The sequence below is a fragment of the Polypterus senegalus genome, chromosome 13 (genome assembly GCF_016835505.1).
Source record: "Polypterus senegalus isolate Bchr_013 chromosome 13, ASM1683550v1, whole genome shotgun sequence".
Lineage (NCBI taxonomy): Eukaryota > Metazoa > Chordata > Cladistia > Polypteriformes > Polypteridae > Polypterus > Polypterus senegalus.
The window spans coordinates 21,514,721-21,658,899 of NC_053166.1; the positions used below are offsets into that span (position 1 = coordinate 21,514,721).

At 39.6% G+C, this 144,179-nt stretch overlaps 2 protein-coding genes across 8 annotated transcripts in view; both read right to left on the reverse strand.

Annotated features, from left to right (window-relative positions):
- Positions 1–39,244: 39,244 nt before the first annotated feature.
- On the reverse strand, positions 39,245–97,461 carry si:ch211-132g1.4 (pregnancy-specific beta-1-glycoprotein 4). Of its 6 annotated transcripts, none has more exons than XM_039775854.1 (9): positions 97,372–97,461; positions 56,757–57,056; positions 53,994–54,038; positions 52,590–52,634; positions 51,335–51,436; positions 51,105–51,209; positions 46,918–47,022; positions 42,914–43,015; positions 39,245–40,226 (listed from the first exon to the last, which is right to left on the reverse strand). In XM_039775854.1, exons 1-9 carry the CDS (start codon positions 97,439–97,441, stop codon positions 40,213–40,215), a joined length of 888 nt encoding a protein of 295 aa, XP_039631788.1. In that variant the 5' UTR covers positions 97,442–97,461; the 3' UTR covers positions 39,245–40,212. The 6 variants fall into 6 exon arrangements, with proteins under 6 accessions (XP_039631788.1, XP_039631786.1, XP_039631785.1 ...); XM_039775852.1 differs by having other exon boundaries at positions 52,401–52,634; XM_039775851.1 differs by having other exon boundaries at positions 53,805–54,038.
- A 46,593-nt stretch (positions 97,462–144,054) lies between these two features.
- Positions 144,055–144,179, reverse strand: part of camk2a (calcium/calmodulin-dependent protein kinase II alpha) — a 410,473-nt gene continuing 410,348 nt past the window's right edge. For both annotated transcript variants that reach the window (XM_039774535.1, XM_039774534.1), the window contains exon 18: positions 144,055–144,179. This exon is cut by the window's right edge and continues 469 nt beyond it. The gene's annotated coding sequence lies outside the window, so the exon portion shown is untranslated.

Consider the following 144,179-nt stretch of genomic DNA (forward strand, 5'->3'; position numbering starts at 1 on the left):
TTTTACTGTCAAATAATGCAAAAAGTACGCAACACGTGTTTCACCTTAATTTTGGGCTTATCAGGTGTACACACTCACTACACCCCTTCTTGGGGAATCGAACCTTGGACATCAGCGCTAAAGGTGAAGCCTCTTGCATTGCGCCACGGCGTGTGGTTCATTTATTTGACAGTAGGCAGATCAGGGTAGTTACATTCATGGCATTCGTAGTCTAAATCACAATCTGATTGTATGGGTGGTTACCTACCAGGTAACACTTATGGTTTGTCTGTGAGCCTGCAAACATCTGCCACGGTGCCCTCTTTCAGTTGCGAGAAGCAGATCACAGAATGGTTGAATAGTTTTACTGTCAAATAATGCAAAGAGTATGCAACACGTGTTTCGCCCTAATTCTGGGCTCATCATATATATATATACAGTATATATACAGTATATATATATATATATATATATATAATATATATATATATATATATATATATATATAGCATAGTTTTACTGTTAAATAATGCATAGAGTATGCAACACGTGTTTTGCCCTCTACATTGCGCCACGGAGTGTGGTTGGTTTATTTGACAGCATGTAGATTGGGGTAATCACATTCATGGCATTTGTAGCTTGAATCACAATCTGATTGTATGGGTGCATGTGGGATGACCAGTGTGATAGAAGAAAAGAGATCGCAGATTGGCCGCCCTGTATGTTAATCAAGTGGCAAATGCCATAGGGAGGATATATGATAGACTAAGATTTAAAAAAAATTTTTTTTGAATGCAACGACTGCTGCTGCTTGACTGAATCAATCTGCAACACACTACACCGTGGGTCAAAAAACCGGGCCACTTAATTATTTTCAACTATAACTCCAGAGGTGTGACCAGAACATCATGTGTGGGTGGGCATTTGGCTTGTCTGGGGGGGCAAAAAATATCCATCCATCCCCATTTTTGTAGGGGTGGTCAAATAATATTAACAACATAGTTTTATATAACATATAAAAGCAAAAATTGTGGCATAAATCATAACCTATTGTTCAATAAAATTAACAGAGGCAATAGAACTTGTATTATTATTTTTGTGAACAAATATAGAGCTACATCTACAAGGTAAATATCAATAAAGTCAAATGTATACAACATATGAGAGCAAGAACAGAAACGTGGCTCATTGTAGTCATTAGGAAGGCTATAGGATATCAGTTTCTAGTGTTTAACCTGGATATTATCTACAGGACCAGTCTGCGGTTACTCTTGGCAAATTCTGAAATAAATTCATTCATGTCTAGATTTTCTGTGATGTTTTTCTCATGTGACAGAATGACTAAATTTCTCTTCCTTGAATGTAGCATTGTTCGGCGGAGTGGAGTGAGAATGAGGTTCAAAGTAGAGAAAGAGTTCTCGCATGCAGCTGAAGACACACCAATGATGAGTGCTGTGACATATAGCTAATGCAACATAGGGAAGGCCTCTTTGTACTGCTGAATGCGTTTGCATGCTTCAGAGAGATTAGCATCAACTGGCAGTTTATTGATCAACATTGCTTTTGCCACAGCAATTTCATTTTGCAAGCTCATGTTGTTTTGCTCTGTGCCTGCAAGTGCCTGAAGTGGTTTCAGGAGAGAATGATCAAGAAATAATTCTGATTTTGGCAGGATAAGTGATGTGGCCCTCAATAATTCAACAATTCTCTGAGAGAATCTTGTCTCCATTTCCACAATAACTCAATCAAGAATGCTGAACATAGCCCTTTCAAAACTCTGATTAGGAGCAATTTGTTCATCAGAGTCACCATGCCCAAACGTAGACACAACAATATTATCATCAAGGTGTGAATTAACTTTACGTTTCCTTTTGACCGAATTGGTAGGCCTACTTTCACGCTGAGAGAAATGCTTCTCCCAGAATGAGTGGCTTCTCATCTCCTTCACTGTGGCCAATGAAGCTGTCACCACCTCCCCAGCAGTGCACAAATCCACTGCATGTGCCTGTAGAATTGCGTTGGCTGGTTTCAGCACACCAAGCACATAAAGGAGGAATTTTCCTGTACTAAAGAAATTCTGCTTTTTTATTGGGTCAAAAGACCACATGCCTCTATGCAAATGTCAAAAGGGTCAGAGTCAGTCTATGCTACCTCTGAGAGAAGTCCCCTTATAGCTTCCTCATTGTTGACAATGGACTTTGTGACATCATAATGACTGGTCCATCATATTTCTAGAAGTCTTTTCAGTGTGGATGTATTGTATGTGTGTGAAACATAATGTCTGTGACAAAATGTGTTCAATGAATTTGACCAGTCAAAGAACTTCTTAGCCAGAGGTTCTGATTCCATTGCATGTATCACTGCTAAATGGAGCCGGTGGTTGTAGCAGTGTACATATGGAATGTACTTACCAACTTTGTTTTGTAACAAAGCCTGGACACCACCCCTTGCCCCAGACATGACAGAAGCACCATCAAAACACTGACACACTAAATTGTCTGGGCTGTAACCTAGCTCAGAAAGATGTGATAGAATTTGGTTACAAATATATTCAGCATCAAGCTGATTCAGTTCAATTAAGCCAATCAGGTGTTCTTCAGGGATGAAGTTCTGGACAAATCTAATCACTACAGACAAATTCTGAATGTTACAGCAATCCCTGGTACCATCACTTTTAATGCAAAGTCCATGAGTCAGCTTTTTCATATTTGGTCCTGATATCTTTTACCACCATTTTGGCAAGAGCCTCAATTATTTCATTTTGAATTACATTGGATGAGTATTTTGCATTGTCTGGGATGTATTTTACAATTTCTGCAAGTTTGGCATCTTTTTTGATTGTGTATTCAAAGAACGTAAGGAAAAGTCATTCCTCCCCACCTTCGTGATTGTGACCACGCAGAGCCAGTTCATTGACTAAAAGGAACTGAACGGCCTCCCCAATGCTTTTCACATAATATCTATTCTTTTCTATCTGGGTTCAACCCAGAAGTTGAACTATGCTTTCACCTGTCTCTGCCCGGCGCCGATACTCTTGCCATGCAGACATGGCTCTGACGTGCGGGATACTAGACGCGTGTTTATGGAAGCCACCACCATCTCTTTCTAGAGCTTTTTCCAATTAGTGAAGCCGTGTTTGGTGAATATGGCATCGCGGTCCGAATTGGAAATACTAAATTTGCGGCAGGCAAAGCAAAAGCTGCCATCACGGACAACAGAATATTCAAGCAATGGTCGAGACTGATACCAGCTTGCACTAAAACATCTGAGTGTCTTTCCGAATGCACGCTTGGGATAATTAATTAAAATTGGCTGGGATGGGCTTTCCATATTTAAGTCAGGCAGACCGGACTGTATGTTTTGTTGAAGGCAGAGGTTTGGAGTAACTGACACGGGCGCAGAACTGGAGGATTGTGTAGGCTTATCTACATCTTTTGGAGTTTCAATTCCTGACATGGGTGTGCTGCGCTCCGTGTTGGTTGCAGCGGTGCTGGGCTCAACCGTGGAGCCAGCAGCTTGCGGAGGGACAGAGGTTGAAGATGTCTGCTTTTTAATAAGCCACCTATGCATAGCCTTTGGTGTTACCAACCAGAAAATAAAAGAAGAATGGAACGTATACGCTGTTTTAATTAAGGAATGCGGTCAACAGGTTCAAAACGTGCTGCAAAATGAGCGACAAAGTGAACTTTGAAAATAAATTATTATTCTTCTCCAGAGTTTTCATTGGACAGACAGAGCATTTCGCAGGGTGGGCACGGCTTGTCTCTGCGGGGGCAGTGCCCACCCCAGCCCCCCCGTGGTCACGCCTCCGTATAACTCTGTTATTTCTTGATCCATTTTTACATTTTTACACGCTATATATGCGAGCTTGGCCATTCCCGGTTTCCCGGGAATTACAACAGAATTTTCTGCTTTGCTTTAGTAACATTTAGCATCCAGCTCATGTTCTCTTTTGTATCTTCTTCACAGCCTTTGGTGGTAAATATTTTTTTAAAATATGTGGCAGCTACTGTGATTAAATTTACTAAGCACATGATACATAGAGGGGTAGCATAGTAGTAGCACTGCAGCCTCACAAAAAGGAGACCAGGGTTCACGTCCCATGTTCTCCTCTTGTCCGGTTGAGTTTCTTTCCACAGTCCAAAGACATGCAGGTTATGTGAAATGGCATTGGTAAATTGGCCCACATGTCTGTTTGTGTGTTTATCCTGTGGTGGCCTGGCACCTTGTCCAGGGGATGTTCCTGCTTCTACCCATTGCTTGTTGGGATAGGCTGAAGCTGCCCTGTGAACTTGCCGTGGATAAGTGAGTTTAGAAAATGGATGGCTGATGATAAAAGCACCTTTAAACACTGAGAAAAAAGAACTTTGGAACATTTGCTTTTGTGTGTGTAGCCACCTTGAAAATGTGGGTTTATACTGGTAGTTAGTAAATGAATGTTATTAAAATACATTGAAATGTAAAGGAAAAGCTTATGACATAACTCAAAAAGCTTTTTGCAAACTGTTGCATTATTATTATTTTCATTTTTTTTTTTTGGCCCGAAACTTTTATGTTTAGAGTGTATAAAAAAAAATGACTTGAGATGAAACATCTGCCTTGTGACGCCTGTGGTCTGGACTTGAGAGGAACACATTTCTGAGATGGCCACAGACTATAAGAAGAGTGCAGAGAGACCAGCTAACAGACGTGGGGGTATTGTAACTGACCTCATGATAGCAGTATAATTAGAGCTGGTGACGTGACTCCAAAAGCACAGGACCAGGCAAAGGGGAGTGCAGTGTTCCTTTTAAGGGCCCACTACCAGCAGTGTTGCCTTCAGCGCTAATCACATTCTTCCATTTTCCGCACCCCATGGTCATAACAGTATAAACTCTTGGAATTGTTCAAATGTGTACCATTATGATCAAAAGGTAACTGGTCTTTCTACCTTCAAAGACTCACCTGAAAATCTCCGCTTTGTAACGTGTCCTGCACATTGGGCCTCACCAGTTGAGAAAAAAATTAACGTTGCAATGAAGCTTTTGTCTCTCTTTCATGAAATGCTTTTGAGTTTGCCGTAAAAGTACCTGATTCACAATAGTCACACATCCGTGACAGTGCGGTTAAGTTCGAAACCAAATGCTTTTCCGATCTACACTGTTAATTTTCCATTGACTTAGCTGAGCTTTTACAATAAAGCTGAGAGTTTGTATTTGTTAGAACAGATGCAACATCCTGGAGCAAAATGATTATTTTTATCTGGATTTTTCTACCTTTCCCAGGTATGTTTTGTTATTTTTTATTCTGCATTCACATTAGCTTTAAAAAACATATTATAAGTGAAGCACAAGATTAAAATCGGCTGTTTACTTTAGAAATACTCTACATTAAGCAAACAACACACATTACTTAATTATTTGTGTTTTACTTATTCATATAAAATGATTTATTGTACAACAAATACTGCCTTAGAAAGTCAAACTTAATTTTCAAAGACCTCGACTATCCTAAAGTGTCACTTCACTCCACCATTCAGGGCCGTTCACAATCGCACAGTCAGATTCAGAATAAATTTGTAAAGCTCCTCAATGGCCACTTGTACTAAGTAGAGACATAATGTGTATGTATTATTTAATGTTGGATTCAATGTAAAGTCTCTTTCACGCTTTTTGTTAGTATCGTACTATTAGTACTAATCTGTGGGGGCATTCAAGTAAGACCTTCAATGTACTTTTTACACATAACAATACATTTTAACTTGAACTCAAATGCAGGACACCACACTGCTTTAGTATGGCTGAGAAACTGCAGCAGACGTGCCGCATGCATCCCAGAAATCAAGAAAATCTCAATTACATCATTCAGTGAGTGATATGTAAGAAAGTTAAAAAGAAATGGAAAGGAATTTACAGACTGCAAAAAACAGCTAGCAAAATGGTGATGCGAGGAATATAAAAATACATATGGAATGGTACACTTGAAAATCCCTTAACAGAAGAGTTTACAACAAAATATAACCAGTTGTACTGTACAATAATACAGAATCAAGTACGTTAACTTGTGTTTCTATTATGTTCATAAATAAATGTTGGCGGCATTGGTAGAGTTGCTGCATCGCAGTATGGAGACCAGGGTTTACGTCCCGGGTCATCCCCGCATGGAGTTTGTATGTTCTTCCCATTTCCTCTCACTGTCCAAAGACATGCAGTTTAGGTGGCCCTAGTGATCGAGTTGTTTGATGTATATGTGTGTGTGTTTGCTCCACGATTAACTGGTGTCCTTCCTTGCACCCTAAGCCATCTGAGATAGGTTCCAGTATAAACTGCAAACCATGTCTGGACTAAAGGGGTTAGAAAATGAAATTACAAATACATGGACAGCAAAATGAAGAAGAAATTCAATAACATTTACGATAAAACGAAACTCATTGGGTCAAATGAAGTAAACAAGCTACACAGATAGATTTATTGGTATGGGGTGGCTTAACACCTCTGTGCACGTCAAGTTTTACAGGTCTGTTGTATGTGTGTTTATTTCTTTCTCTTCTACATCCAGCATATGCTCTGGCATAGTAAACAAGCTGTCAGCTATCATCACTTATACATTTTTTGAATGCATAAGGAAAGAAATGAATTATGTATCTCAAAAACTACTTTTGCAAACACTTTGCAAATCAGTAGACCTGGTCCCATGATAAAACAGAGCCAGCAGCTTTGAGTCTTTTTTAATTGTTAATTAAATCATTTTTATAGAAGTAATCATTGGACATAGTTCAGAATTGTTTTTGAAGAATATTGAGAGAAGTACTGGACTGTACAGGACTGGACTCTGTAACAAAGGAAATATAATGCAACTTGTTTGAAGAAGGTAGGTTAAGTTTTTCGGAAATTATCATTGTACAAAGGTCTCAGTGTTGAAGGCAGATACTGCTTGTTCTAAAACAGTCTATCATTTATAGGATGGTTTTATCCAGCCTCTCTACACGGTCCAAATAATGCATCAATTTTCCTATAAAAATTGTAATTAAGATGGAAACATTAAAGCATATACAGACACCATACTAAAATCAAGCTTTCTTGATATTTTGAACATCATAGAATCTGAATTAGAACTTAACTTAATCGCAAATGTTTGACTCCATCAACAAACTTTCATTTACATGGAAGTAAAAACAGTAAAAGCAGGGAGAAAGAAAAGTTATTAATGTGATCAAGAAGACTTCATAATGGCCAAGTAATTGATCGATACAACAACAGAATCAGATCACTGATAAATGATAACTAAAGAGGTGCGACGAGAAAGTCAAAGAACTACTTGATAAAAGAATGAGCAGTTTTAACATTGAAAAGAAATATTGGCACTGTATTGAAGAAAGGAAACAAATGTCAACAAAACAATGAAAGGAGGATAAAGAAATTTGAAGACAATGGTCAATGTTGAGACCAATAAAAGCTAAGTCATTGCTACCAAGTAGTATGGTAGATAGCAGTCCTTTGGGTATCTTCAAAACTCATCTTGAGGTTATCTTGGAGTAAAATTGGTGAGTTTTGTTGGGCTTGAGAAAAGTGCTGTTGGAACAATTGTGACAATACGTGTGCAAAGATTAATTTTTTATGTTAACACCAGTAAATTAAAAAATAAACTAGAGAATGGTGCGGTGTCAAATATGTTAAAATGATTAGAGAAAAGTGAAATGTAAGTTAAAGACTACCAGTCTAACTTAATAGTTTTTAAGCAAAAGAGTTTAGACCAAAAAAAATTAAAGTCGAAGCTACAGTTTTCAGATCTTTTAAAAGATATTTGAGAAAGATTTATAAATACATATTATTCAAATACATGCAACATATGTTCCAAATAAGTCACGTAAAATAAGGTTTGAGCCATTAATCAGATATTTACAGTGTAATGGTCTTCACTGATTTTGCGTGTCTTTATGCAATAATGACAGACAACCATCCATTTATTTGGTCATTTCGTTCAGCTCCACATACAATTTAATTTGAGTAATGAATTTGCACAACAGTAAATTAAGCTGCACTTTAGAAAATAATATTTACAACTACAGTAATGTGAATTTTGAATTATTTACATCATACAAGCAGCAAATTTCTGTTAAAAAATCCGGACACCCAGGGGACAGTACAGTAAGTCAATAATAATAATACATTATTATTTGCAATTAGTGGCTACAAAGTTATACATAAACAGTTATATTATAAATATTTATAACTAACACTAACTAAAAAATAGAAAATGCTTGCTAGATATGAAAGGCACTACATAATAAATAAACAGATAGATAGGCGCTATATAATACAGTGGTGTGAAAAACTATTTGCCCCCTTCCTGATTTCTTATTCTTTTGCATGTTTGTCACACAAAATGTTTCTGATTATCAAACACATGTAACCATTGGTCAAATATAACACAAGTAAACACAAAATGCAGTTTTTAAATGATGGTTTTTATTATTTAGGGAGAAAAAAAATCCAAACCTACATGGCCCTGTGTGAAAAAGTAATTGCCCCTTGTTAAAAATCACTTAACTGTGGTGTATCACACCTGAGTTCAATTTCCGTAGCCACCCCCAGGCCTGATTACTGCCACACCTGTTTCAATCAAGAAATCACTTCAATAGGAGCTGCCTGACACAGAGAAGTAGACCAAAAGCACCTCAAAAGCTAGACATCATGCCAAGATCCAAAGAAATTCAGGAACAAATGAGAACAGAAGTAATTGAGATCTATCAGTCTGGTAAAGGTTATAAAGCCATTTCTAAAGCTTTGGGACTCCAGCGAACCACAGTGAGAGCCATTATCCACAAATGGCAAAAACATGGAACAGTGGTGAACCTTCCCAGGAGTGGCCGGCCGACCAAAATTACCCCAAGAGCGCAGAGACGACTCATCCGAGAGGTCACAAAAGACCACAGGACAACGTCTAAAGAACTGCAGGCCTCACTTGCCTCAATTAAGGTCAGTGTTCACGACTCCACCATAAGAAAGAGACTGGGCAAAAACGACCTGCATGGCAGATTTCCAAGACGCAAACCACTGTTAAGCAAAAAGAACATTAGGGCTCGTCTCAATTTTGCTAGAAACATCTCAATGATTGCCAAGACTTTTGGGAAAATACCTTGTGGACTGATGAGACAAAAGTTGAACTTTTTGGAAGGCAAATGTCCCGTTACATCTGTCGTAAAAGCAACACAGCATTTCAGAAAAAGAACATCATACCAACAGTAAAATATGGTGGTGGTAGTGTGATGGTCTGGGGCTGTTTTGCTGCTTCAGGACCTGGAAGCCTTGCTGTGATAGATGGAACCATGAATTCTACTGTCTACCAAAAAATCCTGAAGGAGAATGTCCGGCCATCTGTTCATCAACTCAAGCTGAAGCGATCTTGGGTGCTGCAATAGGACAATGACCCAAAACACACCAGCAAATCCACCTCTGAATGGCTGAAGAAAAACAAAATGAAGACTTTGGAGTGGCCTAGTCAAAGTCCTGACCTGAATCCAATTGAGATGCTATGGCATGACCTTAAAAAGGCGGTTCATGCTAGAAAACCCTCAAATAAAGCTGAATTACAACAATTCTGCAAAGATGAGTGGGCCAAAATTCCTCCAGAGCGCTGTAAAAGACTCATTGCAAGTTACCGCAAACGCTTAATTACAGTTATTGCTGCTAAGGGTGGCCCAACCAGTTATTAGGTTCAGGGGGCAATTACTTTTTCACACAGGGCCATGTAGGTTTGGATTTTTTTCTCCCTAAATAATAAAACCATCATTTAAAAACTGCATTTTGTGTTTACTTGTGTTATATTTGACTAATGGTTAAATGTGGTTGATGATCAGAAACATTTTGTGTGACAAACATGCACAAGAATAAGAAATCAGGAAGGGGGCAAATAGTTTTTCACACCACTGTAGATAGATGGAAAGGCGCTATATGATAGATAGATTATATACATACAGCAGAAGCATTTCATCTCATAGATGGTGCTTTTAGGAGAAGTACAACTGTCTCTTGAGTCAAAAGCTTTTACTTTGTATTTTTATTTTTTGATTTTAATTGTTTTGATTTCAATATGTCTGCAGTACCTATAAAAAGTATTACCCCCTTTGGAAGTTTCACATATTATTGTCACTCAGTATTGAATCCTTTTTTTGACACTGATCAACTGAAAAGGGCTCTTCAATGTTAAATAGTTAATAGATCTCTGCAAAGTAGTCTACATTAATTGCAAATATAAAACACAAAATAATTGTAAGGTTGTATATCAATAAAAATATGATATATATGAAGTGCTGAATACTTTTATTGCCACTGTTTAACCATATTTATATTTTTTCTATTTGTTGCCTTTTTTACAGCACAAAGCCACATGCACACCACTGGGTTGCTGGGATGTTCCACATTTTTATATACTGGAGAATTAAATACTTCAAATGTTTCAGATATAACTTGGAGAAAAAACAATATTCTAATAGCAAGGTTAAAACAGACATCTCTACAAATATACCGAAATAACACTGAGATCTTACCTGATGGAACTTTAAGAATTGATAACATTCAAAAGCACGATGAAGGTGACTACACCATGGAAGCCTATGACTCAGACGGTATAAGAAATACAAAGCAGAATATTTTCTTAATTGTAACTGGTGAGTTTTTCTGGGTTTTTTTTTTGTATTTTTTTGTGAATAGTATGCACAAATTGATGTTTATATTTAATTTATTAATGTAAACCACACTAGAATATAGTTAACTATTGAAGCTAACCTTCTCAGTCTGAAACATAAATGTTATTTATTTCTGAATAAATCTATAATTTCATTGCTACTAATATCAACTGCAATTGTTCCAGATGGCTTGGTGTTCATTAGGTATTGTTAGGTCAGGTTTGCTTTTATATTAAATAATGCTTCAGTATTGCTAATATTTTTCTGTAATTATCCGGAGCAGGATTCTCACCATGTTTTGCAGAACTCTTCTTTAAAAACTTTAATACTTTCAGTCCATGCTGATTGGTTAACTTCCCAACTTTGTTGACCTTCACTTCCAATATAATTTTTGGATTTCCAATTTAAGAGAGTGTCTATTTCATATAATCATAGTGAGCCCTGTTTTACATGAATTACCCTTAAGAGTTTAGAAATACCTCTAAAGCCTATTTTAAATACAACTTATAGTATCCACATACTGATAAACAAATATAGTTAGTGTTCAGTTTCAGGCTGGAATTGTTTATAGTATTTATAAATCATCATTTTATTATTTATATGATTCATGCATCTGTTTTTCAACTGAATGTTTATTGAAAGGCAGGTTAATGATGTTCTGAAATTGTATCAATAACAAGACATTTTGAATGTTAAAACCATAGTTGATTCCATCCATCCATCCATTTTCTAACCCGCTGAATCCGAATACAGGGTTACGGGGGTCTGCTGGAGCCAATCCCAGCCAACACAGGGCACAAGGCAGGAACCAATCCTGGGCAGGGTGCCAACCCACTGCAGCACACACACAAACACACCCACACACCAAGCACACACTAGGGCCAATTTAGAATCGCCAATCCACCTAACTGGCATGTCTTTGGACTGTGGGAAGCAACCGGAGTGCCCGGAGGAAACCCACGCAGACACAGGGAGAACATGCAAACTCCACGCAGGGAGGACCCGGGAAGCGAACCCAGGTCTCCTAACTGCGAGGCAGCAGCGCTACCACTGCGCCACCGTGCCGCCATAGTTGATTAAACATACCTAAAATACAATTTATACATAAGCATAACTGTTAACAACTTGTAGAAATCCAACTGAATTAGATCATTTTATCATAACTAATTGTGGAAAAAAGGTTTACTCAGCTAAAATGTAAAATAAGCTACAGGAGTTCTGTAAAAAACATTTTATACTGTAAGTATCCTTGGTTCTCTTTCCTTCACTAGTATTAGGACCTCAAGAATACTTTTGGAGCTATTAAAATATTGTCATTAAAAATAATTGTAAAACTTTACTAGCTTGACTTATTTCTAAAAGTAATGTTAGAAACGTCTGCCTCCTTTAGTCTCTGGGGCCATAGATTTATGAACATATAGGTAAACCATTAGATGAGACCTCAACTAATGGAATAATGTCTAAATCTTTAAGCGGGTTTCGGTAAGGAAAAAAAAAAAGTTTAATTTGACAAACTGATAATACTATAATTCGGTAGACATACTTTATTTCCTGATGAATACAGGCTTCCAGAAAACGTTTTAGGATTTTTGAGAACATATGTGGCTTTAATATACAATAAGTTTTTTAAACATGAAACATTAAACAAAATTAAAGTTTTATATACATTGACTATAACTTTAAATTGCAACTGATTTCAAATTTTCAGAAAAGTAATTTTTGATATACATGTTTACAGGATTCTAAGTAGGACATAAAATACAGTGTGCAGTATAGATGAACTTAAATCATAGTATTTTCCATTAATGAAACCTCATACTATCGTCTATCAGGATTCATTTCTTTCTGTTGCAGCTTCTGCACATATTCAAAGAAATAGTATGATGGCCAACTGTGCACTATGGAATCTTAAAGTCAAAACAACTTAGAAAATGTATACATTTTGTAATATATATGCTTCCAGGAACTTAGTTAACTGATGTTTAAAGGTGGTGCACATTTGAGTAATTTTCATAACAGAAGGTTATCTTTTTTATAATGTGTGCAATTACATGAGCTATTAGAATACAATAAATACAGTATTTCTAAGAGCAGTTTACTATATAAGGTAGTTGAAAATGCCAAAAATACACTTATGGCGAAAAAAGAACCTGATAGAGAGTAAAAATCTATGTTGAGGTCCAAAGGTAAAAGTTTTGGCTGCTTCAACAAAAAAAAAAAAAGCTATGTTGATAAACTGTAGTGTCAGGGAAATATTTTATTATTATGTGATGCAAGGTTTTTTTTTTTATTTCATGCTAACATGGCAACAATAAAGGAAAATTACCAAAGGCATAAAATTATAAAGGCAAAATGGCCAATGCTACCAAGCTACAAATTTTACTCCATGAAAGAAGAAAAGCCACTGAACTAAGTTCATTGTCTACTTGTTAATGTTTGTAAAACATAACTAAGGACTTTGAAAGGTAATGATTCAGTGTATCATGGGAATACCAAAGGTGACAATTCCCTTAAAAGATTTAAATTTCAGTGGCTCTTCAAACACAATCACAATTCATTCTTTGTCATACATTATGTTACATACCGCTAAGTAACTCTTTTTAAACAGCACAGGCTGTAGTTCTACTCCGTCCTTGCTATCTGCAGCACAATCAACCTCTTTGTGGACCACAGAAAATTTTCACCACAGGACAGTCATTTTTGAATGCCCCACTGCTCCAATCTTCAGCCTACTGCAGATCAACTACAGTTGCCATTTTAAACCCATTTTATGTTTATTTCAGTTAGGGCAGCCAAACCTTTCTTGTGAAATTATTTAGTTCATGGTGTGGAGAAGGAACTGGCAAACGTTTGAGGGAAAGCCAATTGGAGCAAAATACAGAGATATCCTTAATGAAAATTTGCTCCAGAGTGCTCTGGACCTCAGACTAGGATGAAGGTTCATCCTACAAAAAGCTAATGACCCTAAGCACAAGTAAACAGCAAAGACAACACAATAATGCCTTAGGAACAACTCTGTGAATGTCCTGGAGTTTCCCAGTGGAATTGAAGCCAATCAAACATCTCTGGAGTAGCCTGAAAACAGCTGCCCGCCGATTGTCTCCATTCACTCTGAAAGCCTGAGAACATCTACAGAGAAGAATGGTAGAAAATCCACAAATGCAGGTGTGTGAGTCATGTCGGAGCCAAGAAGGCTCCAGGCAGAAATCGCTGCCAAAGGTGCTTCAACAAGTACTGTGTAAAGAGTCTGAATGCTTGCCTCAATAGGATATTTCAGCTTTTATTTTTAATACACTTGCAAAAAATCTCAAAAGGCCAAAAATAAGAAACACTGATCTATAGTATGTGATACAAATAAATACTGAGAAATTAACTACTACTGAAGGAATTTAATATGGAATATTGAGGGAAATGAAAAATAAAATGAAGTTGTTTATTATGTTGAAGACTGATGAATTACTTTACATGGGCATGCCTTTATTTCAGACATCTGTTCCACACCAGGGCTGAATTGCACATTTAAGTCAAATGGCAGATTTGAATGTAAGTACATGTCTTCTTCACCCAAACTAGTCTGTAATATATTTATTTTTAATATGCTTGAAAGTATCTGAGTTTGTAATTGTAGAAAATAAAGTTAAAAAATTAAAATAAAAAAAAAAACAGGCATGGAGAAGATGTCAAATGTTAACCCTAAATACTCCATCAACTTCAGCTTCAAATAAAGGAGTATTTAAGTAAAGGAAATTCACTAAAAACAGATTGACCTTTTCAAAATTTTTAAAAAGTGATTTGGTGATCAGGAAACATTTTATGGTATCATTTTAACAAAGATAGTCTGATTAATTATTCCACCTTCCATAGAGTCATTGTGAAATTTGTATTTATGATGTTTAAAAGCAATGAAATGACTAAGACAGATTTAACTGAAAATAGGAGATGAAAGAAATAGGGATTAGGGTCAGGTCAGGGGTCAAAACTGATCGAAACAATAACTGAAAATATTTCTGATGGCGAAAAAATTATTGAGGACTTTCATTATGATATCACACTGATTTCATATTTTTTGTGTTAGAAACCTGGATCTCAGAATAGGGTGCCACCATCTTAAATAGCAGTGATCTGATGTCCTCACATATTGTATTAATATGATCATGTGAAAGCGATTGGGCTCTATTACCAATAATAATATGGTCGCAACCATGCAAGAAAGATTTGATTTGATTCGATACACTTTGTTAATCCAAAGGAGAAAAATGTCAGCAACCATTAAAAAAAAATACAGACGCAAATTGATAGTACAATGAAATCACCCAAATTAGATTACAATTTCATAACTACAACAAAGCTAGCACAAAAATAATAAAACACTTAGGCATAGTGGTTGAGAAAAAAAATCATAGGTACACTAGATATTCCAAAGTGCATTCAGATGTTCTCTTAATACTCCTGAAGCATTTTTTAATTAGTTTTCTGTCTAATATGAAGTAATGGGAATTTTTTTCTATGAATTAAGCTTATCATTAGTAATTGAATGTTTTGTTTTTATGAGGTGAAAGAGAATTGAATAAAAAAATTAAAAGATAAATATAAAAAAGTGTTAGACAATCAATCAGACAAATATTCCCTTCACAGACAGTCGATCCTTTCTGTTTTAGGTAAAGTTCTCAGAAGAAGTTAATGCCATCCCTTGCCCATAAATAAGATGCCATTTAACATGTTATTGTCTGTGCAGACAGCAGCAAAACACAGCAATAGAAAAACTATCAGTAGGTACAATGTGCAACTTAACACAGAATAACCATCAATAAAGTAATAAAAAATATAATTAGTAAACAACTTAAAGAATACATTTAAAAAAAACAGTCTGTCAGTGTCCAACCTGCTTAGTCCTGAACAGGGTCACAATCCCAGCTAGCACAGGGCAGAAACAAACCCCAGATGTCACACGGCAAACACACCCCAATCACGCACCACAGCCAATTTAGTGTCGCCAGTCCACCTGACCTGCGGGAGGAAACCCAGACAGACACGGGGAGAACATGCAAACTCCTGATAGGGAGGACCTGGGACGTGAACCCAAGCAGAAATGTTTTTTAACTTCTAAAACTAATTAAAAATGTTTTAAACACTGTTGATAGAAAATGCATGCAAGAAACCTACAACTCCTGCAACTTAACCTGATTCTTTCAGTAATTGTAATTATAAAGGCTATGATTCAGGATGAATTAAACATGTGAGTTTAGCTTAATATGTTGTTGTTCCAAATGAAGATGAGTAAAAATAAACGAAAAGCAAAGTCATTTGTATACCAAAAGATCATTTTTAAAAAGCTGTCTTGATGTGAATGACTGATATTTGGACATTTCATTTTCTTCTCGGTGAGCCTGACTAATTCTGATATCAGACAGTCTTCTCTATGTTGCTAAAATTATACTGTGCCTCCTCATCTGTAAAGGAAATGGATTCCCATCTATCCATGTCCATAGTATTGTACAGTTTGTATGTGTCTGGTGACCGATATCCTATTTTGATGTCTTATTTATTTATGTATTTATTTCCAAAAAGGTCCAATGCTGAAAGGAATGGGCTGCTGGTACCTCAGTGGTTGTCTTTCTGCCCTTCTGCTGGCTCTCATCCTTTTCCTTGCTGTTCGTCACTGCAGTAAAACCACCAGATGTTTTGTAAAGCAAAGTAAGAACATTTCCCTTTTTTCACTTTTCAGTGTTTTTTTTTTCTGGTTATGTGTAAATCGATTTCTAATTTTAGTAAATTTAGCAGCTCTGTGCATTTTTATGTGAACAATTTGAACAGAGTAGGAAAGATATGAGAACAAATAAAAAATGAATATATGAACAGCTTGATACATGTCCTGACCTAATAAAAGATACTGAAGAACTATTTGACATCTGTTTATTTGGTTCCTGATCCATGAATTTACTAGGCACTGGAAAAATAAGCTATTTTGATTTTTTTCTACTAATCCTTTTACCTACTTTGGCAGCTACATAGCAAAGGACAGTAATGTTGACAATGACATTAATACAAAACTGCCTAGCATATTCAGGCACATCTAGAAAACAAAGCCGTTACGCCTTAATGTAAAGATAAGACTACACTCGACGATTGTACCTCCTTGAGCAACATACACCAGGTGACAATGAAATCAGCACATAATTTGGAGATGTTCCATCAGCGATGCTTGAGAAGAATTCTTAAAGGAACCTGGAGAGATCATGTAATAAACTGAAATACTAAAATGATCAGGACAAAAGAGGCTACAGGACACCATTGCAGAACGTAGATTAGAGTTCACAGGACACATCTTCATGCTCAGATTTACACATCCAGATCATATAGCCATGGTCTAGAAGCCATCAGTTGGAAAAAGAGGCGTAGATGACCCAGGAAGTCATGGAGAGCAACAATACAGGAAGACCTCAGAGCTCAGGTGTAACATGACAGGGTCCAATGGCTGTCTATTGCTGCCTGATGCCCCATTATTGACTGGAGGAATTAAAACTTAAAAAATAAATCTTTTTGTTTGTTATTTTCTCTACCACCCTGGTTATTCTTGGTTTTTTTAACTATAAAATACCCAAAGTCAGATTGCAGTGCAGGGCATCACACAGCACTGGGCATTTCTGCAGTTGGATCGCTCCTTAAATCTTCTTCTTTTTTGTTTCCAAACTTTTTAGTAATGGATTTTTGACAGAGATTTAAGGTTTTGTTTCTGATTTTGACACGTGTGGTTTTGCTCTCCTGGGGCCTCATGTATAAACGGTGCGTACGCACAGAAACGTTGTGTAAGAACTTTTCCACGTTCAAATCGCAATGTATAAAACCTACACTTGCCGTAAATCCACGCACTTTTCCACGGTACCTCATGCCTTGTCGTACGCAAGTTCTCCGCTCGGTTTTGCAAACTGGCGGCACCCAGCGCCAAAGCAGTGCTACTGTTCTTGTGTGGTTACTCATTATTTTCATGACGCGGCTTTATAAATACACAGAAACTAACCGCATATTGTTTATTAGTGTAATACATCTGATTGTAATTAACTCGTAACAATATAATGGTCCAGGGAACAGCCATAGTATTCCAAATACCATAACTGCTTTAGCGTTGTTACTCTCACTTCTTCTTCTTCTTCTTCTTCTTTCAGCTCCTCCCGTTAGGAGTTGCCACAGCGGATCATCTTTTTCCATATTTCTCTCACTGCACCACTCGGAGTATTTATATCACTGTATCTGAGTGTGAATCACAGCAGCAGCTGATCGGAAAGAGAATTATCGGTATACAGCTTCAAGGACACGCTGTCTCAGCCACTGCAAAATGTTTTAAAGCCTTTCCTGTACGGACCTCGCGGTTCAAAACAGTTTAATCCCAAGAACTTTAAATGCAGCCAATCAAGTGCTCCTTGTAGAACGGTTTGTACTTATAAGTACAATCACCACACTGTAAACTTGCACTACAGTTATAATATCGCACAACCTGAGCCACTTTATAAAGCGCCAGTATTTACATATGATGACGATATCATTTTTAAGGTGAAATGCAGCAAAATATGTTTGTTAAATTATATACAGATAAAACTTTAACTTCATTTAAATAATTTATATTCTTCACTGGGAGTGTCTTTAAGGATAGAATAATTAAACATGTACTACGAAGATATTTCAATGTTCTTTAAACGTTTTGAAGAATCGGCGCTAAGCTTACAGATGGCTTAACGTCTATTACAGAGCTGATTGTATGGCGATCGGTTACTTGAGGAAAGAAAAGCACTGACTGCAGTGACGGCTACGCCAATATATATTGAATATAAAACAGAAAGAGAAAATAACAACACAGCTAAAAACGCAGTGACAAATTTCGACAAAAGATAAATGCTTGTGTCATGAGCACGAGGCGGCTAGTGTCTGCAACATACGTGGCCATCCACCGTGCATGACATTGGCGGGCGAAGGAGCCACCGATTCTTCCTCTGCCCAGTGCCACCACAAGCTTAGAGCCCCCTGAGTACTGCTGCAATAAATTATTTCATCGAAGTGAAACATGTTTAATAACGTGCTATAACTCCTATCATCATGAAAATGACATCACGTATACATCTCAGTATTTTAGTTATTCAGAGAGCTGTAATATCACAAATGTAATGGACTCTGTGTCCAGTTGGAGGAAGAGAGCCGGTTTAAGAAGCAAGTAGTGATTCACACACATAGAGCACATACGAGTAGAAGATCAAATACAAAACAAAGCATTTAACGTGCTACTTTAATTACGATGTGATTTTAGAAACTGGTTAATTAAACGATTTTAAGATGAAGTTTATGATGTTCTACTTTAATGACAAAATAAACTACGTGATTAAAGTGGAAATGTCGAGATTGAAGTTGACATTTCGTGCTTTTTCCCCACCGTGTGCCTTTTTTCTCTGTACCCTAATAAGCTTTCATATGACACTCAGACAGTGGGCTTACAACTCGGCTTTCCACGGCGATTTTGATATACGACTTCTTTTTTATTTCCAGCACTGTGCGATTTTGTGAATTTGAGCTTTCAAGTTTCTCCAACACGCTATGTCACTCGATCAACTTCCTTTTGTTGATTATACCACGGTTTATTTGAACAAATAGTATGTTTTTCCTTTGCCTCCACTTGGTATTCGCTGAAATTCTTATATTTTCCCCGTGCTTTTCCCATTGTCTTTTCACAGAAGGCTGCGCTTAAGGGCGATTTATATTGATTTGCATATTCAAATAGGCGTAATTCTGGGAGGATTTGGGGCATTACATAATGCGCGTGCACGAGCGTTAGTTTTCACACTGATCGGGATTTATGTAGCGAAGAACGTGGAAGTTGGAGTACACAGATTCCTGCATCTGATTTTTCTGTGCGTAAGCACATTTCGGCTTTTGTGCTTACGCCATGTTATAGTGCGAGTTCTACGCACGGCGTTATACATGAGGCTCCTGGTTTTGACATTTACATGTATTGTTAGGATATGTCCGTCTCCCAGTCCTTTTTTGCCATTATTTTTGTAGCAGAGAAATTAAAAAAAGCAGGTGAGTTTGCCAACAATATGACCGAACTGAACTGCTAGGGTCTTCTCTTGCTGTATTTGAGAATTTGTTTTCTTTCTGCCTTTTCCTTTCATCACCACGCCGGGACCCTGAATTCAGGAGGCAGCAAAACTATCCATTGTGCCGCTATATCAGTGTGGTTTCCTGTTTAATGAAACAATTAGTTAAATGCTAATGGTCTTCTTTTTATTTAAGAATATGCAGCTTTGTCACTTTTTGACAAACAAACACAGTCTTTAGTTATATCACCTACCTATTCCAAGAATATGACATTTAAGATTGCTAAATCACTCATTATTTCTTCTTTTTTTCAGGAAATCGTCATGAAGAAGAAAATGCTCCAAGTAGCACAGAGCAGGATGAACGCATTGTTTATAGCACAATCCGAATTAGTAATATAGCGCCCTAAAGGACAATTCTTCATCGACCATAATCCTGTCCTAAGAGACATCCACATGTTCATCCGTGCCTCAACACTTGTCCTGCACTCGTCCTGTTTGGTTCAGGTGGCTGAGAGATGCAGCATCTCTTTTCAGCAGATTCCAGCCACGAGGGAACACCATTTCAAGTTCAGCGATTTTACTTTATTTACCCTTATAACCCAAATAAATTAAGCGCTTGAGACAGTGAGACATTTTGTGTATAAAGTCAAAGTACTTAAGAAAGAAACTGAATGTCAGAGATTTGCTTTGTCTTACTCAATTTTACGTACATAGAGTGGAAAAAAATAAAATGCATTTTATCTTTAAAAGTATGAAGGTAATATGAACTTTGATTTGCACTACTGAAGAACAACTTTTACTGTGTGGATGAGATATTCGGACAGCTTAGCTCTTAGCTAACCAAATGAGCTTGATGGATTGAATGATCTCCTTTTTATTTGTCAAATGACTTATAAGGTGAATAATGCTAGTGGTTGGACATAGGATTTTGTTTGGGTGATTCAATGCCCCCAAAATTTCTCCATGACATCCATGGGTTTGTTTTGATACAGCCAAGATTCCCAAGCAGGCTGGAGTTAAGTCTCCTTTAATGTTTGTTTTATTCCATTTTGATTCTTTTGTTTATGTTAAATAGGGGGCTCTGCGCACCTCTGCTCAAGCTTGTGCTATGTGCTAGCCACTTCTTGGATCTGCTGCTCGCGAATGGTGACGCAGATGTACAATTTAAACAGATTGTTATTTTCATGGGAATTTTTACACATGCATAATAGAACTGTTTTACAGTGAGTAATTAACCATTGTAAAAAACAGTCAAACGTAATAATTTGAAAGAAAATGATGTTTCATGTTGCTTTGGTATTCCTTGCGTTATATGTTTTTGTTCTGTTTGGCTTTGAAATTAACACGCAAATACTTTTTAAACTGACACTTTTACTGTAAAACTTCAGTAAAAACAATTTTTTGAATTAACATTTAATTAATATCGCATTGAATTTTGATTCTGTGTTTGGACTTACATCGTGACAACGCAGCATATAACTGCCCGTGAGTGAATATCTTTTCTTTCTCTATAATAAATAAACTGACCTTTTCAAATATGTGTGTCCCTGTGATTTCTTAATTGCCATATACGATACATCCTTTCAACAGCAGTTTGGCCGGTGGAAGACTGGATGGTGTTAATGGTTGTAGATATTCTATGGGATATTGTAAGTTGATGTTTTCATCTTACTCACCATCACCACCAACTGTTTCAGCAAAGTCTATTGATACACATTTAACCAATTTGCCATGTTACCGATTGACAATTTTTGCGTTGATTCATTTGACTTCATCGTTTCTCGGTTCTAGGATTGCCCGTGTACTCATTTCTTCTGTTGATAACTCTTCTGGATGAAATTCTTCAATAAGATTTGAACATAATAAGTGTTCTTTTATTGGGAACTTAAAGTGAGAAAAAAGTTAAAATCTATAAGAGCTGAGAGCACAGTAACTGTGTCTGATAAAAGCATTCACACAAATAGGTGAGAGGACTGTGGGCGTGGTCCATTAACCGGAAATGGTTGAGAGGTGGGTGGGACTTGAAAAAATCTCTTGGCAAGAGTCTCGTCTTGTGGGACTTGAACAAATCTCTTAGAAACAGTCTCGTCTCTAGATTTTCTTTTATTATAGAGAGATATTGACTTGGTCTCGTCCGATGCGAGAGATGGACGTCTGAAGTGGAGCTCCGCTAGCAGTGGTGCTATTTTTCATATTATTTGATTATTATTCTGAGATATCCTGTATTTATTCAACCCGAGAGGGACCGCTACAGTATATGTAAACACATATAAACATGGCCAACAAGAAGGGGGGTCCGAAAGAATCGAAGACTAAAGCTACATCCAAGCTGCGATCAGCAAGCCCTAGTTCGAGATATGGCCTCTCAGAGACAGACCTGGATCAGATGGGCGAAAGTACAGACTCCTCGGGACCACGGTCCGCTACATCGTCGCCGGCTGAGAGCGAAAAGGGGAGCGAAGGTGTGATCGTGAGTGCAGATGTGGATAGCTCGCTGATTGGAGAGGATTACCTGAAACTGGAAAAGGCCGGGAGGTCCGCGGCTTCAGTTACACAATTACGGGACTGGAGCAGCGGGACGCCGGCTTCAGCAGAGTCTGCTGCTTCATCTACGGTACAAGAAGGCACAATTGAGCTATCTGAACTGAAAGTGTTGCTCGCTGAGCTCACGCAAGATATAAAGAAAAGCGAGAAGGCTAATGAGAAAGCAACGGCAAAGGCACATGAGAGACTGAAACAGGAGATGAAACAGGCCAATGAATGGCTGCGACGGGAAATCCAACAGGCAAATGAAAGGCTGCGACAGGAATTCCAACAGGCAAATGAAAGGCTGCGTCAAGAGGTACAACTTGAACTTCGACAGGTGCTGGGTAAAATTGAAGAGCGCATTGAGAAAAACTCGTTTAAACTGAGCACGCTTGCTGATCAATTGGAGCATCTTAATGAGACATTCACGAATCGGATCGAAATGGCCGAACATTCAGCTGCCAGTGCCGAGGAAAGAGCAGTAAATGTCAGTTCGGAATGTAAAAACTCGGAGAAAAACTTGGAGACAGACTGGCTGCTTTAGAAGATGGGAGTAGAAGGTATAATGTCAGAATTGAAGGCCTGCCGGAGAATCGAAAGTTCAAACCCTGTGAAATTCGCAACTGAACTTTTTCTAAAATAATCGGGGACTTTAAAGCAGAATCTGAGATAGCAGCGGCTTACAGCGACGCGATCAAACACCGTCAGACCCGACCAAGATCTTTTATAGTTCGTTTTGAACGATTATCATTTAAGTTAGAGGTGATGGCACTCCTCAGAAAAAAGGAAGATATTATATATGAAAATAGCCACATTCGTGTCTTCCCTGACTTCTCTCCAGCAACAGCTATTAAACGCAGCCTTCTATAATATTAAACAGCTGCTACGGCAAGCCAATGTCAAATACGCCTCCTGTATCCGCAAAACTGAAAGTGGAATGGCAGGGTCATTTCTATGTTTTCGCTAGCAAGGAGGAAGCAGAAAATGAATTAAGAAAGCTGATCTCGGACTATTCTGATACATAATTGTGAGTCATGGCGGTAAATGATAAAGCTAGGATTAATAATCTACTGTCTGATCTATTTGTTTTAAAATACGGGTTTTTATCAGCATATATTCTCATATTCTTATTATTACTTACTTATTACTTATTATTATTTATTATTACTTAGTATTACTAGGGTGCTAAATGTTTGTTTTATTATGCTTAATTACGTTTTCCTCCTCTTTTTTTCTTTTTCTTTTCTAATTATTTCATGTGTACCCTAAATGAGACTGTTCAATATCATACCCTTGGTTTACTGTTATTGCTATTACTGCATTAAGACTTGTTATGCTTATTTTGGACACATCTTTAACACCATCACCTGGGTTTATTATCTGGGGTATCATCTTAATGCACTAAAATTGCTGAAGATATATATATATATATATTAAGTGCAAAATTCTTTTTTTTTTTTTTTTTTTCCTCTTTTAAAGACTATATTGGTAACAGATATCTCTATCTTTTAACCTTAAAGCGCCACTGCATGGGGGCTTGATGTGCTTTGGACGTGCTCTGTCTCTGGGTATGTCAGAGGACTGGGACTGCATGAAGTGGGTTTTAGCCTCACCTGGGGAGGCAAAAAGGGAGGGGGGGGGAAGAGAAAGAGAGCAGGCTTGATCTATACCTAATCTATCATCTCAATCTTTATAATTATAACTATCAACGTAATAATAAGCTGCATGGCAACAACTCTTGGGGAATAGGAAATTAAGACCTAAACTATTTCACTTCCAGTTAAGACTATAAAATGACATCAAAAACTCAGAATCAGTGTCTCCATGATGGGACAGTTAACTTGTAAGCTGGAATGTTAAAGGCCTGAATCACGAATTAAAGAGAAAGAAAGTACTTTCTCACCTAACAGGTCTAAATGCTAAAATAGTATTTTTACAGGAAACCCACTTACTAAGTAAGGATCAGTTCCGGCTGCAAAAGACTGGACTGGCCAAATGTTCCATTCTAGTTTTACAAAGAAAACTAGAGGGTGGGAATTCTCATACATAGAACAGTACCATTTGTAGCATCAGATGTAGTATTGGATCCTGAAGGGAGATATGTGATGGTCATGGGAGACTTATCTAACTGTAAAATGATTTTGATAAATGTTTATGCACCTAATGTTGATGATAAGGAATTTATACAAAATTTATTTGCATCCATTCCCAATCTGAACACTCATAAACTTATAATGGCTGGGGACTTTAATTGTGTTCTAAATCCACTTTTAGATAAGACTTCCTCCACAGGGGGAATGGCAACTAACACCGCAAAGATAATTACAAAGTTTATAACTGATCACAACTTATCAGATCCCTGGAGGTTTTTAAACCCAAATTCAAGAACATATTCTTTCTACTCACCAGTACATCATTGCTACTCAAGGATTGATTACTTCTTTATAGATAATAACTTCTTGCCTAAGATTAAATCTTGTAAATACGATGCTATTGTTATTTCAGACCATGCTCCGATGATCTTGGAGCTGAAATTACTAAGCCCCATACACTCACCCGCAGATGGCTCAACCGCTTCTATTAGCTGACGAGAATTGTACTGAATTTATATCCAATCAAATGAAATTCTTTCTAGAGACAAATACATCCCCTGAGATCTCTGCAGGAATACTCTGGGAAACTCTTAAGGCCTTCTTAAGAGGACAGATTATCTCATATCTTTCCCACAGAAATAAATCCGAAGCGAAGAAAGTAGCAGAGATAAAAGCGAAATTACTAAAATAGATGAAGAACATGCCAGACTACCAAGCGAGACTCTACATAAGAGGAGGCAGGCTCTACATTCAGAATTAAACCTCTTGACAACTAAAGAAACTGAACAACTAATTTACAAATCCAGACATCATTATTATGAACATGGAGAGAAAGCTAATAAGCTTTTAGCCCAACAAATTCACAAGCAAGATGTACGCAACGCAATCTCGTAATCACTAACACGAACGGAGATAAAATCATCGAACACAAAAATATAATGTACACTTTTAGAGACTACTATAAATCCCTATATACTACTGAGTTTAAAGAAGACAATATACAATCTAATGCATTTCTGGATACATTACAGATACCACAAATTGACGCTTTTAGTGTGGAGGAACTCGATAAACCTCTGTCATTATCAGAATTACTGGATGCTATAAAGTCACTCCAAGGTGGAAAAGCAGCAGGCCCTGATGGCTACCCTGCAGAGTTTTACAAGAAATTCTCCGCTCAGCTAGCTCCCTCCTATTAGCAACATTTACAGAAGCCAGAGATAACCAATCTCTTCCACAAACCTTTCGCCAAGCACTAATCACTGTCTTTCCAAAACAAAATAAGGACTTATTACAATGTGCATCATACAGACCAATTTCACTTCTGAATAACGACGTTAAAATACTCTCTAAAATCATAGCTAGAAGGATGGAGAAAGTGCTCCCTCAGTAATATCACAAGACCAAACTGGATTTATTAGGGGCCGACACTTATCTTCAAATCTTCGACGCCTGTTTAATGTAATATACTCACCAACTAAATCAAACACCCCAGAAATATTATTATCATTGGATGCAGAAAAAGCATTCGACATGATTGAATGGAAATACCTTTTTACTATTTTGGAGAAGTTTGGGTTTGGCCCAACATTTGTGCATGGATTAAATTACTGTATACTAACCCAGAAGCTTCAGTTTGCATCAATAACATTTGCTCAGACTACTTTAAACTAGAACGTGGCACAAGACAAGGATGCCCTTTGTCACCACTGCTGTTTGCAATTGCCATTGAACCACTGGCAATACATTGTCGAAATACTGATCAGATAAAGGGGATTAGCAGAGAAGGACTGGAACAGAAAATCTCATTATATGCAGATGACATGGTACTGTATATATCGGACCCAGAAAATTCTGTGCCTGCAGTCTTAGCAGCACTCACAGAATTTCAAAAGCTCTCTGGTCTCAGAATTAATCTGAATAAAAGTGTACTCTTTCCGTGAATTCTCAAGCATATAATATTAGATTAGACACCCTTCCTTTTATCATTGCAGAACAGTTTAAATACCTGGGTAAACATCACAAGTAAACATAAAGCTCTTATCAACAAAATTTCGTCGTCTGCATGGAAAAAATTAAACAAGACTTGCATAGATGGTCAACCCTTCATCTCACACTAGCTGGAAGAATTAACACTGTTAAGATGAATATTCTTCCTAAGCTCCTTTTTATTTCAAAACATACCAATATACATTAATAAATCGTTCTTTAAGCAATTAGATTCAACAATAACCTCATTTATTTGGAATTCTAAACATCCACGCATCAAAAGAGCGACCCTACAAAGACAAAAGGCAGAAGGCGGCATGGCTCTACCTAACTTCCAGTTTTATTACTGGGCGGCAAATATACAGTCGATAAGAACCTGGACACAAATAGAAGAACATACGCAGGCATGGACCGCAATAGAAGTAAAATCCTGCAGTACTTCTTTGTATTCCTTGCTCTGTGCTCCAATAAACACACGTTATCGGCAATACACTAATAACCCAATTGTGCTCCACTCACTTAGAATCTGGAACCAATGTAGAAAGCATTTTAAGACGGAGAAGCTTCTTTCTGTGGCACCCTGCAAAGAACCACCTCTTTCAACCTCACAAACATATGCAGTTTTAATATCTGGAAAAAATTTGAAATTAACTTGCTTAGAGATCTTTATATAGACAACGTCTTTGCATCCTATGAACAATTACATTCCAAATTTAACATTCCAGCTACAAATTTCTTTCACTATCTTCAAATCAGGAACTTTGTTAAACAGAACCTTCCAGATTTTCCTCATCTTGCACCCTCATCCACGCTGGAAAAATATTGCTCAATTTCAAGGAGTTAGACTCCATCTCTACAATATATAAAATCATTTTACAATCCCTTCCTTTCAAAGATCCAAGAGGACACTGGGAAAATGACCTCTCAATTAATATATCAGAAAAGGAGTGGAAAGTAGCAATGCAGAGAATTCACTCGAGCTCCATATGCGCAAAGTATACAATTATACAACGCAAAATGATCCAACCTGCGAACGTTGCAACCTAGCCCCAGCCTCACTGGGTCACATGTTCTGGGCCTGCACCAAATTAACATTATTCTGGACAAACATTTTTAATTACCTTTCAGACAGCCTTGGACTCACAATCCCTCCTAACCCATTAACAGCCGTGTTTGGGGTTCTTCCAGAGGGGCTTAAAGTGGAGAAAGACAAACAAATTGTGATTGCATTCACTACACTGTTGGCACGCAGACTCATTCTGATAAACTGGAAGAACCCAAACTCTCCTCTTTTAAGTCAGTGGGAAACTGATGTGTTATATTATTTGAAATTGGAAAAAATCAAATACTCAGTTAGAGGATCTGTACAGACTTTTTTCAAAACATGGCAAGATCTAATCAGTAATATTTTAAAATAAGTTTATAAAGCACAGAGAATTTATTAATTTAGGTATTTTTACAAGCCTTAAATTTTACACCGTTTGGCTTGCTCTCTCTCTCAAGGGTGGGGATCGATCTGTTCTTAACATAATTCTTTTTTGTAAAAACTTGATTGCTATGTATTGATTGTAATAAAATTAATAAATAAAAAAAAAAAAAATAAATAATAGAGAGATATTGTTATTTAGTTAGTCTCTGTGTATCTATTGTATGTATCTTTTATTATGTTCCATGTCTTTTGTGGTTAATTCTCCCAAGAGGCAAGGACCACCTACCAATCACCACCAGGGTCTGCTCTCCATCCTATAAAGGTGAGTGTTTCCCAAAGTACCTGGCAGTTTATTTTGAATGCACTCAGGAGTTGGTGCTTTTTTGTGATTCTTTCTTTTGATTCTCTGCTTTGTGATGGTCCTGCATTTTTGATCCTGCGCTCTGATTTTAACTTTGTGATCTGGACTTGTTTGCATTGGATTCCTGTGTCATTTCAGGCCATTCCTTTTTGCCATTTGTGCTCCACAGAGTTTCTTGTGTTAAAGATACTACATGGCCCCCTGTGTTACAAAAGGTTTTTTTTTTTTTTAATGGGATTTCCCCCTCTAGTGCAGCGGAAGCAGCTCTGCACCCAGATTTGAAAGGACTCATCTTCATCATAAGCTGTACCTTGGAATAAATCTCTGTGTTGCTTGCTCACAAATATCTTCAAACAGGAAAAACCTACAATTCTGTAAGTACAATGTACAAAGTTTTTGTTTATAAAGAAGTAATGAACAGATATCGCATGTTTATTCACTTCAGATGACTTTCATACAAATAACATTACATTTATTATTTCAACTACGGTACTTACCCCCTGCTTGCTTCGCTCGCCAACCCCCCTTGCCTGTGCTACGTGCCAGCCACTTCGCGTCCCTGCTGCTCGCGTTGTGAAGAGGGGGGCTGAATGCACGCCAAGGAGATGCGGTTGCTCCTCCAAAACCCCCTCTTAAAAGGTAATACAATGAGAAACAAATAGTTTTTTTAGCTCCTATTTGCTTTATCGGCTGCAGGCTTGCTGCTGTCGTCATGCGTGATTTGCATCTCGCGTGGTGCTTTGAACATTTAAAAGCCAGTACAGCAGTTGTCCAACTCTTTTTCTTTTATTTCCAGCCCCGGATATGGTTAAATCTGTTGGCACAAAATCTCTTCTTGCAGGATGTGAGTCTTGATATTTTAGTTTATAATTTCAAAATGGAATAAGAATCTTAAAAGTTAACAACATCACATTAAAGTTCGATAAATTCTAAAAAGAATGATATCAAACATGTATATGTAGGTTTAATAAGCCCGATTTAAAGCGTGACATAAAAACGCTGCATAAAATTGATGCACTTTTAGGCTTTGGATTTTATACATAGATAGTAGATTTGATTATAACATTTTTGTAAATGGGACAGCACGGTGGCACAGTGGGTAGCGCTGCAGCCTCACAGTAAGGAGACCTGGGTTTGCTTCCCAGTTCCCTCTGTGTGGAGTTTGCATGTTCTCCCCGTGTCTCCCCGAGTTTCCTCCGGGTGCTCCGGTTTCCTCCCACAGTCCAAAGACATGCAGGTTAGGTGCATTGGCGATTCTAAATTGTCCCTAGTGTGTGCTTGATGTGTAGGTGTGTGTGCCCCGTAGCGGGCTGGATTTGTTCTTGCCTTGCACCCTGTGTTGGCTGGGATTGGCTCTAGCAGACCCCACATGACCCTGTGACAGGATATACAATACAATACAATACAATACAGTTTATTTTTGTATAGCCCAAAATCACACAGGAAGTGCCGCAATGGGCTTTAACAGGCCCTGCCTTTTGACAGCCCCCCAGCCTTGACTCTCTGAGAAGACAAGGAAAAACTCCCAAAAAAACTCTTGTAGGGAAAAATGGAAGAAACCTCAGGAAAGGCAGTTCAAAGAGAGACCCCTTTCCAGGTAGGTTGGGCGTGCAGTGGGTGTCAAAAGTAGGGGGTCAATACAATACAATGTACACAACAGAACAATTCCTTAAGACAGCATAATAATAAAAATTTTAGAAGTACGGTTTAACAGTAGATGATATGACATAATTAGGTTTGGATATTTTTAGAGTCCTGGAGACCTCATCCATCTAGCTGCCTCCCCATTTGGCCATGCCACGGCTGAAACGTTGCTCCGATGAAAGGACCCTCTTTCCCATGATTCCTGTGATCCTCCATCAGGGATGACTTTACCACAGGCAGGCAAACAACTTGGCAGGTGGGCCGTGGCACCAATGGCCACATTTGGGTACCGAGAAAAGAAACAGAATAGGTGAGGGTTAGAATTCAAATATAATTATCATGTTACTTATGTTTTAGTGCTAATGGCTAACAACAGAGATGCAGTCTGTACAGTTAATCAGCAGCTCTAGTCAGGATATGCTAAACTGAAGTAGTGAGTCTTTAGCTGGGATTTAAAGGCTGAGACTGAAGGGGCATCTCTTATGGAAGCAGGAAGACCATTCCACAGTTTAGGGGCCCTGTAACTAAAAGCTCGACCTCCCACTGTTATTTTATTAATCCTTGGAATCCTAAGCAGACCGGCATCTTGAGATCTTAATGTGCGCTCAGGTTTGTAAGTCATGATAAGTTCAGACAAGTAAGCCGGACCTTGGCCATTTAATGCTTTATATGTTAAAAGGAGGATTTTGAAATCTGCCCTGAACTTAACTGGGAGCCAGTGTAAAGATTTAAGAACTGGGGTTATGTGTTCATATTTTCTTGTTCTTGTAGCAGCATTTTGGATTAACTGGAGGCTGTATAGAGAACAGTTTGAACAGCCAGTGAACACCGCATTGCAGCAGTCAATCCTACTAGAGATACAGCGGGTTGGAAAATGACTGACTGACATTTTTGTAAATATAATGTTGATTTGCATTATAAAGTGAAATACATATTTATTTTTATTGAAGAAATTAAGTCAAAATGCTGTTTATTGTTTGAATATATGTTTGAAGTTTCAATCCACCTGTCAGATAGTGTGAATTAAAACGAAAGCTTGTTGGGTCACCAAGCAAATGTGCCAAAAAATGAGAGAAAAGCACAGAAACAGAAGGCTGAAGGCAGAAGGCAGCCCTGGACAGGGTGCCAGTCTCTTGCAGGGCCCAGTGACTGGCCACCAGGCCACTTTAGAGTCGCTAATCAATCAAACTTGCATGCCTTGGGGAATCAAAATAACTGGAGGAAAGCAAACAGAACATATAAACACTACACAAAAAACAACCAGTAATGGAATTTAAACCAAGGATGCTGAGATTGTGAAGTCACAGTGCAAACCAAAGTGTGGGAACCTAACTGAGGTCTTCAAACTCTTGAAAAGATCAGTCAGCATTCTTTAGGTTAACTAATATTTTTGTTTAATTAATGAAACAGACACCACTGAAAATCGAGGGAAAGTCACCTTTGTGTCTGTTCATTTGGGACATAGAATGCCACTGCTTGTGGGACTATGGAACAAATTGTGCAGTTGTGTAGGTGCAGCAGAGACCTTTATGGCTTTCAGAAATCTCAAGATACAGTGTCTTCCATAATGTCTGGAACAAAGACATAATTGTCCTTGATTTACCTCTCTGTTCCACAGTTTAAAATTACAAATCAAACAAGTCAGATTAAACTTAGACTTTCATTTAAGGAGATTGGTCACACCATGTAGAAATGACAGCACTTTTTCTACATGGCACCCCATTTCAGGGCACCCTAATGATTGGGAAAATTGGCATCACAGGTCTTTGTAATTCCTTAGCTGTGTTTCATTGCTTTATTAGCACAGGTGTAAGATACCTACAATTGCTTCTACCTTTGGAGTCTATAGTTGCCATTGTTCCACATAAGGCAACAGCTGAGCCAATAAAAGTCAAAATGCCATCATGAGGCTGAAGAACAAGAATAGAACCATCAGAGATGTCAGTAACACCTTAGGGTGACCTAAATCAACTGTCTGGAATATGAGTAAGAAGAAAGAACACAATGGTGAGCTCAGGAATCACAAAGGGACTTGTCAGCCAAGGAAGACCTCCAGTGCTGCTGATAGAAGAATCCTCACTCTGGTAAAGAAAAAGCCCCGAAACGCCTGTCTGACAGATCAGAAACAGTCTTCAAGGGCAGATGTGGACATGTTAGAGACGACTATCAGCAGAAGACATCATGAACAGGCCATACTGCAAGGGGCAAACCACAAAAACAGGATGGCCAGATTACAGTTTGTGATAAAGGACTTCGAAGAGCCTGCAGAATTCTGGAAAAAGCTCTTGTGGACAAACCAGACAAAGATGAACCTGCAAAAGGGTGAGGCCAAAAGCAGAGTGCGGAGACGAAAAGAAAATGCCCGAGATCCAAAGGAGACCACCTCATCTGTTAAACATGGTGGTGTAGCTGTTATGGCTTGGGCATGTATGGCTCCCACAGATCCTGGCACACTTCTCTTCACTGATTATGGAACTGCTGACGGCAGTGGGACAATGAATTCTGATGTGTGGAGAAACATCTGATCTGCTCAAGTTCCAGTAAAGCAGCGTTTCTCGACCTTGAAGTATTTGCGACCCGAGTTTTCATAACAGTTTTAATTGCGCCCCCCCCAACATTTTTTTGAAATGTAGATGCATATTTTATTATACCTACTTAACTTTTATCGACATTTATCTAACTCTATATTTATTGTTCTAGTATCAGAATGTAGTTTAAGTTAATTTGTTTTGGTTTCAACAGATTTTTTTTTTCATATTTTTGATTCTTGTTTGTTTTTTTTTCTTTCACATCTTTGCGCCCCACTTTTTATTACTCCGCCCCCCTAGGGTGGCCCGCCCCACAGGTTGAGAACCACTGCAGTAAAGGCCTCCAGACTCAGTGGACGGCACTTCATCCTGCAACAAGATAATGAGCCAAACACAGGAGTTTTTCAAAGCTAAAAAAATGGAAAATTCTTGAATGGCCAAACCAGTCACGTGATTTAAATCTAATTGAGCAGAACTTCCATATGCTGATGAGAAACCTTAAGGTGACAAGCAGGAGCTGAAGATGGCTGCATTAGAGGTTTGACAGTGCTTTCACCAGAGAAGATCCTCAGCACCTGCTGATGTCTGTGAATTGCAGATTTCAAGCAGTCATCGCACACAAGAGATATGCGACAAAGTCCTAAATATGACGGCTTTAATAGACCCATCATTGCTGTGCCCTGAAATGGGGGGACTATGGAGGGAGAGTACTGTCATTTCTACACATTGCGACCGAAATGAATAGAAATCCCATTAAATGAAAGTCAGCAATGTGCCCTTTAATCACATTTAAGTTGTTTGATCTGTAATTTTAAATTGTAGAGCAAAGGGTTCAAATCAAGGAAAAATGCATCTTTGCCCCCAACATTATGTAGGGCAATGTAAAACAGTGGCACAAGTTAACAACTCTCTAACTAAATGTGCTTAAGGATTTGGATGTTCTCCGTCATTGGTAACATTTTTTATGTGAAGTTGTCCTTTATCGCCATCTATGGTTCACATATTGAAAATCAGGTATATGGAAATGTCTGCAGAATGCCTTTGTATATTATGTTAAATACATTTGGATTGGATACTAAACAAAATTTTAAAACATCATTTCTGTACACGAGAACACTAACATTTTATAAAACAAGCATGAATACATCCCACAATGCAACAGCACAGCTTCAAAGGCAAGAGAAGACAAATAAACAGTATCAGGATTTCCTTCCTTTTTTTTTTTTTTATTTTTATTAATTAATTTTATTACAATCCATACAAAGCAATCAAGATTTTACAAAAAGAAAAATTGAGTTAAGAACAGATCGATCCCCACCCCTGAGAGAGAGAGCAAGCCAAATAACGTTAAATTTAAGGCTTGTAAACATACCTAATTTAAAAAAAAAAAAATTCTCTGTGCTTTATGAGCTTATTTTAAAATATTACTGATTAGTTCCTGCCATGTTTTGAAAAAAGTCTGTACGGATCCTCTAACTGAGTATTTGATTTTTTCCAATTTCAAATTATATAACACATCGGTTTCCCACTGACTTAAAAGAGGAGAGTTTGGGTTCTTCCAGTTTATCAGAATAAGTCTGCGTGCCAACAGTGTAGTGAATGCAATCACAATTTGTTTGTCCTTCTCCACCTTAAACCCCTCTGGAAGAACCCCAAACACGGATGTTAATGGGTTAGGAGGGATTGTGAGTCCAAGGCTGTCTGAGAGGTAATTAAAAATGTTTGTCCAGAATAATGTTAATTTGGTGCAGGCCCAGAACATGTGACCCAGTGAGGCTGGGACTTGGTTGCAACGTTCGCAGGTTGGATCATGTCCTGGAAACATTTTGGAGAGTTTTAGTCGAGACAGATGTGCTCGATATATAATTTTGAGTTGTATAATTGTATGCTTTGCACATATGGAGCTTGAGTGAATTCTCTGCATTGTTACTTTCCACTCCTTTTCTGATATATTAATTGAGAGATCTTTTTCCCAGTGTACTCTTGGATCTTTGAAAGGGAGGGATTGTAAAATGATTGTATATATTGTAGAGATGGAGTCTAACTCCTTGAAATTGAGCAATAATTTTTCCAGCATGGTTGAGGGTGCAAGATGAGGAAAATCTGGAAGGTTCTGTTTAACAAAGTTCCTGATTTGAAGATAGTGAAAGAAATGTGTAGCTGGAATGTTAAATTTGGAATGTAATTGTTCATAGGATGCAAAGACGTTGTCTATATAAAGATCTCTAAGCAAGTTAATTCCAAATTTTTTCCAGATATTAAAAACTGCATATGTCTGTGAAGGTTGAAAGAGGTGGTTCTCTTGCAGAGGTGCCACAGATAGAAGCTTCTCCGTCTTAAAATACTTTCTACATTGGTTCCAGATTCTAAGTGAGTGGAGCACAATTGGGTTATTAGTGTATTGCCGATAACGTGTGTTTATTGGAGCGCAGAGCAAGGAATACAAAGAAGTACTGCAGGATTTTACTTCTATTGCGGTCCATGCCTGTGTATGTTCTTCTATTTGTGTCCAGGTTCTTATCGCCTGTATATTTGCTGCCCAGTAATAAAACTGGAAGTTAGGTAGAGCCATGCCACCTTCTGCCTTTTGTCTTTGTAGGGTCGCTCTTTTGATGCGTGGATGTTTTGAATTCCAAATAAATGAGGTTAAGGATTACCTTCCTTTTTAATGAAGTTTCAAGTCGTAATATAGCTTGCACTTCATAAACACTTGGACTGTAAAACAAATGGTGCCTCAGTCCTGGTTATGGACGACTTGAGGGATAGGCAGCCAACCTGACAAGGTCTCCAGGACTGTGACTGTGTCTGATCATGTCTGTTATAATTGACCGTGGACCACCCAGAGGTTTATTTTTTTATAGGGGAGCAGCTAACTGATTTCCCCCCTCCTCTATTGTCAACCCGCCATAACTGAACAATTCATTAATTAATAGATATTTTTAATATCAAATTACAGTGGATATAGAAATTGTTCAGACCCCATCACTTTCTGCACGCTTTATTGTGTTGGAGGTTTAATTCCAAATGCCCTCACTGGCCACTTTATTAGGTGCATCCATTCAACTGCTTGTTAACACAAATATCTAATCAGCCAATTACATGGCAGTAACTCGGTGCATTTCGACATGTAGACCTTATCAAGATGACTTGCTAAAGTTCAAACAAGTACCAACATGGGGAAGAAATGAGATCAAGTCCAGCATCTTTTCTTTGAGATTTCATGTTTTCATAATTGCAGTAACACTGCTGATTCTCCGGTCCACTGCATCCCCTTTATAAATGGTGTTGACACATTTTTGCTGTGATGTTAACGGATCTTCTTTTCTTCACAGCTTACTGTAACTGTAGAGCATTTCTGTGGTCAGATATCTAGTTTCCAAATCTAAATTAGCATCTGGTGTTTTATTATTTCATGCCATCTTCCGCTGACAGGGGCAACTCAATGAGATGAGACATCTATGAAGTGATGGCATGAGATTCGAAACTGTAACACCCTTCAAAAACACCACAGGATACAACAAGAAAAGTTATCATTGTGGTTATGACAGTGACACATACATGGTGCTTTAGTCCATCTTAAATAATGCTAGCTAAAGCAGAAGTGCTTGTGCAGAAGAAAGTATCTGCTTGCTGACACTTGAAGGCAGTGAACTCTCTGCCTGGTGGCCAGTTTTTATATCCTGAATATGAGCAATGATTACTTTTCTTGTTGTGACAATGCTCAGCATGAGGATGCGCCTGTGCAATTGTTCGTCCGCACCATCTGTAATGTGACGTGTATTCCATCCATCCATTGCTGAGCCCATCCCTACAAGCAGGTCCTCCAATTAGAAGGGTAAACTTAGGGTTGGTGGCAGGACTGGCACTCCAGCCATTGTACCAACAACTTCACACTGCTCCACTCCGCTTGAACTAGTGTGGTGCTGAGGTGTCACCCTTTGCATGGCTGAGCCTGGGTACAAATTTGGGATCCTGAAGTGGTTCGTCGTGTGGTGGGTACAGCAACTCACTCTATCAGTGCATGCTGCCAACCTCCTCCTCCTCATCATCATCATTGCTGAGCCCATCTAATCATCTGTTCCAAGTCAGGGTCACAGGGTTGTGAGTTTATCCTGGCAACTTTGGGCACAAGGCAAGATAAAAGCATGCATGAGGTAAAAGTCTCAGTTTCTACTGTGAGGAGGAGACTTTGTGCTGCAGGTTTGACAGGACGAGTGTCAGGAAGAAAGCCATCCCTTAAATGACAAAATAGGGACTTGAAATACCAGTTGTGGACTACTGCAGATGAGATTAAGTTTCCTCTTCACAGTAGAAACTGAGATTTGCTTTTGTCGACCTGCACTGTTAAGCTGTGCTTGAAGCTGTTGTGCTATGAGGTGCCAGTCACACAAGCTGGTGACCCTCAGAAACTTGTCTTCTGATTGGCTTCTGACTTTGGCGCTGTCAGATCTCATCCTATCAGAGTTTCTTCCAGTTCCCAGTTGCCTTTGGATTGTGTAGGACTCCACTGGACTCACTGACACTTTGATTTATTTTTGTAGTTTCTCTAAATTAAAGGCCTATACTTGTAAGTGTAATAATGCTCCGTCTCATTTTATTTGCCATTTTCTTGCCATTATCACTAGAATATAGTAATGTCCAAGTAGCACTTCAGAGGGTGTATAATACTGCCTGTTCCAATACTACTTTAAGACAGATTGTGGGGTAATAAGTAATCAACAGAAGTTGGGACACCTGTGCAAATTGTGTGCTTCGACATGCAAGGCTTCTTTAACTTTAATTGCTGCAGAACATCTGTATGTTGTGTAGCCCTAGGCTCATGTAATAATCCCCTTGATAGTGTTTACTGGTACCTTGGAAAAGAATAATTATTATTATTTAGTCATGTTAAGCATGGAAGATGTATTCAGTTCAGTTATTGTGTTTGGTTAATAGAAATGCTTTACATTAAGGTTAATACATTCTGTAGTTTGGTTGTAATATACTGTGAACCATGAGCTTGGGCTTAAAGACAAACTTTGTTTTAAGTTATTGGGAGTTGAAGTGTCATGTCAGTGTTTCTGTAACGTGATTGAGTGGGCAAGAGGACAGGCGGGGCTCATACTAGGATAAGAGAATGACTACACGGAGACTTTAAAAAACAAATTGTTTGAGTTTTACATTGTGGCTGATGCTTTTGAGCTCCTGGTGGTGTACACACTACAACCTGTTGGACGCGAGGACAGGAAGAAGTCGTTGTCAAAGAAGCGGTGTCGTTCAGATTACCATTACAGGTAAACTAGCTTAGTTAGACTGCAAAGAGGCACTGTATACTTTGGTTAGCGCTCCAGGTGATGAAGGGAAATCCTGGCAGCTCCTCTGGCAACAAGGAAAAACAGCAAGTTTCACCTCATTTGGACGGACTAGCTCCTTTTCGCTTTCAGCGTTTTGCCATGAGTCTGCCTGCAGGACGACTCCATTGTTTTTCCACAGCTTGGAAGTGCTGTGTTTTTACAATGGACACTGACATTCACTCCGCGTATTTGTGAGTACTGTGACCTTTTATGTTGGCTCATTAGAGTGAACAGGCATTAACGTTTTTGGCCACAACGTTCCTGGGCATCCACCAGGCCTGCAACAACAGGGGTTTGTGTTAATATTATTTTTATTTTGTGTGGGCCCCTAAAGTTGTTAAGTTAAAGTGAGGTTTTAGTAATTAATTTAGCTCATATTATAGCTGTCTTATTGTATTTTCTTTAACAGTGGGATGTTTCAAGTGCTGGTAAAAGCAAAGAGTTAAAAGTCAATCATGGAGAATCCACTGAACAGGATCATCTCCAGACAGAGGAGCAGCTTCAGTGACAGACTGCTGTCACCATCCTGCTCCACTGACAGACTGAGGAGATCATTCCTCCTCCACACTATGCGACTCTTCAATTCCACCTGGGGTTTAAACGTTAACATTATACAAAGTTATTGTCTGTCTGTTATACCTTCATTGTTATCACTCTTTAATTTAATATTGTTTTTATTAGTATGCTCTTGCTGGAGTATGTGAATTTCCCCTTGGGATTAATAAAGTATCTATCTATCTTTCTATCTATCTATCTATCTATCTATCTATCTATCTATCTATCTATCTTATAATGCCTATCTATCTATCTATCTATCTATCTATCTATCTATCTATCTATCTATCTATCTATCTATCTATCTATCTATCTATAAGTACATTTATAAGGTTTAAGTACACTGCCTAAACCTGCATGTATTTGTTGTGAAGGGTAAATATACTGAAGTTTGTGTGAGTTTTCTAATTTCTTTAATCTATAATTTATGGGAATTTTGATTGGACTTAACTATAAATAGTTTTATTTCATTTTTTTAGATACTTTTCCGATTTAGTCAATAAATTTTGTTATATTTTGGGAACATGTTTGTATTGTGAATTGTTTTACAAGTTACTAATTGTGAAACAGATGGCTGCTTATTACTGGGGAGTAGATATTAGTTAAGGGATTCTAATTTATCCTCTAAAAACACATATTTAAAATTAAAGGGGTTTTCACAAATCAGCTCAGGGAAATAGAGTTTATGAACTTAGGGTGCTATCATATGGCTAAAGGGTAAAGAAATCGCTGCAGTTATAACCTATTATTTTTTTCCCTGATGAAGGTCCTGTTTTTCTCCTAACATAAACTTTAAATTTAGACCTCTGGTAGTTTACTGCTAACCTTTTAATCGTTTTAGGTCACTAATTGCATTTCCACTGCTTAAATTTGAAGAAAAAATGGAAAAACTGAGATGTTCTAAAAGTTTTCATTGGTAGTGTAGGAGTATTGCATTTTAAAAGATAAAGGCCTCAATGTGCCTGGGCATGGATTCCATATGTGGCTGAGACTGTACTGAAGTGCAGCAACATCACTTTTCTTCAACAAAATTCATCATGATGATGGCGGTTCAAAAATCTGTCTCAGAATCTGATCTGACATAAGTTGACAGTTGGGCTGAGCACTTTTGACTGACATGGCCATGATGTTTAGTTTTTTTAGGCCATCTAATTTGTTCAGTGACTACTGAGATGGATAACTGAATGAACAGAACCAGATACTGCAGATGCAAGGTGTCCAGTGAAGGAATGGGGCTTCTTTACGGACCTCATTGACAGTAACTACTGATGAGCTGCGACACAATAAGTGGGCACAGTGGGACTTTAAACAGCCAGGTTTTTACATAAGATTTTTTACACATGGCATTAAGATGACTTAAAGAAGTGCAACGAAGGGAAAAAAAAACTTTTAATAAATAAATACATAAAATACACAAACCCTCAAGGAATATCGGAAAGGAAATGATTCAGGCTAATGTATGCAGTTAACTCTGTACAGCTGAAAAAGCCTGCTTAAGGCCGAGTTCAGAAGCATCTTATAATGTGATCTTCTGGAGTTTATATTCCACCGGGATCACTGACACATCTAGTATCGCTAGAACAAAGACAGAAAATAAACGAAAACCTCTCCAGTGTGTTCATCAGAAGCAGTAGTCTTCCCAACAGTTCTTCGAAACTCAACCCTGAAAGTCGTAGAATATTCAAACAGCATAAATCCACAGATATTATTATTATTTGAATTTACTGTCGTGGGCATTGGTGCTTCTCAAAAATGCAAAACAGAATATGTACTGTATAATCTGTTTAGTAAAAGTCCTGGATTAAATTTTTATGTTAATGTAAAAAAACATTAAACACAATGAGTCCTCTGTTAGTTTTACAGTTTATGCAGAATAACCTGAAATTCCACTTTCTGAGGTTATTGTAATCGCTTTATCGTCCTTCTTGTCAGTATTCACATCTTCGCTTACGACCAGGAGCCTTCAGGAATTACAGAAAGCCACTGCTGTGTACTCCGGTAGCTGGGAGTTTGTGACATCCATTCATGAATGGGTACCTGAGTAAACAGAAGAAACATATGAGGTGACTGGCGTCCGGGCTATTTTAAATTGTAATTTGTATTTTTTCTATATTCTGCTATATGTTTTTGTCCTAGCTATGTGTCAGTTACTTAAATTTTGATTTGGAGAAAGACCTGTGCACACACACTCAAGTCTGTAATGACATTAAAGAGTCTTTTTCTGTTGATCAACGCCCAAAAAGCCAAATCAAATCCACTATGATTCAATGTTTTATAACAACAAAATGTAAAATTATTCCAAGCAGTGAATATTTTTTATAGTGTCACATTAGTCTGCTTGGGAGACAGCTGAAGGGTTCTGGTGATGGTAGTTACCAGCCAAACCAGGGCTGGCGCTGGCTATTAATGCCTTCTCTTTCCCTCCCTGTGAAGAACAGAAGATTGACAGCCATTCCACTGCAGACGTCACTTCTGCTGTCCACCCTCTTGGACCAACCCCTTCCTGCCTGGATCACAAATGACCTAAAGGTCGGCCATGTTTGAGTCAGTTCTGTATTAGACTCCTTTCTGAAAAGATGTTATCACTACCTTTTTAAAAAGATCATTACTTTGTTGATTTATTTTCACTATACAGGGTCACGGACATGCCTCAAACCTTTTTTTGTGTCTCTCAATAGGTTTTGTTTTACAGTTATCCCTCCTTGATAGGTGAAAATCCGCGAAGTAGAAACCACATGTTCATATGGTTATTTTTATATATTTTAAGCCCTTATAAACTCTCCCATACTGTTAATAAAAATTCCCCGCACAGTTATACAGCATAAACCCATTGTATTCTCTTACATATTAGGTAAGATTCATTAAAATTATGTATGTAAACACACTGTTTATATACAGTAAAACCTAAATATTATTTTAAAGATATCGAGTGTCTCCGATATCACATATGTTACAGCCATTACCATAGACAGGCCACCAGCAATAAATCCGTACAATACAAGAAAAATTGTATACAGTAAATGTGTGTGTACAGTGACACTAAACGTACGTACATGTACTAAGTACTGTAAGTAGAAAATTAATTATGGTTACTCACAAACAATGACACGATGACTTGTCCGATAATGACGAGTTTAGTTTTACTGCACAACAAAAGAGAGCGTTACAGCTCTTCTAAAGAAGCCACTTCAGGCGACTGTGTAGCACCACCGTTGTTTATCTGGTAGTCTTCAATCCAAATCCCTAAAGCAGATTCCATCCAGACTACTGCCTTATTATATCCACTTACAATTCGTTTTGCACCCTGTTTAAAAGGACACTGCGGCCATAGATCTTATATTCCTTTCCTACTTTTTAAATAAAAAAGAATCATAGCCTCATTGATGCCATAATGGTGTCCTACAGCGGTGTAGCTTTTCCCTTCCTTCAACATATCCAAAATGTTTATCTTTTTGGCAATCGTTAACATCTTCCGTTGGCGCTTGGGCACGGCCCCTAAAGCAGTAGCAGGAGCAGATCGTTTTGGAGCCATAATGAAGGGCTTGACTACGCACAAAGATAAACACAAAAGAGCACAAAAGTGAACTCTTTACACAGCGAAACACGTTGATGCTGAATGAGCGAGACGAGACTTCCTGGTTAACACCGCGGAATCGAATTCAGCGCTCCGCCGCTGAGCTATTCAGCACACAGGAACTTAACTGCGTGCTCTGATTGGTTAGCTTCTCAGCCATCCACCAATAGCATCCCTTGTATGAAATCAACTGGGCAAAACAACTGAGGAAGCATGTACAGGAAGTAAAAAGATCCATTGTCCGCAGAACCCGCGAAGCAGCGAAAAAGCTGCATTATATATTTAGATATGCTTACATATAAAATCCGCGATAGAGTGAAGCCGCGAAAGTCGAAGCGCGATATAGCGAGGGATTACTGTAAAGCGTTTCCTTTATTTTGTCATTTGCCTGAGCCGATAGGAATTTTGATATGATAGCCAGCAATGCAACTACTATATGGTGTCACACACATACAAATGGGAGGGACTGAATGAAAGTAGTTCCATGCCAGACCAGGGGGTGACAGAGTGCACTAACTCTTTCTCTCACTTCTCTGCAGAGCAGTTATGGGAAATTCGGCCTGGCCCTGATGACATCACTTCCGGTTCCGGGCTCTATAACATAACGTCCAGTTCCAGGTCCTATAACATCACATCTGGTTTCGGCCCCACTGATGATGTCATTTCTTGCCCCGGCCCCACTGATGATGTCACTTTTGGTCCCAGCCCCAATGACGATGACGTCACTTCCTCCGCTCTTCTTTAAAGCTGCCATCTTTGTGCCACCAAACCAGTTTTGCTTTGGACTCAAACCTGTACACAACTGTACACCATTGAAACCAATTTTCCAGCCAGGAAACAATATACGGGTGGCTGCCCCAAACCATTTTATGACTCTTGTCTATTCTTGTGACAATGGATTTTTACGTTCTCTTACAATAATAGAAATAATTAATAATAAAACGTTTTATTCCACTTTAACATTTAGGCACTAGTATGGTATCAGTACCATAATGATTTCACTGTGATTAACAACAGTCACAATTTTACAGGCACTCCAAAACCTGCCCATTTACAGTAACCACCCTAAACTTTGTAACCAACAGGTCATTCAATATCGTTATGAGAGGAAAACACACTTTAATCAGCAGAAGAATGTAGAGGAACCTACCATGTTCTGGGTTCTCTGTTGTCAACAGTAAAACATTTGAGACAGAAAGAACTTCCCTTCTCTTTGCATAACGACCCATTTCCACATATTCAGGCTCAAAATCTGCCAAAATCAAAGAAAAGTATAGCTTAGTTCAAATCAGGTTATAAATCACATGACACTGAACTTGCTAAGCCTAACTGGGTGAATCCCTCCATTTAGTTTTGGTTCTTGTTAATTAAATGCCCATCACCTCAGTAAGTGTCCTGCCTGACCCTATCAGTCCTCATACACAGCCAAATATCAAATTCCTTGTGTCGTCTCTTCTAAAGATGTCGAAGTAAACATTACTCTTTAGTTAATCAATAAAATATTTTGTAACTGTCCCAAAATAATTCAGTTAAGATCAGAGACAAACATTTTAGTGAAATAAAATATAAAACAGAAATAAAAAATGAGGAAAGTTAATAAATAATAATGTAAACATTAAATACAAGAGAAATAACGTAAGCCAGGGCAATGAGCCTGGCTGAGCCATAACAGTGCAGAACCCCACGTGTGTCTGCTGGTGTAAAGAACGGCCTGGCCAAGAGAGAGATGAAGACAACAGAGAGACAGACACTGTTCCATCAGAGAGACTCCATTCATCTGGGCATTGAAGACATCATCCGTGAATCAGCCAGAATGCTGAATTTAAAGACCACCCAAGAAGACAAGCTTTTAACTTTCTCGTATACAAATTATAGGAAAAGTATTCAGTTTCGAGATTTTAATGAATCTCAACGTATTAGACCTACCTGAGTCTGAAAATACAATTTTTGGGATTATGTCTGTGTGTCTGTTTGTCTGTGTGTGTATGTAAACACGATAACTTGAGAACTTAAGGTCAACCAAATTTTGCATACAGGTATTAGGTAACTTTCCAGGTATTTCCATTAACTTAAAGTGGTACTTTACCTGAATTGTTTCCGCTGAAATATTAAAAAAAAATAATTTCATATTATGGTATAACACCACATTCTTAACATTTTTTGTCTATTTGCATTTTTTCAAAAAATGACCGGTTTTTGAGATAATCACAAAGCAAACAAGGAAAAAAAAGTTGATAAGATACGCAAAAAAGGGAATAGGGGAAACTTTTTGTCTGTGGTATTCCGGTTGAGGTATCTGATTGAGGTGAAGTATCTAGATTACATTTCTTAAGGTTTCTATATGTTATCTTATTCACCACACGTACATACATAATGGTCAGAAAACTCTATGCCCTTAATGCCTACCTCACTAATATTTCATGTTTCTGTCTGCCTGTCATTAAGATCATTCCCTTACCTTTAAACTTATAGGGGGTGGAACAGAATCTTCAGTTATCTATGTTAAAGATAAGGTAAATGTGCCATAGACAATAACTCTTACAGCTTTTTATGTTATTCTGTTTCAATTAATACTGCTTTGCTTTTAAATTTCTACACTTTCTTTACATATCTTAACTGATAGAAGTAATAAAGGAGATATGGGGCACCTAATGTGGGGAAAATGCCATTTTCTTTCCAACAGGGTTAGCAGGTTGAGTGAAATATCAGAAGAAATGACCACACGGTGGAAGTTACGCCATGTTGGATGGTAAGAGGCATCTCCACCTTGTGTGGAGAGATTGCCACTTTCTTTCCAACAGGGTTAGCCGTCTTTGGGAGACATGGCAATAGAGGAGCACACAACCGAAGTTACACCATGCTGGATGGCAACAGGTAATGCCCAAGGTGAATCAGCCTTCATTTGTCTTGGTTATTTTCCAACATCAAGGTGTACTAGGCTTTATTTGGGGAAATTTGAAATGTTTGTCGGCATTTATGTGTCTAGATTATTCTCGAAGCCCAAAGTAGATATTATGGCTGAGTTATATCTTGGGATAATTTGGGGGTTGTTCATACTGAAGCTAGTGAGTTCCTGTATGGAGTGATGATGAGTGGTAGGGAATGCATCACTTATAATCAGTGCTTAAGTGCATAGTGTTTGAGTGTGTGTGTGTGTGTGTGTGCATCTTTCCATGTGTGTATGTTAAGCTAACCCATAACGATCTTGGTAAGTTCTGCTAACCGCACGGATAACACAATGACTCCAATGAGTAGTAGACTTGTCACTGTCTATATTCAGACGTTTTATAGACATGATTACGGAGGCTAATAAATATGATGTTAGGCTTCATATCGTGATGGGTGAAGTGCAAATCAACAGAGGTTATTCTTATGCTATAAAACATACAGTATTAGTGAAGCTTCATCTTAAATATTGCATGCTGTTTTTGTTTTCTTATTACAAAAAAGATGTAACTATACCAGAGAAAGACCAGAAAAAACTTTTGAAGACTATGGAGTAGGAGTTATTAGGAAGGATTGAAGGAGATTAACATTTTCAGTTTAAACACAACTGAGGACCACACAGTGGAAGTTACACAATGCTGGATGGTAAGAGGCTTTGTCTAAAAGGTGTATCAGCCTCCATTGGTCTTAGTTATTACCACGGACCAACGTGTGTCAGCCTTTTGATTAAGGCCATATTCCGGGAAACTGGGAAGGTGAATCAGCCTTTATCTGTCTAGATTGTTCTCTGGGAGCAAAATAGCCTTTAGGTGTGGGTTATATCTGGGGGGACACATTTATTGTTCATACTGAAGCTAACTTTAACTACAGATGTTAAACTGAGTATTCAAAATTAGTATGAGTGTTCAGCAGTACAGTGAATTCCATTTGTTAATTTACAGAGATTTTATCAATGGTGATAAGAAAATCTTAATGAATTTGCTTGAGTTCAGCAAGAATGCATAAATGTTTAGGAATTTTAGCAATGAAATGCATTGATGTCATTGGGGAGGGAGAAGCTGAACTAGTTTTGATTCGATTATAATGGTGCAATGAACATTTAAGTGTCCTTGAGGGCAAGGGAAGCCTCTACCAACTATGCTCAAACCGATTCCTGTGGCCAAAAATATGCCCTGAGTGGTAAGACTGTGTTCTCCTTTCTGCTATAAAATATTAGAAGAAAATTTTTAAATGTATGTAGGGAGCAAATATGGCTGGAGAACCGATCGGGTAGTAAGATTGTGTATGTGTGTATATACTGTAAACCATTCACACATGCACTAATCAGATTGGGCAGAGACATAAAGTGTGAGGCAGAGAACACTTGCAGTATGCAGACGTGAAAGTTCTGCACATGCGCAATGCAAATCGGGCAGGTAGTATAAATTGTGTAGTGACATCCCCATCCAACATTGGCTGCTATAACTCTGTGATGTCATTTTGGCCTTACAAAGCATCATGGGACACTGTGAAAAAAGAAAAATTGCCTAAGCGAGCCATGAGGCAAATTTTTGGGGCTGAATTCGTTGAACAACGTCAACAACGAACCTAGAAAATTCACTGCAAAGATCAACACTCTTCATGCAAAGAACCATAAATGTGCGGAGTAAATTATCAAGTGGTGTCCTGGATAATAATGCTTTGGAGACCTTCAAAACTCCACTGAATTACATTTTGCAAAAACTCAGGCAAACAGGTGTTAACAAGGCTGTGTTGCTGTTGTTCTTGTTAAAACTGGTTTTGATCTTCTTATGTAAAGGCAACCTACAAATGCAGTAGACTCTGGCTGTGAACCTCCAGAGCTCCACTCCAATGAGGAAGCTGTTGCTTTAAAATATGCATCAGTGGTAACATCTGGTTACACTATTGTCAAGATTAGGGTTGGGGAAGGGTTATCTGACTCAAGTCAAGTAAACCATGTGACAAAAGCTTACAGTCCAATTGGCTGTCCTGTGGAGTCATTGAATCGTGGAGGTGCAGAGGTCTGTGGCTGGACCCATCTCTCAAATTAGCCAAAATAATGTAGCGTACGCAGTTAAAACAGGAGGCTTTATTGGCTAAACTGATAATTTACAGTAAATCGAGCCCTACAAAGCAAGCGGGTGACATTTGAATAGTAGTCTTAAGAGTGTAAATTGGTATTTCTGTCCTTGAATCAGCACTACTTACTTTCATTTACCGTTCCTTCTTCTGGTCTTGTTTCAGACGGAGAACTGATTTTCTCTGTGCCACTTGAGGGACTTTTTTCCTGAAGTTTCATTTCAACGTATATGTCTTTAAAACATAAACAACATCCATTTAGAAAAATACCTGATCAAGTCATCTTTGAAAAGTCTCTGTGTCAAAGCTTAGGTCATAGCAACATAAAGGCCACACCGGGTCAGTTTTCTGTGAAGTCTGTAAGACCTATAAGGCACTTGTCATTTTCCTTCTCTCGTCTCTCCACTGGCTGAACTTCAAGTCATTGATGCGGGCCAACAGGTTAGTCAGTAGTTCAGCATTTGCTTATATGGTGGCACTTATTGTGTCCTATGCTCATTCCCACACACTCAGATCTGTTAATGAATGGTGTATGGTGATACCACATACTCGTGACATCAAAATAGTCAAAGTCTTGTGCAGGCCTCGCTGAGAGAATTTTTTTTTTGCCTATATGCATGAGCTGAGCACTGCTGTCATCAGCCAGCACTGGCAGCGTGGTAATATAATGATGGAGGACAGCCACACCAGTGAGAACACTCACAGTCCCACCATTTCTGGCTCCTTCCTCGTACCTACAGATCTCTTGATGCAGCAGTGCCAATAATAGTTGTGAAAACAGCAAAAACTAGCCATCTGGCTTTTTTTCGCCTTCTTGACCTAATCTTACACAGCTGACGAAAACTTTGTGATACATACAGGAAGGAGCTATTAGTGCATCCATATTTTTTAGTTTAATACTAGGATTAGTCTCATCTGGTGATGCAGATGACTTGTACACAAACGTATCAATGTGGGTATGAGTGCCGTTTCAGAGGACAGACACGTTCACATTACAGTTAGATACAGCAGGTCATGTGTACCGATGGTTGTAAACTTTCAAAATAGGCAAATCCGATCTGAGCAAAAAATCTAAATTGAGCAGTGAGGCTTGCAATGTTAACGTAGCATTAGTTCCTACGTTAAAACCTGTCGTAACTTTCTCAATCGATTTTTGCAAAATCTGCTTTATTACAAGTGTCAGACGTGTCAGAATATATATCAGCACATGTACTGTATAGTCAATCTGTAAAACGTTTTTTTTATTAATAGCTGCAATAAGCAGTAATGGCATGTGCCACACTAAATATTGCACAGTTTTCTTCAAAAAATGTTCACATAATAATGTAACACTTCTTAAGCATACAGAACAGAGAGATCTAATGCATTTTACACATAACAATAATAATAAGAAGAAGAACAAAAAGAATGAGAAGTTATTAGTGGATCACAAATTAAATTAACATATACATTATTTAAAATAAACATTGAAATTATGATTCACCCATGTGGAAAGTAACTTTCATTCAACCACAGCAATGTACAGTGCAGAGCAACGATGTCTAGTGCTATTCTGATTTCTAGAAATGTTAATTTATTACATTTTTTTTTGGGTGTTCTGTTGTTTGATGATCCATCCATCCATCCATCCTCTTCCGCTTATCCGAGGTCGGGTCGCGGGTGCAGAAGCTTGAGAAGAGAGGCCCAGACTTCCCTGTCCCCGGCCACTTCTTCTAGGAGAATCCGGGAGAATCCCAAGGCGTTCCCAGACCAGCCGGGAGACATAGTCCCTCCAGTGTGTCTGTTTGATGATGATGATTTTTATTATTATTATTACTAGGGGGCTTTGCTCGCCAACCCCTTCACCCACCAGCGCTATGTGCCGTTGTGAAGAGGGGATCTGAACGCACCACAAGGAGACGTGGTCGCTCCTCCAAAACCCCTCTTAAGCAGTGATACAATGGGAAACAAATACAGTTGTTTTTTTAACCTCCTCTTTGCTCGATCAGCTGCTGGATTGCTGCTGATCTGCATTTTGTGCGGTGCTTCAGACATTTAAAAGCCTGTACAGCATCTGTCCTTTTGTCTCACTGCCTCATCTCTCTTTTCCCCCAGACATCATCAAACACTATTGAATCTGTTTTCGCTGTTCCGTTATTCCACCGAGTAATTTTTTCCATTTGTTTGCGCTAATGCAATCTTTACTATCCTTTTTTTGAGACTTTCGAATTTTCCTACTTTCATTATCTTTAACCTGCTCTGCATGCGTAACTCACCAACGTTTTGGAATTCTTTACAACATTGTGCTTTGTCTTTTTCCGTCCCTGGGCGTGGTTAAATCTCTTGGCACAAAGTCTAGTCTCGCGGGACGGTCTGATTATTACTTTCCTTATTTTCAGAATTTGCACATAGATTATTTTTGTTCTTTTTTACTTTCCTTTTTGCATTCTTTTCTCTCCAACACTTTTGGATCTCTTTTGGACGTGCTGCTCTTTCTTCTTCACTTAGTAGTTGACATGTCATCTAGAACATATAAAATTTTTACGAGCTGAGAGCACAGGAAGTGTGTCTGCCAAAAGGATTCCAACATCTGAGATGACCGTCGTCTTGTTTGAAAATGCTTGTAAGTAGGGTGTGACTTGCAAAAGTCACCGTCTCACACAACTTGCTTCCAAAAGTTGCAAGTATGACATGACTTGACCGTCTCGTGGGACGTGAAAGTCTCTCTCTGGCTCTCTTCAAAAGATCACAACTTGTCACAGGAAAAAAGTCTTGTCTCGTCCCAAGATTCTTTTTTATAATACAGGGATTATTATTATTTTTATTGTTGTTGTTTTTCTTTCCTGAACAAAATCATGAAGGCTGTCTGGAATGGACTGAGTATTATTAATGGACTCACACAATTCAAGCAACCAGGGCTAGAAGGGAATGTGGACAAAACTAACATCCTGAACCAATTTTTTTTAATAGATTTTCCCTCACACTGCCACCTTTTTCCAATGACCAGTCGTCCCACACCTTCCCTACTACGTCAACACTTCCTACCATGCCAACTGGAATGGCCAGTGACACGTCCATGTTCTGTCCTTAACTGAACACCAAGTAAGGAGACAACTGAGAAAGCTACACACAAGAAAAATGGCAGGACCAGATGAAGCCAATCCTCAAGTTCTTAAGGCCTGTGCTGACCAACTTTGTGGTGTTCAGTCTGTTCCTAAGGCTTCAGAAAGTGCCACTGCTCTGGAAAAGAGGTGTCTCTTCACGTAATGGCTTCAGACTAGTGACACTTATGTCTCAAATCATGAAGACCTTTGAGAGGCTGGTCCTAGACTATATGATTTCTCTTGTGGTAGACCACCTGGACCTACAACAGTCTATCTATCAGAAAAAGATTGGAGTGGCGGATGCAGTTTTCTACCTCCTCGACAAGGCTTATTCTCACCTGAGCAAAACTGAAAGCACTGTGACGATTATGTTTTTTGATTTCACCAGCGCCTTCAGTACCATCCAGCCATCCCTGTTAAGGGATAAACTCAGAGATATGCAGGTGGACAAGCCTGTGATGTCTTAGATAATGGACTCTCTGTCGGCCAGACCGCACTTTGTGTATTTCTGATATGGATTTGATCAACACTGGAGCTGCACAAGGAACAGTCCTGTCTCCTTTTCATATCGTCAAAAGATCTGTGTAAGAATTTCATTTTCTTTTCTTGGAAACTTGAGTGTTAGGTCAGCATGGCAGTGACAAACTTTCACAAATAAAGATACAAGCTGTTGCTGTACGCTCAGGGGATTTCACAATTGTATCACCGGTATGACTCTAATTTTGTATATTTATACAATAGCATACTTGTTGTCACTCCCTAAGCATTAAGCTCCATTGACAACTTATATTTTTTTTTTTTCAAGAGTGCACAATGGAAGGTGAAAGAACAACAGGGTCTATCCAAAGTCTATCTAAGGGATATAAGCAAGTAGAAAGAGGGGCATCTCCCCTGTTTAGCATGCACAGAAGAGGAAAGAGATGTGATTGAAGGAACACTTATGACGAACACAATAGACTGTATGGGAGAGGTTCACCTCCTCAGTGATAGCTTACATCTTTACCGTATTCAGCTGACTTGTTCATAAAACAGAAACCACAACATGGCTTAATTTAACAAAGCTGAACTAAGACGGCAAAAATTGGAATGCTTGAATGAGGAAGGGCAGTGGAAAAACAGTGACATACGTGATATGGCAGGTGTCCCCAGGTCCTTTTCAGCAGTAGGCTTTACCCTCTAACAAAGCAAAAGATGTTCTACAAAAGTAGTACTGACAAAGATCTCCATTCTTACCGTCATCTGCTATGTAAATGTTGGGTTGCGCCTTTACTGCAGTAGAAGTTTCTTTCGGGCATCTTTTATTTTTCAGTATGTTTGCATTCTTTAAGATGCACGTTCCTTTATTAATTGAAAAGAAAAAATACACTTTAAAGTTGCAGTTCCTTAGTAATTGTTCTTGATTCTTCGTTTATTTCTGTTTTGCTGTTCCCAGCATCTGTATGAAAACAAAAGCCCATTCTCACCTGCATGGAACTTCCCTTTTAGTGCTCCACAGAATAAAAGCAGTAAGATCGCAGAGAACGTAACAATGCCACTCGTCATCTTTATTACTTTCGTCCGATGACCTGTGATTTGACAAGAATATATAATTAACTTTATGCATTTGTGCTATAGAAGATATCATTTTTAAATATTGCATCAATCGCCCATATGCCCATTTTTAGACTGTCCACTTTGTGGTTGTGGAGTTGTGAGGAGTACAGATGCTGTATCTGTGAGAAAAGACATTGAGCGCATGTGTGTTTTCATTTATGTGAGTGAACAGATGCAGGAGCCATATTGTATCGTGTGTGTATTAGAGTGTGGGTGCACATACTCATATATGTGTTTTAGTTTATGTTCAGAAGTTTGTGTTGGAACGTGTGTGTGTGCAAGTTAGAATTTGTAATTGTGAGCATGGGCTTTTGTGTGTACTCTTTAAGTCTGTGTCTCTGAGTATCATTGTGACCACATCTTTGCTAGCACTGGTTACTACTTTGTATATATCTTTGTGGGTGTGTCTTTTATAATGTGGGTTTCTGTGCATTTTTGTAGACTTGCCTTTTATAGCTCTGGTTCCTGTTCATTTTTGTGTGTGTGTCTTTTATAGTCTGGGATCCTATGCAATTTTGTGTCGGCATGTCCTTTATAGTGTGGGAGCCTGTGCGTCTTTGTGGACGTGTCTTTTTTAGCATTGGTTCCTGTATATATTTGTAGGCGTGTCTTTTATAACTTTAGTTCCTGTGCGTCTTTGTGGGCGTGTCTTTTAGAGCATTGGTTCCTGTATATTTCTATGGGCGTGTCTTTTGTAGTATTTGATCCTGTGTATCTTTGTGGGTGTTTCTTTTATAACTTTAGTTCCTGTGTATCTTTGTGGGTGTGTCTTTTTCAGTGTGGGTGCCCATGCATGTTTGTTGGGTGATTACGGATCTGAGGATTCGACGTGTGTGTCTTTGCGCTTACATAAACCTGGAAGTAAGAGTATGAATTTCAACTGTGTCAAATTTTGATAAACTCCAGAGACATTGCCTCACAAGTCTAATGGCTTACCTAAGCACAGTAAATTGATAGGATCGCTTAATTCACGGCTGATTTTATTTTCACCAAAACAGTATATTTTTCCAGTAACATTTCTATCTACTGTGAGATTGAAGCTGCTACTGACCACAGAGCCATTTAAAATCCACCCAAATGACACATTGTCTCCTTTCTCTGATGAGCACAACAGAGTCATTTTACCTTCTCCGGTATGGCAAGTTGTCACCAAAGGTTTAGAAACCGGATCTGGAAAACAGAAGTAGTTTTAAAGATTTGTACAATTATTTTGATGTATAAAAATAACATCATATATTTATATAGCATTTTCAAATATTGCATCAATCGCCCATATGCCCATTTTTAGACTGTCCACTTTGTGGTTGTGGAGTTGTGAGGAGTACAGATACTGTACTGTGAGAATCGACATTGAGCGCATGTGTGTTTATTTATGTGAGTGAACAGATGCAGGAGCCATATTGTATCATGTGTATATGAGAGTGTGGGTGCACACTCATATATGTGTTTTAGTTTATGTTCAGAATTTTGTGTTGGAACGTGTGTGTGTGCATGTTTGAATTTGTAATTGTGAGTATGGGCTTTTGTGTGTACTCTTTAAGTCTGTGTCTCTGAGTATCATTGTGACCACATCTTTGCTAGCACTGGTTACTATATATCTTTGTGGGCGTGTCTTTTATAGCATTGGTTTCTGTATATTTTTGTGGGTGTGTCTTTTATAGCTTTGCTTCCTGTATCTTTGTGGGTGTGTCTTTTATAGTGTGGGTTTCTGTGCATTTTTGTAGACTTGCCTTTTATAGCACTGGTTCCAGTTCATTTCTGTTTGTGTGTCTTTTATAGTCTGGGATCCTATGCAATTTTGTGTCGGCATGTCCTTTATAGTGTGGGAGCCTGTGCGTCTTTGTGGACGTGTCTTTTTTAGCATTGGTTCCTGTATATATTTGTAGGCGTGTCTTTTATAACTTTAGTTCCTGTGCGTCTTTGTGGGCGTGTCTTTTAGAGCATTGGTTCCTGTATATTTCTATGGGCTTGTCTTTTATAACTTTAGTTCCTGTGTATCTTTGTGGGTGTGTCTTTTATAGCATTGGTTTCTGTATATTTTTGTGGGTGTATCTTTTATAGTGTGGGTTCCTGTGTATCTTTGTGGGTGTGTCTTTTATAACTTTAGTTCCTATATATATTTGTGGCCGTGTCTTTTATAATTTTAGTTCCTGCGTATCTTTGTGGGTGTGTCTTTTTCAGTGTCGGTGCCCATGCATGTTTGTTTGGGTGATTACGGATGTGAGGATTCGACGTGTGTGTCTTTGCGCTTACATAAACTTGGAAGTAAGAGTATGAATTTCAACTGTGTCAGATTTTGATAAACTCCAGAGACATTGCCTCACAAGTCTAATGGCTTACCTAAGCACAGTAAATTGACAGGATCGCTTAATTCACGGCTGATTTTATTTTCACCAAAACAGTATATTTTTCCAGTAGCATTTCTTTCTACTGTGTGATTGCAGCTGCTACTGACCACAGAGCCATTTAAAATCCACCCAAATGACAAATTGTCTCCTTTCTCTGACGAGCACGACAAAGTCATTTTACCTTCTCCGGTATGGCAACCTGTCACCAAAGGTTTTGAAACCGGATCTGGAAAACAGAAGTAGTTTTAAAGATTTGTAGAATTATTTTGATGTATAAAAATAACATCATTTATTTACATAGCATATTTAACATGTAGTTTAAATAAATGAATAATCAGAATATGAATAAATAAAACAAAGAATACATAAATAAACACTTACGTGATACAGACAAACAAGTAACAGATAAAGCAGAGTTCTTAATTAGGAAATAAATTACAAAATTAATTGAAGACACATAATACTGAGGTCAGCAAATGGCTAAGAACTGTTGAAGACAACATCATCCGAGGTTCAAATGTAAGTAAGAACTTTTTAGGCACTTTCCACAGTTGTGGTGAAAAGTTTACACGCACTCAAGTGGCAGACATGATGTATGTCAGAGAAGCACTGGGCCTTCAGTAAGTAACTGAATGATTATGGAATGATTGTACAATACACGTCTTTATTACAAAAACGAGCAGAATTTTAGAACACAGCTTGGAATTTATTGTGGGTTTTTTGAAACCATTACAGGGTTCAAAATATATATACAAGTGCATATACAGGGTGGAGCATAAAGATCTCCCACATTTTGAGGGAGAACTGTGCGGGCTGTAGTGGGGGAGAGAGGTGTGGTAGGTCAGGCTCTACTGTTTTCAGTACCCATCATGAGTTGGACCGGTGAACATCGGGCTTTGTTGTTCAAACGTATTATGAGAACAATTATTCTGTGATAGCGACGCAAAGAGTTTTCCGTACAAGTTTTGCACTCGGTTGAAATGCATCTGTACCAGATCGGAAAACGATTTTACTGTTGATTTCTAAACTTCGTGCAACTGGGTCCACACTGAAAACAAAATCACCTGGCAGACGTAAGACCATTAGAATGGCACAAAATGTGGAAGCGGTAAGAGTATCCATTCGACAATCGCCAAGGCGTTCTGCTCATAAGCATACCATGGCACTGAGGATATCAAGTCGGAGTTTGAGGAGGATTCTGCATGCCGATTTAAAACTGCATCCTTACAAAATCATGTTGGCTCAAGAATTAAGTGAGAGAGATCATGAGGATTTGAAGGAAAGGATCAGACAGGAAATCAACGCCATTCCGCCTGAGATGATGCGAAGATTGATGGAGAACTTCCGTGAACGTCTTCAGCAATGTATTACCAACGATGGCCGCCATTTGTCTGATATGATTTTTAAAACCCATTAAAACAAAACTGATTTTTATGTACTTTTCAGAAATATATACAATTTTGTTTAGATAGCTTTGTTAATTTTTTATACCCCTTCAAAATGTGCCCCTCCCTGTATTATTAATTAAGCGGTGTTGGCAGTTCCAAAATTTGTTTTACCTTGGTGCCTCTTCACTGTTTGTTAGCAATGATGATTAACTACAGTTGGTATCTACTCTATGATTGTTTGACAGTACTCAATGGATTGACCAACACGTGGAACAATGGCAAAGTCGCAGGAGCTCAAGACAGACTTAAGATTGAGGATCATAGATTTACACAAGCCCTTTCTAAAGAACATCCGATTCCATGATCATCAATTCCAACAATTGTTTGTAAGTAGAAGTTATTTAGATCTGCAGTCACTTTGCCAAAATCTTAAAGAAGATCCAAACTGCTACCCTCAGTTGGATGAAAAGAACCACCAAGACAGGTCTGCCATGAACTGGAAGCTACTGGAAGCTGCTGGAACACCAATATCACTGTCACCAGTCAAAGCAGCTTCTATATCACCATGGGTTAAGAGGCTGCCACCCAAGAAAAAGTCTCTGCTCAAAAACTGACATCTTCAAGCTCCATTAAAGTTTGCAGCTGATCACATGGATAAAAAAAAAAGCTTGCTGATGAGACTAAGAGTGAGTTGACATAACTGATAATATGTGGACTGTGCTTAAAAATCAGCTCGGCTCCATAAAACCAACACATTTGGCTGAATTCAACCAATTCTGATAGAAGAATGGTCAAATATCCAACTAGAATTCTTGCGTGAAGCGTGTTGATGGCAACCAGAACCATCTGATCGAGGTGAAGCTTTCTAGGGAACATTTAACCAAAAAGTAGGTGTGTTGTAGGTCTATGTTTGAACCTGTGTGTACAATTTTGACTTTTTTTCGGAAAATCCATAATAAAATAAAACCTGTAAGCTAAGTTTCTGATTTTTTTTATTTGTAGTACTAGGGTTTTGTACTGTGTTAGCTATTATGAATGTAGTGAGTAGTGAAGCAAAATGACCCATTTTCTTGGCTAACTAAAAAGATTACAATATGCAAGCTTTAGATGCAACTCAGGCTTCTTCTTCAGGAAAGATGTAATGTAATGAGTTTTATTTGTAATGTAGGACAGACAAGAATTATCCATTTAGTCATTTTTTAAAGATTAGTAAAAAATTTTTTTCAATATAAAACCTGTCAATGAATACACATCCTTCTAGTCTATTAAATTATAAAAATGTAGTACTTTTCATCTGTCGAACGTTTCTCTCATCACAACTCATAGAGATCAGGATTTTTCGAGCTGGAGTGTAACAGAGAGGTTTTGAACTCCTTCCTTATTATGCTGATTTCAGCAGTAATAATAATTAGGAAAAAGCGAAGTTGGGTGATAATAATGTAAATAAAGCTGGCACTCTGCTACAGTGCATGCAGTGAACAAGACTAATAAACACAGCATATTGATCAAAGTAAAAAAGAGCAAATGGAGGAAGCTGGGACTGCAGACGTACTCACCTAGTATCTCTACATGGATTCTTTCCTGATTAACTAACCTCCCTTCTTTGTCATGGGCTTCATGCATATAGAGTCCAGAGTCATTTTTGCTGACATTTTCCAGCTTGATGGTTCCATTCAGAAAAAGCTGTGCTCTCTGATCATACGCCCCATAGTAAAACACATTATTGTTCTTGAATTTTGCTAAATACTCTTGATCTTTTCTCCATGAAAAAGTAAAGGCATTAGTGAGTTGACGTGAAGGATGCAGTAAGATGTCTTCTTGCGTTCCTCCATATATTGTGGTATCTTCTGAGCTCACTGAAAAGAAGAAGAAAACAGAAAAAAAAAAAATTTACATTTGAAAGTTTTGCATTTGAAGGTTTGGAAATTAAAAGTATCAAAAGTGAAAGCCTTTTGATGGCTTTGATTTGTTATTGTTCAATGGCATCATTTTGTTTTGCGTTTATAATATCCAGTGCACTCTGCAGAGATCTGCGTTCACTTTGACATTCAAGGGTCTTTTCTTTTTGTTGTTGATCAGTTTTAAAAAAGTCAAATGAAATCCACTGTTGTTTAACAATAGAAGGTGAATACGACGACAACAACAGTTCATTTCTTATATAACCCAAAACCACATATGGAATGCCTCAATGGGCTTTAACTGACCCTTTTTTGACAGCCCCCCTGCCCAGGCTTGACTCCTTAAGAAGAAAAGAAACAATTCCAAAAAAAAAACGTTGTAGGGGTGAAAAAAAAAGGGAAGAAATCTTGGGAAAGGCAATCCAGAGAGAGACCCCCTTCCAGGTAGGTTGGGCATGCAATAGGTGTCAAAAAACGAGGTAAATATAATACACAAAACAGAATACAATTAATCCTCTTCACAGAGCTAGAGGTCCAATCTATCATGGCCACCTCAGAAATACAATACAAGAGTCCAAATGGCTTTGTTTGTGCACAACGCTCCTCAGCAAGTGCAGGCCCAGAGCACGGCGACAACTCTGAAGGCAAAATGCAAGAACAGATTATACCACTCTCGACATACAGAATTATCACATATAGAGGTACAGAGCTGTTCAAATACATCAAACCGAAGTAGAAACTAATTAACATAAAGGAAAAACACCAATATCTGCCCATCCATAGGTGTCCATACATACAGTGTGTCACTGGGAGTGTGTAGCAGATGTGGCTTCTAGTGGTAATACAGGGGAAGGTTTTAGTCTGACACTGCCACTACCACAATCTCCATGTCCCTTTAGAATGGAAGAGAACAATCTGGAATATTTCTGATGTCACGTCTGCTCTTTGATGTTTATTAGCCCCACCCCTCCTGCTTCCTCAGCTACTTAAACAATCGTCTGACTGGGTGCAGCCATTATTGTGGACCTAGTTTCTGAAGAGGATGAATCTCATTTTTTATTCTAACACACCGATATTCCCTTTCTTAAAACAGGACATTAAATGTGGTGGCATCGGCAGACCAACTCTTTTTTCCTTTCCTTCTCGTTTACTCATACAGTTTATGTATATACACTGTATATCTCTGTAAATAAAATCATTTGTTTGCTTGCTATTTATACAAAACTATTTTAATTGATTTTTATAAAATTTTGACTGTGCCTTGCCATTGATCCCACTTATATGGGTGATACTGTATGCCGTTTCTGGAAAAGGAGTCATAATAGGAAGGGGCAACTTAAAAAACAGTGCAAACACAGGGACTGCAAATCTCATCAGGTAGCACAAGTGCACTGGGACAAGGATATCATTATCAATGTGAATTTCCCCTTAGGGATTAATAAAGTATCTATCTATCTATCTATCTATCTATCTATCTATCTATCTATCTATCTATCTATCTATCTATCATATAGTGCGTTTCCTATCTATCTAAAAATACATTTATAAGGTTTAAGTACACTGCCTGAACCTGTATGTATTTGTTGTGAAAGGTTGCTTTGCTAAGGAAGCTGCCTTTTTATTTAATCCACGGGTTCTCCGCTGTTTTATTGTTCGTTTATTACGATCATTATAGTTCTCTTTATATATCACGTTGTCAGTTCAGCACTCTGGTTGTAATATGATGAAGCTGCGCGAGCTCCCTCTTGAGAATGCAACGTATAGTTGTCCAGGAGAAAAGCAATCTTGCCTGAAATCAATGGCAACCTTTTGTAGGCTCTGTCCCTGAGACTTCTTACTTCTCATCGCGAAGCAGAGCCTTACTGGAAATTGGAGGCATCTGAATTGAAATGGGAGATCAGAGGGTGTAACGGGGATGCGAGGAATACATTAAGTGTGGAGAAACCCTAGAGAAAGCGTGTATATTAACTTGTGGATTTTTCTGTGAGTATTTGGTGGCAGCGTGACGAAGTTGCTTCCGCAAGACCGCGTTAGCTGTGGAGCGCAGCTCAGAGCATATTCTTTTCCTACCTTGTCAATTGTGTATTTTTTGAACAGGTTTGATGCATGGACGTGATCACTCGTACTGCGTTCAGTCAGTTCACGTGAGCTGCTCTCTTGTGTGATGTTGCGATGTCCACGGCTTTATTTAATGTTAGCTAAGACCCAGCACTTAAAAGTTTTTTGCAACAGCAATTTTAACTCCGTTACAAAGTGATCCAAAGTCTCGTTTATACCTCGTGTCTTCTCATTAAACTTGTATCTCGCCAATAAAGTATTCAGCGTTTTTGTTCAGCGCTCTTTGGAGCTCTTCCTTCTTTTCTACGTACTGCGGTCACAGTCAGTTCACGTGATTACGTGGGAGGTATGATGATGTCACACGCAGCCCCGCCCCCCCATGGCCGTCAAGCTAAAGTTCATTACAGTATATGGAGAAAAATAGGTTCCAGTTATGACCATTACGCGTAGAATTTTGAAATGAAACTTTTGTAAGTAAGCTGTAAGGAATGAGCCTGCCAAATTTCAGCCTTCTACCTACACGGGAAGTTGGAGAATTAGTGAGTGAGTGAGTGAGTGAGTGAGTGAGTGAGTCAGTGAGGGCTTTGCCTTTTATTAGTATAGATATAAACATATATATTTTGATGGGTGGCCTCAATGCCAACTGGATGGAGAGACTGGGGGAGAGAACATTTCCAGGGCACTACACACCCCTGGGATGCTAGAGGGCAGCCTTCCTGAGCATTTGTGGCACCACAGATTCCCGCATGGCATGCCAGGACTTGGTGTTTGGTACAGCCCTGTTGGGTTCCATGGGGGCTGCCAAGAGGGAGCTGCAGCACCCTACAATGGACTTCCACTACACCTGGGAGTGATTCCAGGTAAAACGGCTGAGGCGCTCACACTGAGGTTCACCCTCTCAAAGCCTCTTCGACTTTCGCTGCCTTCTACGGTGAGTCCTCCATACTGCCAGTCACTCCAACTCCTAGAAACCGATCAGCTGGAGTGACCACTTCTTTCTGCCCCCAAGTGTCAGCCAAACACTCATTCCAGGGCCTCTCCTCCCTGCTGCTTGCCTTCACCTGCGAGGCTGCTCTTCCTGCTCACTCGCTCGCTCACACCCACACCAGTTGTTTTCTTCTCCTGCCTTCCTCTTTCTCTAACCTCCGTTCTGTCTTTGATCTTTTTCCCCCCCTCTAGACTCGCGCTTCTCCTTTTTATAATGGGGACGTGGCACAGGTGTGCCAATTAGCGATTACGGACACGGACTACCCTGCACCTGTGCACTTCAGGACGGAAATGCCAACACCCGTATCGCGCCTAGGAACCCCTCAGGCCATACTACCACGTCCCCTTCTTAAGCAGTGAACACGGCGATTATTTATTTAAAAAAATTGGCAATTCGTTTAGAGCCACAGACACACTATATCACAGCCACACACACCAGCTGACAGGGTGAAACTGGCCAGAAAGATGTGAAAGACAACTCAGGCAGGACATTTTAAAATGCTGACATTTGCTGAATCAATATATGGCCAGAGTAACCAATGCCTACTGTCTGCAGAAGCCATGAGAACAGAGGAAGGTGTTGGAAGTTGCGCATACCTGGCAAATAAGTAAATATGTGAGTGTTTATGATGAAGTGGGTCCATCACGAATGCACAAGCCAACCAAATGCTGCTCCCCCCTTGCCAGACCAGGGTTGTATAGTCATTATCCTCCCACTGAAGACTGAATGACGACTGTACGTTCCACTGGTTTCTCTCCGGCCTGGATATGTATGTATAAATCAATCATGCGTTGTATTTATTGGGGCAGAAATTACATTTTAAAGCAAGTTAAATACATATATGTCTTTTTGTATCATAATTCTTTTGTCTGATTATTTCCGCCATGGTTACAAAAGGGATGGTTATGGCTCTAGTCTGTTCTGCATCAAGAAAGGAAACATCCCATGGAGTGAGCACTCCCTGCTGGATACACCATGAAATGTAAAAGATCATTCAGCTTATTTAAAAGCAATCAAACATTCCACATTTATGGAGGCAGACCAGTTGTGAATCCTTTCCACTTTACTTTTATGCTTACTCTGGATGTTCGTCCTTTGCATCTTTGGATGAGCTGCTCTTCTGATAAGGTTGTAAGAGAGAGACGCCAATGACTGACTGTGGGAATATTTAAAATATCCCACTTTACATTTCTCAGAGTCTCTTTCATTCCCAAATGTAGATGTACTGCAGCCTTCAAATCCCGTTGATCCTCTTCACTCACCCTGTGTCATCTTTCTAGTTCACAGCTCGTCCAGAAAGCAACTGAGATGAGATGACCCTTCTTATGTGACGTTGGTAAAGTAATCAATTTAAATTACAAAATACAAACATCAATGGAAACTTTAAAGGAAATCAAAAGATTCAGTCATAAGTGAAGACTGAATGGTGTGAATATATTAAACATATGTGAACCATATGGGAAAATACATTTTTCTGTAAGAGATCATTTTAAAGTAACAATTAATCTTTGATTTTTTTACACTACTTATGTAGTGTTGATAATTATATTCTCCTGTATATGTTTTTGTATATAAAACCTGCATAAACTCGAGATAAAACTGTAAAAAGGCTGGACGTGAACTGCGGTGCATCTGACTTGCAATCAGACATGCTACCAACTGCATATGGCATTGACCAACACTAAGATCGACCTTCCGACTATTAAATGCAAAACACCATCGCAGTTTTCTCAAATTATTACACAATTTAATTAACTTTTCAGTAAGATTGGAGTTTTTAGGCCATCAGATTGATCTATTACTGACAACTGTTTCCTTATGTTGTGTGCAAATTTCTTTTTTGTTAGTCTGGTAATTGCAACAATATACTGTATAAATATTCAGTAGATAAAAAGTTAACATTACAAATACACCAAATACATGTTTTTAATGTGCACTCAAAATTATTTGTTGCAATAACTGTCCCTATTCTTTAATCAAGTGATTCTTCTTTCTACAGAACCAAAGATAGAGTAGCATTATGCCGCTAGTGTGCTTTAATGTGGTATCTAATGCTAGGGTCAGACCCTCCAGACACACATGTTGCACAAACGCAGTATGTAGGTGCTGCTCAGGAGACATGAGGGGTAAATTTATCTTACCTTCCAACCACAAGTGCAGTTTAAAGATGAGTCGTATCAGCAGCAGCTTCTTGTTTTTGGAGTGCTATTTTAAAATAATTTGGCGATCACACTTGCAGACCAAACATGTGCTAACACTTTCAGTTTTCAGTACAAGGTATTTTTAAGGAGTACGGTGTCATTGCTAAGGCGCTGGACTTTAAACCTCAAAGGTTGTCAACTCTGTTCTCACACTGCCTAATTGTCTGAGCCTGAGAAAGTCACTCAAGTTTCATGTTTGTTAAGAAATATCTGTAAACAGATGTAACATATCCTGATCTCAGCTTCTACCTTGGATAAATGTATCAGTCAAAGATACAATAAACATACACAAAATAGGAAATGTTCTGCCATGGAAAAAGACTTTCCTCCATCTAGAAAGAAGACAATCACAGAGCCCAGATGAGAATATAAAATATTTCTTTATTTGGGTTCTTTATATGGGTTGGAGACGGTGGCACTGACCAGAAAGCAGGAGACAGAGCTGGAGGTGGCAGAGTTAAAGATGCTAAGATTTTCAGTGGGTGTGACGAGGATGGACACGATTAGAAATGAGGACATTAGAGGGTCAGCTCAAGTTGGACGGTTGGGAGAAAAAGGCAGAGAGGTGAGATTGTGTTGGTTTGGTCACGTGCAGAGAAGAGATGCTGGGTATATTGGGAGAAAGATGCAAAGGATAGAACTGCCAGGGAAGAGGAAAAGAGGAAGGCCTAAGCAAAGGTTTATGGATTTGGTGATGGAGGACATGTAGGTGATGGGTGTAAAAGAACAAGATGCAGAGGGACAGAAAGATATGGAAGAAGATGATCCGCTGTGGCGACCCCTAATGGGAGCAGCTGAAAGAAGAAGAAGAAAAAGATTTGTACAGAGTTATGCAAAAATGCCTCAATCCAGGGAGTGAACAATCAATTAAACAATTCATCTGCTTTAATACCTTTTTCTAATCCATTACCTCATCTACTGCATCATGTCATCTGACTCTTAATATTCAGAACTTTATTACCTCCTCCAATCAACTAACGGCACCAGTAATTTCTGACTTATGTCGAGTCTCCCATTATTCCGAACACCACTTCGTTAAGAGGGCTGTTTAGCAGATTGTCCTACTGCACTGCTTCATAGGAGGGTGTATGAGCTTTCTCATTAGTTTATCTCTATTTTCTGGAGGGGTGTTCATTACTTATTTACCTCATTCTAGCCTTAGAAATGACATTGGTAGCTTCTCTAAGATGAGGCAGAGACCACTTTTGCTTTCAGCATTCAGTTGCTTTTAATTAACTTTTGAGTTACATTCAGTTCTTTTTCTTGTGTTTAATAATTCATTCTGTTATAGCTTGATACACTGTATAACATTGATTATCCGTCAGGGGTTGGGACTGAGGCTGTGATGGATAAGAGAAAAGACAGATAACAGAACAGCTACTTTAAAAATGATACACTGTAGATTAGCAAATAGTCATAACTATTTACAAAACAAAATATAATATAGTATTAACAAAATTAATTATTTCATATAATATTATGACAATCAGTGTAATAAGGAAACACAACTCAGAGATACTGGAGTTTTCTACGCTTTACTTGGAGTCTTCTGGGTTGCAGAGTACACCACTAAAACAAGAAAAGAAAACTTTTCTTACCAATCAGTTTATCTCCTGCCACTCACGTTCCCTTTTTTTACTCTATTGCAAATATCCCTGCTTTTTGTCTCCTGACTCTCTACTCAAAACTTCTTTGCACCGCACCTTCCTTTTTCTCCTAATTTCTCCTGTCATTCATCTCCTAAAAGAAGTGTTCGGCCCTCACAGAACAGAAGCCCTTCACCCAGTTCCATTATTTACAGCATTTGTTACATTCATTCTGCTCCCAAACAGTGCATCACAAGCTGCCCGCACATCACAATATATTAACAAAACATAACATTACAGCACAGCAGAACATTAACATTAATATATTAACATTCCCGTCAGTGGTTTACATTTTCAACACGTGTGGCAAGTGGCTGGGGCTGCTACCCAGCCGGGATGCCCAGGAAGACCGGAGGAGGATTTGCGCCTCCTCCAGACCATGAGGGGGCGACTGCCCTGGGTGCCCCGATGCCATTGGAGCCCAGGACCTCAACACTTCCGCCACACCCGGAAGTGCTGGGGGGAAGAGAATCAGGGACACCTGGAGTGCTTCCGGATGCAGAGGTGATACTTCCGCCACACTGTGGAGTGCCGGTGGAAGATTGCTGGGAGGCACCTGGAGCATATCCGGGTGTGTATAAAAGTGGCCGCCTCCCTCCATTCAAGCCTGGAGTCGGGTGGAAGAGGACAGAGCTCGGGAGGAGAGAAAAGAGGCGGCCTGAAGAGTAAAGGCATTGTGAAGAGAGGCCTGGACTTTGGGGTGATTGGTGCTGCGGCACTGGGTTTGTGCGTGTCTTCACTGTATATAGTCTTTAAATAAACGTGTGTTGGGTAACAAAACAATGTCTGCCTGTCTGTGTCCCACACAAGTTTTTCAATTTTGTCAGTATCACACTTTATATTGTTCACTATTGTTCTTCCTGCTCCGTAAATTGAAACAATACTTGAAGCACATTTGCCGTTTTGTAAACGTTTAATAACTTCAGTTTTTTGTGACAATTCCAACACCATACTCTTATGTTTATAAGCCATAACAATGTATAGTAGATCTATTGTAACAAAAGCGAAAAGCTACGAAATACTATTAAAACTGAAGGTATGTAACTGACCCAGTGATTTCATAATGCGGCCTGACATGTGGTGCTGCGGAAGAACACTACGCACTAGCAGGAGGGAGAGCTGTTCCAATGTGCAGAGCTTGCTGCATACCGCACTGCTGTAGTAGTACAGTAATAGGGAAGTGTTGGTGTGTGCTTTTTTTTTTGGCCCTGACGGTTAATTGAGTGATGGATAATCAAGGTTTTACTGTATATAATTGTAATAAATTACATAAGATTATTATATATTAACTAAAAATTTCATAGTTACAGATTTAACATGTCATTATTGTCTCGTTTACGGAATACAGTGAAATTCTTCCTTACATTTCCTAATCAAATTGCCAGCCTTGTCTATTTTAAGTGGTCTGTATCTGTGTCATGTTTTGGTCTTATGCCCATTATTTAGTATAATTTTGTATTTGTATTGGAGGTTTTTAAGGTTGAGAAATCTGCTCTTTTTGTTAACTGCTTGAAATTCTTAAAGGTTTAGATACTGTGTGCTGTTTTGCAACATCTTGGATGCCATTTTAGGTTCTCAATTGCCACCATTTTGAAATGTTTCTAGGGGCGTGGCTTCTAAGGTCGTGACCTGAGCTTAAGCAATGCAACTGGATAAAAGGATGGCCTGGAATTGATTTGTTTATCCATTCCATGAATTCCATAAACTCTCAAAAAGCTTTGTCCAAACTCTATCCGATTGGACATCTTGCTTGTTCTCTCAACCTTGGATTTTTGTCTGTTTCGGCTTTGGTCTCTTTTTCTTCTCGACATGAACTCCATGGGGTTTGCTCATCACTACTTTTAAGCTAAACAATCCAAAACTTTTTAATGGTATAAGATTTCAGATCAAAATATTACATTCAAATCTGATTGAAGCTACTATTTTTACAGGATGTGGCATAGAATTTAGATTTATACCCAAGATTCAAATTATTCCTTGTAATTACCTGTTTCAATACAAATAGATAGTTTCCTATAAACTTGTGTTTTGGAACGACAACACAACACATGATCAAAAAACAAAGTCACTTGGAAAAGCAGGAAATGATCTACAACAGGAATGCTTTACTCATGGGCAATTGTATGCAGAATGTTCAAAAGTAAGGAGTTCCAATTAACTAATAATATTAAAAAATACATGGTTTTAATTTTTTTAAATTAAATAAATGAATAAAAAAACAAATATCGCAGACAGATAAGTTTTAAGTTAGTTACACTGTACCTCTGATACATCCGAATAACCAACAGCACTGTAACCAAGGTCATTGAGTTAGAAAATGTCCCTGAGCGAACACAGCTAGTTTTTTATGTAAATGGATATTCTGCATGGAAGTTGATGGTCACTAAGGTAAAGTGTGAGCTATAGGAAAAAAATAGGAAGCATCCCTGGACAAAACATTAGTTCTTCCAAGGGTACACACACAAAGGGTTACACCAAATCTATCAAGTGACATTCTTCTTTTCAAATCAAATCAACTCATATTTTATTTATCATATACAAATTATGCATACAATATGCAATAAGATGTTCAGATATACTCAATCATTACATTCCTTCTTTGATTCAAAAGTTGGAAACCACAGCTTTCTCCTTATCCTTATATTTTGCCTTCCTTTTTGCTTCCCCTCATTCATTTTTTCCTCTGTTGGCTATTGTTTAAAATCATCACCCCTGTTCTTCTTTGTCTTCCTTTGTCTCTGGTTCCATCTATTGATCGTGTCAGAGGGTGACCCTCCCAGGTTCCTCACAGGTATGTGATACCACCCAAACCCTGAGGTTGTCTTGTCTTCTTCTTCCTCCACAGTGCAGAGAAACTGCCCAGTGAAGTCAACTGACTCTGCCCTTTCGGATCCCTGGGCCATAAAAGTGCAACCACTTGAAAGGAGGCATCACTTTTTGTCTAACCAACACTGAGAAAAAGCACTTCACATCCAAATAATGACTGAACAAGCCACTAAGAACAATTAAGCCACATTATTATGGTGGCAGTATTTCCTGTTTTTCTTTAACATCCTTCATGATTTTTTTTTTTCCTAAAAAAATTAGCTAAATGGGGACAGCAAGTGTAATGACCCAAAAATGTACCTGCATATCAACCTGTCATTTCCTCTGACAACTTCAATAGACAGAACTTTATTTGTCCCAAGGGGAGATGCTCTTTATATAACTAAATATGTAATATTAATATTTAATAGTCGTGTTACTGGTGAAAATAAAGTAATTAACAGTTTCTTTACACTTTTGACAGTGTTAGTGTTGATAATAAAACCATTGCTTTCTAATATATTACTTTTTTTTTAACAAGTTTTGGTTGAGTTCATAATGTATCATATATACACAGAAAAATACTGCAGCATTCTGGTAATACATGGTCAAGAAGTCAATGTCTTAAGTATTTCTGAGGCCAGTACAAGAGCTGCATAATTCAGTGGCCCTGCCTCCTTAAGTTCCACGTACAGAAAACATGGCAGAACACAAACAACACTAGAAATGCAAAAGTAAAGAAAATTATAAAATTATAAATATATGAAGACACAGCAAAACTGAAAACAAAATTAATAACACAATATACAACAGGAAAAAAATAAATAAGCATGAAACAAACATAACAATGGGGCATTTAAGGGATATTCAAAACAGCAGTAGTAGCTGAATCAATATGGGAAAACACAGCAGCGTGGTCTTGTGTACCATTACTCATAGCAATGTTATGAGAGGCAGTCTGTAAACCTACAAACAATAATCCTGTGACTGCCATGAAGTTACTATCATAGCCTGTCCTGTACAAAAATGAAATATGTGAAAAATACAATGTCTCTTCAACACAAGTCCTACAAATACTGTTGTAATTGAAACAAACCATGAAACTCAAACCGATTATGACAGCAGCAATCCAAGCTGTGAGATTTGAAACAAGATTACTGTTCACATGGCCGACTGTACGTTGCATGTTCAAGAGTAAGCTCAGCGCACAGCTTGGTCATATTACAACCGGAGGGCCGAACTCAAAATGTGGTATACAAAGAGATCCTTAACAAATAATTATTGGTATATTTTCCCTCAATTTAAAAAAGTTTAATTTTCTTCTTAATAAAAATTTCAAGGCAGTACTTGCGAAGCGCGGGTATTTTGCTAGTTTCGAAACAAATTGGAATCATGACCTATCATACATAATATGTTTGGAAATGTATTTGCTGCAATATATTAGAAGAAGTATGTTTTCTTACATTTCAGATATAATGTTACAATATATAATTTAACAACATATATTTTACATTATATTGAAAGCTATACCCGCATGCTTCTTAGGTATATTACAACGTATTTCATTTTCATAAGGACAGGGTAAGCACATGGACCTGGTAAGGATAATGAGCTAACAAAGAGCTTTTTACCTACAAGGTTATCCAATTTCTTCCCATATTAAAATACATCATGTGTTTTTGCTTATAAACAAAGGATGGAAAGATTCTATCCTCAAATTAGTTGGTTTAGCACAGACTTTGCCGTAAATGGCTTGGATGGCATTGGCCAAGTTTTCTGAAACTGTGACTGTGTTTGTGACTTGTCTGTTATAAAGGACCCTAAAGAGGTTTATCTTCTTCATTTATAATAATAATAATACATTTTGTTTATATAGCACCTTTCCCATGCTGAAGTGATGCTGCTGACTGAGTTTTTGGTTTTCTCTCCTCTGCTGTCAGCTGGTCAAAGTTTAAAATGTTTACAGATAGATAGCGTCTATTGAAAAATAAATTTAATAAATTGAATTGAATTGTATCTTTTCAAGATATCCTAGCTTTCCTCCCACTTCTCAAAGACATGAAAAGTAGGATAGCTGGTGACTCGAAATGGGCTGACCCAGAATGTGTGTGAGTACACCTTCCTTTGGATTGTCATTCTTCCCATGGCTTCTTCCTGTGTTGTTTCTAAACCTCAGGCTCCATGTCTGGACAACCCTAAACATCAGTGGCTTTTGAACATGGATGTATAAATACAATGGGTTTTTTCCCTGCTTACAAATGTGTGACCTTTGTACAGGGCCTGTTCCACCACAGATGCCACCACATGACCTCAACTGCAGGAACTCCTGTCTGTCTGGATGTTCTCTGACCATTGTTTTTTTTACCTTAACAGCCGGATAGATAAGAAACGAGATCAGTGGTGATGGACAGGTTGACAGATGAGATTAGACAGGAGTTCCCATGGACTATGACATTTGCAGATGACATTGTGATCTGTAGTGAGAGTAGGAAGGTGGAGATATGTTCTAGACAGGAGAGGAATGAAGGTCAGTAGGACCAAGAGAAAATATGTGTGTGTAAATGAGAGGGAGGTCAGAGGAATGGTGAAGACGCAGGAGTGGAGTTGGCAACGGTGGATAAGTTTAAATACTTGGGATCAACAGTGCAAAGTAATGGGGATTGTGGAAGAGAGGTGAAGAAGAGAGAGCAGGCAAGGTGGAATGGGTGGAGAAGAGTGTCAGGAGTGATTTGTGACAGACAGATATTGGCAAGAGTCAAAGGGAAGGTCTACAGGACGGAAGTGAGACCAGCTATGTTATATGGGTTGGAGACGGTGGCACTGACCAGAAAGCAGGAGACAGAGCTGGAGGTGGCAGAGTTAAAGATGTTAAGATTTGCATTGGGCAAGACGAGGATGGTCAGGATTAGGAATGAGTACATTAGAGGGTCAGCTCAGGTTGAACGGTTAGGAGACAAAGTCAGAGAGGCGAGACTGCGTTGGTTTGGACATGTGCAGAGGAGAGTTGCTGGGTATATTGGGAGAAGGATGCTAAGGATAGAGCTGCCAGGGAGGAGGAAAATAGGAAGGCCTAAGAGAAGGTTTATGGATGTGGTGAGAGAGGACATGCAGGTGACGGGTGTAACAGAACAAGATGACAAGGACAGAAAGATGTGGAAACAGATCATCGGCTGTAGCAACCCCTAACAAAAGCAGCCAAAAGAAGAATAAGAAGTCGGATGGATGGATAAGAACTGGTCTAATTTAAAAAGAATGGATGGAAAGATTATAAATCATTTGGTTTGTGTTTTATTATGGTTTTGAACCTGACTTTATAGATGGTGAGACTAATTTAGTGTTTAGTGGTAATGTATTGTTTGCTTGAAAGTACTTTTCTCAGCTGCATGCCATATTGGGCTATCTCTACCACCAATTTACCAATAAATAAATGCATGAGCCTAGAAGTCGGCATTCAAAGAGTTAAATGAGATCCCCTGCTTTTAGATCAGGTAGCTGAGAATTGTGGTTACCCTTTTTTTTTTTTGTTCTGACAAGTACAGAGGAAGCAAAAAAACCTTTCAGGCCTGCTGTGGAAAGCTTTAAATAGATGGGGAAAAGGTTGCTATGAAAGTGAAAGGAGGACCTGAGAAATGGAGGCTACATGAAGTAGTCAGCCTGAAGAAATCCACAAAGCCTAAACCAGAAACGGGGAATCCTACAAATTCATTACATTTTTATAGGTGAAATTGTTTTTTTTAATTGCTTCTTATTTATATCAGGTGTCTTAAAGTCTTCTGTGCCACTCAGTTACTAGCTAAGTACTTGAATGACACCACACTTTACATTATATGTCAGTAGAACTGATGTCTAAAAGAATAATTCAACAAAATGTGTTTTTATATTCAATACACACACAAATATATACTGTATAATGTGATACACATAATGGATGGACTAGCATTGTGACTGGGAAGGAGAGGCATCCCTTATCCGGCTGGGAAGTTGTTATGGAAGGACGGTGCTGATGGATGCAAATCCTGGTTGGGGTGGTTTCTAATTACTTTTCCGAGCTGGGGAGAAAATATAATGGATGGACTGGGGAAGACTGCCTGTCAAGAACAGTTGATCCTCCAGTACACTAGATGGCAGTGCTCTTCTGTTCTGACTCCAGCCTGGGCACCTGCAGGGCTGCATGGAACATGCAGTTTGGGAAGGCAGACCTGTTGGGTTGCTCACTGGGCTCTCTTATTCCATGGAAGTTCTGTCTGATGTGGAAGTGCTTCCCTGGTACAATGTTCTGGCACTGGAAGAAGACAGCTGCCCTGCCATATTTGGGTGACTCAGAGTCGAAAGATTAGGTGGAGGACAATACTCGCCTGGGAGGAATGGAAAAGAAGAAGAACTTGCAATTTTGTTGTCTGGGGTTGGTTCAGCCTTGGGGGGGGGGGAAACACCTTCAAACAGCCAGTAGGTACAAAAGGAACACACTTTCAAACAACGGAAAAGTTTACTTGCGTAGGATCAACTGCAGACTGCAATGTGTGATGCTCATGTAATGCTTATACATCATATGGTATTATGAGCCTCTAAAGTCAGCTTGCTTATGCAGTATTTGGTTCTCTGTCCTGTGGTCCTGTGGCTTGGACCCTGCCTCCCCTCAATTTAGAGCTGGTCAGTCCATTAGGTGACATAGACAGTTGAGAAGCACCCCCTCCAGGTCATAGAAACATGACTATAATGTCTGGGTATTTACAGAGTGGCTTTTACTTCGATGGATGGAGGAGGACCCTCCCTACCCAGTCACCAAACTACAATGATAATGAGTGACCACCATTATGCATGTTCTGTACAGTAAGTGGTGTGCGCTCCATAAAGGCTGTGGTTTATGCACAAATGGCAACCATTTGTACTATTGAAGGACCTGTCACCCCAGCTCTTCGAAGTCTACTGACTACCTGCTATGAACAATGACGGGCAACTCCTGTCAACCCTGCCTAGGGTTCTAAGTGGGCTTTGACAGGTAACTGCCTCAACTAAATACTTCCAGAAAGGCATCTTCAAATTTTTCTAACCTGGAGAATCCACCAGTGGAGCAGAGTAACTAAAGAGGTTATTGAGTTTGCTGTGTGTTTCAATAAAGTTGCAATACTGTTTGTCCAAGTTGAAGAATATAAAGTCTGTTTTCGAGTTCCCTCCTGACTGTCTTTTCATGCAAATCAGAAGATGTACTATATAATAAAACACTGTGTGTTCAGCAATCTGATTAGTCGGTTTGGCTTTGGTGACAAAAAGAAAGAGGAAATGCATATATGAGATGCATGAGGAGGAGTATTGGCAGATGATGAGAAAGCGGCCTTCAAAGATGGAAAGTATAAAACCGGACAGGAGGTAAGAAAAGTGCCTTAAAAATAATAACAGAGTCTGAGAAGCAGGCTTTACTTACACACTCGGGAAAGGGAGTGCTGGTGAAGAGAGGTTCAGGCACACACGAATACGAAAGAAAGGCACTGATAATACACATATGGCAAGAGATTTGAAATATTTTTTAATTATACTTGTAAGAGAGGGGTGTCAGGGACCTCTGGAAATGCGCAAATTCACAGGGTTTAGCTTAAAAAAAAGCCGAGTGCAGGAGTCACGGTCAGATGACTGGAGACATGAGACTGCTGACTTCTGGTATTTTATATTTTATAAACTGTGGCACGCGGCTGGGGGTGGTACCCAGCCAGGACGCCCAGGAGGACCGGAGGAGGGCTTGTGCCTCCTCCAGACCACGAGGGGGTGACCGCCCTGGTTGCTTTGGGGACCATGGGTAGAGAGTATTGAAGCTCAGCCCAGTAGGGGCCCGTGGTCACGATCAGGGGGCGCCCCAATGCCTACTGAGACCTGGACCTCAGCACTTCCGCCACACTCATAAGTGCTGGGGGAAGAGGATCGGGGACACCCGGAGTGCTTCCGGGTATGCAGCCGGCACTTCCGCCACACTGGGGAGTGCCGGTGAAAGAGTGCCGGGAAGCACCTGGAGCACATCCGGGTGATTATAAAAGGGGTCGCCTCCCTTCATTCAAGGCTGGAGTCGGGTGAGGAGAAGGACAGAGCTTGGTGGAGAAGAGTGGAGGCGGCCTGAAGAGTGAGGCATTTGAGTGTGAGGCCTGGACTTTGGGGGAGTCTTGGGGGTTTTGTGTGCACTTCTTGCTGTAAATAATAGTTGTAAATAAACGTGTGGGGGTGCTTAAACATGTCTACCTGTCTGTGTCCACAAAATAAACAAACATGCTGTATGAACAGGCAACCACTTCCGGTCGAGGACTAGCATAATATAAAGAGTATATATTACAGAAGCTGACGCAATGCAATACGTTCATGATGGCGTATGGGTAGCGTTCTGCCGTAAGTGTAGTTGAAGTCGAGGTCAAATGAACATGGAATCTCCACTACGAGATTGCACCATTGTTAAGCCAAACTTCACAGTGAGATTTCTTTGGGCATGAGGGCGTGAAACCTGCTGAAATTCCACAAAGGATGTTGGCTTGTGCAGATCAGTAAGCTATCTGGGAACCCATCTTGTGTAATCTTTACGGTACCCCAAGTCATCATGCACTATGCTATGTGCAGATCCATAGCTGATATGTAAATGTGCAGCAACAGCGGACAACCTAATCCTTCTGTCTTCTCTGATGGAGGCATTCGACATATCGATGTTGGCTTGTGTGCGTGACGTGGATGGTCGACCATATTGAGCTTCGCCGGTTATTCTTGTTCTTCCCACAGTAAAGCTTTCTACCCATTAATTTTATTGAGTCCTGCAGTTTTCACTTCCGTACTGAGTCAAAACGTTTTGGAGAACGTCAACAGGTTTCACTCCCTCTGCCCCTAAAAATCTTACTACAGTGTGTTATTGAACAATGGTGCAACACCGCAGCGGAGCAACCATGCTCATTTGATCTTGGCTTCAGCTAGTCGAACAGCGGAGTGCTGTGTTGTGAGTTGTCAAACTACCCATAAGCCATCGTGAATGAGTTCCATTGGGTCTGCTTTTATTTGTTGTGGTTACCATGTAAGTTTCAAATTGCCCTTACTTTTTGATTTACTCTCGCATACATAAAATTTGCCACAATTTCTCTACTTTTTACATTTGGAGCCCACTACTCAGTATGAGTTTTTGTATTACAGACAGAATAATGGAATATCTGCGGTGGGCTGGCGCCCTGTCTGGAGTTTGTTCCTGCCTTGCACCCTGTGTTGGCTGGGATTGGCTCCAGCAAACCCCTGTGACCCTGTAGTTAGGATAGAGCGGGTTGGATAATGGATGGACGGATAATGGAATATGCAGAGGTATTAAACAAGCAACTTTGTGGCCCTTAGTGAATTGTCTTAATCACTAGGAGGCCATGCGATGAGGTGCTGATGAAGCTTACTAAGGGGCAAATTTTATAAAAACCTTAAAAAGTAAATGACATAATAAATAGCCAGAAAAGTAAATAAATATATAAACATGCAGAAAAAAGATAATTTGCAATTTACGTAATAGCCACACATTGGTTGCGATCCGCTATATTTTAAAATGAGATGAAAGATTTAGTAGAAGTGGAGTGGCTGCGTTCGATGTTTTGTTTTTTGCTGTGAGCGATTTCTTAGATGGTGTCATCAGTTTTTAATTTAATTACTTACTCTTTTATTTATTTTAACCGTTTACATTAAAGTCCAGCAGTTCCCCCAGAAGGAAAGGAGCTGTCTCATCATCATCATCATCATCATCATGTAGCTTTTAAGGAAAATACATTAACTGTACTAATAATAGTAAAATTATTAGATAGCCTCATTAATCCAGTATCCTTGATTTGATTTCAAGCCTCGAGCAAGGCCCTTAACCTGCCATTGCTCTGTCCTGGGTGTGACGTTCATCTGCATCCAGCCCTGCATGTAGGCCCTCCAACCTGCAGGGAAAAACTTCGGGGTTGGTGGCAGAATTGGCACTCCAGCCTCCAAAAAAAGAACCTCACACTGTTCCACTCCATCTGAACTAGCGTGGTGCTGAGGTGTCATCCGTCAAATGGCTGCACTTGGGTCCTAATCTGGGATCCTGAGCTGGTTTGTCATGTGATGGGTGCGGCAATGCGCTGTATCAGTGTGTGCTCCTAAGCTGCTCGTCCTGGTTGTTTCATCTTTTGAATTTACATGTTCTCTTAAAATCTTTATAAATTCTTCTTGGAGTTCTCAGATTTTCCTCCTACATCCTAAAAACACACTTAGGTTGACTGATAATTGGCAGTTCAATTTTGGTTCAATGGATGTACATCTGAATGTCCCTTAGAATGGACTGAAACTCAGTCTCTTGCAGCAGTTTGTTGCTGTCATACATTTCAGCTAACTGCAATAATGGCTTTGATATTTCAGGCACAGAAAATGATTATAATTATGATTAATGTCTGTGTTTATATGGTGTATTTATATCTACAGTAAATTAATTTTTAATACATTTGCCCAACATTCTGATAACATGTTTTCACTTTGTCATTATGGGTTATTGAGTGTAGATTGAGGACACAAATGACAGATGTATCCATCTTAAAATTAAATCTACAACACAATAAAGTGTGCAGAGAATGAAGGGGTCTGAATATCTTCTGAACACACTTTATATTTTTAATTTGTTCCTGATAGATTGGTTACAGTAAATTGCCCAAGTGTGTGTGTGTTCACCCTCTGATGGACTGGTGCCCTATCCAGGGTTTATTCCTGCCTTGTGCCCTATGCTAGTAGCTTGGATGGTCTCCAGAACCCCCTGCCACCCTGTTCAGGACTAAGCGGATTAGAAAAATGACTGACTAACTCTGACTATCATATTACTTTAACATGGCCTTTTTATAACTTCACTTTAACATAATCCTGATACTCTGTATGTTCAATTCTTCATAATAACTATTCATGGTGGCTCTAAAATCCGTACTGACCCCTACTCTCTCTTCTGTTTCTTTTTCCGGTTTCTTTGTGGTGGCGGCCTGCGCCACCACCACCTACTCAAAGCATCATGATGCTCCAACAATGATGGACTGAAAGCCAGAAGTCTACGTGACCATCATCATCAGGTCCTTCCATGAAAATATGATGATTTATGTTAGGTAGAATGCCCAGAGGGGACTGGGCGGTCTCTTGGTCTGGAACCCCTACAGATTTTATTTTTTTCTCCAGCTTTTGGAGTTTTTTTGTTTTTCTGTCCACCCTGGCCATCGGACCTTACTCTTATTCTATGTTAATTAATGTTGACTTATGTTTATTTTTTATTGTGTCTTCTATTTTTCTATTCATTTTGTAAAGCACTTTGAGCTACATTTTTTTGTATGAATATGTGCTATATAAATAAATGTTGATTGATTGATTGATTGATTGATTGATTGGAGTGTTTTAAGCACCTGAACACCATTCCCAAAGTGAGGCATACATTTGGAATTGCCATTTAATTTTAAAAGGACTTCCTAGATTTTAGAACTGAACCGTAATTGAAGAAGATATGAGACACCAATACTAACTGCAGTGACATTATAAACATATTTAATGAAAAATTTCAGATTAGACTGAATATGCATGATGTCTCTAAATTTGGCTTACATCTTAAGCAATCTACCATTTCTAAAATTATACTGGTTGTAACAGTAGTTTAACTCTGAGTTACTGTAAATATTCTATAAAAAAACACCCAAGTATACAGTAAGCTGTGCATAATGCCCAACAATCTCTTATCTCTTAGAAAGATATTTTTTATATTCATGTAGAATTATGTTGTAGATGATAGTTTATTATTGTAGGGACAGCATGGTGGTATAGGGTATAACACATCTATTTCACAGGTCATTAGACCTTCATTCTTGTCCCATCCTGGACACCGATCTTATGGAATTTATCTATCTTACCGATGTTGATGTGGGTTTCCTCCCCTACATCTACAGTGGACTGGTGCTACTGTATGTCCAAGTTTAGTTACTTATTCATATGAAGCTGATAGAATTCTGCTGGATCTTCTTTATCCATGACTTTGAGGATTTTGAAGACCTGGCTTAGGTCTCCACACCATCTCCTATTCTCAAGAATAAGCAGATTTAATTCTCAGAGTCTGTCACAGTAAGACGTGTCGTTAAGTTCTGGGATGGTCTTGGTTGCTCTCCTCTGCCCAGCCTCAAGTACTTCTATGTCTTTGTTGTACTGTGGTGCCCAGAATTACATGCATTATATATTCTGAGCATAACAACCCACAATTATTATTAAACAGTTTTTATAATATAATCTAACATTTACCTTTTTATCATTTCTGCACATTTCTTAGACTATAAAAATGTTGTATCAACATAAACCCCTAAATCCTTTCTAAAGGTCGCCTGCGCCACCACCACCTACTCAAAGCATCATGATGCACCAACATTGATGGACTGAAAGCCAGAAGTCTACGTGACCATCATCATCAGGTCCTTCCATGAAAACCCTAAATACAAAGAGGACTGTTTGACTAATGTTAGGTAGATTGCCCAGAGGGGACTGGGTGGTCTCTTGGTCTGGAACCCCTACAGATTTTATTTTTTTCTCCAGCCTTTGGAGTTTTTTTTGTTTTTTCTGTCCACCCTGGCCATCGGACCTTACTTATTCTATGTTAATTAATGTTGACTTATGTTTATCTTTTATTGTGTCTTCTATTTCTCTATTCATTTCATAAAGCACTTTGAGCTACATTTTTTTGTATGAATATGTGCTATATAAATAAATGTTGATTGATTGATTGATTGTAGCACAGTGTCTTCCATTTTGTATTTATAATTGACATTCCTTTGGTCCATGTGTAGCACTTTTCTACATTAAACTGCATTTTCCAAGTGTTAGCCCAGTTCTGAAGCTTGTCTTTATGAATTCTTTTTGCTACCTCCTCAGTGTTTGCAATTTCTTCAAGTTTTACGAAATGTACCGAAATTAGTGTCATTAATGTAAATCAAAAAAGGAGCAGTCCAAACATTGATGCCCTCACTCCATTCTCCTCTTATCAGGTCTGTTAACCAACTTTGAGATTCAGTTTTGTAGGTTAGTTCTGATTCCAACGGCTTCTAGTTTAAGAATTAATTAGGGAAATGCTTCTCGAAAGTCTAAGTAAGTTATGTTTTATGCTTTGTTTTTGTAAACTATTGCAGATGAATGTTAAAAAATAAACTAAATATTAGTATGACGAGATCTTTTTGCAATTCCCTACTAATCTCTACTATTCTCCACTTTCTTTTCTGGTTCTTCTGTGGTGGTGATGTGCACCACGACTACCTAACCACCATGCTGCCCCCTGTGCTTATGGATTGAATGGCGGGTGTCCCAGATGTCCACATGACCACTAGCATCTTCAATTTCTTCCAGGTGAAGCCTGATAACCATGAGGACTGATTTAGACCATCTGCGTTAGGTAGAATGCCCAGTAAGAGCTGGGTGGTCTTTTGGCTTTGGAACCCCTGCAGATTTTGTTTGTTTTTTTTTTCTCCAGTCTAACTTGATTTTTTTTGATGTCCTCTTGCCCATTCAACCTTACCTTTTTCTCTGTTATATACTTGTTTATTTGTTTTATATGAACTTCCTTTTATTTAATTTTATAAAGCACTTTGAGCTACATTGTTTGTTTGAAAATGTGCTATATAAATAAATGTTGTTGTTGTTGTATTTCCTCTTATCAACCCATTTTCGCTCTTATTTAGTATGTCATTTTCTTAAAGGTATTTTTCAAATGTATTTCTTATTATAGCTTCCATAGTGAGACATGTTACAGAAGTGAGACTTATTGATCTGTAATTACCAGGATCCATTTTGTCTGCCTTCTTGAAGATTGGAGTCACATTTGCAACTTTCTAGTCCTCCGATACTTCTCCATTCTCAAAGCATCAAACCATTTCTTTTAATACAGCTGGCATAATCCCATCCAGTCATGGGGTTTTATTAATCTTCAACATATTTAGGGTTTGCGGCAAATCTGACCCTCCCACTTTAAAATCTATGAACTCAGACCTTCTTTTTACTTCTGCATGAGGCATTCCATTTGTTTCTTCCTTTACACATGCTTAGGTGAAATATTTGTTTAGTTCCTTTGCTATCGCCTTCTCATTTTCAATGCTGTTTCCTTTTTATGTCTCTGAGGGCTCTTAAGTGATCTTTTTTTTAGTAGAGTAGTACTCCAAACAGTCTTGCTGTTTTTTTGGCTTCACTAGCATTTTTTTTTCTGCACTTTCTCTTTTCGAATGCTTTCCATCTCATGCCTCAAGGATTTTCATGTTGCCATGGTCATTATGCCGTGGGTGGAAAAAAGGTGGAACAAGGAAAAATGGACCAAAAAAAAATTGGTAGTCCATAAGTCATAGTGAAATTGTTTGCAAAAATTCAAAATATTTGCTTGTCAAAGCCCTATACATATCCCAGAAATCTCAAAGTCCTGTCTTCCTTACCTAACTATATCATAAAAGATTCTCCACAATGTCTTCTATCTCGAACACTACAAAGTCTGCAATGCCAATTCCTATACTGTGCTGGTGATGATGTCTCGTGTCGCAGCTTCTGGCTGTCATGACGTAGGACACAGTTCAATAACGAAAAGCTGTACTGTGCATACAATTTTGTGCATTTATTTCCATGCTGTTTATTTATTCATTTATTATTTATCAATTACATACGTAATCATATCTCGATGTAAGTTTTCTGTTTGAACTGAATTTTAAAAAGTTCTATTTTGTTAATATCTTGATTTTCATTAGGTACGTAATGCTCCTGGTGGGGATCACATGAGTGCCCAATCACATGTGTGACGTCATGGGATGTTGCATGTAAATGTGGTTGCATTTGTATGTTTATTTCTTTTTGTGTTTTAGTCCTTAGAGGTTGAAAACTCACCAACTTAGTGCTAGTTAGTTATATTTTCAAGTAGGCTCTAGTATTCGTATTTAGTATAGCAGCACCAAAATCCAGTAGTACTTTACTGTTAGCATTAGAATATAATTTTTCAACTTACACTTCAGTTTGCCCTTTCTTGAACCTGTTGCATGGGTCCATTTGGACTTCCTAGCATCTTGACACTGACTACGAATGTTCGCATTGTAATTATCTGCAGCTCTCTTCTCACTTACAATAATCCTCGACACCCTACCTGTCAAAACAAAAGCTTTCAGAAGCACGGAATCTGTAAGATAAAACTACACATACAAAACAAGTGCAAACACTTCATATTCATCCATTGTTATGTGTTTACTTTATTGTTCTTTGTTAAAATATATTGTTTTCATGAATTTAATTTTCACTTTGTTAGCTTTTGATTATCCTTCATTGATTATCTTCTTGGTTAATTGAGTTTTAACACATTGACTGCTAAATACTTGTAGTAAGTAATCATGCAAATGGACGCCACCTACAAGTAAGTCATCGTAAGTCATCTTTGGGGCTGTAGTGCCAAATACGAGCATATTGGGTAGAGTAGTGAGCAACCCACATAAGCAAAGAAAATAGTAGGCATCTGAAGTAAGAATGACAAATCAGAGTGCTGTCACAGAACAGAATATTTCACTTTCAGTTTACGTCTCTTTTGGATAACACTTATTTTTCACAAAAATAAGGTATGTTTTTAAAACCACAACCATCTGAATATTTCTCAGCTATTAGTGGTCCACCACTGTAAAAGTCAGATGGAAAGTGTGACATGCAATTGCAACTAATAGTGCAGGTTAGACCAAGCTGAGTGATCGCATAGCTGGCATGCACAAACAACTTTTTGTTCCCTCTGCCAACAGTGCAGTAATTCAAATAGATATTTTAGAGAAAGTACATCTTCATTGTAAGATTTACTCAATAGCAAAATGCATTTAACAGTCTATTAAAATAACACTCTGATTTTGTATTGGTACTTTCTCCGTGGCAGTCAAGGTGTTAATTATTTTTTCTTTGTTTCCCACGTTGCTCTTTTCTTCTTCATGTTGGGCCCAAGGGTGCAGGGCCTCCTGATCATACAAGTGTTCTGCTAACAGCACAGTCACCTGGGACTTTATTTAAGGGTTTTGCAAAGCCACAGCGGACTGCAGGGGCATTGAGTTTTCTCTGTTTGTTGCTGCCTCCACCAAACTCACTTAATCAAAAACTGTGATTGTATTAAGTAACGGTTGTTTTAAATTCTTTGGTTTTGTAACGTTTGGACTTTTATTTTCTTTGGCCATTTTCTATTTTGGCCTTTAATTTAGCTAAGCCTACAGTGGAGGTGAAAGGCAGCCAGCTGAGAAGAAAATGATGGAAGTGTTTAGAGTAGGAGTCAGAAACATATCAAAAAGGGTGTGAGGCCTCTAATTGTACCACTAATAGCAACCCAAGACATTTACTGAGCAGCCCAGAAGAAGCTCATCCCAACCCAATTAGTCCCCGACTTTAAAGCTTTGGCCTAGGCCCAAGCTCAAAATACTCTTAACACTCTCAAAATAACAAAAATACATAACAAGAGAAAATGTGAAAAACACTTCTGTCTACTTAATGAATCTAAAATAGCATCAAGTCTATTGTTTTGAAAGAGTTTGGAAAGTCCCTAAACTCCTGCTGTCTACCACACTACTTGGTCACTTATTCCAGGTGTCTGTGGTTCTTTGCGTAAAGAAAAACTTCCTAAGATTTGTGCGAAATTTAATCTGAACAAGTGACCCAGAATTGTTGATGAACTCATTTTAAAGTCACATTTTTGATCCACTAGACTAATTTCCTTCATAACTTTAAACACTTCAGTCAGATCTCCTCTTAATCCTCTTTTGCTTTAACTGTAAAGGCTCATCTCTTTTAATCTTTTCTCATAATTCAACCCCTGTAGCCCTGGGATCAGCCGAGTTGCTCTTCTCTAGACCTTTTCTTGTACTGCTTTGTCCTTTTTGTATCCTGGAGACCAAAACTGCCCACAGTACTCCAGATGAGGCCTCACCAGTATGTTACAAAGCTTGAGCAGAACCTCCTTGGACTTGTACTCCACACATCAAGGCGCTATATATGGTAACAGTCTGTTAGCCTTCTTAATGGTTTCTGAACACTGTCAAAGCAAACAAGGCCCAATATGCAAAACCAAAGGCACATAAAGGAAACCATACAAATAAATCACAAAATGAGAAGATCCAAAGAAGTAGCAATTCTCACAAAACGAGCTCCAACCAAACACCATGAACCGCTGCCTGAGATCCCGTTTTCCCACCTCCTGGAGTTCCACTCAAAGAAAACAAGGGATGGATGTACATTTAAAGGGACAGTAAATAATAAACAAACCCAACACTAATCACAAAAAATACTGTGCATAGAAAGTAATAATTCATGTTTAACATAAACCACGAGAATACATAAAGCATATGTGAACTCCAGCTGATACATATCACAAAGTGAGAGGTTCAGTGTTGGTAGACCAAGGGAGAGGAATCAGCAATAATCCACTTTTTTTTTTAACCCTTGTGACAGAACTTAAATATTAGAAAGTGTTTGAATAGTTAAAAAAAAAAAAAACTCAAAACAGATAGCAACAGACTTTTTACCTTGCACTTCTGAGGGTGTGATAAGAAGGCGTTGCACACAGAACTGCTCGCTGTTTCCTTTGAAAGTTCACTCACTCTCAGCTTTTTTAATGATTTGGGGATTGTTGGTTGCAAGCCTGAGATATTTTATTAGGATTTCTTAAAGAGGTGTTGGCGAGAGTGGCCATATTACCATGGCTGGGGCATTGAGTTTCCTCTCTTTGTTGCTGCCTCCACCAAACTCACTTAACCAAAAACTATGATTGTATTAAGTAAGGGGTTGTTTTAAATTCTTTAGTTTTGTAACGTTCGGACTTTTATTTTCTTTGGCCATTTTCTATTTTGGCCTTTACTTTAGCTAAGCCTACAGTGGAGGTGAAAGGCAGCCAGCTGAGAAGAAAATGATGGAAGTGTTGTGAGTAGGAGTCAGAAACATATCAAAAAGGGTGTGAGGCCTCTAATTGTACTACTAATAGCAGCCCAAGACATTTACTGAGCAGCCCAGTAGAAGCTCATCCCAACCCAATTAGTCCCCGACTTTAAGGCTTTGGCCTAGGCTAGGCCCAAAATGGGGAAACTGTCTTTTCAAGCTCAAAATACTCTTAACACTCTCAAAATAACAAAAATACACAACAAGAGAAACTGTGAAAAACACTTCTATCTACTTAATTAATCTAAAATAGCATCAAGTCTATTGTTTTGAAAGAGTTTGGAAAGTCCCTAAACTCCTGCTGTCTACCACACTACTTGGTCACTTATTCCAGGTGTCTGTGGTTCTTTGCGTAAAGAAAAACTTCCTAAGATTTGTGCGAAATTTAATCTGAACAAGTGACCCAGAATTGTTGATGAACTCATTTTAAGATGTCGATTACAAGAAATGTCCAAAATTAAACTCAGACAAATACCAAACACCCCTAGACGCTTCTTTTAACTACAGTTCAAGACAAAAATAAAGTATGCTTAAATCTGCCTAGTCTAATTGAGGTCATGGGGGGGCTGTCCTTTATCCTTGCAGTATTGAGCACAAGGGAGAATGTGTGTGTGGCGCCAGTCCAAGATAACAACTTTTACTTATCTACTGTATATATATATATGTTTTAATTTAAGATAGATTATTGAGGTTAGAGCTCTAGCATATCTGTTATAGTCAAGGCACATGTAGGTGTGGGACGCTGGAAGAGAACTCAGCCTGACAGCACACTGTTTGCAGCTTTAAAGCTCTCCAATCTGATGGGCAGGGAGAATTCGACAATTGCTGTCCATAAAATGAGAGCTTCTATACAACACAAAGCCACCAAGCTCGTGACTCATAAATGGTGCTTAGCTGGTTGCTCCACAGAACAAATTCTCGGAATGAAACAATATAATAATAAAAGAGCATCAGTAGATCAGTGAACAGCATTCAGGATTGTTCTAGAGAATACAGTCTAGCAAAACCACACAAGAGTATTTGTAAACTGTTACTAAACTATACTATTCTGTGTCCTCTTCTCGGGTTCTTGTTTTGGCACCTTGTGCCACTGTCAAGCTTCTCTCCTACCCATGGAAAATTCATATGGGAGTCTTGGAAAGATTCTCTCATCAGATTGGATTTCTGAGCACAAACTCTATTATAGAATTCCCAAGACCGGGTGGGTGGCTAGATGGTCGATGTTGCCAGGACTGTGATTGGGTCTGACTTTGAATATAATAGCTGACCATTGACCCCCAGAGGTTTACATCCTGCAGGAATGCTGCTGAGTGGAGTTTTTTTTTTCTTTTCATAGTTCAACAATTATCCGGCAAACATGCACATAGTGACCCCCAGTGAGCAGAGCATGGGCAGTGTGGACTTTGGAAAGCCCAGTTAAATATCACACTGGCCCAATGTAGAGGCTGCTACAAGGAGTCCCTTTGCAAAGTTCCCCTTATGTTCCAAAATGGGCTAATGGCTGGCAGTACAATTTCAGTAAGTTCCTTACTGACCCAGTGATGGTTTGCCCAGAGGGGACTGGGCGGTCTCATGGCCTGAAATCCCTGCAGATTTTATTTTTTTTCTCCGGCCATCTGGAGTTTTTTTGTTTTTTCTGTCCCCCCTGGCCATTGGACCTTACTTTTATTCTATGTTAATTAATGTTGACTTGTTTTATTTTCTTACTGTGTCTCTTATTTTTCTATTCTTCATTATGTAAAGCACTTTGAGCTACATTCTTTTGTATGAAAATGTGCTATATAAATAAATGTTGTTGTTGATAATGCTGGCCAATGTAATCACTACTGCAAAATAAGTAACAGAGTGTCACAGTAAGGAGCCCAAGGTTCATGTCCTAGGTCCTCTTTGCATGAAGCTGGTTTCCTCCGGGTTCTCCAGTTTCCTCCTACAGTCATGTAGGTTAAGTGGATTGGGGTGTTAAAATGGCCCCTATGCTGTTTGTATGTTCACTCTGTGATGGGCTGGTGCCCTGTCTATGGGTCGCTTCTGCTTGCTCCCATTGCTTTCTGGGATAGACTCCAGGTGCCCAGCAACCTTATTCTGGATAGAACAGGTACAGAAAATGGATAGATGGACTCTTTTAATATTCATGACTAAATGTGGCCTCCTTGTCTGTTTGCTCACACTAGGCTGGTGTTTTGGGGCCAATGTCGCCCCGATGTGCAAATTCCAATTGGGCCATTGTTAGTTGCCCACATAGGTTCAATATATTTGCCCAAACTGAGCCTAAACAGGATCAATGTCAGAATATTTGCGGGGTAATTAATGCACAGATATTTATGGGTTATATGTATGTTAAACAGTTTCAAACCACTTTGTTTTCATTTGTGTTTAAACACATTTACTTCTTGGGAGCCAGGTAAGGGCTTAACTGATGTTAATGACTCAGCAAACCAGGGGTTGGCGCTGTGTTCTGATACCTCCTCTATTCCTTCTTCTACAGAATGGAAGAATGAGAGCCATTCCACTGCTGACATCACTTCCTTTGTCCACCCTCCAGGACACCACCCCCCACTTCCTGCCTGAATCCCAGTGAAAGTTGGCACATTGGAGTCAGTTCTACATAGGACTCCTGTCTGAAAAGACGTGATCACTATCTTTACAAAAAGATAATTTCTTTTTCGATTTATTCTCATTATATGGTGTCACGGACGTGCCCTAAACCTTTTTGTGTGTGCTTCTTGTCTTATAGTCTTTAGGTTTACTAATTATGATTTAGTAAATTGGAAAATTTATCTTTGCATTTTGCCTGAGAATGTATTCCAGCGCTCAGTGCCTACACTCTATACAAAAATAAACTGAATTGAGTTGAACTGATTCACTTCCTGGGTCCTCTCTGCGTGGAATTTGCATGTTCTCCCCGTGTCTGCGTTAGGATTCCTCCGACAGTCCAAAGACATGCAGGTCAGGTGCATTGGTGATCCTAAATTGTCCCTAGTGTGTGCTTGGTGTGTGTGTGTGTGTGCGCCCTGCGGTGGGCTGGCACCCTGCCCGGAGTTTGTTTCCTGCCTTGTGCCCTGTGTTGGCTGGGATTGTCTCAATCAGACCCCCTGTAGTTAGGATATAGCGGGTTTGATAATGGATGGATGGAGTTGAACTGAATATTTTGAGGTGATTTTGGTTCCCAGTAGTGAGTTGTGGGTGAGGTGAGGGATAGGGAGGCTGAAAAGAAAAAGAAGTTTACAAAGTAGTTGTGTGGTGTAAGTCAGAAGCCCACTTGGGAACAGGGAGTTCCCTTAACCTCAACTAGATAAGTGGCTGCCTACTGACTTGGAGGTTCGTCGTTAGATTCTCAGTATAGTAGACAGGCGGAGGCCTGAGCCATTTCTCACCGGATAACATTTAGTATCTGAACTCCCACCAAATACAAGCAGCTGCTGAAATGTTCTACTAGAGACGGAAAAACTCTGAACTACCGCTGCTCCAGCACTATCCCAAATGCTTATCAAGCTCTACCACGTACAGCTTGTACCACACGATGATATTTATTAGATCCTTCTTACAGACTGTACTTTGCAGGGGACACACACTTCCTGAAATTTAGGTTGTCTTATGCTGAGTCTAACGCTAGCCCACACAAACCACAAAAAACAGAAGGCAGAGGAACAAACACACAAACATTGAGGGGGAAAAAAAAAGAAGTTTACTTGCTTTGAAAGCTGAAATTGACTTGAAGCAAACATTTGTGAAGACACCGCATAAACATGAAGTAAGAGTTCCTGCTCTAGCAGCAAGTTGGGCAAATGTCGGTCTGAAGTCCAGCTGCATCTCTAGCTGTGTCCAGCTGTCTTGATTGAATGGCTTGAGAACTTCCAGTAGGAATGCACTGAGATATTAAACAGTTGATGGCAGCATCAGGGTATAGTAATGTACCCCCCTCTCCCTTCTTATATACTGATAACACTTGCCCAATAAATGACAGAACTTTGTATGTTTGTCTTTCCCTTACTCTAAAGCGACATTCTGGCCATTTCTATTAGCAGTTGTAATCATATTTTTTCTGATTTCTCTCAGAATATTTAATTTTTCATTGTTTTCATAGTATCTCGTATTCTCAGTATTTTTATGTGAATGTGAAGAGAGGTGAAAGAGAGAGTGTGCAGACAGGGTGGAACAGGTGGAGAAGAGTGTCAGGAGTAATTTGTGACAGACGGGTATGTTTTCCTATAGAGGCGCTAGCTCCCTGGTTGGAATAAGTTCTTTTGTAATTGCGGTGTCTTAAGTAACCCAAAATTATATACAGCACATATAATATTAAAAGGCAATACCCCTCCCATAGTGGTAATGGTAATAAATCACATAAGAGAAAATAACTTAGCTTTCTTTAATGACGATTTATGCAGCATAACAGATGAGAAAGCCAATAACAAAACTTTTAACCGAAGTGGAATCTCAATGTAAACAGTCTGCCATTTTCGTCGCTGCGCTGGAAGGATGTTGCCATTTCCCATTCGTCTGTCGGCTTCAAAGGTGTGCCGGGCAATGTACAAAGGCTTTATACTCTTTCTCCATGTGCAGGCCCTCACTTAGGTAAATCATGCCATTCTAAACAAGGCAAAGAGAGGCATGCTGAGTCTAACACACAGAAATAGTGCACATTGCCCATTTGTCTTTGTCTTTCGTGTCCTATGGTTGGCCTAGCAGTTCTAAATGCTGCGCCCCTTTGCACTAAATCTGGCTCAGCTGTGCATGTAGGAAGAAAAGAAAAACAGATTTAAAATATTTGCACAGAGCACAGTGACATTAACCTTATATTCTGATTACAGGGTATCGGTAAGAGTGAAAGGGAAGGTCTACAGGACGGTAGTGTGACCAGCTATGTTATATGGGCTGGAGACGGTGGCACTGACCAGAAAGCAGGAGACAGAGCTGGAGGTGGCAGAGTTAAAGATGCTAAGATTTTCAGTGGGTGTGACGAGGATGGACAGGATTAGAAATGAGGACATTAGAGGGTCAGCTCAGGTTGGACAGTTTGGAGACAAAGTCAGAGAGGTGAGATTGTGTTAGTTTGGACATGTGCAGAGGAGAGATGCTGAGTACATTGGGAGAAGGATGCTAAGGATGGAGCTGCCAGGCAAGAGAAAAAGAGTAAGGCCTAAGAGAAGGTTGATGGATGTGCTGAGAGAGGACATGCAGGTGATGAGTGTGACAGAGCAAGATACAGAGAATAGGAAGATATGGAAGAAGATGATCCGCTGTGGCAACCCATAATGGGAGCCTCCGAAAGAAGAAGAAGAAGTGAAAATGTGAGCTATAGCTATATGTAAAATCTTAAAGATATAGCAAAAAATATAATTCATACAGTATTATCATAACCAACTAAAGCGTACTGGATATCACAGCAACATATTAATTACTGATTGTGTTTGCTGCACACTATACAGCCATGCATTAAAATTAGCAAAAAAAGGATTAAAAACAGTGCAACTTTACTGAATCTTATAACCTACATTTAAAAGGGGTGTCATGGCTGGATCCGCAAACCCTTCCAACGGCTTCTGCATTTAGAAGACCCAGCTGCTTGTCCTACACTGCCGGTTATAAATGGTGTCAGCATCGAAAGCGTAGAATCGTTTACACTACTTTTAAAAATTCAGTGCCATGTCTCGTGTTTAACCAGCCGAGGTGGCCACACCAGACTCTATGCATGTATCAGCCCGTATTAAGTTCACATCCTTGATGCTAGCCTACAGAGTTGCATATGGAGACACTTGTGAGGTCCTGTGCTCCTTCTTTCCCGTTCAGGTCTGCCAGTGAACAGCATCTGAGGGCATCAAATTTCAATTCATGTGTAGCTCCAAACTGGTGGAACAAGCTGCCCACCTCCATCTGAACTGCTGAATCCTTCAATGTGTTTAAGAAATGTTTGAAGACTCTTTAGTTCTGTGAGTATCTTTCTAAATGTTATTGGCGTTGATAGGTTCTTATAACTAAAGCCAATTTGGTCATGGGGTATGACAGATTTGCAAATCACATTCTCTGATCTCGTTGCTGCACCATGTCAAATTACATGACTGAAAATTGCAGCCCATGTCCCATTTACTGACTAGATGCTGGTCTTCTAGCACAGTCATATTCACCAGCATCGTGCTGCCTGATGGAGCCAGCGCTATATGAAGGGCTAACAACTGCAGCTATTTCCATAGCAATCTCTCACTTTTTTCTTTTTTTTCCATCGTGTTTAGTACCAAAACATGAGACATCAGGCAGGCAAACTCCTCTTTTATTTGTGAGGTTCAAAACACACACGTTACGAGTTACTTATTCCTCGTTGCTACATTCTGTGCATCGAACTTCCAGCTGAACACACATTGGTTGTCAGCTCTCACTTACAAGGAACGCAACCCTCAGACCAAAGAGAAACCCAAATCTGTTTGATTGTATCCTAGTCAGTCACTGGTTAGCTGGCCTCAGTCATTAGGTATGTGACATTAGACGACTGACTTCATGGAGGAGCTCCACCGACTGCCTCCAGCTTGCTAAGATTATTTAAATGAAGGCTATGACTGGAGATCAATGCAAAACGTTGTCTAATGTGACACAGCCTTAATGCTACATTCTCTTTATATTTTTATGTAAAACTGCAGACAATAGTCTCTGTTCCCATTATTCATCCATACTGGCCCCAAAAATGTAGACTTTTGAAAACACTCTTCAGAGCCACAAAAAAGACCACCGGCTCGACGTTGTCTGTAATTGCACTCTAATGGCGCTTGCTTATTACAAAGCCCTTCCTTTTTTGGATCCTGCACATTAGAATTTCTCAGCCGCTTTACTCGTGCGTTACTCTCAATAACAATTACATCTCACTGTCAGTCCAAACAAAACTATCTCTCTCTATTTTTTTTTCTGTTCATCATTGTTGTTTTCCAGGGTGCCAAAGCATGTGAAGCATGGAGGACACTTCTTCTTGCTGCGTCCATCGAACTGTGTAGACTCAGTGTAGGTGAACGGCGACGTTTTTAGTGTGGACAAAGGTACTTTCACAAACAATGTGAAAATGGTGGTGTGGAAGGAGGTGGCATAATTGTATTTTCTGTTTGACTTAAAGCTCTTCACTTGTCCTGTAACACTCTAATGTTTTCTCGATTATGTTGACCTCTTTTGTAAGTTCCTGTCACGGAGGACCTCCCCACAGGCTCAGTTGAGGTATTACAGTAACCCACCGAGACAACAGGGGCTGCGGCAGCTAAAATTAACACCTCCTTCTTTCCCCATGGAGTCAAGAAGCCGCCCGGAGAAGGCATTTGAAAGCCCCAAGCATACCGGAACAACAAACCGGACGGAGATCTGCCAGCAGCGATTGCAACCCCGTGACTTTACCATTGTTGAATTCCTGTACTCACGACCTTACGCCAAAGAGCATTATTTTCTTCTTGTTTTTTTTTTCATTTCTCCAGAGACAATTAAAATGATGACCCAGCTGGCACCCCAAAATTTCTTGTGCTGTCTGGAGACCTGTCATTCCTATACTCGGGCACATCACACTGAATAAAAGTTTCTCCTAAGCATATTTACTGTATATAAATGTATTTACTCATACTCTGATATGGGATAACAATATAAGCTCAACAATGAAAACTTTTAATTCAAAAAGTTAAACTTTTCTCAATCAGTACAACTTTTATCAAGATGTCACAGAGAGTTTTCTCAATTTCTTCATCTGGTTTGGCATTCAAAACATGAACCGCAGCATACTGTTTAGACAGCAAGAAGGATTGTAGGCCTGAAACTGAATTCTATTCATGACTGATAAACATCTCAAGACCAGAGTCGCCCAAGTGACCATCCCTTTCAACTATTACCATTGTGGCGGATGGCCGGGGGACACCCTTCAACACTGGATCTGGGGGAGCAGCCATGGGATGCACACTACGTCCTCGGCGGAACACTTTGTGGCAGCCCCCCAGGATTGCATTGGGGCCACTTGGAGCACATCTTGGTTGGGCTCTGTGGCCTCCACCAGGGGGAGCTACATAGAGCTGCATGGCTTAACAAGCCCATCTGGGTGGGAGCGCAGCCACACCTGGAAGTGCAGCCAGAAGTAGGTCAACGAGCTCCTGCAGCACTTCCGGGTGGGCTATAAGAGGAGCCTGCAGCCACTACACAGGGTGCCTCGGAGTCGGGAGGAGGTGGACGAAGCTGCTCTGAGAGGAGTGGTGGAGAAGAGTGTGGCGATTTGGGTGTTTAATTTGTGTCGGGACTGTGTTGTGCACGTCTACCCCACAGGTGAAGAAAATAAAAGTTTTTGTTTGTTTTATACGTGCCTCTGGTGTCAGTCTATGTTGGGTCGGCACCAATAAATCGCTAATACCACACCATCATGGAAAAGTTTCCAATTACTCAAAGCAAAAACCACTCGGCATGCTTATAAACAGTGTGTTTCCTTCTGCAGTCTTGATTTTGCTTCATCTTATCTCTTCAGATCTCCAAAACCCTCAGTCCAACCAACTTAATTTGTTTATTTCTGAAGAGTGACTTTGCGAGGGAGTGCAACTTTCATATATTTCTATATTGTTTAATATACAGAATGTATTATGTTTTTGCATAGTATAGTATCATCTACTGCTCACATATAAGGACATGCAGAGTGAGGAGCACACGCCTGTTAGACGTTAGACGAAAGCCTCTATACAAGAAGTAGGACAATTATTAAATTGATCAAATATCACTCAGTCTTCGATAGTCCCTTTCACTATCACAATCAAACTTTCCTTCAAAATACAGTGCATGACTAAAAACATTTAATAAACATTTACATCACTTTAGGTGATAATCAGATTCTTAGCATCTGATATGAATGTCAGAAGCACTGAAGCACCACAAGGAACGGTCTTGACTCTTTTTCTCATCATGGCTATAAATAGAACACCAGGTTATGTCGCTTGCAGAAATAATAAGACGATTCTTCCCTTATGTGGCGTGTTGATAAAGGGGATGAGACAGAGGAGAGCAACTTTGAGAATTGTCGGCAGCTTAACAACAGCAAAGTCATTGAACTGCTTAGTAACCTTCACCAAAAAGTCTCACTGTCCGATCCCTGTTCAGGATAGGGTTAATAGAGATTTTAATTACCCCAAAGGGTAAAGGTGCACTGGTACACTTCATACAGATGTGCTGTATGCACTTTAATCCACTAAAGGAGCACATATTTTAGATTCTAAACTATTTCAACATACCTTATAAAAATGGCTCCCAATAATCTATTCTATCTATCTGTCTATAATATCTAAGGTTTGAAAGTTCTAAATCCCTGAACACATCTGATTAAAATTCAGATATGTGTCCAGGATTGGACCCCCTTCCCCTTTCACAATAGACTTAACTAAGATTAATATGGCAAACTCAATTCAAGCCTTTATTTAAGGTATTTAAAATTTATACACTCACCTAAAGGATTATTAGGAACACCTGTTCAATTTCTCATTAATGCAATTATCTAATCAACCAATCACATGGCAGTTGCTTCAATGCATTTAGGGGTGTGGTCCTGGTCAAGACAATCTCCTGAACTCCAAACTGAATGTCAGAATGGCAAAGAAAGGTGATTTAAGCAATTTTGAGCGTGGCATGGTTGTTGGTGCCAGACGGGCCGGTCTGAGTATTTCACAATCTGCTCAGTTACTGGGATTTTCACGCACAACCATTTCTAGGGTTTACAAAGAATGGTGTGAAAAGGGAAAAACATCCAGTATGCGGCAGTCCTGTGGGCGAAAATGCCTTGTTGATGCTAGAGGTCAGAGGAGAATGGGCCGACTGATTCAAGCTGATAGAAGAGCAACTTTGACTGAAATAACCACTCGTTACAACCGAGATATGCAGCAAAGCATTTGTGAAGCCACAACACGCACAACCTTGAGGCGGATGGGCTACAACAGCAGAAGACCCCTCCAGGAACCACTCATCTCCACTACAAATAGGAAAAAGAGGCTACAATTTGCACGAGCTCACCAAAATTGGACAGTTGAAGACTGGAAAAATGTTACCTGGTCTGATGAGTCTCGATTTCTGTTGAGACATTCAAATGGTAGAGTCAGAATTTGGCATACACAGAATGAGAACATGGATCCATCATGCCTTGTTACCACTGTGCAGGCTGGTGGTGGTGTGATGGTGTGGGGGATGTTTTCTTGGCACACTTTAGGCCCCTTAGTGCCAATTGGGCATCGTTTAAATGCCACGGGCTACCTGAGCATTGTTTCTGACCATGTCCATCCCTTCATGACCACCATGTACCCATCCTCTGATGGCTACTTCCAGCAGGATAATGCACCATGTCACAAAGCTCGAATCATTTCAAATTGGTTTCTTGAACATGACAATGAGTTCACTGTACTAAAATGGCCCCCACAGTCACCAGATCTCAACCCAGTAGAGCATCTTTGGGATGTGGTGGAATGGGTGCTTCGTGCCCTGGATGTGCATCCCACAAAACTCCATCAAATGCAAGATGCTATCCTATCAATATGGGCCAACATTTCTAAAGAATGCTTTCAGCACCTTGTTGAATCAATGCCACGTAGAATTAAGGCAGTTCTGAAGGCGAAAGGGGGTCAAACACCGTATTAGTATGGTGTTCCTAATAATCCTTTAGGTGAGTGTAGATATTATGGTGTTTATTTACAGCTATATTATAAAAATCTAAAAATCAGCCCACTAAAAAATCCCCCTCTAACAAATTTGGATCACATAAAATGTGGACTTCCCGGTCTTATTCTAAATGGATCCACCTTAAACTTAAGTTAGTGAATTCCATAAAAATGAAAGACCCTAAACAGGAGTATTTTTGTCCAGGGATTGGATGTAGAGGTGGTCCGCTCCTACAAGTACTTGGGGGTCCACATCAATGACAAGTTGGACTGGTCTCATAACACAGAGAAACTACAGAAGAAAGGAGAGAGCTGGATCCTATTTCCTTAGGACTGTGTTCCTTTAATGTGGAAACTTACATCCTTCACATCTTCTACAACTGCCTGATGGCCACTGTGACTTTTCTATGCTGTGGTCTGCTGGGTTGGTAACATCACTTCAGGGAGGCTCACCGAATCAACAAACTAATTTAAAGGGCAGGTTCAGTTATGGGACACACCCTGGACCCTCTGGAGGCAGCAGTGGAGAACATAATAAAGACAACACTAAGTGTCATTATGGAAAATGCTGTACATCTTCTCTCTGACACGCAAAAACTGAGGACTTTCAAATCAAACAATCAGAAGTGTGTCAAGAAAAACTACAGGGACTCCTGAACACCAACAACAGTACCCCCTCTTTGGGACTGGGACTGTTAAGTCAGAAGTTTTCATTCTTTGTAATTTTCTTTTTTTTAGTCATTCTTGTGTGTATTTAGATTATTTTTGTGTCTTAATTTATTTGTTTATTTAACAAGCTTCTTAAAATATTGATAGATGACACATAGACATTGATAAATGATTCTTAACTAGTGTTTCTAATAATTGTAAAATTCAGTAATAGGTTAAAAACCTTTTTTAAGAACTTCCTTCCCCTTAAAATCACACCCACTAACATTCTACTGGAAATTACTAAAAACAGGAATGTCAATCAAGATCAATATAAATTTAACTCATTAATGAACATACAAATACACAATACTTCTGTAAAAAGCCAAAACTGACCTTATTTCCCAATCACCCTCATTAGTTCAATAAGTCTGAGAAGTGAAACAGAACAAAATGCTGAGGAAAAGTGTCCATAAAAGTGGAATTACGAAGCAGAGTGCAGCTTTAAGTGTACGGAGAAGCCTACCAGGCCATAGTGCTGACAAACACAAGCATGGTGATGACCTTTAACAGGAAGCTGGACATGTCTACTCTGGGGACAGAAACGAGTTTCGAAGATGGACCAAATGGCATCCTCTCATTTTTCATCCTTCAGGTGATTTTGAGTGAATCAAGATCAAGAGACTGCCACTGTGGCCATGTTCCTAAAGTATTAGTTGATGTTTAATAGACCCTTTCATCAAAGCATGAACATTAATTTTGATTATTGAATTGTCAAAAAGATATATCCAGTGTGAACATAACTGCTGTTTACAATGAATACTTGTTTATCACACACGGTGATAATCTTTGAATGAAGATGATAGGGTTGGTCTATTCAACCAACTCATACAGAACCACTTTAGAGTCAGTTCATCAGTCATTTCCTAACCTGTTTAGTCCTGAACAGGGTCTCATTGGGCTGTTGGAGTTTATCCCAACTAGCATTGGGTGTAAGGCGGGGAAGAAACCCTGAACAGGGAGGCCTGTCCATCGCAGGGCACACACACCAAGCACACACTAGTGCCAGTTTAGAAGTGCCAGTTCACATGAACTGCATGTCTTTGGACTGTGGGAGGAAACTTGGGCACCCAGAGGAAATCCACAGTATATATATACAGTATATATGTATATACAGTGGTGCTTGAAAGTTTGTGAACCCTTTAGAATTTTCTATATTTCTGCATAAACAGGACCTAAAACATAGATAAAGAGCTACCAGTTAAACAAATGAGACAAAAATATTATACTTAGTCATTTATTTATTGAGGAAACTGATTGAATGTTACATATTTGTGAGTGGCAAAAGTATGTGAACCTCTAGGATTAGCAGTTAGTTTGAAGGTGAAATTCGAGTCGGTGTTTTCATTCAATGGGATGCCAGTCAGGTGTGAGTGGGCACCCTGTGTTATTTAAAGAACAGGATCTGTCAAAGTCTGCTCTTCACAACACATGTTTGTGGAAGTGTATCATGGCACGAACAAAGGAGATTTCTGAGGACCTCAGAAGAAAAGTTATTGATGATCATCAGCCTGGAAAAGGTTACAAAATCATCTCTAAAGAGTTTGGACTCCACCAATCCACAGTCAGGCGGATTGTGCACAAATGGAGAAAATTCAAGACCATTGTTACCCTCCTCAGGAGTGGTCGACCAACAAAGATCACTCCAAGAGCAAGGCGTGTAATAGTCGGCGAGGTCACAAAGGACCCCAGGGTAACTTCTAAGCAACTGAAGGCCTCTCTCACATTGGCTAATGTTCATGTTCATGAGTCCACCATCAGGAGAACACTGAACAACAATGGTGTGCATGGCAGGGTTACAAGGAGAAAGCCACTGCTCTCCAAAAAAACATTGCTGCTCGTCTGCAGTTTGCTAAAGATCACGTGGACAAACCAGAAGGCTATTGGAAGAATGTTTTGTGGACGGATGAGACCAAAATAGAACTTTTTGGTTTAAATGAAAAGCAGTATGTATGGAGATAGGAAAACACTGCATTCCAGCATAAGAACCTTAGTCCATCTGTAAAACATGGTGGTGGTAATATCATGCTTTAGGCCTATTTTGCTGCATCCGGGCCAGGATGGCTTGCCTTTATTGATGGAACAATGAATTCTGAATTATATCAGAGAATTCTTAAGGAAAATGTCAGGACATCTGACCATGAACTGAATCTCAAGAAGAAGGTGGGTCATGAAGCAAGACAACGACCCTAAGCACACAAGTCGTTCTACAAAAGAATGGCTAAAAAAGAATAAAGTTAATGTTTTGGAATGGCCAAGTCAAAGTCCTGACCTTAATCCAATCGAAATGTTGTGGAAGGACCTGAAGAGAGCAGTTCATGTGAGGAAACCCACCAACATCCCAGAGTTGAAGCTGTTCTGTACGGAGGAATGGGCTCAAATTCCTCCAAGCCGGTGAGCAGAAATGATCAAAAGTTACCGGAAACGTTTAGTTGCAGTTATTGGGGGGTCACACCAGATACTGAAAGCAAAGGTTCACATACTTTGGCCACTCACAAATACGTAATATTTTGTAATTTTGTAATATTATATATTAATAAAAAAAAATGACCAAGTTTAATATTTTTGTCTCATTTGTTTAACTGGTTTCTCTTTATCTACTTTTAGGACTTGAGTGAAAATCTGAATTTTTAGGTCATATTTATGCAGAAATATAGAAAATTCTAAAGGGTTCACAAACTTTCAAGCACCACTGTAGATGCACTTATTATGGTATAACAGGTGGCGTTTCAATGCTGAAAAAGTTAAAGCGAGGTTCAACGCTCAACATAGTGGTTGTGTCGCCTTCCTCAGGCATGATGATAAAACTTGACTATCTCCAGCACTGTATACAAATTCATGCATGGCTAGAGTGAGTATCAAGAACTTTGTCTTTTATTCTAGTTACAGCACTTTTTTTGTCCTCAGGGGAAAATGTATTTTTTTTAACAGAAGGTTAATAAGTAAATACTATAATATGATAAACAACATGCCACCCTCTGAAATGTAGACCAGAATGACTACAAAGAATGGAAACTAAAAACTGAAAACTGACTTGGATGAAACTAGAAAGAGCAGTTAACCAAAGTAGTTGAGTGAAAGCCTTAGGACTGTTAGTGTCAAAAATCATGAAAGCAGTTTTATTTTTATGGACATGACATCAGGTTCAGCTCATTAAATTACATTTGCCTTATTTAAAAATATTGTGGAGCTTTACCATCTGCTATACATGATAGCGTGCCTGTATACTAAAGTTACTGTTCCTTTTATTTTAACCCTAATTAATATTTTTTTTTTCAGTTTAAAATAACAAAGACTTACCCAATCTAGTGAGACAATTGCACACCATGAGCCAAGATACAGATGTTTGGATTGAGAAAGGCATTGGCATTGCAGCAGGAGTGACTGAAGCTTCAGACTGACGAGACCAACTGCTTCGATGCTTTTTTTTTGTCTTTCTTAAAGTACAGGAAGCTCTGCGGGATTCCGCAAGCCTATTGCTTCCCTTTATACCAGACTGTCATTAACTGACTTTACATTAACCTACTGAAAGGTTAAGTGAACAACTAAATATTCCATTTTATCAATCACAATAAAAAAAACATATTTTAAGTTTTTTTTTTGATAACACTATGAAGCATCTCTTACATAAAACTAGTTTCTGTTAGTACATGAAGCCTCAAAACAAATAACATTTCATTTAAGATCAGAACTGGGCAGTGTATGTTGACCTGTATTTCCTAAGCATGTAACCCTCACACAGTGGTAGCGCTGCTGCCTCACAGTTAGGAGACGTGGGTTCACTTCCCGGGTCCTCCCTATGTGGAGTTTGCATGTTCTCCCCGTGTCTGCGTGGGTTTCCTCCCACAGTCCAAAGACATGCAGGTTAGGTGCATTGGTGATCCTAAATTGTCCCTAGGGTGTGTGCTGGCGCCCTGCCTGGGGTTTGTTCCTGCCTTGTGCCCTGTGCTGGCTGGGATTGACTCCAGCAGACCCCCAGTGACCCTGTGTTAGGATATAGGGGGTTGGACAATGACTGACTGGCTGTAACCCTCGCAATGTCTTCATACAGTATGCTGACCCGATGCTGTCCTCAATGGGTCTTTTCTGACCTCATTCTAAAAACCCCTTTTAGGTGCCCTGGATATCATTTTATTTTAGCCTGAACCTATTTTATCAACCATCCTAAAAACTGTAGTACTGATGATCCTAATATTTTAGAATGGAGTCATTTAGGATTTTTTTTTTTTAAGACAGCACCTTAAATGCAGTGAATAATCCATTGAAGTCCATGGTGAGTCAAAACTGACCCACCAGGACATGCACGTGTTCAAAATGTGAAGTTGTAAAGAAATATGACTTTTGGAAAACATTTTGCCTTTTCTAAAGTTAGGTTACTTTATTAAAATACTGGAGCACCTCTGGGAATTGTCCCGTCTCCCTTTCTGTTTACTGTCTGCACAAGAGACTTCCAGCATAATACCAACGCTTGCCATCTACAGAATTTTTCTAATGACTCGTCCATCATAGGCTGCATTAAAAATGGAGATGAGTCAAAGTACAGGAAGGTTGTGGAGGATTTCATCTTGTGGAGAAGGGGGGACAACCTGCAGCTCAACATCGGCAAGACAAAAGAGCTTGTGGTGGACATCCGGCATACCAAGAAGACTTTCAGATGAGTAAGCTTTCAAGAGGAGGACTAGTGGTGCAGAGCTACAAGTACCCGGGGTCACATAAACAACAAACTGGACTGGTCTGACAACACAGTAACCCTAAACAAGAAGGGCCAGAGCGGACTTTAATTGCTGAAGAGCCTCGGGTCTTTTGATGTGTGCAGCAAACTTCTGGGAATGTTCTGCAAGTCCATAGTAGCCAGTGTGGTGTTCTACATCCTGGGGAAGCAACCTGAGCACAAAACAAGCAAAATGTCTGAACAAACTCATCAGGAAAAGTCTCTTCCATCACAGGGTGAACCCTGGACACACTGGAAGATGTTATGGAAAAGAAGGATGATGGCAAAATTGGATGCCATCATAAAAAATCCTCTCCACCCCTTCCTGGAGGCACTCACTTCGTGCACTTCAAGCCACAGGCTCATTCCACCATGGTGTGCTAAGAAGCACCTCTGGGGGTCTTTTCCGCCCACTACTACCAGGCAATTCAATGCTTCCACCTGGCATATAGGGTGGCGCAGGGAAACGGGAAATTTTCAGTTCACATTCAATGCACGAATAAACGCATTACAAAATACATTTAATGATGAAATGTATTGTACAGGATATGCTATTAATGATGGTAATCAATATTCATTCAATATTCTATTGAAGAAAACATCATGAAGGTGTTGTCCATTTCTCTGTACAGATTCTGATGGCCTGTTGTGGAAATTCTGCATTGCTCAACGTAACATGTCAAGAGGAATGCCTGCGATTTCCTCTTCAATCCTCCTTTTTAGTTCAGCAACGGTTGCAGGACATGTGCGGTACACTTGGCTTTTAAGATGTCCCCACCAAAAAAAATCACAAACAGTGAGACCTGAGGATCTCCAAGGCCATGGAATGTCAACTTAGGGTGAAATGACGCGCCTTCCAAACAATCGTCGAATAGCTGCCATCCATTGTCGAGCAGTATATGAAGTGGCTCCACCTGAGGACTTATCTTTTAAGGCTGAATCCGTTTCTTTGAAATTACGCACCCATGTTGTAATCGCTTGAGCAGACAGAACATGCTGAACTACTCAAAGCATCATGATGCACCAACATTGATGGACTGAAAGCCAGAAGTCTAAGTGACCATCATCATCAGGTCCTTCCATGAAAACCCTAAATACAAAGAGGACTGTTTGACTAATGTTAGGTAGATTGCCCAGAGGGGACTGGGCGGTCTCGTGGTCTGGAACCCCTGCAGATTTTATTTTTTTTCTCCAGCCTTTTTTTTTTGTTTTTTCTGTCCACCCTGGCCATCGGACCTTACTTATTCTATGTTAATTAATGTTGACTTATGTTTATTTTTTATTGTGTCTTCTATTTTACTATTCATTTTGTAAAGCACTTTGAGCTACATTTTTTTGTATGAATATGTGCTATATAAATAAATGTTGATTGATTGATTGATTGACGCCAGGTGTGTTCTGACAGAGAAGTTTTATTTATTCATCCAAGCGACTGTCGCGGAAACTGCCACATTCTAACTTTTTTTTAATTGGCAGTACTTGATATAAGAAGAGATGAAGAAAACAGGTTTGCGTCTTTCTACTTTTTAACTGAGCCGAGCTGTAGAAGACTGCCTTCAGTGGCGAGGGGTCGTGACAACAAAGTGGACAATGGAAGGCATGGAATGTTGAGCTGCTCTTGGTGTCGACAGCTTCGCAGTTTCGGGCAGCGTCCTCTCTTCTCGCACTGTTTGTGACCCGTCGGCTCCTTGGACAGTGGAAATCTTTTGAATGAGTGTAATCGGCGCCATCGAAGCATTAATCTCTTGGTAAATTGTGGTGCACGGCTACTTACTGTCTCTTAAGGTGAGTTCAGGTCACTAAAACCCTGCAACATTCAAGGTTGCTTTTGTGATTAATTCTTTTAAGAAGATGGAGGGTTTACACCTAAGAAGATGTATCGACCTCTTTATATTAAGTTTTAGACTTGGGAATTGTTTGGATCTTCTGCCCGTTAAGCACGGAAGGGCAGCGTCCACATTTCTCTGAATAATTTTTCTCTTAAATCACAGGCACGTAGTGCAAGGTTGTCAAGCAGGTAGTTTACCTGAAACCACTGCAGTAGTACTCAATGTATCTTTACTTCTTAAATGTTAATGTTTTACTGCTTAATAATTTATACACTTCTTATATATCATTCAAATTCTCTTATGGAAATGTTTTACTGTTTAATAATTTATACACTTCTTATATGTTCTTCAAATTCTTTTATCAAAATGTTTTACTACTTACTAACTTATTTTATAAATACTACATTTTTTTTTTTTCCCTTGCACTCAATGAGCAAAGCCACTGGGCAATCAGCTAGTAAATAAATAAATAAATTCAGTATACTGAAAATATATTAATTGTGAGCAACAACCATCATGCACAAGTTGAGCCATGCATTTAAATATAAAATCCTGTTTAGAAACATAAGATAAAAATCAAACTATTGTATAGTGTGTGGCGGATGGCCGAGGTCCATGCCCGACGCCCCTTTGCTATATGTTCAGGGAGAGCAGCCATGCACTGTGCAATACCTCCCCCTGGACGCTAGATGGTCGCCCCTCTGGGTTCGAGCGGTGTCTCAGTTTCCCGCAGGGCTCCATGGGAATTGGAGTTGGGTGCAGCCCTGTTGGGTTCTGCAGGCGCCGCCAAGGGGTGCTACAGCTGGGACTCCTGAGCTTGTATGGGCTTGTGCAGCCGGAACTCAGTAGTCAACCACCTGGAGCACTTCCAGGTGGACTATAAAAGGGGCCAGCAGCCACCATTCAATGGCCAGAGTCGGGAGGAGGAGTGGTGCTGCAAAAGAGAAGTGTGTTTTGGTGTACTGGGGACTGTGTTGTGCCTGTGGGCATCATGGGGAAGATGTGCCCCACAGGTGAAGAAAAATAAGTTCTTCGTTTTTGCAAGTGCGTCTGGTGTGAGTCTGTGTCGGCTCAGGTTCCTTTTACAAGTGCTACTTTGAATCAAACTCTTGTTTTGTTTTTTAAAATGCCTTGTGATTGATTGATTGATTGAAGATTTAAAAACAAATATCAATTTAGAAGCACATGGAGATCAGTTTGAATAAGGGCAGTGTAAGTGGGTTTGAAAATAGAAAAAAGGATGTGAGGCTAAGGATCTGCTCTGGTATCCAGAAGGTTGCCGGTTCGAATCCCTGTCACTGCTACTCAGCTGGGCCCTTGAGCAAGGCCCTTAACCTACAATTGCTCCAGGAGTGCTGTACAATGGCTGACCCTGTGCTCTGACCCTAAGGGGTATGCAAAAACTAACAAATTCCTAATACAAGAACGTGTATACGGGGAAATAAAGAAAAAAATGGATGTACAATATTGGAAGTTTTTCTAACTTATTAGTACTTATTTTTAAAGTAGTTAAAGCCTGATTACAGTATGCTAGTATTTACACAAACAGAAACATGTTTTAGTCATACAGTAAATAGTAATTGACAGGTGCATTGGCTCATCATTTAGACGTGGGTCTACTCACAAAGTCAAAGCATTTTGCAGAACTTGTATGTGTTTATGGGGTTATGGTGGCATAGTGCTCAGCCCTGCTGAGTCACACTCCACAGTTCTGGGTAAATCGTTGTCTGCGCCCATTTTCCATGTGACCACAAAGTTTTGCTCCAGGAATTCCGGTGTCTTCCTGCGGTGTCTTCAATTGAAAGTGCCCTATAAAGCACTGCCATGTCTTGTTATGGTTAAGATCTATTTCATCTACTTTGCTGTTTTTGGCTTGATGATTAGTTGTTTTCTTCAGAACATTGATTTTTTTTTTGCCTGCTCCTTTTCTCCCATTAATCTTCTGATCCTTCTTGACTCAACGTATCTCCATAGAATTTCCTCCCTTTCAGTGTCCAAAACAATAATGAATACTAAATGTTGTGTTTTTTCATATGAATTCATCCTCAGTAGGGACCCTGGTGATACCAAGTGATGAAGTCGGAGTGCACAAGTCAGATTCAGAAAGCAAAGACATGACCATGAGACATAAAATAAAATTGGTGAGGCATTGAGTCAAAAAGTTGGAGACTGATTCATTTCTGGCCTATGAGAGTGAGTGCTCAACCAATTTCCCTTCTTTTCTTTGACTAAAAGTTCACTTTGCTTGGAAATTGCTGTTTCACTTTGTTGTGGCTGAAATGACTTATTGCTAGTGCACCACAAAAAGCAAAAGGATGTGAGGCCTCAAAAAGACCTACAAAACCCGACCTGAGCTTTCATTGCCCTACCTAAAGATAGTCCTCACCCCAGGCAGCCTGACCCCAAACTGTACTGGCCGACTTAAGCCTGTCCAGGCGTCCAAAACAGGGAAAAGGCTTTTAGAGTTTAAAAATCTTTAAATGGCCCCACACTGAACCAGAATGCCACCCAAGAGAAAAGAAAACTGTCAATACTTTGCTTGAGAAACACATTCACCAAGAATCTTTGTAAGAACTATGTGAGAAAAGCAACATGTAAATTTAATGAATAATTATAGAGGCAGTGTCCATCTATTTATCATATAGTGCCTTTTATATTTCTATCTATCTATTATATATTTCCTTTCTTATCTATCTATCTATCTATCTATCTATCTATCTATCTATCTATCATATAGTGCCTTTCCGATCTATCTAACATATAGTGCCTTTCATATTTCTATCTATCTATCTATTATATAGTGCCTTATCTATCTATCTATCTATCTATCTATCTATCTGTTGTGATGTGAGATTTTACATATAACTTGATGTTTTGTATGTCTTTATTTATAATTTAGGCAAACCAATGTAATTTAGTGGTACCTTGGTGAGGATGACAGGATTTGGGGGGATGTCTTAAACCAGTTTTCCCCCACACAAAGCCAGTTTAGCTTAACATATGGTCTTGGGGGGTTGAGGTGTTAAAATGTTCTATTTCTCCCATTGGTCTGAGATATGGCTGTTTGGAATTGGCTTGTCTCAGAGGCCTTTAAGTACCATGATGTCCTATTGGTTCTAGGAATTGGAGAGAACATCTATAAATGTACTTGCTCAACCACATTCTCTCTCTCTGACCCACATATGATGAAGAAGCATATCTCTCTCACCAACATATGATGAAAGAAGCATCTCTCTTGCTAACCTGTGAGGATGAAGACAACACAATGAAGAGCACAGCTCAGCAGCCATATTGAACAGGCATGTGGCTGAAAGCTGAGCACCAATGATGCCTTAACTAGAGACATTTTAAGTAACTGCAAGTCTGTGTGCCACCTGAATTGAACATCACCATTTTATCAGGTTGTATGGTTGCCAATATTCAAATGTACTTTGCATTTTGTTATTATTTATGAATATTATCAGTAATACAATATTTTATGTGTAACTTAACTCCTGCTTGTCTTTTTACTACATCTAATTGCCTGAGGTTATAGATATAGAAGGGAAGGTGGGGATAAGTTATATACAGTGGTAAGTCTGTGAGATTAGGCATTCTAAGGCTACATATTAATAATACAATAGGGGAAAGTAGAGCAATACATATATTACTCTACCAAGATAAAACACTATCTATCTATCTATCTATCTATCTATCTATCTATTGTGGAATACAGACATAGACAGGCACAGAGACACAAGTCCAAGGCAACACATGTTTATTTCTCATGTGGCTGTGCTTTTCCCTGCTCCCCACTGCAGAGCACAGTACAAAAGCACCCGCAGTAATGCTCAGTCCTTTGTTCTTCTCTCTTTCTCTGCTGCCTCTACTCCTCTCCCAGCAAGCTTGGTTCTCCCCCTCCCAACTTTGACTCCTCTATTGGAATGAAGTGTCCCCTTTTATAGGCCACCCTATGTGTGGTGGGGTGGAAGTGCTGCAACCCAGGGCCAGGCACCCCTGGCAGTGGCCACGGGCTCCAACAAGGTTGAGCTGTCTCATGTTCTTGGGGAGATATTGCCCTGAATATGCCCTCTCCCTCAGTCCTTCCATCACAGGGGCGTCCCGGCAGTCCACCACAATATCCATCTGTTAAATGCTGACTTGAACTGGGGGAAGAGCTGTGTGATCCATTTTTTTTGTGTGTTTAATATTTGTAGTAAACTTAGACTGCTTTGTAGTGATCTGTTTTCACTTTGAAATTTAAGGTCTTTTTCTGTTGAGGAGTGTCAAAAAGGCAGATTTAAATCCACTGTGATTTGGTGTTGTATACCAGTGACATTTGACAGCTTCTAAAGGAGTTGAATACTTTCATAGGAGCTGCATCCATCTCTCTGTTAAGAAGAGAATTCACTCTTTAACGGACACGTGTTAAACGTGAAACTCTTTGAACACCAGAAGCGTCTAAGGTGGCCCGGGCTGACATAAACACCCACAGAGGTACAGGATGCTGTTTTATGTTTGGTAGAAATGCTTCAAAGACCTAACAAGTGTACTGTATATCAAAACCTGAAGTGATTGGTCTACATATTAAAACATGTGGCTACAGGCAGTTAACCTCTGAAGTAACTCAGTTCCATAATTAAACTCTAATTCATTGGAAAGGCTGAAGACAATAACTCTAAAATGCATTACAAGAAGAAGAAAAAAAAATTGACTACAAAACAAATAGTGTGTCTTGTACTTGAGTCTACATGCCCCCCTAATAACCACAGCATCGCCGAGTGGCAGCTGTGCCCACAGCACCAGTGACGTAAACGTGGTGAGCAAGCTGCTAGGCTTTGAACTGAAGAGATTGCTGTCTTCTGAATCTGCGCTTGACAGACACATGAAAGTCAAAGAAAGAGAAAGCTGGGTGCCCTCAGCCCGTCTTTTAAGAAGTGAAGTAATAATTAGTATGTTGAAAGTAAAAACACCTTCTTCGTGCCCTAGTAGTAGATAAGCTGCCATTCATAATTTCATTTTACAAATGGTGTCATTCCCTACAGAGTTGCTAGTAGTTTCGGCACCGTGGGCCTCCATGGATTCTATAATGGCTTGAGTCCACAGGAGGTCAGTGTAACGCTGAAGTTCAAGTTTATCTTCTGATGTTCTAAATCAGGGGTCTCCAACTCCAGTCCTGGAGAGCTACTGTGGCTCTCTCTCTCTCTCTCTCTCTCTCTCTCTCTATATATATATATATATATATATATATATATATATTGTGGACTTGAACCCAGACACAGACAGGCGGACATCTTAAGTTCACCCAACATACGTTCATTTACACTATATTTACAAATAATGATATTAGTGCACTTCCCAGTGCCTCCAGCACCGTTCCCTCAAATGTCCAGGCCTCACGGTCTTTGTGCCTCTCTCTTGGCCACCTTAAGGGAGGCGGCCCCTTAAATAGGAACCTGGATGGGCTCCACCTGCTTCCTGGCACTCCTCCGTAGCCACGCCCCAGTGTGGCGGAAGTGCCGGCTATGCACCCGGAAGCCGTCCAGGTGTCCCCTGTCATCTAACCCCCAGCACTTCCTGGTGTGGCGGAAGTGCTGGGCTCCAGGGATATTCAGGCACCAGGGCGCCGCCTGGCGGTTGCTACGGGTCCCTACAGGGCTGGGCTTCTAAGCCCTTTACCCGTGGCCCCCAACATAACCAGGGCAGATGCCCCCTCACGGTCTGGAAGAGGCACAAGCCCTCCTCCGGTCCTCCTGTGCGTCTGGCGATACCACAATATATATATATATATATATATATATATATATATATATATATATATATATATATATATATATATATATAATAAATAATATGTTTAACTATATTTTACTATTTAATATGGTTAATTACTCGCTGTAATATAAAATACTTAGTTCTATGATGAATATGTAAAAGCATCCCCATAAGCAAGCGGTAGAACCGCAAAGAGGCTAGCGTATAGCGCAGGCCCAGGGGTTGGCGAGCGAAGCGAGAAGGGGAAAAGCCCCCTAGTAATCCTTTACAAACAAGGTTAAAATCCAAGGCAGGAAACAATTCTAAAAAAACTCCCCTGTTTTCCAGCATCTCCTTTCTGTTATCCCAAAAGGCACAGCCAACCTCTTAACTGAACTCAGACCCCTGCTGCCATCACAAGGGCACCTGCAGCCAACATCCACTGCCACTGCTCGGCCTTACATGAGAGCCCTCCTGAGCAACAGATCACTAAAGCTCCTGCAAGATGTTCAGTCGAAGTGACCCTCCTCAGCCCCCTCGAGTGTCGGCCACACACTTCTTCTCTGCTTGACTGCCTGCCTCCTTTCTACTGCATGCTGGGGTCTCCCGATCCTGCCGTCTCTGTCATTCTTTCCTTTAATCTGCATCTCTCATTTGTTTTTTCTCTCCTTTCTCTCTATTTTTTAAAGTTTTCCTTCTAATTTTGCTGTGAAGACTCCCTTTATAGAGTCAATTGGGTGCAGGTGTTGTCCTTCACCTGCTTTGAGGCGTAAATAAATCACTTGACCGATCCGCTCTTAAATACAAGTGAATGTGCAATCAGCCAAGCACCCCAATCAACCTCAGATCAGCGCCTACACTCATTTACGTGCAGTGACACCTGCTTGGAACCTGCACTAATATTAAAAAAAAATTGCTCTTCACCGCAGACATCTTATCACAAACACCAAGAAAAATTCATAGCAACTCTTTCTCCCAGCAATAAAATTTAGACTAAAAACTAAGAATGGCGATATGATATATGGTAACAGATGATCTTCCTGAATGTCTGACCCACTAACAAACCTCTGGTTGGATGCACTGGGATGCGAATTCTTTGCTGTTAAGGTCCAGTTGGTATTTTATGTAACTAGATGGAAATTCATTTATTTCCTCGTTCATCTTTTAAAAAATGTGCTAAAGTATGAAAATAGAGTTTGTGTGCAGTAGAGGGATGTGTTGTGTCTTTTCTGATAATCTGACATAAGCAGCAAATCATGGACAATTGTCAAGATTTAAAGAATTATAATGGCCCTGACATTACATCCAAGTTTTCCATGAAATTAAAAACAGATTGCCGTCCACGTCCAGGGTGTTTCCTGAATGGAGTTTGCTTGGTCTCCCTTGTGTCTGCCTTGGTTTCCTCCAGTTACTTCACACTTTCCAAAGATTGGCAGGTTAGACAGATTGGCAATGCTAAAGTCTTCATATACGTCCTCCATCATAGGCAGCATTAATAGTAAAGACGAGTCAGAGCACAGGAAGGCTGTGGTGGACTTCATCTTGCTGTGCAAGGTGGACCACCTGGAACTCAACATTAGCAAGAGACTTCCACCATGCCAAAGATCCTCTGAGACCAGCCACCATTCAGGAGCATGTGGAGGTGGTGCAGAACTACAGTTTTACCTGGGGGTCCTTATTAGAACATTAGAACACTCTAGAAGAGAACAGGCCATTCAGCCCAACAAAGCTTGACCAGTCCTATCCACTTATTTTTAAGTCGAGTTTTGAAAGTCCCTAACATCTTACTGTCTTCCACACTACTTATTCCAAGTGTCTGTCGTTCTCTGTGTAAAGAAAAACGTCCTAATGTTTGTGCGAAATTCACCCTTAACAAGTTTCCAACTGTGTCCCCGTGTTATTGATGACCTCATTTTAAAATAAGAGTCTCGATTCACTGTACTGATTCCCTTCATGATTTTAAACACTTAAGTCAGGTCACCTCTCAATCTTTTTTACCTTAAACTGTAAATGCTCAGCTCTTTAAATCTTTCCTCATAATTCAACCCCTGTAGCCCTGGAATCAGCCTAGTCGCTCTTTTCTAGACCTTTTCTAGCGCTGCTATGTCCTTTTTGTATCCTGGAGACCAAAACTGCACAAAGCCCTCCAGATGAGGCCTCACCAGTATGTTAGAAAGCTTGAGCAGAACCTCCTGGGACTTGTACTCCACACATCAAGGCGCTATATAACCTGACATTCTGTTAGCCTTCTTAATGGCTTCTGAACACTGTCGGGAAGTGGATAACTTAGAGTCCACTACGACTCCTAAATCCTTCTCATAAGGTGTACTCTCGATTTTCCGACCGCCCATTGTGTATTCAAACCTAACATTTTTACTTCCTATGTGTAATACTTTACATTTACTGACATTAAGTTTCATCTGCCTCAAATCTGCCCAAGCCTGTATGCTATCCAAGTCCCTCTGCTTCCTGTGTCTGAGCCAATTCTGCACCCATCTAAAAACATCACCCTAAACTCCCACTTCTTTTAATTTGATGCCCAACCTCTCATGTTGCACCTTATGAAATGCTTTCTTATTTATACTAATAAAAGGCAAAGCCCTCACTGACTCACTCACGCACTCACTCATCACTAATTCTCCAACTTCCCGTGTAGGTAGAAGGCTGAGATTTGGCAGGCGTATTCCTTACAGCTTACTTTCAAAAGTTAAGCAGGTTTCATTTATAAATTCTATGCATAACGGTCATAACGGTCGACAACGTTCGCCATGTTGAACTTTCTTATTTATGGCCCCATCTTCACGAAATTTGGTAGGTGGCTTCCCTGAGCCAACCGAAACCAATGTACGTACTTATTTCGGTGGTATGATGCCACTGTCGGCCGCCATATTGAACTTTTCAATGGTCTTTGTTACTTATGGGCCCATCTTCAAGAAATTTGGTACGCGGGTTCCCAACGCTAACTGAATCCTACTTACGTACATATATACGTCCATAGCCTGCAGCTCGGTCACCGTGTGAGGCGGCGTTGGGTCACCCATCCCCACGTCTCCCACGTTGTTGGCTGCCTGCCTATATAAGGCCATCCGTCGCTCCAGTCTCTTCATTCCCTTCCTTGCTTCGCCATGGGATTCACGTCTCCCTGCTGATAACTACAGCCTTTTTATTTAATCCACGGCTTCTCCGCTGTTTTATTGTTCGTTTATTACGATTATAGTTATTGTGTAGGTATTTTAGACTTACTTTACATTGTTCAGGTACCCATTTCCTTTATCATTCCAACTGTACCCCCATTAACATGTCTATCGAGGTGACCACCATCGATCAAAGAACTGTCACTTACCGAGTGGTTTCCATTCCCGGAGATGGCACCTACCTTTTCCATTCTCTGTGTTACATATTGCACGGCCATATCAGGCTCACTCTTGATATCCATTGTGTCTTATGTATTGAATGACTGGACAGGTTCAAGGTGTGGACTGATGACGGTACAGGAGATAATTATACTACACAGGAGCACTAGAAGAGTGAATTGCTTAAGCCCTTCACCTATGGTTCTGCATGTGAGTTGATGGCTGCCGCTGAATTGTTCGGTTGTCGCTTTCAAGTGTACTGAAATGGCCAAATATTTTACACCTTTGGAGAACCGCCAATGCCTCTTAAACATCTTAGGTTCACAGGTGACGATTTCAGTAGTGGACGCTTTGATGTTTATGAATGTTTAAACTTTCAAAAGCTGGATGTGAAGTTATCGATGAAACCGGTTGTATGCTTACAGCGCTTGACAGATGCCGAATGTCTCTTCAACACAAGTCCTACAAATACTAACGTAATTGTAACAAACCATGAAACTCAAACGATTATGACAGCAGCAATCCAAGCTGTGAGATTTGAAACAAGATTACTGTTCACATGGCCAACTGTACGTTGCATGCTGAAGAGTAAGCTCAGCGCACAGCTTGGTCATATTACAACCGGAGGGCCGAACTCACAATGTGGTATACAAAGAGATCCTTAACAAATAATTATTGATATATTTTCCCTCAGTTTCAAAAGGTTTAATTTTCTTCTTAATAAAAATTTTAAGTCAGTACTTCACCGCTGTGAAGCGCGGGTATTTTGCTAGTAAACAATAAACTGGACTGGTCTGACAATACAGTGGCACTGTATTAGAAGGGCCAGAGAAGACTCCACTTGCTAAGGAGACTTAGGTCTTTTGATGTGTACAGCAAGCTGCTGGAAATGTTCTACCAGTCCATAGTAGCCAGTGTGGTGGTCTGCACTACAGTCTCCTGGGGAAGGAACTTGAGCTCAAAACATGCACAATGCCTGAAGCAAACTTATCAATGTGTCACCTTGGACACACTGGAAGCTTCTGTGGAAAAGAGGATGATGGTGAAATTGAATGCCATCATGAAAAATCTCCTCCATCCCCTCCAGGTGGCGCTGTTTTGGAGCACTTGTACCTACTGCCTGATTCCGTCTATGCTAAGATGCACCCTTGGGGATCTTTTCAACCCACAGCTATCATGTGATTAAATGCTTAATCCTGATGTCCCATACCAAATGCTGGTGTTCTTTAACTTCATTTTGCAATGTTTATGGTGCTGTATGCATCTTAATTTCCTCTTGGGGGATAATAAATTTTATCTCATCTAATCTTAATTGGACTCTGTGTGTATGTGTGCTTGCCCTGAGATGGGCTGGCACCCTGTCCAGGGGTTGTTCCTGCCTTGCATCCTGTGATTACTAGGATCACCTCCAGCTGCCCCACAACCCTGCTCAGGATAAAGCAGGTAAAGAAGATGGATTGACAATAAATACAAGTGGGCACTAATGTGCGTCCATTACTAAAAGATAAAAAAAAAAAAAATCTCCTGTGAAGTACCTCTTGTTCTCTTTAGTGTCTCTGCCAGGCAAAAAGTCTGTGCCCATTACTGGATGACACAAATTTTGCTGGAAGTGAAACATAATTTATTTTGTGAAATTTTGGTGAAGCGAAAACATCAAGCGTTCCTTCAAATGCAGTTCCACGTGAATCATTCCACTCGTCGTTAGCCACTTAGAGAAGTACAAGATGAGTAAGTCGACATCCGAAAGTTTAATCCTCAAGCCAAAAGAGGAATAAATACATTTAGTAAATGAAATGAGATACAAGAAGGTGGCATGAGAAATTGTTGGAAAGTGAACAAAAATCTGCAAGTGTCTAAAGTTACTTCACTGCAAGCAGAGGAACACAGCAGGCCAATAACTATAATTAACAATGGATACAAAAAGCATTGTCAGGGTTTAAGATGTGTCTGCAGATCTTTTTTGGTTACAACCACTCATATGGTTAGCTCAGAATTGGCAGAGCCAAACGATGATTATTCAGCTTCTGCATGTAGATCTTTAATGGCGCTCTGCCTTAGGCTTTGAGCTTAGCTTGATTTGGAAAATTATAAATGGGCGGCACGGTGGCACAGTGGCACAGTGGTAGCGCTGCTGCCTCGCAATAAGGAGACCCAGGTTCGATTCCCGGGTCCTCCCTGTGTGGAGTTTGCATGTTCTCCCCGTGTCTGCATGGGTTTCCTCCCAAAGACATGCAGGTTAGGTGCATTGGCGATTCTAAATTGTCCCTAGTGTGTGGCCTGTGGTGGCACCCTGCCCAGGGTTCGTTCCTGCCTGGCACTTTGTGCTGGCTGGGATTGGCTCCAGCAGACCCCTGTGTTAGGATATAGCGGGTTGGAGAATGACTGACTGACTAAATTATAAAAATAATGGCTTTGAATATATTGTAACAACACGGAGTGTGCAAGAGACAGAGTGATGAAATTAGCCTCTGTAAACAGAACGGGGCACCACTGAGCCCCAAACTCCAGACACAATCGCACCCAAACCTGTCATGGCTTACATATAGCCCCTTTGTATTAATAAACATTATCTTCACTCAAATATCTGCTGTGGCAGAATGAGAGCAGCAACAAGCCATGGAATTAAATAACGGGTTTAATTAACAGCAAGAATCAGCTTCTCGTTAAGAAGTAGAATTAAGAAGAATTGGTTGGAGTGAGGGTGTCACGGTAGCGCTGCTGCCTCACATTAAGGAGACCTGGGCTCACTTCCCGGGTCCTGCAGGGACATGCAGGTTAGGTGCATTGGCGATTTTAAATTGTCCCTAGTGTGTGTGTGCCCTGCGGTGGGTTGGCACCTGCTTTTGGTTTATTTCTTGCCTTGTACCCTATGTTGGCTGGGATTGGCTCCAGCAGAACCCCTTGACCCTGTAGTTAGAATATAACGGGTTGGACATTGGATGGATGGTTCGAGTGAAATTGGTTGGAGTTTGAAATCCCAGTTTAGCTGGTCATCTGTTGGCTCGTTTCACATCTCATTTCTGTTTGGCTACCATTTAATGAAGAAAGGAATAAATACTGAGGACTGACTGCTTAAAAACAGGGCTATTAAAATGAAGAGTAAAGAAGTTAATTAGCAGTGAAAACTGGTCACTGATTAGGAAAAGGGTGAGAATGAAAACCTGCAGCCACTGCGGCCCTCCAGGCCTGGAGTTTGACACCCGTGATCTAGAGGGTTCGAACCCAAGCTGGAAGTGTCCAAATTTAAACTTTGTATACACGAGACTTTCAACAAACACTATTACATACCTAGGGCTTTTAGAGACCCAGCATATATATATATATATATATTGTCAGGGATGCCGGCAACGACCCGGCTGGGATGCTGTGAGGGACCGGATGTGGGTCTGCGCCCACACTGGATCACGTGGGGGCCGCCATCCTGGTTGCTTTGGGGGCCACGGGTTGAGGGCATGGAAGCCCCACCCTGTAGGGGCCCGTGGTCACCGCCAGGAGGCGCCCCAATGCCTTGGGGACCTGTTACCTGGGGGAAGAATTAAAAGGACACCCGGAGAGCTGCCGGGAGAACAGCCGGCAGTTCCGCCACGCTGGGGCGTGGCCAACGGGGGAGTGTCGGAAACACCTGGAGCTCATCCGGGGCATGGATAAAAGGGGCCGTCTCCCTTCATTCAGGGCTGGAGTCGGGTGGAAGCAGGACGAGGCAGAGGAGAGTGTGGAGGCGGCCCGAAGAAAGGCATTTTGTGGCCAGGACTGCGTGTATTAGGATATTTGTGCACGGACTGAGTCTTAGTGATGGTAAATTGTAAATATTATTGTAAATAAATACGTGCGGTGGTGATTAACAACATGTCAGCCTGTCTGTGTCCGGGTCGGCTCCACAATATATATATATATATATATATATATATAAAACTCAAGCTACAAATAACCATAACTTCCCTTTTAAACCCCTTTTAAACTCATTTTCTTTTTAAACTCATTTTTAATACTTAATTACTTTTAATTTGTAATATTTATATATAATTACACAGTCATAGTCTGCTATCCAGCACAATAGTCATAGATCACAGGTACATTTTTGTGATCACTGCAACATGGCTCCTGGCACACTCTGTAGTGATCATCTATTTTGCTGACCAGCGATACTGAACATATGTGGCACCACCTGTATTTTTTGCCCACTTTCGCTTCGGTAAGAAGTTGTTTCAGGTGATGTGACTTGTGCTGTGTAATTCTTACAGCTTCAACCTTCTTGTCTGAGCTCTGCCCCTCCACAGTTCCCTCCCCAGAACATTCAGGATCTGATGGCATCAGAAGTATCGCTCTGTGCTGCCTCAGTCTGTCATTCCTCGTTTGTCTCCCTGCTGTGTGCCACTGAGTCTCTCTCTGACTTGTCATCTGCCATCAATGACAGGAACTCCTTCAAAGGCTTCCTGTGTTGCTAAGTGTCAGTGACACTCCTTTTCTTATAACTTAACTTTCTAAACTATCTGAATAATAAGCAACAAGATAGAAATGCTGTGGTGGGCTGGCGTCCTGCCCAGGGTTTGTTTCCTGCCTTGCACTCTGTGTTGGCTGGGATTGGCTCCAGCAGACCTCCATGACCCTGTGGGATATAGGGGTTGGATAATGGATGGAAGATGAAAATGCAGGTGTAATGACACCATTGGTGTATTAGCTGTCTAATTCTAATTTTGCTTCTGTAAGAAGCTGTTTTAGGTGATGTGGCTTGTGCACTAGCAACCCTATACAATTTAGGTATTTACATATATATATATAATAAATGGTCATAATAATATAATTTAAATATAATTTGATATACTCTGGGTAGTTATCTGTTGCGAGCCAAATGAATGAGGCATACTTGGGGAACTGCATCTGCACTGTATCACATGACCCACCGTGAAAGCCGTAAACATGACATCACGGGTTGCTAGATACCTTTATTTATGGTCATTAATGTTGTGAATTCTTTAAATTTGTGGATGTCTTGAGTTAATACAAATATCTGATGAGAATTTCATGTCAATAGCCTCACTGGAAATATATTTACTGAAAAAAACGTTGACACGTTCAAAACTGTATACAGTAGTTTGGAACTGAAGAAAAGAAGCCTTTTTTGACCTCAACAGTCCGCTGTTTTTTTTTCTCTTCCTCCACTTTACAGTAAACAACTAAAGCACCAAAGGTGTCATTACACCTGCATTTACATCTTGTTGCTTATTATTTAGATAGTTTAGAAAGTTAAGTTATAAGAAAATAAGTGTCACTGACACTTAACAGCACAGGAAGCCTTTGAAGGAGTTCCTGTCATTGATGGCAGATGACAAGTCAGAGAGAGACTCAGTGGCACACAGCAGGGAGACAAACGAGGAATGACAGACTGAGGCAGCACAGAGCGATACTTCTGATGCCATCAGATCCTGAATGTTCTGGGGAGGGAACTGTGGAGGGGCAGAGTTTAGACAAGAAGTTTGAAGCTGTATGAATTACACAGCACAAGTCACATCACCTGAAACAACTTTTTACCGAAGCGAAAGTGGGCAAAAAATACAGGTGGTGCCACATATGTTCAGTATCGCTGGTCAGCAAAATAGATGATCACTACAGAGTGTGCCAGGAGCCATGTTGCAGTGATCACAAAAATGTACCTGTGATCTATGACTATTCTGCTGGATAGCAGACTATGACTGTGTAATTATATATAAATATTACAAATTAAAAGTAATTAAGTATTAAAAATGAGTCTAAAAAGAAGTACTGTACATTTTTGGGAAGAGGTTTCAATTAAAGTTTGGACAGTTATGTTTATTTGTAGCTTGACTTTTTATACAGGGCAGCACGGTGGTGAGTGGTAGCTCTGCTGCCTTGCAGAAAGGAGACCTGCGTTTGCTTCCCGGGTCCTTCCTGTGTGGAGTTTGCATGTTCTCCTCGTGTCTGCGTGGGTTTCCTCCCATAGTCCAAAGACATGTAGGTTAGGTGCATTGGCGATCTAAATTGTCCCTAGTGTGTGCTTGGTGTGTGAGTGTGCCCTGCGGGGGGCTGGCGCCCTGCCCAGTAGTTGTTCCTGCCTTGTGCCCGGTGCTGGCTGGGATTGGTGCCAGCAGACCCCTGTGACCCTGTGTTAGGATATAGCGGATTGGACTACGACTGACTGATTATATATATATATATATATATATATATATATATATATATATATATATATATATATATATATATATATATATATATATATATATGCCGGGTCTCTAAAAACCCTAGGTATGTAATAGTGTTTGTTGAAAGTCCCATGTATAAAATGTTTGGACTCTCCCAGCTTAGGTTCAAAGCCTCTAGATCAGGGGTGCCCAACTCCAGTCCTGGAGGGTCGCAGTGGCTACAGGTTTTCATTCTTAACCCTTTTCTTAATTAGTGTTCTGTTTTTACTGCTAATTAACTTTTTTTGAATTCATTTTAATTGACTTGCTCTTGAAGACTCAGACCCCTCAATTGTTTATTTTTCCTTAATTAGCAGCCAAACAATAATGAGGTACAAAATGAGACAAAACCGGACCAGCAAACTGTGACCTTCATACAATATCTGAAAATAATAGAGAAAATCGACAATTTGAGAAATGTCTGCTATTGCACAATGAGAGCTCAAAAAGCCATGGAATTAAAGAACGGGTTTAATTAACGACAATACTCAGCACCTCATTAAGCAACTGGTTGGAGTGAAATTGGTTGGAGTTTGAGGCCCTGACTTAGTTGGTCTTCTGTTGGCTTCCTCCCTTCACATTTCACTTCTGTTTGGGTGACATTTAAGGAAAGAAATGAAGCAATAGAGAGGAACGATGAAGAAATTCAGGGAAACATTTCTTAAAAGAGAAGTCAATTAAAATTAATTCAAAAGAAGTTAATTAGCAGCAAAAGCAGATCACTAATTAAGAAAAAGGTTAGAATGAAATGCTGCAGCCACATGCAGCCCTCCAGGACCGGAGTTGGCACCCCTCATCTAGATGGTCTGTGCACCTCTCACTCCACACTTACATGTGACAGTCAGCAGCATTTACACAAACATGTCACCCACTGAGGACAATCCCTTCAATCTTCTCTATTTCACTGATCACTCCTATCACTTTCTTTTATGTGGACTAATTCCCTGGACACTTTTACTACTTTTTACTACTTTTTGCATTGTTATCACTCTATCTATCTATCAGTTATATAGTGCCTTTCATATCTATCTATCTATCTATCTATCTATCTATCTATCTATCTATCTATCTATCTATCTATCTATCTATCTATCTATCTATCTATTTATGTCTTTGGCACAAGATCAGTAAGTGATCATTGTTCCATGATGGGATTAGAAGACAAAAGAAGTATCACTAACAGAAGGCAAGCAAAATACAACAACAAGAAAAATAATAATTTCATTTTATAGCATGCAATTCAAAGGAGCTTTATAAAAATGGTAAGCAAAACACAGGCAAAAAATCTGAAACACTAAACAGGACCTTAAAGACACTTAAAGCTTAAAGTCAGCATGTCTTTGTCCAGTTGCTATTAGCATAGCAAGAAGCTGGATAGCACAGGAGGGTGTTCTTGTGAAGTCCACTAGTGGTGGTAAACTGGGTTGAAGTAAAGGTTTGATAGTATAGAGCGTCCCAGTCAGCAAGCAGCCAACCATTAGAGGTCTAGATAGTTGAATACACAGGGTACAAGCAGAAGAGTGGCGCAGGTAAGAGTGACATAGCTGATTTTGACATTTCTTCCTACCCCTATTTAAGAATGAGCCTGAAAGGTGACAAACATGTTGGCATTAGGAGAATTTTAGGGGTCTATGCTGAACAAACTTAAATGTCACACTGCTGCTTTTTTCCATCCGTTTCCTTATAGTGGAAAACCAGTGGATTGTTGTAGTTCACATTAAGTAAATGCAAAGCCCAACCCTTCTAATTTCATGATTATTTACTAGAAGTCAACATTCATTCCTGGAGCATCTCTTGGGGAAACAGGAGCTTCACATCTCTGAAGAACTTTGCACTAAAGACTGCAAACACTGGTTGTTTTTTTTTCCTTGGCATGACTGTGCTTTCATTTTGTCAGTTGGACTGGACATTACCCTTAAACAGGTGTGGCAGAAGTCTGGGGGACAGACCCAGCCGGGGCACCTGGAAGGACCGGGAGGCGGTTTATACGTCCCCTGGGCCACGAGGGTGCAACCTCCCTGGATAATGAGGGGACCATGGGGACGGAGCCAGGAGGCTCAAATCCAATGGGGCCTGTGGCCACTGCCAGGTGGCGCCCCGAGCATCGAGGAGCCCGGGAAATCTGCACTTCTGCCACATCTGGGCAGGTGGAGGAAGAACCTTCCAGGGATGCCCGGAGTTCTTTCGGGTGCTCGTGCGGCACTTCTGCCAAACCAGGAAGTGCCGCCGGAATGTCATCAGCAAGCACCTGGAGCTCGTCCGGGTTACTATAAAGGAGGCCGCCTTTCTTCATTCGGGGAGCTGGAGTAGGACAAAGCTCCAGCAGACGGAAGAGAGGTGGGCCACGGACATTGAAAGGCCCATGGAAGGGTGTTGTGGTGCTGGAAGCAATGCGTGTGTGTGGGACTTGGGTTTTGGGACCTTTGTTTATTAAACGTGTGTGTTTTAAGAACTGCCGGTGTCCATGTGGTTGTGTCCGGGCTCATTATCTCACACAGGACATCCTATGGTACTCCAGCCAACATTTCTTTGTGTTCTCCATTCATTTATAAAGGTTAGTTGGTACCTTTCATGTTAAGTGTGTGACGCAGCACAAGGAGCAGTTGGCTGTTGCTCTGCAGTGCTTTCTCTTACTGACCATGGCCTTTAGGTATTAGATGCTAAATTAATTAATTAATTTATTTATTTATTTATTTATTAAACACTTTAAAAACAACATCAAGGCTGACCAAAGTGCTGTACAATAAAACCCAACATATCAGACACACAATAACCAAAGGGTAAAAGAAACAGAAACACATAAACACATAAGAGCTGAAGAGATTCTTAATAAAAAGTGCACAGATAGTCAACATATCACACTGGGTTAAAGGCCAGGGAGTAAAAGTGTGTTTTTAAAAAAGATTTAAAGACAGCAAGTGAAGGAGCCTGCCTAACGTGCAACGGCAAATCGTCCCGAGTTTTGGGGCTGCAACTGAAAAAGCCCGATCACCTCGGAGTTTGCATCGTGTCTGAGGAACACGTAAAAGCATCTGTTCTGCTGACCTGAGAGATCAAGACGGTACATAAGGGTGCAGCAGTTCTGACAAATAAAAATGGGCACAACCATTAAAGGATTTCAAAACAAATACAAGGATCTTAAAATGGATTTGAAAATGAATTGGAAGCCAGTGAAGGGAAGCCAAAATTGGGGTAACATGCTCATGCTTTCTTGTGCCAGTTAAAAATCGAGCAGCAGTGTTTTGTACCAGCTATAGGCGTGCAATGGAGGTCTGGCTAATTCCAAAAAGAAGCGCATTGCAGTAATTTAGATGAGATGTTATAAAAGCACGTATCACTGTTTCAGGGTTGTGTTCAGGCAAAAACAGGCTTGATTTTTGACAGCCACCTCAACTGGAAAAGCAAGATTTTAGCACTGCGTTCACATGGCTATCAAGTTTTAAAGTGGAATCCATTTTCACACCTAAATTTGTGATCAAAGATTTCTCAAATTGAGAGTAGAAAGGTCGATGTAGGGGGTCCCGCAGCTGCCTTATATCAGGTCAGCTCTTACGATTCATGGGTTTATGATTCATGGCTCCACATATATTTTTTCCATCCATCCATTTTCCAACCCACTGAATCCGAACACAAGGTCACGGGGTCTGCTGGAGCCAATCCCAGCTAGCACAAGGCACAAGGCAGGAACCAATCCCGGGCAGGGTGCCAACCCACCGCAGGCTTTATTAATCCTGTAGGAAATTACTTGGTTTTCACATACCCCTTGGGGGTCAGAGCGCAGGGTCAGCCATTGTATAGCACCCCTGGAGCAATTGAAGGTTAAGGGCCTTGCTCAAGGGCCCAGCAGAGTAGCATCTCTTTTGGCAGTGATGGGGATTCGAACCAGCAACCTTCGGGATTCCAGCGCTGATCCTTAAACTCAGTAAGTAAGTATTTCTTTCTAGTTTTGCAATCTATTGCAGAAAAACTGCACATGACACTGTACGCCCAGTACTAAAATGGGCTTCAAATCCCAGCAACCCTTGGGGCAAGCTGCCCAATGACTCTCAGGGTTGCTGAGTGAAAGGTGGGGGCGCTAGTTTTTAAAGTGAGATGCAAATAAAAATAAATATTGATCAAAAAATAATAAGTGAGCAGTAATAAGCCGGCGGGCATGCAGTCGGTGGTGATGTTTTGTTTCAACGTCTTACTGCACAACTGGATTACAGTTACACTTACCGGGTTACAGTTTTCACTGGATTTGTGTTCTTGTTCTGTGCCAAATATTTTGCATCTTGTTTAGTGGAGTGAACTCAGAATATCTCTCTATATAATCTTCATCTGGATCTTGATCTTTGTCTGCGAATGAATTAGAAGAAGCACTAGATGGCAGTAGGGAGACAACTAAAACATAGGCATTGCATTAAGAATCTCCTCCAGGTTTATACTACTGAAGACTGTAGTACGCCAGTCACACCTCAAAACACAGACATTCAAACTAAACAGATTGTTGTGCTTTAAATTAACTCAAGAGATCTTCATTTAGATCTTGATCTTTGTTTGTCCGCGAATTCCACGCATGTGTAGACCACCTTCCAGTTTAGTACGTTGTTGTTACTCATGGATGTCAACAATTTGCTGGAATAACGAAAGGGGTGGTGGACAGTGTTACGCTGGTTAGCTCCTGAGGCCTGGTTAGAGAAGAGATTGCCGAAGATAAAAGGTACGTGCCTACGTAACATATGAATGAAAGAAAGACAGTGGGTAAAATGAATGACAACGTAACAGCACGTTCTGGAAATTATTATTGTTACGTTGTAGCCGGCGAGTGCTGCGCGTCTCACAGTTGTACCGTGGCTTGCTCACATGTCAGTGAAGTGATCCCTATTTATGCTTTAAAGAGCCTGGATACCTATGTGTCCCCCTTTTATAACCATTGCTCCGTGTATATTGCCTTACTCTTTGGATTGCCACAAAGCAACCTGCGAGATTGGAGAAAGGTTGAGAAGACATCGTGAGAGGAAATGACAGCGTCGTGAAAACTAAACAGACGGTGAACGGACAGAAGCAGAAATGCTCCTACATCACCACATAATTACTATTCGGACAGTGATTCCGAGTAGGCCGTTCCTATCGAATCAATGTCCAAGTGTTTTCTTTTGTAATTTTGTTTCCCTTATAAAAAATCATAATGCTGTGCGACGAAGGGCCCAGTTTACGACTGGAAGCCGCATTTAAACAGGGAGCCCGTCACAGACAACTTTAACACGCGCAACGTAGTTGGGCGTACATGGCTAGTACAGTATAATCATAGACCCAAAACGTGTTTGCGGATTTTCACATTTGCGGGGTCTTTGTGCCACTAGCAAATTGCAAAGGAATACTAATGTTCTTTTATACTTTTAAGGTGATCCTGTTAATTTAAATATTTCTTTTTGATTAATGTTGGTGTTGTTAGTTAAAGATGCTAAGATTTGCATTGGGTTTGACGAGGATGGATAGGATTAGAAATGAGGACATTAGAGACTCAGCTCAAGTTGGATGGTTGGGAGACAAAGTTAGAGAGGCAGAGTGTGCAGAGGAGAGATGCTGGGTATATTAGGAGAAGGATGCTAAGGATAGAGCTGCCAGGGAAGAGGAAAAGAGGAAGGCCTAAGAGAAGGTTTATGGATGTGGTGAGAGAGGACATGCAGGTGATGGGTGTGACAGAACAAGATGACGAAGACAGGATGATATGCAAGAAGATGATCCGCTGTGGCGACCCCTAACGGGAGCAGCCGAAAGAAGAAGAAGAACATTAATGTTGGTGTCCTGTTTTACTTAACATCAATTACCCTCCTGAAAAGTTATTAGTGCCATCCTAATGGAGAGACTTCGAGATCAGTAAAGCTCTCCGGTACTTAACCCCTGAGATGACAGCGGGACGTAGGGGGTCGATTGCCTGAACCCCACGGTGCTGTTGTGAGTATCCGACTACACAGCATGGAGAGAGAGGCTGAGTGGCTCAGTGGCTGACTGCCAACAGGAGCATCTTACGCTCCTGTCAGCAAGTGAAGGCTCCTGTTAGAGGACGTGTGATGAGAAAGATTTGTGGTGCCGTGCGTTTAAAATAAAAAATTGAAATTCCCAGAATGTGCAGGGTGCACATACCACTCTGTGGTTGATTGGGGTGCTCGGCTGATCACTCATTCATTCACTTGCAAATGTGGGCCGATCGGTCAAGTGCTCCATTCACGCCTCGGAGCAGGTGATTGCAGCCCCTGCATCCAGATGCACTTTAAAAGTCAGCCTGCCTGGTGAAAGAGGGGAAGACATCAGAGCAGGGATGGAGAGCCGCAGTGCTTGAAGGTTTTTATTCCAACCCAGTTGCTTAATTAGAAGCGAGTCCTCACAAGTAACAGATCTCATCTGATTTCATGTGATACATGTATCATCCATGTGATTTGAAGCCTAAAACGGATGAGTAATTTTCAGTTCTTCACTTTCTCTTCAGTTACCTTCTGAGTACTTAATTACACCAAATAATGAATGAGGAATACACACGGTGGAAATGGAGACAAGCTCGATGGAGAACTGTTGGTTTGTCATTTGCATCTTATTGCAAATAAGGAGCAGTTAAAGCAATTAATACAACTGTTTAAGACTAAAATAATCAATTAAGGGTTCAAAATCTTAACAAGCGAGACAACTAAAAGGAAGCAGAAAAATGTCACTTGAGCAAAACAATAAGAGCTTCATCAGCAGTGAATGATTTCTCATGAAGCAGCTGGGCTAAAACCAAAACCTGATGCCACTACGGCCCTCCAGGACCAATGCTGCTCAGCCCTGATTTAATAAGTCTGAGTTTTAAATAGTAAATTAATTAAATGAATTTAATTAGTAGCAAATTAAAAAAAATGATTAGAATGAAAACCTGAAGCCACTGCAACCCTCCAGGACCGAGATTGTTCAGACCTGATTTGAAGGTTCTGAGTCTTAAATAGTAAATAAATTAAATGAAGTTAATTAGTAGCAAAAACTTGTCACTAATTAAGAAGATGGTTGGAATGAAAACCTGTAGCCACTGTGGCTCTCCAGGATAGGGGGAATAAAGAAAGGGAGGAGACAATAAAGGAAAGTAAGAAGGAAGAAGCAGGTTAAAAGAAAGGGAGAGTGAGAGGCAGGATCGGGAGCCGTGTTATTTGGGATGGAAGCAGGTGACCGGGAGAGGGCCTCAGAGAGAGGAGCATGTGGCCAGCAATCAAACGTGGATGAAGCTGGATCACACCTACTGAGCACTTTACAGAGAAGGAGCAACCCAAACACTGATAGTAGGCTTCCACAGATGCTGGGGACAGGGTGGTGGGAGTAGGACAGGAGCTCACAGGGTTCCCACCGCAAGACCGAGGAATGGTAGCGAGGGACAAGAGATGAATTTTGATTGTTGACTGCATCTGTCAGCGGGCATCTGCTTGTGTTGCAAGGCCCTTACAGGATAAGCAGAGGAGACGCCACTTTAGAGTGACACACTGGGGCTCAGGGTCTTAAAAGAACACCTGCCTAGATTTAGACCTCATTTTTATAGATTTATTTATTATTATTTATTTGGACTTTTAACCTCACATCCACTTTGATTTTATGAATTACTAGGAGGCTTTGCCCCCTGCTTGCTTTGCTCGCCAACCCGCGTCCCTGCGCTATACTCTAGCCACTTTGCGGTTCTGTCACTTGCGTATGGGGAGACGGATGTGCAATTTAAAAAGATTTTTTTTTCCTGGGAATTGTTACATATGCATAATAGAACTATTTTACATTACAGCGAGTAATTAACCATCTTAAAAAAGAGTAAAACGTAATAATTTGAAATTAAATTATGAGTTATTCGTTACATTTTATGATTTCATTTCTGTTTGGCTTTGAAATTACTTTCTAAAACTACAATTTTACTGCAAAAATTCAGTTTTTATCAATATCGAATACATATATATATATATATACAGTATTGGGAGAAGGATGCTAAGGATATAGCTGCCAGGGAAGAGGAGAAGAGGAAGGCCTAAGCGAAGAGCAGGCATGCAGGTAATGGGTGTAACAGAACAAGATGACAAGGACGGAAAGATATGGAAGAAGATGATCCGCTGTGGCGACCCCTAATGGGAGCAGTCGAAAGAAAAAGAAGAAGATCGCATTGAATTTTGATTCTCTTTTTGGACTTTCATCGTGACAATCTAACGTATAACTGCCCGTGAGTGAATATCGTTTCTTTCTCTCTAATAAATAAACCGACTTTTTCGAATGTTTGGCTCTGTGATTTGTTAACTGTCTTTGCAAAAGCTATTCTAACAAGAAACTGTTAATGTTTTAATACGAATGGCATATCAAGATCTCCTTTGGTGTTTAATTTTATCCACGGGAGATGTACTACATTACTGTTCTTGGATACATCCTTCATTCTACAATAATTCAAGCTGTGGAAGACCGGACAGTGTTAACAGTCATATTTTCATCTTCCGCACCATCACCACCAACTATTTCACCATAGTCTATTGATATGCACTTAACCAACTTGCCGTGTAACCGATTGTCATTTTTGGTGTTAATTCGTTTGACTTCATCGTTTCTCAGTGCTAGGATTGCCCGTGTACTCATCTTTTCTATTGATAACCCTTGTGGACTGTGCCCGGCAGTTTATCCCGGCCATGTCCCCCAAGCCACCAGATGGAGCCCTCCCTGCAGTATGGAGGTGCCCCGAAGAACAGCAGGGCCTTATGGACGTTGTAGTTTTTATCCTCAGCCCTGCGGGATACCACAGGGGCTGCAAGAGGGAGCTGCAGGGAGGGCCGAAGGCTTCTTTTTGCCCTATGCCCCGGAAGTACCTCTAAGTCACATGAGCGGAAGGGATGATGTTCTTCCGGGGTGAAAAAAAAAAAGGACTATTTACCCTGACCCGGAAGGAATAAGGACTTGTTGACTGTTGGGCAGGAACACCTCCGGGTCAGGGAATATAAAAGGACCATGGGTACTCCCAGACAATGAGCTGAGCTGGGTGGTAGGAGGGCAACACGTCTGGGAGTCGGAGGATTGGTATTGTGATTATTGATTTATTATTGGAGTATTGTGTATTGGTTAATGAATAGTGTGCAGTGGAGGGTGCTTAGTGCACGTAATTATTGTAATAAAAATAATTATTGTTGGACTTTTACCTGGTGTTTGGCGTGGTACCTGAGGGTTCAAGGGAGCGCTAGCGCCCCCTACTGCGACACCCTTCATGATGAAATTCTTCAATAAGATTTGGACATAATACGTCTTCTTTAATTGGGAACTTAAAGTGAGAAAAACATTATCGAAATTTATAAGAGCTGAGAGAGCAGAAACTGTGTCTGCCAAAAGCATTCACACGATTGAGAGGTGAGATTACCGTGTGCGTGGCTGAAAATGGTTGACAAGAGGGCGGGACTTGAAAAAAATCTCATGGCTAAAGTCTCAACTTGTGGGACTTGAAAAAATTTTCAAAAAAATCTTAGATAGAGATTTGTTTATATATTTATTGAAGGAAGAGTACTGCACTGTTTGGCACCTTGTTGATTTTAAGAAAAGCACTTGTTCACTTTTACACCTACCTCTGCTGACTGTGTGTGCTCATCCTCGGTTCTGGGTTCAGGTTGCCAGGGTCGGTGGAGCTAACCTGGACTGTCACAGAGCTTCATTCCTTTTGGGTAACTAATTGAAAGCCTCCGTTTCTTTATTTTGTAAAGAACTTTCAAGGTTGTAAGTTCCCTTATGTCTTCTGGAAAAGGAAAAGCCTTACTGTTTTTATATTGTGATTTTTTTGTGTGTTTTTGAGGAGCCAACCCAGAAAGTCACAGAGCTTCATTTTTCCTTTGTCTCTGACTCAGAGCCTCAATTTCTGTATCTTTTAAAGAATGTATAATGTTGTGAGGTCCTATATAACTTCTGAAGAAGGAAAAGCAGCCTTACTGCTTTTATATTGTGGATTTTGGCACTAGTCATTTTATGGTTTTTTTGTATGGCATCTTAGAAGAATAGGGTTTTCATTTTTGTCTTGTATTTTTCTTTATTTTCATTCATTTTTTAGTGTCAAAAAAACTTCACTACACATGTTTGCACCTGGTCTGTGGTTTACATAAATGATTTTTGCAAATAAAAAAATCACTTTTGCGCATAGGGGACAGCTTAAGGGGTCTGGTAATGGTAATACCCCACCACTCCAGGGGGTAGACGCTGTGTATTAATGTCTTGTCTCTTCCTCTCTTTGCAGACCAGAAGACTCAAGGCTTTGCCACCATTGCTGTTACTTGCAGTGTCTGTCCGCTCGGACCTGCCTCTTCCTGCCAGAAGTCCTCAAAACTGGAAGATCTTAGAGCAGTCAGAGCAACTGGACTCACATCTGCACATGCACTTCAGAACAGGTCACCCACCTGAAGCTAAGCACTGAATTGGATGGAAGACCAACCAGGAAAATCTTGAGTTGCTGTTAGAAGAGGTGTTGGCAAGGCCAGCAGGGGGTGCTTACCCTGTGGTGTTTATGTAGATCCAAATGCACCACTGCAGTGACGGGGGAGCCTGTAAAATAGTGAGATGTAAAACTGAGGTTCTGACCCTCTGAGGTCATTAAAGATTCCTGGACAACCTTTGTCAAGATTGTCCTCCATGGCTTGGTCATTCTGGCCCCCTAATCAATCCTGTGTTTCTAATTGGCTATCTCTCTCACCACTTCACCACCTAACAGCTAATGTGTGGTGGGCGTACTGGCGCAAAAATAACCGCTGTCATATCATCCAGGTGCATCATGCACATTGGCGACTGGTGGATTTGGCTCCCCACTCACTATACAAAAAGCATTTTGAGTAGTGAGAATAAGCACTATATAAACGTAGAGAATTATTATTATTATTATCATTATCACTATTATTATTATTATTATTACTAGGGGGTGCATCATGGTGGCGCAGTGGGTAGCGTTGCTGCCTCACAGTAAGGAGACCTGGGTTTGCTTCCCGGGTCTTCCCTGCTTGGAGTTTGCATGTTCTCCCCGTGTCTGCGTGGGTTTCCTCCCACAGTCCAAAGACATGCAGGTTAGGTGCATTGGCGATCCTAAATTGTCCCTAATGTGTGTGTGTGTGTGTGTGCCCTGCGGTGGGCTGACGCCCTGCCCAGGGTTTGTTTCCTGCTTTTTGCCTTGTGTTGGCCCCCCGTGACCATGTAGTTAGGATATAGCGGGTTGGATAATGGATGGATGGATTATTACTAAGGGGCACCGACCCCTGGCTCTCTTCGGTCCCCAACCCCATGGGTTTGGTTAACCGTATATACAATTTAAAGAGATTGTTATTTTCATGAGAATTGTTACATATGCATTATTTTCACTTTTCACTTAAAACAATATTTGGAATTAACTTTACGTCAATATCGCATTGAATTTTAATTCTGTGTTTGGATATTCATCGTGACATTGCAACATATAGCTGCCTGTGATTGAATATCGTTTCTTTCTTTCTAATAAATAAACTGACTTTTTTCGAATGTTTGTCCCTGTCATTTGTTAATTGTCACAGCAAAAGCTATTCTCATGGGAAACTGTAAACGTTTTACTATGAATGGCATATCAAGATCTCCTTTAGTGTCTAAAGTTATCTGTGGAAGAAGTACTACATTATTTTTCTTGCCGCCTGTTAAAATTTGATATGTTACAATTGTTCAGCCAATTTTTCACTTTAAACTAATATTGTTCCATTTCATAATCCATTACTCATACATACATTACACAATAACATTACAATACATCCTTCTTTCAACAGTAATTAGATAGATAGATAGATAGAAAGGCACTATATGATAGATAGATAGATAGATAGATAGATAGATAGATAGATAGATAGATAGATAGATAGATAGATAGATAGATAGATAGATAGATAGATAGATAGAAAGGCACTATATGATAGATAGATAGATAGATAGATAGATAGATAGATAGATAGATAGATAGATAGAAAGGCACTATATGATAGATAGATAGATAGATAGATAGAAAGGCACTATATGATAGATAGATAGATAGATAGATAGATAGATAGATAGATAGATAGATAGATAGATAGATAGATAGATAGAAAGGCACTATATGATAGATAGATAGATAGATAGATAGATAGATAGATAGATAGATAGATAGATAGATAGATAGATAGATAGATAGATAGATAGAGAGAAAGGCACTATATGATAGATAGATAGATAGAAAGGCACTATATGATAGATAGATAGATAGATAGATAGATAGATAGATAGATAGATAGATAGATAGATAGATAGATAGAAAGGCACTATATGATAGATAGATAGATAGATAGATAGATAGATAGATAGATAGATAGATAGATAGATAGATAGATAGATAGATAGATAGATAGATAGATACTTCAGGCGCTTGTGGATATTCTTTTGGATATTGTAAATTGACGTTTTCATCTTCTGCACCATCACCACCAACTGCTTTAGCATAGTCTACTGATATGCATTTAACCAATTTTCTGTTTAACTGATCGACAATTTTCACGTTAATTCATTTGACTTCATTGTTTCTCGCTGCCATATTTAGATGAGTGGGTGTTCTAAACTGGATCTTCGTAAGTGTGTGTGTGTGTTCATAAGTAAGCCCTTTAATGGATTGGTGTCTGTCCAGGTTATGGCAAACGTCTCCGTCTCATGTGACTTGCTTCCAAAGGTTGTAAGTATGGCGTGACTTGAAAGAATCTCAGGGTAAAAGTCTCCATCTCACAGGACTTCCATCCAAAAAGTCACGTCTCGTAGCAGGATTAGTGTCGTCTCATCCCCAAAATTTTTGAGATTATTGAGATTAATATTATTATTATGTTTGCTAAAATGGGCAGAGTGGTGGCGCAGTGGGTAGCGCTGCTGGCTCGCAGTTAGGAGACCCGGGTTCGCTTCCCGGGTCCTCCCTGCATGGAGTTTGCATGTTCTCCCCGTGTCTACGTGGGTTTCCTCCCAAAGACATGCAGGTTAGGTGCATTGGCGATTCTTAATTGTGCTTGGTGTGTGTGTGTGTGCGTGTGTGTGTCCTGCGGTGGGCTGGCGCCCTGCCCAGGGTTTGTTTCATGCGTTGCGCCCTGTGTTGGCTGGGATTGGCTCCAACAGACCCCCGTGACCCTGTAGTTAGGATATAGCAGGTTGGATAATGGATGTTCATCCAGTTATACAGGATTCATGATTTGGTGCCCCAGTCCTTTTAACTGTCTTGTCTATTTCCTTAAATATTCAACAAAATCTTCTCCTCTCAGATCTGTTTTTGTGGTCACCTTCGTTCCCGGATGGTCCCAAACTACTAGCAGTACACCTTCTACCCCTGGTGGGTTGTGACAAGGTGTGTGTCATAGGTGATCTGATGACACAATAACACAAAGAGCAAGACACTGAGACTCAAGAATCACTCACACTGCAGAAAATGGTGAATACTGCTTTATTTGTGAAAGGTTGTCCTCTTAGCAGCAATCATTTAAAAGTGACATATAAACAATAATTTAAAAAAGTAAAACAATATATATATATATATATATATATATATATATATTGTTTAAGTTAAAACCACCATTTGCAGTGATACATTAGTTTACAATAATATTAAATTCACCTACAAAAAATATACATAAGGCGTTCATTCAATTCACAAGAAAGTTACAAGTACAGCTAATGCAAAACCAGAATCCAGTAAATAAACATTTGGAGTTTCCATGTTCTTATATGAATTAGCCAGTTAAAACAGAACTGCCCGCACATGGAGAAAAATACAATGCGCACATTCCGCAAATCGGATTGCTTTTGGCAGCAGCTGTCTAAGCCATTGATTCATGTTGGAAGCATACGGAGCCACTTAAGACAAAAGCGTGACAGCTCATGTTTGTATTATTTATTTATTTTTTTTTTATTTTATCAAGCCTGAGAGTGTCTTTCGTAACATATTGCACTCACTCATATAGTCACCTATTGCTTTTTCTTTATCTTTTTTTTTTTTAAGAATATTTCCCAGCATGGATCAGGAAAGCATTATAAAAACCAAGAACAGCTGTCCAAGGTGTATTTTTTTATTTTTTGCCAAAAAATAACACTGCAAATACATAATTATTCCACTTAAACCAAAATTATTTGTCAAATAAGATAATAAATTAACATTTATAAATAAGTAGCAAACTCTTTTATACAGTCTGAGAAGAAAACATTTTTTAACTTCATCTTTAAACTCTCGACACACAGGGAGGTCATTTTGTATAAATCAGCTAAAGTTCCATTTTTAAGGAGGAATCGTAAAAGTAGCGAGCAAGTAAGCCAGCATGCCAGTCTGTCATTAAGTGCCTGGACCAGTGCTGGTCAATGTTGGACACCGTCTTTGTGTTTCTGTGCTTCCTCATTCAAAAGTCAAAACCACTAAAGGATAAACGATGCACGAACCATGTGATCAGCAATATGTCATCCAGTCTGTCACACCGTAAACGATTTTCTGTGCCTTACTGTAATCACGAAGGTGATTTTGGTGCTTTATTTCTGATAGTCAAGTTTCTATTAAAGGAATGCCTAAGTGTCCTAAGTGTACATTTTTTATATTTTAATTTACCCCATGTAGTTCATATGATTGGCTGTGAAAAATTTTTAATGTCATGTTTTCACACAGAATGGAGATACAATAGGAGTCTATGGTGATTTCGATGAGGAAATCCTCCATCACTCAGGTCTCAAAACCCATAATGTCAGGTTGTCAAGGGTCACACACGCACATCGGAAGCTCACCTTTTAGGTTTATAAGAGGCAAGCGATACCACACCAGGTCGAGAGGAGGTGAAACCACTAACATCTTCTGTCATCCTCAGCAGTGAGAATTCCACCACCGATGTTAGTTGACAGCACCACTAATGGCCGGAGGGATATAAAAGAACAGACGCCCAGAAGAATGTTGTCTCAGATTGGACCCACGTTTCGATCAACCTGGAACTCCCAACAACAACCCGTTTGACTATCGTCATGAGAAGACTAAAAGCTTGATTAAGATTCCTGATTAGTTCTAAATCATATTAACGGCATCAAGCATTCTGCTTGTTTAAACTTATTGTGTTAGATTACATGGGGTGGCTGGCACCCAAACCGATAGATAGATAGATAGATAGATAGATAGATAGATAGATAGATAGATAGATAGATAGATAGATAGATAGATAGATAGATAGATAGATAGATAGATAGATAGATAGATAGATAGATAGATAGATAGATAGATACTGTAATGACAGGAGGGCCTTTAGAAAAGGGAATTGTGATCCTAGTCTAAGATGTATTGCGAAAAGGTACCTTGTTGGAGTGTCTCATGAATATATTTTTTAAAATATTTTTAGGTTATAGTAAATGATAGGTAATCTTTGCACAAAGAAAAATTGAGCTGATTTTTAAATATTATATAAGTGGCAGTAATTGTTCACTCTGAAATGGGAAAGCTTAGTAACAATACCTGTGAACTTAATTCCAGCACACCATCAGTCACTTGAATTTAATTACATGTTTCGGTGATTACTTCATTCAGTTACATGCAGTGTTCCTAATATGCCGTAATGAAACAGAACAAAGGATTCCTACAAATCCATCCGGTCTTCTGCACAAGACCTTGGAGACAAGCAGAGTCTTTTCCAGCACAGCACAGGCCTGATGAAATACTCACATACCACTCTGGGGAAATTTAGAAAGGCTAAAGTGCGTATTTTGCATTATGTGGTGAAAATGAAGTGCCTGCAGACAATATATAAGGACACTAAAGAAACTTCCACCCAGGGTTTGGCCAGGCTAAGATTGAAATCCAGTAGTGAATTGGGAGCAATGACCACTAAGTGTGCAATGCTGGTCATCAATAAAATAAAATGACATAAATTGTGTACGATAATGACATCATAAAGCCATCTACACAAAAAAGTGAACTAATGAAACTGTACAAGCAATAGTAAAAAAAGAGTAGAAATGTCATGAACTTTTACATAATAAGTGGTGTGATGCCAATAAGCATCATCAAACTTCATAAAGACTGCTGAATTCAGAGACTGCATTCAAAGAACAAGCCGTCCAAATAAACAGGAGGTTCAGTTAACACCTGGGTGGACCTCACATGAAGGGGCCAACTGAACAAATCACAACAGATGTCACCCATTCAAAGATCTACAGCATCTGTCCAGGGTCACCCACCTTAAGGTCTAAAGCATCTTTCCAGTGTTATCCACCCTAAGGTCTATAGAACCTGTCCAGGGTCACCCAACCTAAGGTGTACAGCATCTGTTCAGGGTCACCCAACCTAAGGTGTACAGCTAAAAAGTATTGCACCAAGACCTTATAATATATGTGCATATACATATACATATATATATATATATATATATATAGAGAGAGAGAGAGAGAGAGAGAGAGAGAGAGAGAGAGAGTAATGAAGTGTGTTTTGTGTTGTACTGAATATTATTTAGTTTCCCTATAAGTAACTTGATGATGCAAAGACAGCCTGTGGTTCCTGCAAAATTGGATTGGATTGATCGATTCAATAGCAACAGATCAATTGACATTGCATTGAGGATGTCTTGGTGGCCACTATGATATGGACATAACGTCCTGAGTTCAAATCCGAAGCCTGGTTGGCACATTTTCCCTGTGTCTGCATAGGTTTTTTCCTGATGGTTAGGGGTTTTGTTGTGAATTCACTCCAAGATTCATTCTAGGTCATACGTTTTACACTGGGGTAATTGTCGATGGTAAGCCATGAACCCACAACATTTGGGTTACAAGAGCCCCCCGATGCAGTTCCATTATAGTACAAACTAACAGAAGAACTTCTGTTCTCAGCAAGACAAGTGCTTCCTGTGTCTCTCACACAGAAAACAGCTCTTTATAACACATGGTGTACACAAATGCAAGAAAAACTTGGTCATAATTACTGCATGAAGCAGCTACATTAATTCAAGAAGTGCTGAATTCATCTTCTCCAGAAGTAGATTGTCATATTTCTAAATCAGACGCAACTCATGAATCCATTGGGTGCTTTAAATGTAAATGAAACTGAAGACCCTGGGGGGATTACTGCGCAGGTTATAAAAATGCACATGTAACAGAAGTCTGTACCAACATGGAGTATCGTGTGCATATTAAATAGGAGTAGCCCCACTTCAAGTTTTGGTCACGATGCATAAAAACGGGAAATCTGGTTAGCAAAACCGAGACGCATAGCCTGAAATCAGGATGGTCCCAGTCAAATCTCAACGTCTGGTCCCCCGATACTCACTAGAGCTCACCCTCCCAGATCTGATGGGTAGAAATGACTATTTTCATTTTACGCCAATTAAGAAATAATGAAATAATTTAAAAATTACATAAAGAAATAAGCAAAATATTTCATGACAAGTTTAATTATTCATGCTCATCATCGCGTTATTGTTTATTTATTGTCACACTTCACTGTGCACTTATTTATTTGAGTTTTTATTTACTTATTTAGTTTTGTCGTCCATCGTACATGCTTATGAGCTACAGAAGAATAAACTGAATTAAACAATGATCTTCTGCCAACTGGAGCACCAACAGTGTATTCGATGGCCTACATTTTCATTATTTTACAGTCTATGAGGTCTCCATTATGCCTGCAGAGAAGTCAGATTAGAGGTGCGTAACTCGTCAATTAATTACAGGAGTCAACGTATTCTGAGCATTCCATTTCAGGGATTTTCACTTTCCTGGCAAAATACTTTATTTTTAAACCTTGTGCTCGACGTAGACAAAGCATTTCAGCCATGTTATGATGTTGGAAAGAAGATCTTCTAAATGCCAATGCACTGCTATGAAAGCTTACCGAGTTTAAAGTGTAAAGCACATGAGGGGGCCACATCTCCCTACAAAGAGGTCTCAGATGCAACATTTTTATGTTTAGATAGGTAAAGAAGAGGAAGATAACAGGAGAACACATTAGGATAATGTCAGACAGGCATTTAATTCTTTACTTTTGCTCAGCTTTTACAATTCCAAATAAAAAAAAATGGACTGAATCTAGTTCCTCTACATCTGAGAGAACGCGTATTAGCAGCACTCATCTGTAAACCACAAAACAATCAGATTAAAAAAAGCTCTCACACCCGCTCCACTACTGTAAAGACTGCATGCTTTAGTGACAACACCAAAATGTTGCATTAAAGACAGATAAAAATTTACCAGCGTTTGCCATTCAGTAGCAACGGATAAGGATACATGCATAGAAAAAAGCGAAAAAAGTGTTTATTAACATGTGGACTGATGCACCTAGCATCGTGGATTCCCCCCACACGCACGTGAGGGGTGTGTGTCTCTCAAACTTTGTCTTCCTTGTTCTTGCACCCATATCTTGAAACACATGGAAAGCTGATTATACAAAAAGGAGAAAAACACGAGAAATCCATTAAATGACTCAACTGATGGATATGGTGCTGGAAGTTCTGATATTAAAGCTGCAGTAGCCATACTCGCACCCGGATAACTGAGATGATCATTAAAATTCATTTACTGGAGCAGGGGCTCTCACTCTTAAACTGCTGGAGGGCTGACGTTTTTCTTCCAGCCAATTACTGCGGCTAATGGAGCCCACTTTGTTACTCTGATTTTAATTGACTCGTCTGGTAAGATTCTGAACAGCTAAATTTCTTATTCTGTTATTGAGACAGTCGCCAGTTAACAATAAATACTGAGCTGCTGCAGGTTCAGAAACCTTTCGGGAATGCTTTAGTTTACTGCAAAAAGGCATCTATTACTTATTTACTATTGTGTAACAAGACCTTTACAAGCGTGTCTTTGGGTCTTTATAACATTTACAAAGCATCAGCAAAAGTGATAATTCATCTCTGCAATGTGACCACCTAATAAAACGTCACCTTGGAGTGGTCTGAGGCGGCTTAAATGAGACACATTTCTCTTGATATTGCATATTTAGTATAAAACCTGTGAGTCCTTCATATTACCAACATGTCAGTTCTCCACACAGCATAGGGGTGAATAACCTACTGATGTTTGAAGAAGTGTTATGAAGACCAAAAGAAGTCTTTGTTAATGACTTGTTACATAAGAGTATATGAGTAAAAGATGTATTTTTGCAGAAGCTAAACTAAAGTGTTACCAACATTTCAATAATGTTCCCGGAAACGTGAAATAAGCAATATTAGTGCAGTTCAGTATCAGACTATATAATAAAATTAAATAATGCCTAGTAATCAGTGAGAAATAGCTTGTAATTAAAAATAAAAACTGATTGACGCAATAACTTGAAGCCATTCCAGCCCTCCAGAAGCTCAGTTTGAGACCCCTGTACTCAAGCAATAAAACAAAAAAGTGAAAATACTCTTATAATAATAATAGGCATATTCTTCTTAAATGTATTAACTGATAATAACAGCTGCAGAAGGAACTGTTTCATGGAGTATTCACTCACTGCGTAACACAGAAGATGAGGGAACACTCTCACCTTTGTTAGGAAACCATAACTACAGTGGGCTTAAATGGCTATAACAGGCCAATGAAGTGTTAGGACTTCAGTTTACTATAGTCTGGTCTGAAAGGAATACTCCACACAAAAAAGGATATTATTTCTTTTACGTTACCCCATGTAGTTTGTAGTGATGGCCAAGAAAAAAATTGTATTTTTTTCACAGAGATCAGAAAAACGAAACTTTCTGATAGAATAGGTGGAGACCAATGCTGGATCACAGCAAACACCACCAATAAGTCCATGAAAAAATCTCATGTTACTCACATTGCCTAATCCACACCTTATGGTCAAGCCACACAGTTGTGTGCTCACAACAGGCATAATTCATCCATTTTTTAAAAAAAAAAAATATTGTTAAACTAGGGGGTTCCCCCCCTGCTCGTTTCGCTCTCCAACCCCTCTGGCCTGTGCTACACGTCAGCCACTTTGCGTCTCTGCCACTCGCATTGTGAAAAGGAGGGCTGTACGCACCCCAAGGAGATGCGGTCACTCCTCCGAAACCCCCTCTTAAATGCTGATACAATGGGAAACAAATACAGGGTTTTTTTTTATTTTTACCTCCTCTTTGCTCGATCAGCTGCTGGCTTGCTGCTGCTGTCGTGCCATGTGATCTGCATCTCGCGTGGCGCTTTGAACATTTAAAAGCCTGTACAGCAGCTGTCTTACTCTTTGTCTTTTATTTCCAGCCGTGGATATGGTTAAATCTTTTGGCACAAAGTCTCATCTTGCGGGATGTGAGTTCTTGATATTTTTTAGTTTATAATTTAAAAACAGAATAAGAATCTGAAAATCTAACAGTATCACATTAAAGTTCGATAAATTCAGAAAAGAATGATACCAAATATATATATATATATGTAGGTTTTAAAATAAGCCTGATTTAAAGCATGACACAAAATGTGAAATAAAAACATCACATAAAATTGTTGCACAAAATCGTTGCACTTTGAGGCTTAGGATTTTCTATATAGAGAGTAGATGAATACTTCTTGAAAATCAGAACAGTGCATGGGAAGGAAATGCATTCACACAGAGACAGACGTTTGAACTGAAAGCAGGACTCTTCACCAATGAATAGCGAGAAGAGGCGGGTCTTCAATTGGAAAGCTCATTTACTTTGGTATTTATTTTACAATAATTTTCACTAAAAATGCACACACTTTAACAGTTGTGAGCCTAGAACTTAATGACTTGACGCATGGATTATGCAACACCAGCAACACGAGAATTATTTTTGACTTTTTATATCTTTTGCTGTGGTAAAGTGCTGGACACCGTAGCTGCCCATTCTATAAGAAAGTTTTCTCCATGAAAACATAATCTTCAAAACATTTTCTCAGTCATCACTACTAACTATACAGTACATGGGGTAAGTAACATATAAAAAATATTCTTTTTTTTTGTCGAGTGTTCCTTTAAAGATAGGGTTAATTAAAATTAAAAATGAATGATTACTCCAAACCATCAGAAAGTAGTTTCACTCAAAATCACAAGGTGCAGACACCATTGATCAATAATAGAAATAATCGGTATGACCAGATTCTCATCTGCCACACTTTGCCACAACTCTTTGAGTTTAGCTCAATTGCAACAGAAATGTCACCAACGACAGAGCGAGGATGAGGTTGGGACTGGCGATGTCAGTGTACTCTTAGACATGAGCAATTCTAAAACTCTAGGATTGCATTTAGGAGAATGTATCAGTCAAGTGGTGGATGGGAAATCAAACATTAGGAGAGAATCAGTAAGTAAAGAATTAAGGAAAATTCAAGAAAAACGGATAAATACAGATTGCAATTACCTAATGATAAATGGCACAGATATGTTATTGGCGGTCCAAAGGCCATGACAAAAGTTAAACCGCATTGATAGCCAACCCTTACTCTGAGCACACACTGACCTAACAGTACTTTGAAAGTGAGTATTTACACTGTACGTAATGTAAGGAGTTATATTATACTTTAAATGCAAATACACTGCCCCTAAAGTGTCTTTCTGCCACGATCGACTCCATCATTCCATTCCATTTGTGCCAGCATCTGCCAGTCACGTTTACTCTTGTTTTCTACTACTACTTTCTCTGCTGTTCTCTTTCCGGTTTTCTGTGATGGTGATCTGTGCCACCACATCCGTTCAAGGCTCCGTGCAGTACCTACACTGATGGAGTGAAGGCCATCATCGTCTAATAATTCCACATGAAGCCTGAAAACCATGAGGACTGATTTAGATGATTGATGTTGGGTAGAACGCCTAATGGGGACTGGGTGGTCTCGTGGCCTTGGAACCCCTGCGGATTTTGTTTTTTTCTCCAGCCCTCCAGACTTTTATTTTTCATTTGTTTTTTCTGTCGTCCTGGCCATCAGACCTTACTTTATTCTTTGTTAATTAGTATTGCCTATTTTTTCTCTTTTTTTTCTTTTTTCTCTCTTCATCTTGTAAAGCACTATGAGTTACACCATTTGTATGAAAATGTGATATACAAATAAATGTTGTTTTGAATATTTATATATTTCTTGATTTACTAGAATTTCCCACATCATTTTATTTTTTTTTTGTCATAGATTACATGATTCAGTGCTAAATCTATGAAGGTTTCTTTGGATATAGAACTTGATCCTGTTGCAGATTCCACGGTGTGTGGGAGTCATACTGGTGGCAGACCAGCTTTGCTGGTTCTTGATTATTTATGCTTCATCCAGAGTCACACATGATTATGGGAGGGTCTCACGGGCTCAATCGAGCTATGTGAAAACCCACCCAGGCGAGGAGAGGGCGCTCCCGCTAACATTCTCCTCTCATCCTCTCATGGAGAAACCGCCCAGTGAGGGCACTTAGCGCCACCCCCTTTCCGGTTTGTGTAATTTAAGAAGCCTGGTGCCCGGAAGGAGGCATCTTTTGCAATCAGAGCCAAATACATTTGTTGTTTTGTCCAAGAGGCTGCTTGTAATCACACCAAGAGGAGTGTTTTTGTTGGACTGCATTCAATTAATTGTGATGACCCAGTTGGTGCCATCTTTACATTCTCTTTCCCAGCCACACCACTGTATTACATTTTCTGTTAAATCAAAACTCTCAAAAGCACCAGGAGCTTTGGCCACCTACATAGGGACAATAATTTCGCAATATCAATCAATGCTCAGCATTACATGCCTTTAGTGATCTGGTGTGCATATGCAGAATAAGACAAATATCAAAGAAATGAAAATAAACTCAGATTATGTGGGAGGGAAGAGAATGAAGTCATACAAAGCAGTTACTGATTTTTTTTATAGTGCATGCTGAGTTGATCTTATTGAGAATGTGCTAGAGAGAAAGAGGACAACTGAGGACAGCATGTTTGAGTGACTGTTTCTTGTGGGCAAACATTTCTTTAAATCCGTAATGTATTGTGCCAATTCTGCTTCAAGGCCTTGATGCTAGTGCAGAGTTATGATATTAAGCAATTTCACATCAACTCTGAATGATTATTATCTTTACCACCTTACTGAACATCATTTCTGGGGCTGTTTCCTGTGTTTGGGAGTCTCAGAACAATCTCTGTATATCCCTCCTCAAAAGAACAACTACCAAAGCCCTGAATGGGAGGCTACACAAAAAAAACATACCCACTTGGTGCCAAGGAGCCTCACAGGTCTACCAAAAAAAACCAGACACCCCACTTCGCTCCTCTGATCTGCAATCCAGGCTCAGGAGCAATACCCATAAAAAACTTGGGTAACCAGAAAAAGGTCACTTATTAACTAAATTCACAGAAAGAAATGTGTCCTGCAAAGGGAGTGAAGTCGAATGACAAAGATAACACAAGAAAGAATTATTCTTCTGAAATAGACCTATCTACATTCTTAAAAATAATGTAGATTACTTTTAAGAATAAAGGTGCCAAACCATTCTTTCTTTCTTTCTTTCTTTCTTTCTTTCTTTCACTATTATGGAATTATCAGACATTTTCAAAGCCATACTTATTTGGGCTTTAGCTGATCAAGGCTGGAAGGCAAACTACACCACAGGACAGACCCAAAACTAAAGTAGGGTTCACCCTAAACTGTTACTAGTAAACAACAAACAAGAATTACATCAATGCTGTCATTTGATTAAGTGGCCTTGGTAGAACAAAACATTCTAAATTAAAAGGAGATGAATCATGTAGCAATCTGTGATTTCCATTATTTGGCCTTAAAAATGTAATATAATGTAATTTTTCTCTTATGTGCAACAGATAATGCCATATATCATTATTAAACCTGATTCTGACATGTTCAACAAGTAAAAATACAAATCTTATAACACTTGATAGTCTTTGTAGGACTTAAAATATGCATATCAAATCTCATTACAAATACTAGATATTTAAAATGCATTATATATATATATATATATATATATATATATATATATATACACTCACCTAAAGGATTATTAGGAACACCTGTTCAATTTCTCATTAATGCAATTATCTAATCAACCAATCACATGGCAGTTGCTTCAATACATTAAGGGGTGTGGTCCTGGTCAAGACAATCTCCTGAACTCCAAACTGAGTGTCAGAATGGGAAAGAAAGGCGATTTAAGCAATTTTCAGCGTGGCATGGTTGTTGGTGCCAGACGGGCCGGTCTGAGTATTTCACAATCTGCTTACTTACTGGGATTTTCACACACAACCATTTCTAGGGTTTACAAAGAATGGTGTGAAAAGGGAAAAACATCCAGTATGCGGCAGTCCTGTGGGCGAAAATGCCTTGTTGATGCTAGAGGTCAGAGGAGAATGAATGGGCCGACTGATTCAAGCTGATAGAAGAGCAACTTTGACTGAAATAACTACTCGTTACAACCGAGGTATGCAGCAAAGCATTTGTGAAGCCACAACACGCACAACCTGGGGGAAGGCGGATGGGCTACAACAGCAGAAGACCCCTCCGGGAACCACTCATCTCCACTACAAATAGGAAAAAAGCTACAATTTGCATGAGCTCACCAAAATTGGACAGTTGAAGACTGGAAAAATGTTGCCTGGTCTGATGAGTCTCGATTTCTGTTGAGACATTCAAATGGTAGAGTCAGAATTTGGCGTAAACAGAATGAGAACATGGATCCATCATGCCTTGTTACCACTGTGCAGGCTGGTGGTGGTGGTGTAATGGTGTGGGGGATGTTTTCTTGGCACACTTTAGGCCCCTTAGTGCCAATTGGGCATCGTTTAAATGCCACGGGCTACCTGAACATTGTTTCTGACCATGTCCATCCCTTCATGACCACCATGTACCCATCCTCTGATGGCTACTTCCAGCAGGATAATGCACCATGTCACAAAGCTCGAATCATTTCAAATTGGTTTCTTGAACATGACAATGAGTTCACTGTACTAAAATGGCTCCCACAGTCACCAGATCTCAACCCAATAGAGCATCTTTGGGATGTGGTGGAACGGGAGCTTCGTGCCCTGGATGTGCATCCCACAAATCTCCATCAACTGCAAGATGCTATCCTATCAATATGGGCCAACATTTCTAAAGAATACTTTCAGCACCTTGTTGAATCAATGCCACGTAGAATTAAGGCAGTTCTGAAGGCGAAAGGGGGTCAAACACCGTATTAGTATGGTGTTCCTAATAATCCTTTAGGTGAGTGTATATATATATATATATATATATATAAAACAAATGCATTTTATATATTTTATACATATACTGTATATATATATAATCACACACATGTTCATGGGAGGCAGTCGAACGGCTTAAGTGATTGTGCTTTTATGCCAGTCCGGGGTTTAGCGATGTGTACTGACTCTCTCTCTTCCCTCTACTCCAGACCCTCCAAAGAAGGATCCACCTGACTTCATTTCTAGTTCTGGCTCTACAAGTAAACCCCTTGGTGTTTGCTGTCTATAAAAACCTGCCTATTCTCAATGATAGTTTTGCTTTGTTTGGACTCAGTCCTTAGTCACTACTCTGTGACTATATATATATATATATATATATATATATATATATATATATATATATATATATATATATAGATAGTCATGCACGTGTGAATTTGGAAACAGCTTGAAGGCTTAAGTGACGGTAATTCTCTGCCGAGACAGAGGATGACACTGTGTACTAACGACCTCGCTTGTTCCCCTTCTGCAGAAAGTATGATGTACATTACCCCATCTAGCGTCACCTCCAGAATTCTCCTTGAGCACCTTAAAAGATTATTTTAATACTGACCAGCGCGGACGAGACTGAAAGGCTTTATTTCATTTCTCTTACTTAAGGACATTTTTTTTTATATATAGAGTGCCACAAAGGTTAAACGGGCATCCAGGCTGGATGATGGCATGACCTCTGGACAAGATGAAAGGTGCCAGGGGATGGACAAGCAGAAGCCGGACAATGGACAATTCCACCTCCCATGTAAGTTAGGTGGTAGTTGTCCACTGGAAGCATCCCAGCTTGGACTTTCTCAGTAGTTCATGAGAGCTGGGGTTTGGAAGTGCATCTGGTTCTGAGACAACCTGGAAGTGCCCCCCACAAGTCATGTGAGGTCACCTGGAGCTGTTCTGGGTCCAGTATAAAAGGAGCCTGTCACCTTAACTCGGGGAGGCAGTCAAGTGGAGGCAGAAGGAGAGGAAAGAGTTTCTTTGTTTGTATAGTCATGGGCTGTGCTTCTTTCTAGCAAAACACATGCATTACAAACTTCAGAGGCATTCAGACATGTGAGTGACACCTTAATAACATTTTAGAAATGAATGAAATTCTGCAAATGACATAATCAGTATCTGTACAATACAATATGTGAATTGAAACTTCAGACTACTTAGACCCAGTATGTCTCAGAATTCTCAAAAAAAATTTTCTTTTAACTAATTGCCCTATATAGCCAATCAGTGTAGGCGTTTTGCACCTAAAATGAAACGTAATGATTAAAAAGTAATTGACAGTAAAGGTGTCAGTGAGGCGGCCTATTTGATGATTTAAATTCACTTTTGAGGGATGTAACTGGACAGAGAAAACTTGTTCAATAATACAAAACCAAAATTGTATATAAAGAATAATCCCCTGATATGGAAGAGATCAGTTACAAGAGGAGTTAGTAAAAAAAAGGCAGAAAATTCACTGGGAATACATTAGTGTGTGTGCTACAGTACAAGAAGCCTATTCTATTACTAATTCCAGATATGTAACAAGACCTTAACAAAGGCTTCTTATTAACATTTACAAAGCACCAACAAAATGGTTGTTCATTTTTGCAATGTGGCCTGCTAAAATAACCTCATTTTGGAGTGGCCAGAGGTGGCTACACTGAGTCAGATGTCTCTTCATATTCCATGCTTCATGATTAAGACTTGGGGGTCCTTCATATTCACAAGTGAACTTATGTAGAGTGTCAAAGGCTTTTAATATGCCACACTGGACAGAGATGAATAACCACCTAAATGATGTTTTGTAAATGTTATTAAGACCAAAAAGGCCTTGTTACATATCAATATATGAGTAATGCAGTGGTTCTCAACCTGTGGGGCGCCAGCCCCTAGGAGGGTGCGAAATAACAAAAAGGGGGGCGCGAAGATGTGAAAAAAGAAAACAAATATGAAAAATACATCTACTGAAACCAAAACAAATGAACTTAAACTACATTCTGATACTAGAAAAATAAATATAGAGTTAGATAAATGTCGATAAAAGTTAAGTAGGTATAATAAAATATGCATCTATGATATATCATTAATTAAAAAAGAACAAATTGGTATTAGTGGGCTCCTTTCAAAAAACGTTAGGGGGGAGCGATTAAAACTGTTATGAATACTCGGGTCGCAAATACTTCAAGGTTGAGAAACGCTGGAGTAATGGATGCAGATTCATAAACTAAAGTGTTACCAATGTCCTCCCCTGTTTGTATGTTGCTATCACAGATCTGGATAGGACTGCACTGTTCTTGTGCAATGATACCAGTCGTCTAAGAGGGTCAGTATATATACACACCTCACAGAATGGATATATGTCACTAATATAAGACAAAAATCAATCAAAAAAGGTCAGATATTTTCTGAAGTGTATTTTTAGTTTCAAACATTGCCTTAAGAAATTCTCCAATGTCTCCGTCTGTCATATTTCATATTAAATATGCCAAATGTTTGAGCTCCTGAACATTCCTTGATCTTCCAAAATTCTCTTCCTTGCTCTTTTAACAATATCAAAATGATGATTTTTTCATTCAGTTATTTACAGTGTCCTCTTATCAGTCCCTTCTGAGGCAACAGGAGAAAGTGTTTAAGCCAAAGCTAATGTCAGTTTAAACAAGTGGTGTCTTCAAATGTGGAAATCTGGAGGTTTAATTTGGCCACCTGAATCTGGTCAGAATGTGGAAAATAACCATTCTTTCCAGTTGCCAATTATACTAAACTTTTAAAAATAGCGATGTTTCATTTTCCAGCCACATCCATAACACAAGACCCTGAATTTGGCGAAAAAACAACTTTTCAGGGTTGCTTTCTTTTAGAAATCAGGAACAGGAATCACAAATTAACTTCAACACATAACAAAGGCCATGATGGGCATAAAGCAAATTTCCCCCTGGGAACACATAAAGTTCTATCTATCTATCTATCTATCTATCTATCTATCTATCTATCTATCTATCTATCTATCTATCTATCTATCTATCTATCTATCTATCTATCTATCTATCTATCTATCTATCTATCTAAGACTTGTGTTAGGGTGGCTACTACTGACTTAACATTTTCGCCTTCCATTTGCCGACGTGCACTCATTTGCA

Coding starts and splice junctions, on each gene's coding strand:
- si:ch211-132g1.4 (XM_039775850.1), bottom strand. CDS start 97,441: ATGCCAATGCCTTTCTCAATCCAAACATCTGTATCTTGGCTCATGGTG. Junction 54,039..56,756: donor AATCCATGTAGAGATACTAG/GTGAGTACGTCT, acceptor TCTGTTTTCCAG/ATCCGGTTTCAAAACCTTTG. Junction 52,635..53,804: donor TGTCAATTTACTGTGCTTAG/GTAAGCCATTAG, acceptor TCTGTTTTCCAG/ATCCGGTTTCTAAACCTTTG.